Below are 144,179 nucleotides of genomic sequence, written 5' to 3' on the forward strand. Positions count from 1 at the left end.
AATGCCTAGGTTCTTGATCCACTATGTGTTGAGTTTTGCTCAGGGTGGGAGATAGGGGTTCAATTTCCTTTTGCTACATATGGATTTCCAGTTTCCCCAGCAACATTTGTTGAAGAAGCTATCTTTTCTCCAATGTATGTTTATGGTGACTTTGTGCAATGTATGTTATGGTGACTCTGTACTTAGGTGGGTTTGTCTAGGTGTCTTCTATTCTTCTATATTGATCTTCATGTCTGTTTTAATGCCAATACCTGCCATTTTTGTTACTAACATCTCTATAGTATAATTCAAGATCTGATGTTGTGATGTCTCCTGCTTAACTTTTCTTACTAAGGATTGCTTTGGTTATTCTGGGTCTCTTATTTTTCCAAATCAATTTCATGACTGCTTTCTCTATTTCTATGAAGAACAACACTGGTATCTTAATAGGAATTGCATTAAATCTGTATACTGCTTTAGGTAGTATGTCCATTTTGATAATAGTAGTTCTGCCTATCTAAGAACACGTGAGTTCTTTCCAACTTCTAAGGTCTTCTTCAATTTTTTTTTCTTCAGTGTTCTATACTTTTCATTGTAGAGGTCTTTCACCTCTTTCATTAGATTGATTCTCAAATATTTATTTTCTTTGAGGTTATTGTGAAATTAGAAAATATTGTTTTTCTAATTTCTATTTCAGTTGATTCATCAGTGATGTATAGGAATGCAATTGATTTATGGGGGTTAATTTTATATCCTGTTACTTTGCTGAATTAATTCTGAGTTCTAGAAGTGTTCTGGTGGAGTTTTTTGGGTTTTATCAATATAGAATCATATTGTAGGCAAATAGGGATAGTTTGAGCTCTTCTTTTCTTATTTGTAGCCCTTTAATTTCTTTCCCTGTCTAATTGCTCTGGCTGGAGTTTTCAGGACTAAGTCGAATAGATCTGGTAAAAAAGAGTATCCCTGCCTTGTTCCAGTTTTTAGAGGGAATGCTTTCAATTTTTCTCCATTTAAAATGATATTGGCCTTGGGTTTAGCATATATAGCTTTTACAATGTTGCATTATGTTCCTAATATCCATAGTTTTCTAGTGTTTTGAACATGAATGGATGCTGTATATGGTCAAGTGCTTTTTCTGCACCTATTGAGATAATCATGGGAATCTTGTCTTTAAGTCTATTGACATGATGAATTATATTTATTGATTTCTGTATATTGAACCAAACTTGCATCCTTGGGATGAACCCCACTTGATCATGGTGCACTATCTTTTTAATATATTTTTATGCAACTTGCCAGGATTTTATTAAGAATATTTACATATATATTCATCAGGAATATTGATCTGAAATTTTCTTTCCTTGATGTGTTTTGTATCTGAGCAATCCTCTTTCTGAGCAATCCTCTTTCTCCACACTCTCACCACCTTTGGTATCAGGTTGATACTAGGTTCATAGAATAAGTTGGAAAAGATTCCCACCTTTTCTATTTCATGGAATAATTTGAGGAGGATGGTGTTAATTCTTCTTTGAATGTCTGATAGAACTCAGCTAAGAACCTATATTTTGGTCCTGGGCTTTTCTTTGCTGGTGGGCTTCTGATAGAGTCTTCCATTTCATTGTTTGAAATCGATCTGTTTAAGTTTTCTATGTCCTCTGATTCCATTTGTCAATCCCTTTTAACGTACCCTTCCACTCGGAGGAATGCTTTGCTACCCAATCCAAGACCTTCCTCTCAATCAGGATTATTATTGTTTGTAGGGCAAAAAAGAAGAAAAAAAGCCATTCTCTTTTGTTTATACATTTATTTCTATAGGAACATTGACATACTTGGGTATCAAATCCTCTAACTATAGTACTACTTCATATGTTTGTATTTTACCTCCTGCACGGAAGCAGGCCCTGTGTCAATTCCCATTCATGTCCATCTCTATCCCCTAGGCCTGGCCTACAGACTGATAAACAGTAAGTACTCAATAAATGTTTGTGAAACATAATATTACAAGTGTCACATGATGGCACTGAGTGTATTGCTAGGATACTGAGGAATCATGGGCAACTCAGATACAGTCAGCTGTTAAAACTGAGCACTTTTGCTCTTGGTCAGTGGATCTGTAGCTTTCTATAAAACCCACCCTATCATCATATGGAACATCTGTGGCCTGGTTAAAACAGAGTTGAGAAGACTTCTTTTTTTAAGTAAACATTTTTGTATTGAAATAATTGCACATTCACATGCAGTTAGAAGAAATAATATAGATGATTCCCTGTACCTTTACTTACTTTGCCCCAGTTATGGCATCATGCAAAATTTGGTATCACAACCAAGATACTGACATAAATACAATCCGTTCATCTTATTCAGATTTTCTCAGTTTTACTTGTGCTCAAGAGTGTGTGCATAGTCTAATGGTGGGTGCATGCCTATAATCCCAGTAATTCAGGGGGATGGTAAGTTTGAGGTCATTCTCAGCAATTTAGCAAGGCCCTAAGCAACTAGCAAGACCCCGTCTCAAAATAAAAAATAAAAAAGGCTGGGGAAGTAGCTCAGTGGTTAAGTGCCTCTGGATTCAATTCCTAGTTCAATAAAAGGAGTATGTGTATACGTTAAATTCTGTACAGTTTTATCACATGAGCAGATTCACATATCTACTACACAATCACAGTCAACACACAGATCATTATATTACCTTCCTCTTGCCCTTTGATAATCATTTTCCTCCCCTCCCTTCTGCCCACTCTACCCCATACCCTCCTTGGTTTTTAGTAACTACTAATCTGTTCTCTGCTTCTGCAATTTTGTCATTTTAAGAATGTTATATAAATGGAATCAGACTTATAGTACCTTGTTTTTGCTTACTCAGCTCAATTTCTTGATATTCTTTCCAAGTCATCGTGTATGTCAATATTTCATTTCTTTTAATATAGATTATTTGTTTAACCATTCACTTGGTTGAGGACACTTGGGTTGTTCGTGGTTTGGGACTATTACAAATAAATTTACTATGAATTTTTAATTTCTCCAGGATAAACAGCCAATGTCCAATTCCTGGGTCTTAAGGTAATTGCATATTTAGCTTTATAAGCACTACCAAACTGTTTTCCAGATTGGATATACTATTTTACATTCCTACTAGCAGTATCTGAGCAATCCTCTTTCTCCACACTCTCACCACCTTTTGATTTTGTTCCTATTACTTTATTTTATCATTCTTATCCATGTGTAAAGATATATTATTGTGGTTTTTGGGATGTGTGGTTTACAGATACTTTCTTTGAATTTGTAACTTATCTTTCATTGTAATAACAGTCTTTTACAGAGCAAAAGACTAATAATTTGTCCAGTTTTTTTTCTTTTGTGGAATATGCTTTTGGTGTCAACTTTAAAAACTCTTTGACTACACTTCAATCTCATATATTTTATTTTTTCTGAAAGTATTGTTTTTATATTTTATTTTAACATTTAAGCCCAAGATTAATTTCAATTTAATTTTTGCATAAGACATGATTTAAAGCAATGTTCTTTTTATTATTATTTTTATCTATGGATGTCCAGTTATTCTAACACCATTTATTTAAAAACTGTTTTTTCCCCATTGAAATTCTTCAAAAATTCTTCTTTTGTCAAAAATCAGTTGGGCATATTTGTATGGATCTATTCCTGGGTTCTCCATTCTATCTTGCTCTATGCATCTCTCCCCCTGCCAAAACTATTGATTACTGTAGCTATATAGTAAGCCTTTATTTTGGGTGTAGTCATTCCTCCCACTTTTTTGTGGAGGATGGGCTTTGCCAGGCTGCCCAGACTGGCCTTGAAATCCGGATCCTCCTGTCTCAACCTCCCTAGAAGCTGAATTAAAGGCAAGCACCACCCCTACCTAGCTCCTCCTACTTTTTTTCCTACTTTTTCAAGATTCCTATAGCTGTTTTAAGGCTTCTACTTTTTTGTATAAATTTCAGAACATATTTTTCTTTATGTAATGCAAATTATATTTTAAAAATAAAATAGAATTTATGAATTTCAGAATAAAGTTGTCTATGACTACAAAATACCTTACTGGGATTGTTATAGGATTTGCTTGAGACTGACAAATTAGTTTAGGGAAAATTGACATTATTATTGCTTTTAGTTTTGATTAGCCCACTATTGCACTACAATTTAGTTCTGAATATATATAGTTTCAGCAGCCTCATACCAATGGTGTGCTGGTATACAATAAAAGTTTAATCAATATTTATGGTTGGGAGGGAGAATGGAAGGGCCAAGAGAAGTCTTGAAGATTCTGCATCAGTGGTCTCTAAATCTGTTCACACAAATCTGTTGAGCTTGGGAAAGGTACAGATTTTTGTGTTTCATCCCAGTTGGGCTGTTTCATCCCAGTCTAGGAATGAGGCCAGTGCATCTATATTTTAGCACCATGTATAGTTGATTCTCAAACATAGTCAAGTTTGATAATGTTCAGTGTAGGGGCCAAAAGTGGAAGTAGTGTACAGGCAATAAGCCAAGTGCCCTAAGACAGCACAGTTCATTCTGACTTTTACCCTGGAAGAAAGCAAGTGGAAGCTACAATCAAGTCCACCTAAAGCAAATTAACATGTTCTTCATGAGACACAACTCAAATGGGTCTGTGGGTCCCAGGGAGTCCTTTTCTGTAAAGAGAAGGTCTAGATTCATTTGATTCTATATCCACTCATTTCTTGTTCAAAGAGGAAATAAATGACCAGAGTTCAGCAGAATGCAAGTGGTACCAAAATTGCAAATCCTGTTATTCACTTCGTTGCATACTTGACAAATATACTAGCATAGAAGGCTACAGTATCAGTGCATAAGGCTATGAGAAAATCTGAAATAAGGCTGGAAAACTACTTCTTTTATTAAAAGAACAAGTCATGATCTATAAATCTTCTCAATCATGAAGAGAAAAGAAAGAATAAAAACAAAAGCACACAAGGATGTAAAAATTAGAAGAATACATAAATTAGATTTTAGAGCACAGCCTTTTTAAAACCTTCATATTTGCTTTTTGTTTGTTGTTGTTGCTTTGTATCTATCCCTCTGTATCTCTCCCTCTTCCAGTTGTACCTATGAGGCTGTTCCCCCTTTTTCCACATTAGACCTTCACTAGGCCTCATCTTTCCCCATTGTATGATCTGGATATATCCTCAAGTATGTTCTGTAGCTTGCACTGTGATCTGCCACATATATTTCTTTTGTGCATTTGTTAATTCTACAGTTAATGTTTTAACACCTAGCAATGCTAGATCTAGTTCTTCACTCTTTTTTTATTATTAGATGTTCCTATCTTATTTTTCTTCCATATAATCATTAGAATTGTGTTTAAGTACAAAAGGAAAAGTCCCTGTAAGAGAGTGTATAACTATGAAGTTGTATAGGAAGGATACAGATAGATATCAAAACACATTTCCCCCATGGCCTTTGAATCAAGCTTCTTAGCAGATTCCTTCCAGCAAATGGTGGTACTTTGATAACAATAGAAACTCCTTTGACCAATAGGAATCTAAAAAATTTAAACTAGAAGTTTGTATTTGTCCTAGAAAGTGTGCAAAGACTTTGCCCTACCCTACTTTTTTTTTTTTTTCTTTTCAAATACTGGGTATTGAGCCTCAGTTAATTACTGGGGATTGCAGGGCTTCACATACACTAAACAAGCATGTTACCACTAAGCTAAAACCAGTCTTTTATTTTGATACAGAGTCTTGCTAAGCTGCCCAGTTTGGCTTTGAACTTGGGATCCTCCTGCCTTAACATCCCCACCCACAGTAACTGTGATTACAGGTGTGCACCACTGCACCCTGAAATCTTGATGAAAAAGGTTTACTCCCAACTCCTTTCATGAGAGGAAGCCACCCCATCCTAATGCATACAAAGCTTTGATTGATGTAAATCCTAGAGTGTTCAAAATGAGTCTTGGAAATAATAGGCATGATGTTTTAAAAGTGAGCTCTTAACAACTGGGCCAGGTGCTCCACCCTAGGTTGTCCTCTCAGGGACCAGGAACCACAGGCTTCTTCCCTGGTGGCAGAGCCTGTAGGTATGTTTTGTGGACCACCATCATCTGTGGGCTCTTCTGTCAAAGGATGTCCTCGCAGACCTCAGTTTCTGTCTCAGGAGACTGTATCATTCTCTATATTCACCTAAAATGACAAGCAGCTTTTAATGGGTGGCTCCATTATTTGGCCAGCGGCCTTCCTGAAATCTGATTGGTTAGGGCATTTGGATTTATTTGGGTTTTTTTTGTTGTTGTTGTTATTGTTGTTTTTAGCCTCACAAAAGAGAAGTACTTTTTAAGAAAAAAAGTAACCTTTGTGCCACTTGGTGGAGAGACATAAATATTATATAAATTCACATGGAAACACATATTCAGAGGAAATTTTAAAATACACCAGTGTGAATTCATCTCTCCTGGATATATGATCCTAGACAAATTAAATAAGTGTTCTAAGCCCATTATAAAAGAGAAATAAAAATACCATTCAAAATTGATGGGAAAATTACATTATCACACTAGTTTTCTATTATTATTGTCTAAATGTCTAAAAGGATCAAACAAAATAATTTCAGATTTTGGTTTAAAGGATACACTACTCCATCCATAAGCAAAGTCCTCTCTACATTGTCCAAGATGTTTCCTCACTTCCAGGACAAACAAGTGTATATAGCCTTAAAGTTTGGGGGGTTAGAGACCTCTTAGGAAATGCAAAGAATATTCAGAAGTTTAGATGGGGACGGGAGCTCTGAGTGCTGAAATCTTGATGAAAGGATACAGATAGATATCAAAACACATTTCCCCTGAAGCAAACAGGCCACTCCTTGAAGCCCAGGCCTAGAGCACATGCTTTGAGCATTCAATACCTGCACACCACCTTCTATTAGCATGGCAGGGGGTGAGGGTGAAAATTGCTCTCTGTTTTTGTGCAGGATAAGAGATTATGACAGTACTCATCCTAACTACATCCCAATCCACCTTTCACAGCTGAGGACTAGTCAGTCCACCTAGATCCTGACACACTTGCCCTAGATGGATACTTCCTAGATGGGTACTTCCCCCCACCTATCCCACACCTCATGTTAGGGCACAAGTCTGCATGCCTAATTCCTTTGTCTCCGTGGAAAAAAGCAACAGAATTGGATGCATTCAGAGGGCTACATAATCTCATTGAAATAGTTTCCCCTTTACATTTATGATAAAAATAGTTAATACTTCCTGAGTGTTACTACTAAACAAGTGGCATGCATTGTCACCTAACCCACAATAACAGAATGAAGTGGGTTTGGTTATCTCCATTTGGTGGTCAGCTGCATATTAGTTTAAAAATCATTTGCTACAGGATCTAATAGTGCGAACCTGAACCCATTCTTCAATGTCCTATCCTCATTGTTCCGCTCTCTGCTGCCTGCAGATCTTGGCAGGACCTTTCATAAGCACTGACATTTGTGGTCTTTAGTTGCTTCCCTGTGGGGCCCAAAGATTGCTCAGCCTCCTTCCTTTAGCTCCCAAACTTCAAGGAGCCCCTCCAGGAAGATTGCTTTCCACATATAAGCTGCTCCCTGCTTGCTCCACACTTTTGTGAATCCATAATATGCCTTCCTACCCTGATAAGGTTTCCAACTTCCCACAAATGCCCGTGCACTGCTTTCAAAGCTTCGGCATCATCCCCTCTATTCATGTGTTGCTTCCTATTTCAGATAAGAACCAGCACTTCTATCATCATATTTGAATTTCAAATATCCACCCTTATCAGCTTGCTTGCCACTCTCCTCTGAGAATCCAGTTCAATCACTTGTGGTGGCCCAACTTCCTTTTATATAGCCAGGGAGGGAAATGGGGCTGGGACACAATGGGATGAAAAAAAAAAATGAGTGTGTTTCAGTTATACCAGAATCTTTAGAAACTAATGCCTTGGTCAATTTCAATATGCCTTAGAAACAGGTTTATGTGAAAGTCTCTTGAATATTCAGCATCTTTTTACCCTGGAACTGCACACATTATATATATTTTATCAGAATGTTGGGATGTTTATCCACCTGTCAAAAATGTAACCTCCTCTCCACTCAGTCTGATGGTTTGTGTTACACTTATTCCTGCCTCTTTTTCATCATATGCTCCAACCCCAGCTTGGTGGCCCTGTCCCAGCTCCTAGGGGATCCTTGCATTAATAAACTTTTTTGATTTTAACCTATAACCAGTCACAGCAGCTCAACAAGAAGAGCCCCATTATGTGACAGCAAGACTGTTTTCTGAAATACATCTAGGCCAGAGGCAGGCAGGAGGAGACAAGAAAGGAATTGGCCCTTGACATGTAGCCCCCAGAAAGGGAGAGGCCCAAGTGATATGCTGGAGGCAGCACAGAAGGCTCTCAACCCATAGCCTTGGAGGGGAGACCAGGCCTGACTCTGTCGTTTACTCACCATTTGACCCTGGAGAAGCCCCAAATGTCCTGGGTAAAATGAAGGTGATGGCAGTCCCTGTCTGGTAGGTATTTGTCATGGAACAAGGACTGTAGGAAACACTCAGTGATAACAGCTGCCTAGACAACCCCCCAGTGGATGACGGAGGGACTTAGTCATGCCATAGTCCATTATCCTGGCCCAAGTGGATTGGAAATACTGAGCCCCATGGGAAGAGTTCAGCCTCATTCCACCCAGAGAGAGCTTGATACCCACCTGAGGCCACCATCATCTGTATCCACAGGCTCTTCCAGGTCTTCCCATTCACTGTCACTCTCATGGGACCCTTCCAGAAGCAAAGACTCTGGGAGAGGGCCCCAAGAGCAGAACTGTGGCAAGGGAATGGTCCCTGAATCTGCCTCCAGACAGTCTGCACAGGGCAGCTCGTCTTCGAATACAGAGTTGATCGTCAGGTTCTCTTCGTCCTCCGAGGTGGGGGAAGGGCTTTCAGGTGGATAATGTACGCCACATTCCTCATCATCCCTATCCAGTTCAGGACTAGAAAACAGAAATGGGTGTCCTTCCAGTCTCAGTCAGAAATTCCTCACCCTGCTTCCTCTTGCCTTGCAGGAAGCGCACCATGATATGACACATGAGACCCAGCTAGACTTCAAACAGCTCCTGCGAGAAACTGCTCCGGGCACCAGAAAGCAATCACAGAATGAGGCATGGCACCTGTGCTGGAGTAGCATCAGTTTAAGACCAAAGAGCAGCCAACAAATGATACGGTCTGAATAGTAAGTGCAATGGTAGAAGCAGCTGAGTGTTTCATGAGCAGGGGACAGCTTACCAAGCCCCGGAGGCCACACGGGACTTGACAGAGGACAGAGCATTGAGAGCAGCACTATGACTCAGTTCTAGGATCAACTTTTCACACGATAAACAGAGTTTATTAATTTCTCTGGAACTTTAATATTCTCATTGCAAAAACTGGAAAGTCAACAAATTTATAGGATTGTTAGGATGTTTAAATTAAATAATTTTGGTATATATCTTCCATGGATCCTGGCACAGGGTGAGTTTTCAGTCAGTGAAAGATGCTATTATTACGACTATTATGATGATTGTGATTTCAGCAGAGGGATTACATGGAAGAGCCAACAAAGGAGACTGGGAGTGACTCAAGCAGGGGACCTTCAAAGCACTTTCTGCATATATGAGGTCCTTTTCTGACTGCTGAATAAAAGTGCCTATTTCGAGAGGCAGCCAGCTGGAGTGACATTTACTCACTGTCTTAGAAGGACATAGGAAGCAGTAAAACTCATTATCTGATGTTGCAGACTCAACGGCGAAAGAATGAGCCTTCCAGGGACTACCCCAATATTGCCACACATGCCATGATTAGAAAGAACAGTCCAGGCAGACAGCAGGGAACTTTGCACAGCACTGCAGACATGCAGAGAAGGTGCTCAGAAAATATCTGTTGCAAGTCTGGTTAGAGAGGATGAGAAGGAAAATCTAAGAGAAAAGCATAGAGATTTAATTTGTTTGTTAGTTTGTTTCACCAAGTACACAAATCCTCTTTTCTCAGCCTCCTTCCCCAATAGATTGGCTTTGTTATGTGTCCCTTCCCTCCCTTCTCGTTTCCCACATTGACTCTCTTAAATTCAGCTGTAGCACTTACCAATGGCTACAAACCCCGAACACCCAGAAAGGATCTGTCACAACCTGATTTTGCTGTGAAAAGGACATCATTTCTGCTCATAGAAGCTACAGGGCATATGCGGCAGTGAATTCCATGTAAATGCAAGCACACTTGTGTATATAGAAAAAAAAAACTGTATTTTGCACGGACTACAGAGAAACATTCACTTTCAAGGTGACCAAAAGCTTTCGTTTTCTTTTTGGTTTTGGTACTAGGGATTAAACCCCTGGGCCCCTTTACCAATGAACTACATCCCCAATCCTCTTTATTTTTGAGAGAGGGTCTCCCCCAAGTTGCTGAGGCTGGCCTCAAACATGGGATCCTCCTGCCTCAGCCTCTCTAGTTGCTGGGATTACAGGAGTATGCCTGGCTGGAAAAAAAAATGCTGGAGAGTGGGATGAGGAAGAAAAGTAAAAATTGCTGAATGTGTGGAGGAAAAAATGTTTTATAAAAAACTTAAAAATAGTAGTCCGAATCACATATAAACATAAGAACATCCAGGAAAATTAGACTGCTGCCCATGCTGGCCCAGGCCAAACTCCCTACCCTGAGGGGGCACGAAGCTGCTGCCCCCCAACCAATAGAGCCTTCTGAAAGTCCATACCACACCTTTACCACCTTTCTTGCTCTATCCCTTCAGATAAGGAGTCTAGCTTTGATTTGAGGCTCCAGCTTCTGATCCTGCCTAGACATAGACCTAGAAGGCTATCAACCTTTCCAGATAGGTCTTGGTGGTCCCCATGGAGAGATCCTAGTCCTCATTCTGCTCTACGTTATGAAGAAATACAGCCGTTGCTTCCACTCTTCTGCACACACTCAAGCTACTCTTGCAGATCTGACCTTGAACTCCACCATGGGCATAGGAAAGGGTGAACAAGGAAAGAAGAGGCACAAAAAGGCTGGTGTGTGCCCCAAGGTGGAGCCTATTGCTTAGAAAGGGCAAGACTTGGAGATCTGAGGAATTTGATAAAGACAGTAGAGCAAGGCCAGGTGTTTTGGCAGGTGGACAGACGAGGTACAGGGTCAGAGTTCTTCACTGAGGCCTGAAGCCAGTTTAAGACCTCCAGGGAGAATGTAGCAGGACTCCCATGAAGCAACGGAAGGGGTCAATGTGTTCAGAGTTCTCTGCTCACCCCCAGGTATATTTAGTGAACTTGAATGCTCCTACCTTTGTTCCTATCTACCAAGCTATCCAAAAGGAGTCTTTGATAGATACATGGTACCTAAAAGAAGATCTAGAGATCCACCCTGGGCTCCCTCTGCCCAACCATCTCTCTTCCATGCAAGCAGACAGGGTCCCACCAAGATCCTGCAGCTCTTTAGCAGCTATTTCTATGAATAAGAATCCTAATTTAGCTCTGAGGTCAGTTAAATTATTCTGGAGATTCAGCTCATGATAGGTTATTTGTAGAGATAAGACACCAAGCCCAGTTTCCATAGACAGATGATGTTCTTCAAAGATCTGGATTACCAAAATCATCTCCATCTTTGAGGAAGACAAATTAGAAGATAGCATTTCAGATTTGAAATAAGAAGCTACAATAGAAATAAAAAAGCTACAAATAGAACAATATAATTGTTCTATTTACTTGTGGTTAATCTTACAAAAAGTTAAATTTTGTATCTCTTCATGTAAACTTCAGCCTTTTCTCTAGCTTTTTCTCTAGCTTTCCAGTATTAGGTCTGATTCGCATGTCCTGTTAGTCCTAGTGATGCTTATGGGAGCTCTGGGTCTTCACTCCTTTAACATTTGGCAAGTCAGGTTTGCAATGTTTCTAAGACATCAAGTAGAGAGTTCTAATGGAGTGCTGTATTTGAAGCTCAAATGATAAATTTGAGATGGAGATCAATATTTTGGAGTTGTCAGAGAGGTATGTCTTGGTGGGAGGGGTTCTTGTAAGTGCTGAGAGCCTGCTGTGGGCTCCGCTCTGTTAGACTACTGCTGGTCCTAGCGGGGCTTGTGCCTCACTCACTCCCCTCAATCACACTCTCAATGAAGTGTAGGCATGATAGCCCTGCTCTGTTCATTGGCTGATTCATCCCCCATAAGCTACTCTTGTCACAGCTGGCCTGGCAGCTCCTTGAGCCTGCTAATTATTCTTACTATTCCAAGAGCAGTGCCCTCTCACAGAAGGCATCGTAGAGTCACTTTGGGTTCATTTCAAGGACTTCTGCTTTATTTTGCTTTTCATTCATTCATTCATTTAGCAATACTGGGGACTGAATTCAGGGTTGCTCTACAACTGAGCTATATCTCCAGCTCTTTATTCCCTTAGACACAGAGTCTCACTAAATTGACAAAGTTGGCCTCAAACTTATTATTCTCCTGCCTCTGCCTTCCAATTTTCTGGGATCACAGGTATATGCCACTGTACCTAGCTTTTTTTTTTCTTTTTTGCTTCTTAAATGGCCATAAAAATTTATCATTTTACAAAATGGCATTTGCTCAACTTACATGCATTTTACTTACATCAATTCAACTACATGTGCTACATGAGAGAGGGAGGAAAGAGAGAGAAAGAGAGAACCTCAAACATTTTGCTGTGTCTAACTCCTCACCCAATGAGTGTAAGCCCCGAAGTACACATTGAGTGGGAGAAGGGAATCCTCCATGTCTGAGGTTCAGTCTCAGTTCCTATAACCCAGGATTTGAAGATAGTTCGCATAGAGTATGGCCCACAGATGCAAGCCTCCAGACTGCATTGGGGCTCAAACAAAGAAGTGTTCTGCTCCCACACTAAGGAAGCACATAACATCATATCTTCCAAAGTGATATTCAAGGGCAAAATAACTTAATGTGATTTTCACCTTATGTCCAAACCTTAGAAACTAACCCTGAATAATATGCAGATGTGTGAGGGGAGGGGTGGGACTGTGGGGATGGAAAGGACAGTAGAATGAGACAGACATGATTACCTTATATACATGTATGATTACACTACTGGAGTGATTCTGCACCATGTACAGACAAAGGAATGAGAAGTTGTGCTCCATTTGTGTACTATATGTCAAAATGCATTCTATTGTCATGTATAACTAATTAGAACAAATTTTTTAAAAGATGCAAATGCTTCCCCAGCCAAGCCCTGCCCCTAATAGATACAGAATCCCTACAATCCTCTGTGAAAATGGACTGCACTGCTTTCTGATGTTGTGCTTACAAAGATCCATGACTACATGATAAAAATCTCTGAACACAGAATGAAGAGAACAAAGAAGGAAAAATGAAATCTAATCTTTTCTGTGACATTCTGAGTTTTCTGAGGTGCTGGAAGGCATCTCGGGTTAAGAAGTAGCCACCCAGTAGATGGTAAGTTCTGGTAGTTTGCAGGGAATTTCAATTTACAAAGCCTGTCCTTTAGCTAGAAAGGGAAAGAATACAGACTTGTGCTGAGTCCCTACTCTGTGCCAAGTACTGTGATGTGTGATTTCTTTTGATCTGCACATGTCCTGTGCAATGGTTGTGATCTTTGTTCATAACGGGGACGCCTCCAGCTCAGGGACATCACCTCTCCAGGCACACTAGTAAGTAGTAAAACTAAAACCGAGATATGTGATCTAGAAGTTTGTGATTTTGTTGTTGTTGTTGTTGTAAACTGCAGAAAGTTTGACCCATAGATACCAGAAACAAAGAGGCAGTTGGCCTGGCACAGCCACATCAAAACTGAAGATATTTCTAAGTGGATCCACAAAGAACCACAGTCTTATTTTGGAATTTTTAATTCCCATCCTTCTCAGGAGTTGAAAGAACTGCCTTGTGATTGCTGGGCTTGTGCCACATTTTCATTCCGGTAGGGGGCAGTCACTAGCTATTTGTGCATTAAATGTGAGCTAATGCACTGTTGGAGGAAAAGCTGTCATGATTTGAGTTTTTCTTTCAGAGAGGAGAAAAGGTTCCTGTGGGGGGAGAACGAAAATAAGAAAAAAACAATGCCAGAACCATCACCAAGAGGCAAGTGCAAGGAGAAGGTGAGGGCTATGGAGGGAGCAGAGCTGAAAACACTGAGGCTGCCTGCCATGGCTGTGTGCACCACATGGGCCAGGGCAATCAGCAAAGGGTGGAAACCAAGTGAGTGCAGAGGCTCTACTAGAACATTCTGGACAAGCCATTTGGGACTCTTGTGTGATTCTAAAAAGGCAACCCCCTCTAAGAATGACAGATTTTGGACATCTGGTATGCCCTTGTAAGCAGGGACAGAAAGCCAAATTTAATCAGAAAAACAAAATAATATGATGTTTCTTGTAAAAAATAAAATTAAATTAATGAGAAAAGGATAAGAGGAGATGAGCGTCAGAATTTTCAAGTAGAAGAAATAAAGAAATATATTTCATCTTGATAAAATGAAGCACTTTGTGATCAACAACTCTATGATATTCAAATGGGTCACTTCAAGAGGTAACCAGTTCTGCATTCCTGGAGATATTCAAACAAAAGCTGGGTCCTGTTCTTGTGGAGTGTTATAGAACAGATTCTAGCAAGGAGAATGAGTTTAGGTTAGATCATCTTTATATGGAATAATCTGATATTCTATGACACTGTGAATGAAGTATTGACTGTTTGAAAATTAGTTTGAAAATAGCATTTTTAGTAACTATCAACAATATTGGGTTAAAGGCACATGGTAATTCTATATCTGGGCTTACATGTAAATTCAGAACTACTCTAGAAACCAGATGACAGGGTTTATCACCCTGAATTATCTGGATATAAGATTTTTAATAATTCAAAATAGTAGCCCCATGCCTATAGGAGGTAGAATTCTTGTATGTCCTACAAGAGCATGTCAATGATTGTCCTTGGATATATCTCCATAGGTTATTCTTTTTATGATTTTATCAAGTATATAAATTACTGCCTAGAAAGCAATTGTAAGGAACTGTAAATACACATGGGTTTATATGTTCATTATCAAACAATTGAAACTAGTATCACTGATTAATGTGCTTGCCCACCCTGTTCTACTTTGTAAGCTAGTTAGGTTTTGTTTGGTTGACACACTGTTCTTTAAAAAATTGCATCAGGTTGCTTTGAGGGAATGTGTGCCTGGACCCTGTTTGTCACATCTCTCATAAGGCCTAATTGTATGCTTATTGCTGCTTCATATAGTGGAGCCTCAATATACATAGTGGGTTGGTTTCAGAGAGCCACCCCCCCCATCAAATGCCCAAATCCCCAGATGTTGGATCCCCTTATATAAAATGTAGTAGATATCTGAGTATAGCCTACACATCCTTCCACATACTTAAATCATCTCTAGATTATTCATAATACCTAACTCAGTGGAAATGTTATGTAAATAGTTGTTATCATACTGTTTAAGATTAATGACTAAAAAAAAAAATCTGTGTATGTTCAGTACAAATGCAATTTTTACAAATATTTGCAATCTATAGTTGGTTGAATCCACAATGCAGAACCCACACATATGAAGGGCTTACTATTCTTCATATCAGCAGCTAGTCCTATTTATCTACTCGTGTCTCTCGTCTAGGATGACCATAAATTAGAGCAATTTAATCTCAATGCATTTATATAGTGTCAAACACAAACTACTGCTCTTTGCTATTTGCCTGTTGGGTGCATAGGCATTGAGTTGGCAAACACCTAGAAGCAGTAATTGCCCCCTTGCATTTGAACTCCACTCTCTGCCCCTAGAACTTTGGGTATATAATAAATACTTATCGAACTAAAGATGTGTGTTTCATGAGAACAGTAGTAAACTAGAAATACTTAGGGATGGATAGGAACAAAAATGGCTATTAACATGAAAATTTTACTCTGTTTGTAAAAATGTAGATGTATTTTTTAAAGGTGGTGTGGATAATAAAGAATTATATTGCAAGAATTTCTTACCACTATTAGAGGTTTTACAAGGCTATGAATGATATAGGACAAAGTTTTGTGAAAACCCGAGGCTGCCTTTTGTGCTCTCCAGGATATACTGGGGACAATCTTGGACTAGGTGGATTGCTTCCCCCAAATCTCACAAGCTGTGGTTACAAAAACTATGCTCCTCTTCTTTCTGCTTCCCTTCCAAATGTCTAGAACAATACTGGACACAATAAGCATCTGAACCTAGTTACTGATTGCTTGATTATAATGAAATACATGCAATTTACAAAATGTCTGTAAATGTCATGAGTCTTACCTTTCAAGTCTCCTGATATCACACACAGAATAGCAATTTTGCCTCAAATCATTTTCCAATGAGGTAGCCAATATTGGTGGCTCCATTTCTTGGTGAAGTTTACATAAATGAGGATGGGACTCCAGAGGACGTGTCAAGGACCCAGCCCATAGTTTCTCTCTGTCTTGGCCTCCTTGTGCCTCATTGGTGGCCTTGTAAAAAGACTCTGGCCTGAGATTCAGGCCTTCCCCTGCATCCAGGGAGGCACTGTCCCTCCATCTGTCTTCTTGGTCCAGGCTGGGGCTGTGTTCTGAGTCACTACATGTTGCCCTGGTGAGTTCTTTGTCTGCTGAGAGTGCAGATATCTATTAAAAGAAATGCTAATGATTACTGGTTCCATGGTGCACACTGAGAAAACTCTAAAATTTGCCTCTTTGAGAAATAAAAGGCTTTTTTTTCATGATTGTAGGTCAGAGCAGTTAAAAGATAGACCTTGGGGTTAGACCCCTCCATCAAGATCCAAGCTTTCCCACTTACTCCTCCTGAACCACAGCAACAAACTCAGTCCTATCCCTAGCACCTTAGTGTAGGGACAGTGAAAACACTCAATAAATGTGAGCTCTGATTATTTTATAATGAGAAATTCATTACAAACACACACACACACACACACACACACACACCACTTTATCCATGGCTTCATTGTCATTGCTAGGGTTTAAAAATATCAATAGAAAATACTAAAAACAAATAATTCATAACTTTTAAAGTGCACACCATTCTCAATAGGATGATGAAATCTCAAACTATTCTGCTCCAACCTGCCCAAGCCATGAATCATCTCTGTCCTATGTATCCATGCTGTATACATTACCTGCCCATTAGTTACTCAGTAGCTATCTTGGTCACAGATCAATTATTAGGGTATTGTAGTGCTTCTGTTCAAATAACCCTTATTTTACTTAATACTGGCCAAAAGGCACAAGAGTAGTGATGCAAAAAGGCATCAGGACATAAAAGATGGAAGGACAGATTAACTCTAGCACTATGTGCTGCAGGTCATATGAGGGGATGGGATATACAGGAGTTGGCACTATACATGGTTTTAGGCATCCCTTGGGGATTTTGAAACATATCTCTTCTGAAGAAGGGAGTACTACAGTATTTGCAATATTTAGACAAAATGAAAATAGGAGAAAAACTAAAAAAGTGACGTTTTATCTTACTTTCCAATAAGAAAAGAGTTTTCTCTGCCTTCTAGCATAAGGCTCTTTCTTGGATCTCAACCCCTCTTCTCCAAACATGACTTGATCCACCTCTATTGCTTGCACCTCTGTTGGCTTTTTAGGTTCTTATTTTGAAAACCTGCTATGACTTGTTACCATTACTCAACCTTCTATAGAAAGACAGTCTGTGTTTCTAGAAGACCACGCATAGCACAACCTTCTGAGTCATTTGATTCTAGCCACATTCATGGCCTTTGAGCTATTTTACAACTCTATGAATAAATGTGTTGTTCTTTGAAATCTCTCTTGAATCAGTTTTAACATCTGCCTAGTTTCCTCTTTGAATGAGTTAAAGAAAATCTTTAACAGGTGCTCATGTTTATAACTGTATGACAGTCGTGACTTCACCTTTGCCTGAAAATTAGATCAGCACTTCTAATCCATAGTCTACATCCCAGTGAGTACACTGGCTGAGCTCACAGACCTGTCCTTACCTCTATCACCCACCCCTGAGGATTCCCTGCCATTCTGACTGTCTATATCCCCACAATGAGAGGTGCACGTTTATTACTTATTAATCAGAAACACTGTAACATGGATAGACTTGCACATTATAATGGATGTACCAAAAATCAAAAATTAAAATAGATGAGAAAAAAATGAAAAGAAAGAACAGTTATCACAGTTTTGTATTCTTTGGGGGGACCTTCAAGATCTTTTTAACCCTCACTCTCCTTCCTGTTCCCAGTCCTCAGACACTCTCTCCCGCAGTCCTTCCACTCTTCAAGGCTTCCAGTCCAGGATCTGCTGCTCTTTAATTATCACTGTCACTCCTCTTCCCACCACCATGCTCTCACTTTTCCTTTGACTCTGCCTAGAGTCAAAGGACTCTATCCCATTTTTGCTCCCATAAAACCAAAGAACTCCCCTATGCTCCTTCCTCTCATCCCTCTCCACCTCCATCTCTAGGAAGAGTGCATGTAGAAGTCCACTCCACTCCACCTGCAGACAGTTCATCTAAATTCCAGTTTCTAGTGAAATGACTCATGGACTTCACAGATGCTTCTGAGCCTCTGACCACGCCAATGTGAGATGTGTGACTGCAGATGACAAATGGGCACTCAAGACTTCTGGTCCCTTCCTCCTTATTGGAAGGTTCCTTACTTATTTACCCTACATACGTGGAGTTTGCTGTCAATCACACTCTTGTGTGGTTCTCTTAGCACTTCTCAGGCCTTCTTCTCAGTCTCATTTGCTGCCTCATCTCTCTGAACCAGACCTTTCAGTGTTGAAGACTGGTGCTGACTTCTCAGTCCTCTTCTTGACTTTCCTAATGTTGTCCCCACCACTTTAAACCATTCTGTGATGGCTATATGCTAACAATTCCAAATTCAGTTTTTCCAGTCCTGACCTCATACTTATGTGCCACAAACTACTGTTTAATAGACCTCTTCATTTGATATGCTATAAATATCTTTTTTATCCACGTTCTTAATTGGTGCCTTATGGTCATATATACTGATGCTATTTGATTTTACATATTTGTATATGCACACAATATAATAATGTAATTTAGCCAATATTCCTCCCCATCCATTTTTCCCCTCCCTCCCACTATAAACATCTTTACAGGCTACCAAAAACTGATTTTTATACAATGTCAGGAACTACTGCTGAGCTCCCTCAGCCAAAGTTAGGCCCCCTCCCTGGACCAGCCCACATCCCACTGCTGGTTAAAGCAGAGTGAAATTCAGGAGAGATCTAAGGGGATCACTGAGGCCTGTTTTTGCAGCTGCACCATATTGACCTCTTCCTCACAGATGATGTCCCAGAGGGAAGGACCCATAAGCCTCCTGCACTCAAATACCTGCCTAAGAGTTTGTTTCCTAGGACTCTACAGGGGACAGAGCAATGGGGAATTTCACGTTAGCTTGCCCACAAAACCAGATATTTGATCAAACACCAGTCTAGTTATTGCTGTGAGGATATTTTTCAGATGTGCTTAACATTTAAATCTATAGAATTTGAGTAAAATAGATTACCCTCCATAATGTGGAGCTTTATCCAACCAGATGAAGGCATTGAGGGTAAAGGTCACCTCCTGCCCCTACCCTGATAAAAGGGACTTCTGCCTCCAACTCTCCTGGAGCTGGACTTCCTCATGCACTCTTCCCTGAGGCCCCAGCCTGTTTTGGCTGGCCCTGTAGAACTTGGGCTGGATAGCCACCAACATTCCAATCCCTTAAAATAAATGTCTTTCTTTCTTGCATGTGTGTGTGTGTGTGTGTGAGTGTGTGTGTGTGTGTGTGTGTGTGTGTGTGTGTGTGTGTGGTACTGTTTCTCTAACATAAGCATCAAGGTAAAAATTTTGGCTTTCCCTGATTCCAGTGGCTCTTTTCTTTGTACTAGATCACACATGCCTTAGGAGAACCTCATGCTTTCCTGCTTTAGGAGGGCAGGCATACATCCTATTTTCCACTTAATTCCTTATTTATGTGTATTCTCTTTGTTTCTTCCTCCATTCTCTGATGATCAGTCTACCAAAAAGCTTGTCCTTAGAAGGTTCCCAGCCAAAGTCTAAATGTATAAACATGTACAAGAAGACCTCAGCATCATGAGAAGCAGAAGCAGAAGGAGGAAGGTGACTCCCTGATGCTTGTGAGCTACTTATTTTCTTCCCCCAGTGGAAGGAGGTGGTGGTGAATCCTCCTACAAGTAGCAATGTGCTTCTTAGGACCACCATACAGGGAAAAGACTTTATGACCAGGTAACTTTGGGAGCCAGGTAAAGAGAGTAGAGTCCACAGCATCTTACCTGCCATCCCTGCTCCATCTCAGGCAGCACACCTGGAGGGGGTCGGCAAAGGAGGAGTGTGACTTCCTGTGGTGCCCCTCGCAGTAAATGGAGCACCTCCTATGAGAAACCCAGGGTCACAGTCAGATTTGGGGCTGGAATCTCTAGGGAGCTTCTCCTCTATATTCCCCACTGTGACTGAAGGGCTGCCACTTCCCCGACCTTGATCTGTTTCATGGCTCCAGAGAAGTTTGAAGAACACCACTGTGGGCCTGACGTCTCAAAGGGCAAGAAGACAAGGACAGTGTGGCTGTGGGGCCCACAAGGGCAATGCACAGAGGCTAGGTGGGGAGCTAGTCCCACTACCTAGACTTCCAAAGCATGACACTGGCTCTGAGCTTCCTGCCATGGCTTGCTGGGACCCTGGGAACCTCTCACCTGTGATATTGCAATGGCCCACTTTGATTCCTGACTTCTCCCATGTCTCCCACCTGCCTTCTCCAGTGTCTCCCACTTGCCTTCCTCTGAATGGCCCAAGCAGTCTTTCCAAAGTGCAGAAATGGCCAAGTTTTCCTGCTACTGTACCACCTCCCTGGCTTGTCCCAAACACAGAGCACACTGTTCTCATCTGCCATTGCCTCTCTCCCCAGCTACTTCTCCATATTCTTTCTCCCCTCTCCACCCACATCCTAAGCTCCCACCATGCTGAACCTATGCTCTAAGCCACCTACACCCTGCCCATGACACAAGGATGTTAACAGCCCCTATTTCCTATCGAGGCTAGGATTTGTCAGTCTCCTAGTACTATTAGCATTTTAGGCTGAATAATTCTGGAGGGTTTTATTTGGGAGGGGGTTTGCAGTACTGGGGAGTCAAGTGGGTCATTCTTTGCTGAGACACATGTCCTATATATTGAATGATGTTTAGCAGCATCTCTGGTTTCTATTCACAGGATGCCAGCACCACCTGTCACTTGTGATAATTATAAACATCTCTGTGCAAAGCCAAATATCCCCTGAGAGACAAATGCATTTCTGCTTAAGAACCAATGATCCAGATGTTCCACAGCCTCCCACTTCAGCCACCGAGGACTTCCACAGGATGCACTTCTTCCCTAGAGAAGCTGAAACAGGATGGGCTTTCAACTCTCACAACTCTTTATTTTATTTTATTTTATTTTATTTTATTTTATTTTATTTTATTTGTACTAGGGAATGAACCCAGAGGCACTACTGAGGCCAGCCTTGAATTTGCAATCCTCCTGCCTCAGTCTCCCGAGTTCCTGGGAGTAAAGACTTGTGCCACTGTGCCCAGATATGCCCTTTATTGTCTGTAGTCACTTTTGTTTCCTGAGCTGTCCCATTTCCACCTGATCTCTGAGACTATATGAACTCCTCTCCCCCATGTCTTCAGTCTCAGAGTACAGGTTTCAGTCAGAGGATGGATGAATGAAGCTGAGACCTCCCCACCTAAGCACACTCTGTTCTGCAGACTCCACACCCCTCCTGGCCCCTCCCAGAGCTGATCTCCACTTTCTACCTTCCTACTCTGGGCTCCTGGAACCCACTTGTGTGGGCTGCATGAGGCTCCCTGTTGGACTCAACCAAAGGAGCACAGGCAGAGACCAGGGACAGGGAGGAGAGGGAGGTCAATGTTGGTTCTTGACTTCCTCTCCATGGGGTTGCCACAAGATGGTTCCTTCCCTCCGCTAACGTTGTGCCAGTGAGTCCTCTTCACCCACTCTGGCAGTTTCTGGGCTTAGGTAATTGCTCCTTCCCCATCCCCTTTGGGCTTGGGAGAGTGGGAAATGTACCCCACTATGACGAGCCCTAGTCCTCAGTCTGCTACACTCTCCCCCAACTTCCCAACAACCTGCCCACACATTACTAAACTCTCCACAAATGACTCCATTTTCTCAGTTTCTTGCAGGACCCTGATTAACTTAGACAACATTTGATTGAGATCTATGCTATGGGAATTAAGAAAAATCCTCTTCTCTGTCTCTCTCTCTCTCTCTCTCTCTCTCTCTCTCTCTCTCTCATTCCATTTTATCACAGGCAGGATAATCAGTGTTATATTATATGTCAAAAACTATAAATTCAGGGGAAGAGAGCAGAAAGGCACCCACTCTAGTCCCTCCCGTCTCACACACGGTTCCAGAATTTCATGTTCAGTTTCACTGATGAACCTAATGAGAAGCAAGGCTTCCTTAAGGTCAGAGATTTAGAAACTGAGACAGAAAATTAAATGTGGGAATGCTTTCTGTGTGATCAGTCCAGGCTATAGGTGTGAATTTCAAGAGCCTGCGTACTCCCTGCAGGGGTGGCATTGGGGCACTGAAAGAATGATGGCTGATGTCAGCCTGCACACATAACTGTGGTCTTCAAAGGCCCCAGCACCTGGAAGACAAGGCCTTCTGTGGGCCTTCCATTGACTGCCAGGATAATGTCACCGACTGCGATGGCCCCATGTTCCTCAGCTGGTTGCCCTGGAAAGAGCCGCTTGATCCTCACGAGATCATTCTTGCGGTGGCTGCAGTTTTCTCTCTCCATCTGCACAAAACTGAATCCCAAACCATTGATATTCTTTTTCAATTTGACTTCAAACTTAAGACCTGCATTTGAAACATTGATAGAAATAAATCTTTCAGTAGGTTACAATTGATAAGCTTCAAAATGCAAATTGTCAAGGTAATGAATTATTTCTGACTTGCACTAAAAGATTTCACATGCTAATTTTCATGACAGAGTCTATTATGCCTATTATAGACCAGTGCTGCCCAATAGAGATGTAATATGAGCTCAAATATAAACCACAGTGTCATTTCAAAGCTTTCAAATAGGTACATTAAGAAAAAAGTAAGCAGGGGTGGCAGTGCACACCTGTAATCTCAGTGGCTCAGGAGGCTGAGGCAGGAGGATTGCAAGTTCAAGTTCAGCCTCAGCAACTCAGCAAGGCCTTAAGCAATTTAGTGAGACCCTGTCTCAAAATAAAACAAAAAAAGGTCTGGATATATGGCTCAGTGGTTAAGCACCCCTGGGTTCAATCCCTGGTTCCAAAAACATGTAAAAGGAAACAAATATAATTAAAATCTTAATCATATATTTTATTCAACTCAACACAGATGATCCTCAATTTATGATGATATTATATCCTGACAAACCCCTTATAAACTGAAAATATCAAAAGTAACCTACGGTGCATCCTAGCTAAACAGCATATCACTCAGCAGAACATCCATTGTTTCCCCTCCTGAGCATGACAGCTGCCTACCATCTCCAGAGTTGATTGTCTGCATATCTTGCATGACCAACCCCATTAAAGGTCAAACTTCAAAGCTGAGGGTATAGTTTCTACTGAATGCTGCTTTTGCACTATCGTAAAGTTGAAAAATTGTAAGTGAAGCCATCAAAAGTTAGGTACCATCTGCACATCTAAAATATCATTTCAACATATAATCAATATGAAAAAAATATTAATGATATATTTTGCATTCTTCTTATGAACTAAATCTTCAAAATCCAGTATGTATTTTATCTATTTGATTAGGCCAAATAGCCTAATAACCTAATGCCATGTGTGGCTCAATAGCCACAATGGCAAGTGGTTAGCATATTGGACAGTGCCACTGAATGGACAATACAATTTAGATAACTAACAAAATAAATATAATGATATAATTTGTATGTGAATCAAATAAACATTATTCCTTTGGAACCTTACTTGTGTTTTAGTATGCTCAATACTAAATTTTGTGTAATTAGGTCATGGGGACAATTATGGTCAACTCTGAGGATGTTTTAGTTGCACTTGTTTTTGGTTGAATGGACTGGCCATATGACAAAGCAGTCACTCCTGGACACCAAAGATAGACACAACCCTGGACATCTAGGGAGTATGGCAGCAAAAGAAGTCCCTGGGCTTCCTCCTGTCAACCTTCACCAACTGAGCTGGCATCAGTGAACAAAAGGACAGAGCCTCAACTTGTAAACATCAGTTGGGGCAAGAACGCAAGTGGCTGAAGCCATACAGTGGAGACATGTGACACAGCAGATTCTACTATCACCATTTGAGCCTCCTTGGCTCAGTGTGTAGTCAGTTTTTCAAAGGTCCCCATTGAGGTGTGCAAAAGAATAAGAAAAGAGGAAATATTTTGTATAAGGATAAGTGTTCATCCTGCAGCCACCACATTACTCAACCCTATGACTACCTACATCCAGTCTGTCTCACACCTTCTGCAGGTATGTCCAAGATCTCTATGCAAGGCCTGGGATACAGCTAAGCTGTAAATCATGACATCATAAGAAAATAAACATTTTCAATCTAGCAGGAAACAAAATCACAAGAGACATGGAAAGAGGCAATCCATCAGAAGATGGGCAATTATGCCCTTCTATACTGATCATGGATTTGCTTTTCAAAATGATGTTTCTCATAAGGCTAGTTTCCTGAACACCCTCATCTCCCAACCTGCCTCATCAGTCCTCAGATAACTCTGTTACAAATGCCTTAGCTGGAATGCATGTATTTGAAAACACATGACCCTTCCATTGCAATTTCATCCATAAATACTTAAACATTAATATTCGGACAGCTGATCAGAAAACTGAGGAAGGCTTGGGAGCAGAATTATGCCTGGTAATCATTTTGGAACAATACATTTGTTTTCTAGAAATATGTCCCATCAGCTCTGCTGATGATCATGATCTGCATTCATGGCGGTTTTTTTGTTTTGGTTTTTTTTTTCTTTTTTCAGAATCCAGAGGAAGTCTTCCTATCTTTCCCTTTTGACTCGACAATTCAAAAGCAGTTCGTGATGACATGACAATAGTAACACTCAATTCTCTTTCCTCTTACCATCTGTCACCGAGACACAGCTCACAGGCCTGCCAGGCAGGGCTGTTACCAAGGAAACAGCCGCATGTTCATCTCCCATCCTGTCATTAGCAGAAGGACACTGCTGCGCAGTCCTGAGGCCTCTTCTCTCTAACACCAGTCTTACAACCTAGAAGGATGGGTGGACAAACTCAATTTGTTCTTCAAATGGCAACTAGGAGGCACTCCCTTCCCGAAAAAAAAAAAAAAAAAAATTAATTTTCTAATTCTCCCAATGAGCTGCTTCATTTGAATCTCAAATCAAAGTCTTCAATCTAGCCTCTTTGTAGTATCCAGACCTCTATTTCCAAGTGCTGATTAGATTCATGCACCTGGAAATAACACATGTACCTTCCTGTCAGCATTTTCAGTGCCATACTCATCTTCCTTCACTTACTCATCCTCTCTGCACCCTCCTTGTCCTTTCTCAAATATTCCTCCCCTTTGCTTGGCTCTCATAACATGCAGCCATCTCTCCATTAACCTCGCAGGGGCTACACTTAGTGTGGTACTGCTTTTCCTCTTCTGCCTCCAAAGACCTATCTGGATTTGAGGCTTGTGCAAGCAATGTCTCCAGTGCTCCTCCTCCATTCCCTCTCCACTGCTAATGCCCAGCTAGACTGCGGCAAGCTCCCACTAATTTGGCTTACTGGACCCTATCTTCATTCCTTTTGGTCCACCCCCATCATGGCTACTGGTGGATTGTTATAAGACAAACTGAACTGAACGTGGAACACTCTAGAATAAAAGTCTCCAAGCCAAGTACAGTGGCACACTCCTGGAGCAGCTCAGGAGGCTGAGACAGGAGGATTGCAAGTTCAAAGCCAGCCTTAGCAATAGCAAGGTGTTAAGGAACTCAGTGAGACTCTGTCTCTAAATAAAATACAAAAAAGGGCTGGGGATGTGGCTCAGTGGTTGAGTGCCCCTGAGTTCAATCCGAGTACTCCTCTACAAAAAAATGTCTCCAGTGTCTCCCATCACCTAAAACCCAAACACATCCGATGGCATCTGGGCCTATGCCAATATTCCCTCCCCCTTTATATCTGGTTTGATTTCCCATCCTTTTCCCCCACAGCACTATATACCTTTGTTACCTGTTACCTTGTTGCCAGCAAGTCAGCCAAGTGCCCTCTCTAACCATGTTCGTTAGCAAAAGTCTAAAGAACACAGGTTGCTAATAAATGATAACTGTTTTCAAGATATGTCAGCCAAACTCACCAAGACAAGTAAATTTGACCATGAACCAGATGATTGGTTTGGGAAAGAAAGCTAAAAGAAAGCAGAGCTCCACCTATGAGCTTTCTGCAAAGGTTCCCAGGAATCCTTTCTGTCTCTGTTTACTCCTCCGTTACCAAAAAAGGGTGATGCCAGCTCTATGGCTCAGGACAGGATAGCAATTAAAGACTCAGCATAGGACAAATCATAGCATGGGAACATGGATACACTGCCTGGGAACAACAGGGGTAAGGAGTATACAGATGAACACCTCCTACTCTTGGCATCCTGAATTTCGATAGTATTGTGGAGACAAGAATCCCAGGACAGCCTAGCCCAGGTCCTAGTGGGTAGAAACAGGGTGATGGGGAAGGGCATAAACCAGGAGGCTGGGATCATCATGGGCAAAGGCAGGGAAGAGAGGAGGCCTGAGAGTAGGTGGATGCACTCACTGGTCAACAGGGTTGGAGCAGGCATGGGGGACTGAGCCAGAGCCAGGCTGGAGAAACTGCTTCACCCTACTGACTCTGTTCACCATCTGATTTCTAAATCTAGACAAGGAACCATAATCTCTTCAAGCTATTTACAGTGGATGAGATTTTCTGCTTGGAAACATCTGTCTGCTATCTCCTGAGTTTCAACATCCTCAGAGAAAAGTGATGATAAGAGAAAGTAGTAAAAAGAAAAAAAGTTGACAAGGAAAAAAGTCTCTTGCTAACCCCCTGGCTGCCTCTCTCACACCCAGAAGAAACTGCAGCTTCTCATGTTGTCCAGAAGAGCTCCGGAAGTAAAGGAAAACCCTGGCAAGGGTACACTCACCTGCCCAGGACCCTTGAGGTATTGTACAGCCTGCTTGTGGGTGAGGCCACACAGACTTACTCCATCCACCTGCAGGAGTCGGTCACCTGGGAAAAGGACGCATGTCATGTCCTGGACCTCTGGGGACGCAGAAAGGACCCTTCCGCAAGGCCCCTGCCCTGAATCCTCTATGCAGCTTCAAGAAGTGGGACAGCACAGAGCTGCCATGGAGTCAGCGTGAATCCTGCCTCGGCCTGAGAATCAGCCTCTCTGAGTACCTCACCCCTCCTTCTGAGGGATGTAACAGATCAATGATATGAAAGCCTTTCTATTATTGGCTCACAGGATGTTTAAGCCAGCTCTGTTCAACCTTAACCTTTCTCCTGTTTTCCTGTGAAACCATTTTTGAAAGTATTTTAAAGTTGCTCAGGGATAATATTTATATCCCCAGAAACTTTTTTTTTTTTTTCAGTTTTCAGAAAAGTCAGGGAGACATGGTCAATGTTGGAGACACTGAAATTCAAGGGGAAATGGAGATAAGTAAGATCTTAAATGCCTTTTTATCTCAACTCTGGCAGTTTGGAAAAATAATAAAAACAACTGCCTTCCTTCAGAGCAATGAGACCTGAGGCAGGGCAGAGAGAAGACTCACTAAGTCCCCCCAAATATTAAAGTGTCTTAGGAGGGATGCAAATGCCCACTCTGTCTTCACATGTCTTCACATGACTCCTGCTCTGGAAATTCCTGCAGACCAGGAGAGAATATTCACTGTTTTCCCATACTAAAGTGGAGTCACCAGTGATAGCTCTGTTCTCCCGTGAAGGCCAGCAATGAGTCTTTTAAATCTCCTATTTTATATCACCTCATGCTTCCCAATGTGTCACTACAAACATTAACCCCCCCACCCCCTGCTAGCCTATCACATGGGGTAAGGAAAGTGAAATCTTCCTCCTTTGCAGGTGAGAAAATTGAACCCTAGAGAGACAATGGTCTGCAGGAATTTCCAGAGCAGGAGTGGGGTGAGGCCTGAGGCTGACCCTCCCTGGCCCAGACCACAGAGCTCCCAGCATGACTCCATCCCTCACCCTGAAGGATCTGTCCTTCCTTGGCAGCTGGGCCTCCAGGAATAATGGATTTCACGTAGATGCCTCCATAGAGCACACTTGTGTTAATACCACCCTGAAAAACAAGGAAGAACTCATCACCTATCTGCCCCTCTTGGGGGTCCTCCCCTATTTCCCTAATGAAGGAAGCCCCTTTGTGCCCCATCATCTATCATTGCCTCATCTCCTTTCAATGTTCTCTTCTATATTCACCCATGTAGCCTATATTCTCCACTGAGCAATAAGGTCAGGTGTTTGCCTGGAATATAACAATATGAGCAGAGTGAGGAAGCCAACCTCAGCCCAGCCCAGCATCCACACATGGGAGGTGCTTCGCAACTAGTCATGTAGATACACAGTATCTCTTCAGGTAATAACCAACACAGGTGGATTTGCCTGAAGATTTATGCCTGGAACATCCTGTGTGATTGTGTATTTGTAGATATAAATATAGAATGAAACTACACCATATTCTGTAACTTATTTTTTAACAATAAATTATGAGCATTCTATAGGTCAAATTATCAAGATCTAACTCTGTCTTTCCCTTCTGATTTACTTAATGCTTGCAGGCATATGAGACAGAATTTTTATCAATGAGATTGTACATTTTCTTAGTTTTTTAATGCCTCCCAACCCCATTACATAAAACATAGTAATAGCTGGCAATAACTGGGAATATTTCTATACATCCTTCTGTACTTTTCTGTGTGTTCATATAATCATATAGAAAGGATTAAAGAAAAACCTGACTAAGCTTCAAGATGGACACCCGAGCCTGTCAGCTAAATGACCCTGCTTAGACTGAATTGTCACCTAGTGTGCCACTATTGGAAAATGGTGGAAACTTTGGAAGGTGGGCCTAATTAGAGGTCTTTAGGTTTGGGTGAGTATGTCCTCAGAGGGGATTGTAAAATTCTACTGTTTTCTTCTCTCTTTCACTTCCCAGCCATGAGTTGAGAGGTTTTGCTCCACTAAGTGCTAGCCCAAATGAAAAGGGCCAATTCAGTCATGGATTAAAATCTTTAAAACTGTGATCTAAAACAAACCATTTCTTTTTATTAGCTGATTATATCAGGTATTTACTCTAGTAACAGAAAGCTGCCCAACTCTAAGACCTGGTGGAATTTAATTCAATTAAGTCAAGACTCCTTTGAAATTAGGCTTCCAACGTTGCTCATGCAAAACCTTAAGGCAACCAACCAACAAGAAAGAGCTGAGTGGGATCTTAATTAGAATAAGATGTACTCCATGTTTCTATAAATAAGTCAAAGTAGTAGTAGTAGACTTTACTGTCATATATAACTAAAAAGAACCAATTTTTTTAAATGTAGGAATGAAGGGGCTCCCAACCCACCTCATGAACCAGCCTCAGACACGCTCTCTCACAGTCTCACCTCACTTGGTGGACTTCTGCCTATTTTGTCCTCTATCTAGCCCCTTCAGTTCCTCTTTAGAAAGACTTATTGAACTTGCATGAGGCTGATGAAGTTCTCTCTTCCTGGTCAAACAGTAACTTCTGCTTCATTTCAGACTACTATTTGGTGGCCTTTGTTTCTTACTAATAAACACAGACAAATAATGCACTCACCTAGGTTACATATTACACAAAAATGGAGCTCATATGAACAGTTCTCTACATCTTGACTTCTTGCTGAAGAGGGACCTTATGGAAGTCTTCACAAGTAGCTGGAGCTAGCACTGATTCATTTATTTTAAGCACAGGCAGCCTTTCCTCAATTGATCTCTAGTCATTTTTCCCCAGAGTTTTTGTCAGCGTAAGCAATACTGTATTCAACATCTTCACGTATACGGTCTTACTTAGTGGAATTCTGATTTCTATTTCTATGGGCTCAAGGATATGTGCATTTTTCATTACAGAGATGCTGCCAGATTGCATCCCAATGTGAATGTGCATGTAATTATCCATATTCTACCAGTTTTGTAAGACAGTCCCCTTTTTCTACATCCCATCAGCTATATTTAGACAAGTTGAAAGTTGCAAAGTTTCATTTTAATTTAATTTATATTCCTGTGACTTCTCATGGATTTGACTGTTTTTCATTTGTTTAATGGCTCTTCAGATTTGAATGAGACATTTCAATAATTATTTTTGCAATTAAGCTTCTCCAAAGAAAATCAAACTTTCTTCATCAGCCAAAAGAAATCACCAACCTCTTCTTAGTATCGACGTGTGTGTGTTTGTGTGTGTGTGTGTGTGTGTAAATGAATAATCTAAAATTTAGCAAGTTTTTCAGAATAGCTATGCTTGGTGTCTGATAAAAGTACTACTCCAAACCAAGAATAAATTGACCATATTTGGTAGCAGCCTGCTCACTCCCTATGAATTCATGAGCCTTATTTCTTGATGTTTTACTTGTTTCCTTAAAATTATCTACTGACAAGTTTATTGCAGGCTGATGGTTCAGCAATCCAGGGATCTTCGGTGTTCAGAATTACCATGTAGGAAAGCAAAGATTGCCTACTCTATTCACCTATCTTTTGGTTTCTTTTAGAACATGACATTTCTTTACCTGCTGGAAAATCCCATTCCATATTCAGTCAACAATTAAAATCAACAATGGCATTATTGCTCAAATCCAGACCCATTCCAAGGTCTACAGGTAATGAGTTATTTTCAGTGCTCAGTAACAATAGCAGTACCTTCTGATCCCTGACCTGTGAGTTTTTGTCACCTTTGTGTGCACCATTCCCAGTCCCTCTGGTGATCAAGATGATGGGTCATCTCCTATAAGGTTCTGCTAGAGCTCAGAAGTCAAATGCAAAATGTCAGTCCGGCCCTTGGAGGATGGAGATCAAGGCTCCACTGTGATCCTGCTCAGGATGTCCGTGGATTTCACCACTCACCATTGGCCTGTATGACTCACCATTGGCACATGGGAAGTAGATGAACCAAGCCCCACCAAGGCTCCATAGGGAGCCCCTTATAACTGTACTCCAAACCCTCCTAACATCTCTTACAGTCACGCTGAATCCAAGTGTTCCATCTTCTTTAACCAGCTCCACAAAGTAGATTCTATCAGTATTGGTTTCTGAAGGTGATGGAGGACAAGAAGAGCCCTGTCCCAAACAAAGAAACAGAAGAAAACAAGGCATGAGGCACCTGCTGTGTCTATGCATAAGGTTCCTCTTATCTATCACCAGTTGCCAGGAATAGGCAGCATCATATCCAGAAAGAGCATGAGCTTCCAGCCTGGAAACAGGGACTCATCTACAGCACTGTCAGTTCCTCCCCGTGTGACTTTAGCCAAGTCTCCCAGATTTCCAGCTTCCATTTCCCATTCCATAGAACTGGTGGGTGACAAAGGACTTAAAATCAGCGCACTACAGTGACACAGCCACATCAATGTTTCTAGCAGCTCAATTCACAATAGTTAAACTATGGAAACAACCTAGATGCCCTTCAACAGATGAATGCATAAAGAAAATGTGGTACATATACACAATGGAATTCTCTCAGCCATACATAAGAATAAAATTATGGATTCGCAGATAAATGGATGGAACTAGAGAATATCATGCTAAGTGAAATAAGCCAATCCCCCAAAACCAAAAGCCGAATGTTTTCTCTGATAAGCAAATGCTGATCCATAGCAGGGTGAGGAGATAGGGAAGAATGAAGGAACTTTCCTTTGTGTAGAAGGGAGTGAGGAGAAGGGTGGGGCTGTGGGGACGGGAAACAGAGTAGAATGAGACAGACCTGATTACCCCGTATACATGTATGATTACATCCCTGGAGTGACTCTGCACCATATACAGCCAGAGGAATGAGAAGTTGTGCTCCATTTGTGTACAATGTGTCAAAATGCATTCTACTGCAAAATTAATTAATTGATTAATTAATTAATTAAAAAGGATAAATACAATAAGCTTAAAAAAAATAACTGTTGGGTGAGATCCCCTCCTGTAACTGACTACAAATATGCCCAATACATGGCAAGGACTCAATAAATGTAAGCTCCTTCCTGTTTCCCCTCACTGGGCAATACCTGCTAGAACTGAAGCTATTGAGGCACTTTTGAAAGCCTCACTCATGATACCAGCCAAGCCTCACATATGATACCAATGACCTCAGGAGGAGGTCATTTAATCATTTCTAGCAATAGTGGCCATGTTGGATCCTCAGTAGACCATAGCTGAATGCTTCAGGAAAGAGAAAAATGGTCGTTCCATATACGAGGCATTTTGCTTGGTATGTTACAATAACTCTGTAAGACTTGTTCATTCATCCAATCATGCAACAAGATTTACTGAGCACCTATTTTATCCCAAAATTCTATGGTTTAAATGTCCTCTCCAAAACTCCTAAAATTTTTAGACACAATACCTTTATTTTATTTATTTATTTTTATGTGGTCCTGAGAATTGAACCCAGTGCCTCATACATGCTAGCCAAGTGCTCTAGCACTGAGCCCCAACCCCAGCCCCCAAACTCTTAAAATGTAATTGCCATTATAATATAGTAATATCTTAAGGGGTGATTAGGTCATAATGGCACAATCCTCATGGATAAATTACTGTGGGAGTGAATAGTTATAAAAAGAGAAAATTTGTCCCCCTTTTTCTCTCACTCTTTCTTCCTTATGTTCATATTTTCTCTCTCACCATGTGACTCAGCAAGAAGTCCCTTCCCCCATATTGTGACTCAGCAAGAAGACCCTTACCAGATGCAGCCCCTCAATCTTGGGCTTTCCGGTCTCCAGAACCATGAACCAAATAAACTTGTATTGTTTATAATTTACCTAGTCTGTGTTATTTTGGTAAAGCAACAGGAAATGGACTAAGACACAGGTACTGTGTAAGTTTTTGGAGAGATGGCAGTGATAAGCAAACCTGCTCAAAGGTTCTTGCAGCCTTTGAAGAAACTAAGAAGAAGAAGCTGAGCACCAGGGACAAGAAACAGAGGAGGCTGTTGCCACCCCTGAGCCTGGGCAAGAGGAAAGTGGGTAATAGAACCTAGAGAGTCCTTCTGGGGCCCAGACTGCCTGATAGGAGCTGTGCTCATCAGTTGTAGTGACAGCAACCCTGTGTCAGCACAGGGAGAGTAACAAGCCTGTCCTAACCTGTTCCCCAACTGCAGGATCCTGCCAGGGCTGCTTCTGGGAAGAATCAGCCAGAAGAGAAAGATGACATGGTCTGTTCACATCAGTTGCAAGGGACCCAGAGCAGAAGGCAAAAAGTGGGTCTGGAGAGGCCAAGGTGGACGACTTTCCCACCCAGTGTTCAAGTAGGCAGCCAGAGGATGGCTGAAACATGTCACTCATATGACAAAACCAGGCTTCAAGATCTTCCTCCATGCAATAAGATTTACTGAGCACCTATTTTATGGGATAGTGGTCAAGACCAAAGTCACTTTGCTGCCGGCTTGAAAGCCAATTAGAAGCCAAGATATTGAGATACCCATGTTTTTCCCTTGGCAGCAATCAATTTGCTCATGTTGTTATTACCATGAGCAATTATAATTAGTAATTGGGGACACTCTAATGTCCAAAATGAACCCTGTCACCAGACACTGTGTCAGGAACTCAGCATAGTTTTCAACATATATTCATTGCAGGCATTTAGGATCAGAGGGGTTAAGTAACCTCCAACTAACTACCTGACATGGTACCTGGAGAGCACAGGACTCACTAGCTATTCTCTTTCCTCTAAGTCTAGAAAAAGAAGCAAGGGGATGATCACCTTTAATGGCAGAGAGGAAAGCTGAGGCATTGAGCTCTGTAGCTGAGCCACTTTCAGCTCTCCAAAAGTTCTGTCTTGGTCCTGTGTATGTGATGATAGACTTCCCTGGTTTCCCTGGTTACTCAGGATGTTGGTAGAGAAGACCCCAGTGCTATTCTTTTCTTCACAGGGGTTATTTCCACAAACACCTATAAAAGCAAGCCAACAAGAAATCAGTAGCTTGAAAAGGCTGGCATCTCAGCATCATCTCTATATGGGGCACCCAGTTGTTCTTTGGTGACAGAAAGAATTTAACAGTTGCAAGAAGTCATGTGAATTTAGCACCTTATAAAGGATGTTGCATTTAGAACAGAGAAAGGGAAGATTCTGTATATGATTCAGAAACCTATAAAAAGGTCACTTGTGTGACCCAACTATGAAAATATAGGTCCAAGGAAAGTGAATAATGACAACTTGCCTTTGTTAAGATCTTATCACCAAATGGAGTGAGAGGGGAGAGTCAGATCTTTCCATTCTCTCAACAAGCCACTGAGAAGATATCATCCCAGTTCAAACATGAGAAAACAGAGTCAAAAGAAATAAGTAGCTTCCTCCCCAATCCCATGACTGGTATATGGAACTGCTCAGCCTCTCCCAAGACCCCACTGTGATCAGCATGTGATTCAAACATCATTTTAGGGGGGAATTTGGTAATAACCATACTATGGGTTCCTGTGGGTAAAAACTAGAACACTCATTCCTGTTTATCCCAAGTCCAAACCTTGACCTGGCACAGAACAGAGAAAAAAAACATGAGGCAGAGAATCAATTGTAAACCTTGCACAAGGCAGTTACCATTTCTGGACCTCAATTTCCTTTGAGGTCCAGTGGTACATGCCTATAACCCCAGCAACTCTGGAGGCTAAGTCAGGAGGATCGCAAGTTCAAAGCTAGCTTTAGCAACTTAGTGAGGCACTAAGCAACTTAACAAGACCCTGTCTCTAAATAAAAATATTTTTAAAAGGCTGGGGATGATGGTTAAGCACCCTGGGGTTTAATCCCCAGTACCAAAAAAGTAAAATGAAACAAATTAAGTAAAATATGGAGACAATACCAATAATGTTGTAAGGTTTTGATATTAAGAAATTATAAAAAAAGATAGTATATATATATATATATATATATATATATATATATAGATATAGATATAGATATACTCTAATATACATGCATATATAGCATATATATAAAAACAATTAATGTATTTAATGTTAACATTAACTACTCAACAAACATGCAAGAAGGCATAATGGTTTAAATTTCTTTAGATCTCAATATATAAATATATGGATAGATTCACTAGTTTGATACAGACTCATTAACACCCAGGGAAATGCCCAAACTCCTATATTAAATGAACTTCATCTAATGAATATGTTCATCATTGTGTGTTGCTCGAAGTTGAACCAGGGCCTTGCACATGCTAGGCAAGCACTAGGCCACTGGCCACACCCTCAGCCCCAGTGAATTTGGTTTTGAGTCATTCAAATCTAAAGGTACTCAGTAGGTAACGAGGCAGGACACCATTCCAAAATGCAATATTCCTGGACATTTCCTTCATAGTCCACTGTTGCATCCTTCTGGTAATATTGTGACCATCTGTTCATTTTCTTCTACACCCTCCATGAGAAATGAGAATGTGACTTATGACTGAGCTTAAAAGCCAAGTTGTGCAACTTGTGTCCTCTCTGATAGAAATATGAGCTAGGAGCCCTTCTGTGGATAATTAAAACTCAACTTATTGTAGACCCTGATGGCTGCTCATAATGGGATGTTATCTATTTGGCCAATGACCTCCAATTTAAACTGGCTACCTCAACAGATGTTTAATTAAATAAAAATTCATGGCAGTCAAGTCTGTGCCCAGGGAGGTGCAGCCAGGGTCACTATGGAAACCTTTTCCTCCAGTGATGGTCCAGCTGTAGAAGGAACCCCAACTGTGACAAATGGCCACGGTCTCAACAGGTGACTGAGACCCAAGGTGAGAGCCTGTGTAATAGGGAAACCCATGTCTGGAATTCTAAGATGATGCAGACTTTGGGTGTCAATTTTTGACACCCGCCCTGAATCACAACAGGCCATCTTTGGACTATGCTGAATTGTGATTTGACTACCACATTAAATTTTTTGACAACCAAAGTGATGGATCATCAGAGAGTGTAGAGGAAAATTTAAGGCTTGCTGAACTGCCTTAGGAAGAAGTATCAGTACACCACCAGACAGTGAGCCCGAGATCAGCCTTGTGCATGAGCTGAGGCTAGCCCCTGGGGCAGCTCCAGCCATAGGGTGAAAGCTGCACCACCAAGGCACCAGCATCACCACACCCGCCACATCCCATTGCTTCTGGACTGGGCAGCTGCAATGCCTGGGAAAGCCATCTGTGATGATGGGCACATGTGTAAGAGTGAGAGTGTGTGCACGGTTTTCAAAGGGCCCAACAAATGAGGTGCCTGCACTTAGGCCTAGACAATGTTGTCCAGTGTGATATGAATCATTTCTGTACATAGGGGGAAATTGTGCCATGCCCTGGGAGCATGAGGAAGCAAAAGATGAGCCTGAGTTTCAAACAGTCCGTAATTACAAAACCACCCAACCAGAAAAGCATCCATGGTCCTAGGAAACTAGGATGGGGAGGATGTCAGCCTCCCTGTTACCTCTATCCAGCCCCTAAACCTGCCCCAAATAAATATTATCATATCATTCTTTGGTCTAATCAGTTGCTCTCTCATTCTTATCTAAAGGATGGTGCTAAGAGCCACAGCCAAGTGATATGATCATGGCATTTTTAGTTGAAAGGTGACTCCAGCAAGCCATTGAGATGATATGATTATGTTAAGATTTGCATTCATATGGATATTGGAGACTCCTGCTGTCCACCTCAGCCTGCTAGGGACTCCTGGAGAGTTCCCATTGGTTGGGGAAGTGCGATAGGAGGGAATTCCGAAGGAGGAACCTCCTCTTGGGTTCTGGGAGAACGCCACTTGTAATCTTCCTGGGCTCGTATGGGGCATTGGCGGCAGTTTCAAAAAATAAAGTTTGTTCCTGCTTGAGTGGCTCGTGATTTTGTGCCCAGCCAAACTGCGGCAGGATGGAAAAAATCTTTAAAAAACAAAAACTTGACTCTTTGGGTTGATCTGTCACACACCCACAAGTAAGAACAGCTTGCTTGCTATGCAAATTCAGCTTCCAGATCAGTTGCAGTCTCCTTCCCAGCTGTGCAGGTGATTGATAGAGCTAAGCCCAAACTATGTAGAATCCAGGAAGAGCCACTTTCAACAAGGACTCGAGTGACAACAATAATATCCTCCATGTCATGTAAGGAGAGTGGGCAGAAAAGCAAACAGTGGGTGTATTCAGCTAGGCCTAATAAAGAGAGCAAGTTTCTGCCTTACAGCAAGATAAGCAATGGCAGAGCCCACTCTGCCCCTGAAAGTGCAGAGCTTATTGATTTGTGCCACTACATTGCCTCTATGCAAGCCATTTCCACAAGGAAAGCAATACAAAATACCTACCTATGCAGAACTTAGCAAGTTGCCCATGGTAATAGTGATCAACTGAAAATAAAAGTCTCTTCGGTTTCTGGAAGTAGGTGAAGACATACCTTTTGATTGAGAAATGACTAATTCTATGTTGTCAGGAGAATTCTGAATCATTCTAACAGCCATGTTAAATGTGAAGCCCTCCAGGCTAATGTGATTCAAGGCTAATATCTGCCCTCCTGAAAAAAATAAAACATACTCAATAACCCATCATGGAAATAAGAAAGGGTGATTCCTTAAAACAGCATCTCTGGCAGTTTAATAAGAAGATGTACCTGGTTTAATTGTTCTTGCTTTTTCTGCTGGTCCTCCAGGAATAATAGAAGATATAAAAATGCCAGGGTTAGATTGGCCTCTGTCTTCACCCTCATTAATGACAAAACCTATAATCCAAAATAGCATTTAATAAGATGATATTTAATGACTTCATAGCTCAGAAAGGTTAAGTTATTTGCTTGAGCTCACACAGCTACCAGGTGGCATAACTAATATTTGGATCTGGGTGCAATACACAGGGAAGAGTTATTCCCTTTAGCAATCACAACTAAAGCTAGAAATGCAGCTCAAAATATGTGCTGGATTTTACTCCAGAAGATAATCAGAGATAGGAAAGAGATGATTTTTAGTCAAGTACTCTGTTTCAGTATCTTGTTTTTAAGTGATCTGAAGGGTCTTCAAATGTGATCAATGATGAGAGGAAGACTGGCTATTACTCCCTATCGCGAAGAATCCACTTCTGCTAGAGAAATGTCGTTACACGGTATTAGGGGGAAATATTTTCCTACCTTGTGCTTAGACCCATCCCCAAAATGTATCAGGGCCTACAGGGAAATTTTTGATACAAAAGTGCCACTGTTCCTTAGGGGTACTTCAAGGGAGGGAAAAGCAGAAGAGACTACCCAAAAAAGGCAAAGTAGAAGAAGAGGGGAAAGAAAAGGGAGTAGAAAGTCCAAAGGGAAAAACCACACACACACACATCTCTCTCTGCCAGACAGAAAAGAGTGGGTCTCACCTGGAGGGAGCCCTCTTACCAAAACCACGATGGCGGTCACGCTCCAGTGTCACATGCACGATTTCTCGACCAGGTTCAGCACTGATGCTCATTCTTCTGTTATTCTGGAGCCCTAGGAGTGTAATCAAAACACCATATTGTGCTTTTACCCCCCAAATTATTTGGAACCCAATATAAAAGGAGGGAACAATCTCTCTCCCTCCCTCTCTCTCTCTCTCTCTCTCTCTCACACACACACACACACACACACACACACACACACACACACTGAGAGCAAAGATAGCCCACATTTAATTTCCTAGCAAAACTCAGAACCAATCACTGAGGACTTTCTTCCAGTGAGCCTCACTGGGTCAATTTGGGTCAAACTTGGGCTGTAAGAGCACAGGCCAGGTAGACTGGGCTGTGGTGCCTCTTTTCTGTCTGACTTTTGATAGTTTTTTGGCCTTGGGACAAGATGGAAGAGGACCAGGAACTTTATGCGTTAAAGGCTTGCTCACTAGCTTGTGGTGCTACGGGAAGGCGGGAGAATCTATAAAAGGTAGGTCCTAGTGGGTGGAGGTTAGGTCACGGGTGGTGTGCTCTTGAAGGGATTCGGGACCCTAGCTCCTTCTTCCCTCTCTTTCTTTGCTTCCTAGCCACCATAAGGTGAATAGGCCTTTTCTACCCTGTCTTCTTGCCATGGGCCACCACAAGCTCAAAGCAACAGAGCCAAGCACCATGAACTGAAACGTCTGAAACCATGAACCAAATAAACTTTCTTCTTTTTAAGTTTATTTATCTTGGGTTATTTGTTACAGAAATGGAAAGCTGACTTACACAGGCTTCCAACAGTCAGAGAGTGTCAGGAGCTATCAGCCCAGTCTGGGTACTTTGGAGTACTTTCCCAGTTTGGGCCTTAAAGGCAATCCAAAGTACAGCCCTACAGTTGCTCCCAGAGTTCTGGGATTAGATTCTCCAAATCTTGTCACAATGCACTTGGGAAAATTCCCCACTGGTGACCCACCACTCATCTCTTCCTCCCTCTGGAAACATGATGGAAACTGGCAGACACTCAATTTAGAGAGTTGCTTGGTGGTATTCCAGATCCAGCCCTCAGGCTTGGTGCTCATCAAATATAGATATTTTCCTTAGTTATGAAGTCTCTTTGTCTTTGCCTTCAACTGGGGGTTTGCCAGAAGGAAACTGCTATCTTCCCTGTGCATGTTTTCTGGGGAACACTGAGTGATATGCTAGGCCTTGAAGAAGCAGCATAACTAAAATGGATGGTGCATTTTTCTAAACATACCACTCCATAGTAGATATTCCCTCTGCTGAACCAAAGGGCTGGAAAACAATTCACCACAGCTAATGCATTACAGATCCACATACCCAGCCAAAGCCAAATGCTTATTGGGAGAGCTCTTCCCAACCATAAGAAAATTCTAGAATCATTTTAAAAGTAAAAAGGTTACAAACTTTGGGAAACAAACTGCAGTGGTTCAGAAGGTCAAAATCAAACATTGTATGTAAGGTTTCCTTTACCAAAACCATGGCCTGGCCCATACCTGTGTTCATATTCTGAAAAGGCAGTCCAGAATGTGGGCCACAGGTCATTGACTTCTGGATCAAACAGGTGCTATTCAGCTGCTCCTGGCCAGGGCAGGGGCTGCAGAGAAAGGTGACAATGTTAGTAAGATAAGGCAACTTCTTAGGCAGTTCTAATATGAACAGTGATCTGGAGAAGGCTGACTTTTGCCTGACCATCCAGCAGTTCCAGACACATTCTCCAAAGAGGAAGGAATGTTATCAAATCTGATTATCAAGGCTACACCAAAAGAATGGTGGTAGAATCTTTCTGTCCCAAAGGGTTAACTGCAGTCACCTAGATCTCACATGAACGTCCCACTATCCACCTTTGGGTTGGATATGCAGCTGTTAAAGGCCTCCACTTCTTCAACCATAAAATAGGGATAATCTTCTATTTCCCAGGTTTGTGATGGCACCAAAACCATATAATAGTATAAGGCATGACACTCGATGGGTCCTGATGTTCTATTGTTTGCTTTTTTTTTTTTTTAGCTGAAGGCTCTTAGTGGGGCCAATCATGCTCTAGTACCCCACATAGGCTGTGCCTCCCTGAGTACTAAAAAATTGGTGTACCTTCTTGATCTTTACAGGTGTTTGAGATGGATGCTCCACTCCCAATCGCACCTATTGAGATCAGAAAACTTTTGTGCATGTTTTCAGTGGCCTTAGCTGAATGTGCAGTACAATGGTTTAAATGTGGTTTGTGCCCTAGGAGTTCATGTGCTGGATGCTTGGTCTTCAGTATGATGCTGGGAGTTAGTTGATTATTTATGAGGTGGAGCCTAATGGGAGTTGCTTAAGTTAATGAGACACTGACCTCAGAAGAGATTAAGTAGTTCTTGGAGACTGAGTTGGTATAAAAGAGCAAGACTGGCCCCTCCCCTCTCTCTGGGTTCTTGTCTTACCCTCGGGTCTCCCTCTTACATGCATTCCCACCATGATGCCACCTGCCATGAGATAGTGCAATCAGTAGGGGGTCTAACCAGAGCCAGTGCCATGCTGTTTGGACTTTCACTCTTCAAAACTGAGCTAATTAAATTTCTGTTTTTAATTAGGTACCCAGCTTGCATTATTTTGTTACAACAACCAAAAATAGAAAATATAAACAAAATTCTAGTAAGCAAAGCATGTTTTAAGCACTAGGAGCATGCTTGAATCAAGGGGACCCTGCCCTATCCTCAAGTTCAGCTCTCCAAAGAGATAAGCTATATTCAAAGATAAGCAGAGTACAGAGCAAGAAGAATAGACACAAAGCTATGGGTGCCTAGGGCCTTGCAAAAAAGTTAGTATTGGGTCTCCAGGATGGACAAACACATGAGCAGACTGTCCCCAACACCAGAGAGGCCACACCACAGCTTAGGCAGTTGGACCATAGCAAGGGATGCTGCCTTGGTTGGCAGTATTCACAGGAAGAACAGGATTGACAGAGGAGAGGAACGTAGTAGAGAGGGAAGGGCAGCACAGTCAGCTCTTTGTAAGGTCGGAATGAGCCTCATTCTGTCTTTGCTCTTATGTTGTGCATTGCAGCAAATTCAACCCAAATTGATTGAGAACTCACTGGGGATCATGCCTGGGCTGGTAAGGCATGCAGGGTCTAGATGACTTCCAAGTCTACCAAGTGCCCCAGGGAGAGGTGTTAGCAGAGTGTTCATTTGTTCAAAGGAAGGAGAAATCCCAGCCGTCTGAGAGCAGCTGATAAGGATATGAAAATGAAATGGCCTTTGAGGGTGGCCTTTGAGGAAAAGAAAGGGCTTATGTGCCCCCAGGTTTCTATAGCTCTCGTGACCTGGGCCACACATGCTGCCCTCCACTTTAAAAGTCATTTACTGCCAGCCACAAAGGGACAGATATTATACGAGCCTGTTTGGTTTATAAGGTGCTTAGAGTAGCCAAAATCAGACAGAAAGCAGAGCTGGTTGCCAGGGACTTGGGCAAGCAAGGAATGGGGAGTCAGTGTTGGATGGGGACAGAGTTTCAGTTTGGGAAGATGAAGATCTGGTGGATGATGGGTGGTGATGATTGTACAGCAATGTGAATGAACTGAATGCCATTGCAAACTGTGACTTTAAAAAGTGGTTATGATGATATCTTTTATGGTTTGTCTATTTTTACCACAAATAAAGGTTTTTTTTTTTTTTTAATGTAAACCTTTAAAAAAAAAATTACTGAAAGCCTTCACATTCTGACCTTAGAGCTGAGACTGCACTTGATATGTCACTGTTCTTGAGTTTGAATGATTGACAGGGAGATGGATGAAAGCATGTGAATGTCGGGGTGAAAGGGAAAAGGGGGGTTTCTGTAAATGGACCCAGTGGTGTGCAGGTACCATCCCTATGCAAGGGAAGTTGGGAAAGGCTTTGGAGAAGCACTGACAGGCAGTAGGTGGCTGAAAGCTCAGCACCTGGCCCAGGGCTGGCACACAGTAGGTGTTTATATAATTTTCCAACCAAAATGAATGAATATTTACCCACGGTGTTTCTCCCTTCTCTCTCACCCAGCCCAAATTTTACTCATCAAACAAGACTTAATGTCATCTCTCCCATACAAACCTCCCTACTCCTCCCCTGCAAGGGAGCCACAATGCTACCTATGCCTGCCTTGAATGTTTAATCCATTTTGTCTTCATGTGCTTCTATCATGTCCCGTAGAGACCATGGAAAGGGTACCAGCATTGGGACCCTCACTGTGGACTCAGCCCGTGTTCAACATTTATAACAGTTTAATTCCTGCAGCCACCCAGTGGGCATGGCTTTACTGTTCATACCACTGGATGAATGGCACGGCATGTTTAAAAACTTTCTCAGGATCACAGAGAACTAGACAGCTGGACAGGCATTGGTAACCAACTCTCTTAAGGCTGGGATGGATCCACAGTGTGGTCTGAAGGGAACCTCCAGCTGAGTCATCTTTGCAGTAAGCAGGAATACTAAGCATCTCCTCCAGTCACCAAGATTGACAGTGACCCATGGCCACAGTCACACTCTTGGCCCACCTCAGACTTTGACCATAGCTATGATGGAAGGCCCATGAGTGGTCAGGCTCAGTTCGTGCTGACAAAATCCTACCTCAGATGCAGTTCTCTTTCTGCCCTTGAACTTCGTACACATCTTGGGAGCTTTCTCTTCACCCTCCCATTCCCTCTTTACCCAAAAGTATGGGGGAGCCAAGTCCCACAGATGACCTTCAACCAGAGAGGAATGGGGGCAGGCACATAGGCATCCACCCTTCTGTTTTTTGGCAATTAAGGGAGATCTTCAGTACACTTTGCTGAGGAACTGAGCCTTGGTTGCCCTCAACGTTTCTTTGATGACCCCATCCTGTACAGGCTTTACTTCCTTCCCTAGCTCACGCTTCTGCTCACACCTGGCCTCACATCTATAAAAACCCACCTGCACCAAGTCATGGGCTTAGATTGTGCTTCTTTTGGATCTTCCAGATGGCCTAGGACTTAAAACAAGTCTTTGGTTTCCTTTTTTCCCTACAGGTTACTAGAGAGCTATTAAGAGTGGTGAAATTTTTGCGTTAGTAAACTGAGAGACACAAACATACTTTACAGCAGTATCTAGAGTTTTCTGAGGACTCCAATACAGCTTCCTATTGGAAAAGCCAACTGCCACATGATGCTGCAAAACCCCTACCATGAGGGATGATTGACAGGTCACTGGAAGCACCATCATCCCCAGGAAGCTTACTTTGCTGTTAACACACTGTTCAATGTGGCTGCTAGGTTGTGAAAAGCACTTTCCAAAGTTCCACATATTAAAGGTGTTACCCATGGCACTATTAGGAAGCAGGGAAACATTTAAGAGGTAGAGCCTGGTGGAAGATCCTTAGATTATTGTACCTTAAAGGGAAATATAGAGACTTCAGCTCTTTCAACTTCCTCTTTCCTTCTGAGCCACCCTGAAGAGAGTAGATTCCTCTACCATGTAGACCTACCATGATGTGCTGCCTTACCACAGGCCTGAAGACAATGAGGCCAACTAATCATGGACTGAAACTTATTGTGAGTCAAAATAAACTTTCTTCTTTTAAAGCTGATTGTCTCAGGGATTTTGTTGCAGTGACAGAAAATTAACAGTGGTCTTAAGCCAATCATGGCTGCTTCTACCTTTTAAAGAATAAAATGCTATATAATGTCATTAGTCTGAGTGACAGATTAAAAAAAAAAAAAATGGCCCCAAACCCTTTGATGGTCACATCAAGAGGTAGAGTTTATTTTTGTTCTCTTCAACTCTGTGCTGACCTAGGACTAATTTAACCAAGAATATGGTGGAAAAGATGCCACGTTAACTCAAGGCTAGAGTTTATAAAGAATGGCAATCTCTCCCTGGGCTCTTGAAGCCCTGAGCTACCATGTAGAATCTTGCTGGAGACACCATATGGAGAGGGCTTGAGATTGCATAAGAAGGGAGAGGGACCCAGTTAGCAATGTATCCCAGCCCCAGCCACTCACACCAAGGGCTGTGCACATGCATTTCCTTGCATGCATCTTGGACCCCCCGCCAGACCAATCCAGTCATGATCCTGGTCAATACCACAAGAAGCAGAAGAATTCCCCAACACAGCTCTGCCTGATTTTCTAACCTAGAAAATTATGAAATGGGATAACAATATGGTGATTGTTTTATACCACTGCATTTTGGGTGGTTTGTTTCACAGCAATAGATACACAGAACAGTTTTGCTTCCCCGTTATTGATTATGTTTGCAGTGCAAATTTGCATCTATAGAATTTGGGCAATAATTTTCTAAGAATTACTTCAAGATGTATACATATATACATGAATTTCAGTTCAAATGAATCATCCATACACTCATGCTGAAGCAGATGTATAACTCATCCCCCAAAACAGCTCCTACAGCAATCCTCGTTAGTCGTGTGCTGCCTGGGAATCTGGGCTATTTATATAACTTGCAATGTAAGTGTCATCCAAGTTCTAGGCTATTTTTAAATGTATGGATCATTATTTTATAATGGAAAGTTACATGTATCAGCTCACTGTTTCCACATAAAAATTTAAATGTCATCAACGGGGAAGGTAGAATAGTGTCAAAATCAGAAATATAGTCTCTGGGTCCAGCGGTATTTGTTTGAGTTCTAGCCCCTCTGTTTCCCCTCCTGTAAATGAGAAGGATGATAAAAGTATTCCACATGATTCTACAGGTTAAATTAGTTGATATGTACAAGTACCTAGAATACTACCTAGCTTATGATAAGGCCAAAATTACTGTAGTTTTGGGTTTTTTTTTTTGTTGTTGTTGTTGTTGTTTTTAATTCTGTCCTCTTTCTCTACCAAAAGGTATGAGCATCATGGTAGGGGAATAAAATTTTGCCCTACAGTATTTAGCTTAGACTAAGACATAAGAAAAGCATAACCCCACAACTAAGCCAAGGAATTAATTGACAGTGAATATATACTTTTCCTTAGGCATGTATCATCCTTTAAACAACTGGCTTTAGGTATAGATGGCTCCAGCACACCAATACCTGGTAGTTTGGGCTCAGAGGACAGAGGAAACCCACCTGTCTCTGATTCCTTCTGGGCCAGTCTCCTTATTGGTTTCCAAGTTGAAGTTCTCCAGTGACGCACTCAGCAGGCCGCCTATGGTATCCTGCAACCTCGGTATGAACAACTGATTTTCTGAGCATGACAATCTCTGAATCCATGTAAAAGGCTTGGACTGGGCCTGCTGGGCAGGGTTTGAATTTGCCATTTGCACAAACTTATCCCGATCTGAATTGGAGGAGAAAAAGATAAATATACTTTACACTCAAGATGATACTGGTCCCATAGCTCTTGGAGTGGCAAAACACTCCCAGGCTCGGGCTCTTCCCTCCCAGTTCTTTTTCTGTACTGAGAGGCCTGCTATTTTGCCTCATGCTAACTCAGGGAATTCTTGTGATTAGGCTTGGGACTGCAAGTCTTCCTAATTAGCACTTGCTAATGAAGGACATTTTAGAAACCTAAGAAAGAAAAAAACAGAGGCTCCCTCCCTAGTAGCTGATAGAATTGGGAGCCCAAGAGCCTGTTCTGATGGGTGCTCACCCAAAGCATTCCTGGGAATGTCAGGCTCCAGCAGGGCCTTAGATAAAATTAGCTTCTAGCACCCAGTTCTGCTTTCCGCCTTTGCAGATCTGTCCTCACAGTCGTTCTCATAATAAATGGGACTTTGAATCATCCAGGCTCCCAAAATTAGGCTTTGCCCTGTGGCACACAATCTTTAGTCTCAACACAGCTTAGTTTTCCCTGGTAATAATAGTTCATGTAAGATCCTGTTTCCTGGAATATAAGTAACACCAATATAGCACCAATGTGTTGGACTCCTAGATTTGTTGCTTCCCTTCCTTCCTTTGTGCACAAAGGATTAATAGGTGACTCTGGTCAAGACCCAGGTGTAAGAGACTTCACTATTTATATTGTTCACAAAAAAAAAAAAAAAATGGGGATTTGATCAATAGTCTCTTAAGTTAATGAGGCTTTACCCAAAGTGAATTTGTATTTTGAGAAAGAAAAATGATGACCATCTCCAGACTATCTGCTCCCTGCTAAAACCTGGAAGGAAGGCCAGTGCACACTCTGCTTTGTTATGGGCACCACTTTTTCTTGTATGTGTGTGTGTCTGTGTGCATATGGTAAGTGTGCTGTGTGGTGCCAGTACGTGTGTGTATGCTAAATGTGTGTTTGTGGTATCTATGTATGTGAGTGAATGGCCAGCATATATGTGGGGGTGTCTGTGTGTGTATGGTGTGCGTGCATGTGTGTGTGTGTGTGTGTAGTGAATGTGTGTGGGAGGTGTCTCTGAATGCACGTTTCCACACTGGAGTATGGGGGAACCTGACACAAAGACCAAAACAGCAGCCTAAGAGATTCACCTGAGGCTTGCCCAGCCTTCTGATCACCAGGGCCAGAAGGGACAGTGACATTGGACTTAATCTCGTAGATATTAACACCCGTTAATATTCTAGAATACTTTAGGAAGAGACACTAGATTCAGGGCCTCAGCTCATAGAGGTTTAGCTGGTTTGAAGCAAGACTGTGGAGGGATTGGGGCTACAGAAAGGAGCTGTCCCTTAGGGAAGAAACTCATAGAAGGGGAGCAGAGAGGTGAGAGTCCCAAGTGCCTGGGATCCAGGAAGAGCTGTGTTCCCTTCCAGAAGCTGGAGGGGAAGTCAGGAGGCTGAGGAGGGAGCTCAGTGAACAGATGAAGGGCCCACAGTGAGGTCAGGAAATGACATCACAGATGCAAAATATTCAGCATCACAGACTCAGACCGAGGCTGTGGGCCTGGTGACTGGTGCTGAGTGCTGGCTTCATCCTTAGGCCTTGGCCTCATGGGGTTTGACTAGGTAGACTACAGTGCAGGAGGGATGAGTCAGTAGGTCAGAGATCCAAGAGTTGACCATTTTTCAGGAACAGAAGGAAGGATTGCCAATAATGTCCCAAAGCCACTAGCACACTGAGGAGAATGAACAGCTTCTGTTCCCTGGCCATGGGTGACTCACAGCATAACTGTAGCATCTGGGAAATATCTGACAAATGTCTGAATCTGTCTGGACATCAAGGGCTGAAGCCCAAGTTAGCTGGAGTTCCAAGCACACAGGAGAAACCCACAAAGAAAAGGAAACTGGGATGAGATCCCAAGCAGCTCACTGCAAATTTGCAGTCTTGCAGCCACAGTTTCCTGGAAGGGCCAGGAGTATCCTGAAGCACTGGACCACCCATTAGAAAGGCCATAGGGCCACTCTGAAGTGCTGAAATACTTACTTGTCCTGAAATACCCACTTGTAAAAGCTCAGTGATTCTTTCTCCCCAGGGAACCAAAAATAACTATAAAGTAATATGCTTGTTGAGACAATTCACAGAAGAAACATTTGGTAAGTGTTCAGCTTCTCAACAATAAAAGAAATACAAAATAAAGCAACAGTGAAAAATCGTTTTTACCTGTCAAATGAACAAAAATAAACACTATGACAACTATTCCAGCAAGAATGCAATGAAACAGGCAGGATGACAAGAAGGCAAAACACTCAGGAAAACAGCCATGGTTTTTAAAATGCCCTGGCTCTTGTACTCAAATACATTTTTGAGAAATAAGAAAATCAAGAAAAGAATTTTCTCCAATGATGTTTATCACAATATAATTAGTAGTATTGAAAAATGAAACGCAAACTAAGCATGAAAAGAGGGAGATGATTAAGGAACAGTATTTCCATACAAATAGTATTTCCATTCATCCATCCATTCAAACATGTATTAACCACTTGCCATTTTGACATACCTCTCTGTTCCACAACAGAGCTAGAAAGACTGCAGGATACTGTCCCTGCCTTCAAGGAATTCCCAGTCTACCACAGATTAGAGGCATACATGCACAAATAAGAGTGAAAAAACAAAGAGATCTGCACGAAGAAGGAGCAGTCTACTCCACTCCACCTGAGAAAGGAGTCGACTGGGGGCAGCCAAAAAAGGAAAGTCTGTTCAAGGGGGAGGCTGTCCTTCAATATGTTCATGGAATATCAGGCTTATTTTGGTGGTGTGAGTCACAAAGAGGTTAGGAACAGCATCAATGGTAGAGGCCACTGGCACCAAGACCCTGGAACCCGAGATACGCTGGTGTGTTCCACAGCCAGCAAGGAAGTAGGCAGCATAGCCAGAGAGGAGAGGGGAGGTAACCAGACAGGAAATAAGTCAGGGTTGGGGCAAGAGTTGGTAGAATCCAACAGGTCATCCTAAAGAGGTTAGGTACAAACAGACAGCAGAGTGTCATTGACAGTTTTCAGTATGGAAGAACATGATTGGATGGGTCCTTTGGAATGATCACTTTGAAAATGACTTTGGACAGTGGCAGGGGATATAAATCTCAGCAGGAAGCTCATCTGAGAGCATTTGGTGGCATGTGGGGCAGGAAGAGAAGGTCCAGATCCAGACTCCCAGTTCCTGCTGGGTGAATGGGTGGTCCCCTTTGAACAAGGCAAAGGTCACAGCAGAACTCCTGGAGTTACACTGGAGGAAGAGATCAGCTGGAGATACAGAGTTTGAGGACAGATGGAGATGACCAGCTCTTTGCTGCATGCAATCACTGAAAATGGTGTCCAAGGAGAGTTTCTCAAATGAAGTTTTTAAAAGGCAAGGAGAATTGTCAAAATGAATCCTTTTAGTGTAAACGTGCGTTAGATTTCTAAAAACTCTTAAGGTGGTAGAATTTGCAGTTTGAGAAAACAGTTTATTATGAGCAAAATAGGCCTAGAAGGACTAATTTCACAAGTAAGCTCAGGAAATCTTTATAAATATTTTATGGTCACTGAAATCAAGCAATAAAAGCAATATTGATGGTGTTTCACACACGGTATCTTAGCATCACCAGGTAAATCAGATATAATTAATTTGCATTTATCATCTCTAGCTCCCTGGAAATAACCTGGGACCAACAGCCTGCAGTTCCAATGAAATGTTTATGTCTTCATTTGGCTCTGCTGCAAATAATATGCTACCTTTATTTTCTGTGTTTGCATCTTCATCTCTAAGCTTGGTAATTTTGTTTCCCATTATTAACCTAACTCCTGGGCCAGTCCCTAGAACTTGTGACACAGCTCTTACATGCATTAGCACTGAGTCAAATCCTCATACTCAAGAGACACTGTCCTACTTCACACTCCAGACATCAAGCTAGAAATGTTACATACACTGTTGTGCTGGAGTACACAAGCCTATGAGACAATCAGTGTGTTTGAATGAGGGCATTAAAGCTCAAAGAGGGGAGGTGAGCTGGCCAAAGTCACCCAGCCATTTTCCTAGCCAGTGTTTTTCTAACTTTTATGTGTATTCAAATCACCTGGGATATTTTTAAATACAAATTCTGATTAGTAGGCCTGGAGTGGGACCTGTGATTCTGCATCCATCGTGAACTTCCAAGGTAATGTGCATACTGAAGGGCCCAAAGACCACAATCTGAATATGTAGAGTGTGAATCATTGTATTTATTGTTCTCTTTTATAGCAGAAGAAGAAATAATGCTTAGAGATCAACAGACACTGTGATAAAGCAAGCACTCAAAAGCAAGTCTCTCTGGCCCTAAAGTTTACACTCAGGCAAGTTATGAAATATCACTTTGCAGGAGGTGAAGTAGATGGGCACTGGACCCCAAGAGCCACAGGTTCAAGACTCAGCCCCACCAACAAACACCCGGCACAGTTCTTACTACTCGAGCCCTAGTTTGCCTCTTCCAATAATGTTGGTTCCTGCTTCACAGGGCTGTTTGACAATTACAGTGTGAAAAAAGTGTATTTGGAGCATAAATTAGATCTTGCATGTAAGGATTATCATAATGTCAGGAAAAAGTAGGAACAATGGTAATAAACAGCTCCATAGAATTTCCTACATGCTCAATAATTGTTAACTGATCTTATATGATGTGTGGCCACATTTTAATCAATTGGCTTTTTCTTAACTTTATCAGTAATATATGCTCATGCTGGAAGTTTAACAAATAGTGAAAATATAAAGAAAATAATCATGCTTGCATACATAACTCACAAAGTAATAACAAGTGATATTGTGGTGGTGTTCATTTCTATATTCTATTTTCTTGTTTTGTAACATGGAATTATTAACCACCTGAGTATGGCTATTCTTTTTAATAAATGGGCACATGTAGCCATTCAAATTTAAATATAAATCACTAAAACTGAAATTAAAGATTTAATCCTTCATTTGTTTTTACCACCTTTCAAATGCTCAATAGGTACATATACTGATGACTCCCATACTGAAGGCTACAGTTATTTCTATCATCAAAGAAACTTCCATTGGATGGTACTAGATATGGTCCCACATCTTGCTGTCATCCACTTAGCTCTATAGCATATACAGTCTCACAAATCATCCTTCTCCAAAAAATACTTTAACTGTCTGAACTATAGAGATGTGCTATGATTTTTTTTTTAACTAGTCTTCTATTCTGGGAAATTTAGGTTGCTTCCAAATGTTCACTGCTATAAATAATGTTCCAGTGAACACCCATGAACATCAACTTTTGCATTTTTCTGTATTTATTACAGTAAAATAAATATCTGTCTACAAGTAAAATTATGGGGCCAAAAGGACATTTTTTTTTTTTTTTAAAGACTTTGGATATATACTTCCAATTGTACTCTAGGAAAGTTGTATCAATTTACCCTTCCAATGTTATTTATTTTAGTGTTTGCCAATCTGAGAAAAAAAAATATACTTCATTTTTATTGTATTTCTGTCCTTACTGAGGAAATTGAAGTCTTTATAGACGCTTCCAGTCAATTGTATCAGTTCATACAAATTATTTACAAAACAACAAACTTGCCAAAGTGTCCATTGAGAATATAGCATCTACTCACCAGCTGAAAGATGGATAGTCTGCCCAGAGCCCATCTGCGCATTAAACCCATGCTGGGCAGAACAGAGGCCCAGTAAATATTTACATGTCTTGGCTGAATCAGTGACAAATGTGTGCTTTTTCCCAGTGACACTGCTGGTGATGGTGAACTTTTTCCTCTAAAAGAAACAAACACACACTTTAGTATGCTGACCATCCCTGCCTGTTCATTGAAATACAAGTGTCCAGTGAATAATAGCACACTCTGTCTCTCAGCTCAGCATCAGCATACTAGGTATCCAGAGGTATACGGCAGATATTGACCCAACTTATTTTTCTTAGACCAAAGAAAATCCTTCTTGCCAGGCATGGTGGCGCACGCCTGTAATTCCAGCAGCTCAGGAGGCTGAGACAGGAGTATCATGAGCTCAAAGTCAGCCTCAGCAAAAGCAAGGTGCTGAGCAATTCAGAGAGACCCTGTCTTTAAATAAAATACAAAATATGGCTGGGATATGGCTCAATAATCGAGTACCCCTGAGTTCAATCCCTGGTACCAAAGAAAAGAAAATCCTATTTTTATTTTTCCTTCATTCATAAAACATTTATCAGGCAATTTCAATGTGCTAAGGGATATGCTGGATAGAAAGAATATGAAATGGGTCTGGTCCATACTTGGCCCCCATATTTCTGTGTGCAATATGAAAATACCATTAAATCTGATTCCTGTTCTTTTTATTGTACCAACTCCAAGAAGTTGCAGATAAAATCTTAGCTAGTCAGGCATTGGCAAGACAAAAACACTTGTATGTGTTCTAATATTTCTTGCTATTATGTGCCAGGTTCTAATCTAAGTGTGTCATAAATCTTAACTTCTTGTCTTCACAGCTACAGAATGAACTTTATCTTTATCCTAAAAATGAGGAAAGAGAGAAAGAGTCCTCAAAATGCAGCAGGAATTGAGGTCGTACCACCAAGAAATCCTTCCCTACATTATATCTTCTAGACCCACATGCAAAACAATAATATTCGTAGAGCTCACTGGACTAAATTGGTGAGTATTACTACCTGGAGTTATTAACATGGAGCTTTATAAATAAAGTCATAACTTTTTGCAATATATAATTTTGAACAAGAACAAAGAAATACAGATGATATTAAATATGAATTGATATATAACTTCCAAATAAATCTCTATTCTAAATATTATGTATGATTCAATTAAGAACCTTGAGCTTTCTCTATTAAGATAATTTTATAAAAACAGGTTTATGTTTTAAAGAACCCCCTAAAACTCCTGATCTTCCTGATGGCTGATCTCCTCTAAGGCCCCACAGACACCATTTGTAAGAATTCTATTCATACAAATCAGATATTAATGAGAAGCAGATAACTGTTTATTGCCTTTCCTCTGAGAAACTCCTTTTCATCATTGACCTAATTTCAGATAATTTAATAATTCTCTAAATATTTTTTACTTTCATTGATAAATGTAGCTCTGAGCCTCCTTATTACAATGTTAGTGGATTCTGAATCTGTTGATATAAAAGTTCTTTAAATAATGCATTTTCTCAAGTATTCATTCATATTGTTCTACTGGTCGTCAAAATTCTTCCTTAGTACTCAATCAGTCATTTTATGCCCACTTTCAAAGTTGAACATTTTCTCAGAATCCATGCATTTTGTCAGTACACATTGATATGCTTTCCCACAGTCCCAACATTTTATTTCAACTTCATTCATTCAGATATTAAAATTTTTTAGATAACCAAGTCACTCTTTTTAATCTAATAACTACTGTTTAACAAATCTGAAAAGGGTGAATCATTCACACACACACACACACACACACACACATACACACACACACACACTCACACACACTTCTTTCAGTTTATAAACTCAATGAAATCCTCCTTTTGGGAGACAATGCTCTAAGGTATTAAACGGAAAGTGTAATATCCATCCTATTTCTTGGCATAAAGCTGAAAACAGCCTTGACTGAAATGGGTTAGGGCTTTATGTGTATTTATCGCCACTCTGATAACATCATTTAATGGGAAATTCACAGCTTCAGGCAAACTTTGTCAGAAGCAAGATGCTCTGTGAACAAGATGATGTAAAATCTCAATATCAGAATTTTCAGCACAAACATAAAACCTTTCTTCAGCCCCTGTGGTTGCAGTACAAATATTCCAGGTGCTTCTGTAATATCATGTTGTTTCAAAGCATTAGTTTACTATTTCAAATAGTTCATCCACAGCAGTTGTTGCTGTTTGCTTGCTGGCTTGAGTATTTGTTTGTTTTGATATATCTTTGCAAAACAACAACTTTCTTGCAGGCAGAGACTTGTCATGAATCTCATGAAGCTTTGCAAAGCTCTTTGCGTCCATGTGAATGGATTCTAAATCTATTGATTCAGGGCCCTTACTTGGGTAGGTCCTTTCCTGCGAGGGGTCCTGGCAATGTGCTCACAGGGTCTGGTGAGATGTGGAAAGTAAGATGTTTTTATTGCAATCCATCAAGCCACCAGCTCTACTTTTCCCTTTGACTTTTCCTAAGCTATAGCTTGGATTTTAAATGCCCATCAAATAAGAAGACAGTGGATTAGAAGAAGGATGCACTTCCTAGCAGTTCCTCAGCACCAGACTTACAAAGCAGGACGATTGCTCCCCAGGCAGGTGGGTAATAAGTTGAACTCACTGAAATTGAATACTGGACTGCAAAAAGAAACTATACAGATACAGAAAATCAGAAACTTCAAACAGAATTTAATACGCAGTGCTAGAGATGTGCCAGTGTGGCTGGCCGTGGCAGGAGCTGCAAGAGCAGCCACTGAGGGGAGAGGGGACAGCAGGTAGAAAGACAAGACAGTGTGGCAAATAACAACAATAAAAATAAATTAAATTTTAAAGATTTTTGGCTTGGGAGAACCTGTGGATTAGTGACAGACATTGATCTTAATGAATAAAGAGTCGGTGGGGAAAGTAGTTCATTAAAACAAACCCCAAACTGCTTGAGCCTCGAGGGCAGACAGCTCAGTGGTGACTGACATTGCTGGCCCAGAAAATGACCAGAGTTGCAGCCTGGAAACTATCTGTTAACACTGCACAGCAGTGAGGAGAGACAAATCAGGATGTATAAAGGAAGTACCCAGCAGTCACATATTATGACCTGCAGTGTGTGCCTGAACCAGAGCTACCGAAATAGACACAAAGAAAATCTTTGTTTCTAGGACGCCATGAGAACTACTGGAAAGACACTGATCGTGACCACGCAGGAGCATCTGAAGTCTTGGGCGAATACCTGGTAATTCACATTCATGGTGGTAAAGATGAATCATGTGAAGATGTAGTCCCTATATCCTAAAAATGGATTTTACCAGAGGCCCCAGAGATCCAGATGTCCTGGAAGCTCCCCAGTAACAGAGGGCATGGATCAAATCTCAAATACCTACCAACAGAGTTCCAAAATTCACCCAAGACTAAATCCCAACTACTGGAACTTCCAATTTGAACTCTGTGTTACCTCCACCACCACCACCCCACAAACAGGATTACACAATTCATAAGCCCTCCCCAGTCTATCCCACCCTATACTAGGAGACTAAAACCTGAGAGCTACACCACCTGGCCATCAAGTATGAGGAACACAAAGACATTGAATTTAACAATCCCCAGCCTTTGACCCAAGGATTGCAGAGCCAAAAATAAATAGAAAGAATGGAAATCCATCCCTGCCAACAGTCTGATCACTATAGCAGAAACAAGCCCTCTATTTCTCATTAAGATTTTTTTTCTCTTTTTCTCTTTTTCCTTATTTATTTTTTTTTAAAGAGAGAGAGAGAGAATTTTAATGTTTATTTTTTAGTTGTTTTTTTTTCGACGGGACACAACATCTTTGTTTGTATGTGGTGCTGAGGATCGAACTTGGGCCACACACATGCCAGGAGAGCGCGCTACCACTTGAGCTACATCCCCAGCCCTTTCCTTATTTATTTATTCTCTGTATTCCCATTTATTTTAATCTTCTTTAAGTTTTAATTTTTAAAAAATTTTTTCAAGCATCATTTCTTGTATTATTGTTTAATTTTTTCCATTATGCATAATTTTGTGTGTATGTGTATGTAAATGTGTGTGTGTGTGTTCTCACTGCATGAATAGGTTTGGAGAATATATACTATATATGTGTGTGTGTGTGTGTGTGTGTGTGTGTGTGTGTGTCGTGTATGTGTATATATATTCATATAATTTCACCTTCACATTAGCAGCTTTCTTCTGCATTTATTACTCAGCCTTGATTTGACTTAGGTGGGGTGTGACTTATAAGAAGATTCAGGTTGTTTTGATCTTCATTTTCTGGTTTGTTCATATCTTGGTTCTTGTCTCTCCTATCTCTCCTTCTTCACTCTCTTCCCTCAGTAACAACCAAATTTTCCTGTTACCTTTTCCTCTTTTTCTTTTTTCATTACTTTCAGTTATTTTTTATTCCTTATTTTTTATAGCTGATATCTGCTACCTATATCCTGACCCTCTGATTCACTTTTTAAAATATTTCAAAATGTTTTTGCCTTCCAACACTATTTTCTCTTACCTAGGAAACTGTAATAACATTAAATAATACAATTATAAAATTTATGTAATTCCTACGCCACTCATGTTGTTGCGATCATTAATACAGTGGACAATATAGAATACACCTGCTGTCAAATGCCTTATCTAATTCATAGTTTTTTATTATTGATATTGATATTAAATGGTGGCCCCACTAATCCTACACCAGTGACAATTAGTATTGCATATGTCAAGGTGGACATTGATCACTTATCTTAAGGCTGTACATCTGTTGCTGACATTGGTGCTATTCCTGGGTCACCCTTCCATCTAAGAAAATCTGGAAAGTGTTCGGGACAAATCAAGACCACAAAGTAGAGATGCTGAGAAACATTCACAATTCAGTCAAGCAACAATGAACTTCACCCCACACATAATCTAGTCCCAACTGAGCCTTAAAATTACTCCAACTCAGAGAATTGAGGAGACAAAAAATCCAAAACAACAACCATGACACAGGAAAGAACAACCAGAGGACCTCAAGTCCCATCTACTCAAATATCAAAATGGTCTCTCTAAAAGTCTCAGAACAAAAAAGTTAACTACATACAAAAGGCCATATGTGTAAAAGAGAAAGAAGAATGCATCTCAATTGATACTCAAGTCCAACACCTCTGAAAACATGAAGAAACAAGCAAACAAATCTCCCTCTAAAATTCACAATCTCCCAACAAAGAATCCCACAGATGTGGAAGTTGATGAAATCTCAGAGAAAGATTATAAAAAAATGATTATCAAAATGTTCAGTGAACTAAAAGAAGATCTAAGGAATGAATTAAAAGAATAAATACAGGAAATGAAAGAACATTTCAATAAAGAAATAGAAGTATTAAAAAGACATTAATCAGAACTCCTGAAAATAAAAGTCACAATTAATCAAATTAAAAATTTATTTGAGGGGCTGGAGTTATTATGGCTCAGCAGTAGCACACTTGCCTGGTATGTGTGAGGCACTGGGTTCAATTCTCAGCACCACAGAAAAATAAATAAATAAAATAAAGATCTATCAACAACTAAAATTCATTTGAAACGATCACCACAAATGAAATTGCATAGAAAATAGAACTTTAGTCCTTGAAGACAGAATTTCAGGTTTTAGAGATAGGGTACAGGAACTTGAGTACACAGTATGCAATAAAGGGGAAAAATGATAGGACATGATCAGAAGATACATGAACCCTGGGGCAACATCAAGAGATCAAACCTGAGACTCACTGGGATAGAAGAGAGTACGGAGATATAGGCTAAAGGCATTAAGAATATTTTCTGCCACGCGACCAGCACGCTAGCTTCATACTAGAGGTCCTAAGCATAGAAGTTAACTAGTGAGATCAAAATAAAGACACATAAACTCAATTTACCTTTTTCTTGCCCAGCTAAGAGACGGCCCTTCCTGGCTTCTGCCTCAAGCCACCTGGTGTGGTAGCAAGGTTTACACAAGAGATCAGCAGGAGAGAGGGAGAGCACGCCAGAGAGTGGGCTTTTATTGGGGAACAAAAAATTCAAGGGAAAATTCCATCCAATGAAGGTCGAGGGGGACAGCATTCCAAGGTCAGGGTCAGTGATTAGTCTCAGGGTCAATGGTCAGTCACACCCCCACACGGACGGGCTCTCGCACCTAAAAAGGGTGGGGATAAGTTCTGACACGGCTGGCCGGAACGCCTCATACCCAGTCAGGGAGGTGCCCAATCACGTGTGAGAACGGCTTCCCACAGTATGCAATAAAGGGGAAAAATGATAGGACATGATCAGAAGATACATGAACCCTGGGGCAACATCAAGAGATCAAACCTGAGATTCACTGGGATAGAAGAGAGCATGGAGATATAGGCTAAAGGCATTAAGAATATTTTCAATCAGATGGTAGCATAAAAGTTTCCTCATATCACAAATGACATACTGGAAGCCTACAGGACCCCTTCCTCTTCATAAAAAGAAGTTCTCCAAGATGCACCATAATCCAAATACCTAACAGAGAAAATAAGGAGAGATTATTTAAAAGCCGCAATAAAGAAACATCAGGGCATATTTCAAGGCAAACCAATAAGACTGACTTCTGAATTCTCAATTCAGATCCTAAAATCAAGGAAGAACTGTGTTGGAGGAGGCCCAAAATGGCTATAGTAAGGTTCCCTCACTGGGGCTTCCAGCAAGCTCTGGTATGTTTTTAGCATGTAGCCAAGGTCATAAATCAGTTATGTTATGGTTGTTGTGTAGTCAAGGATACAAACACTCTGACTGAGCATGTGTACTTCAGGTCATAAACATTAGCTTGTGAGCACGGAGCCACTGATGTAACCTGTTGGCAGTGTGCCTTCTTTGTCTGGCCTACATATAAAAAAGGGCCTATGGAAATGGCTATGGGAATTAAATGTGGTTTTCTAAGGGCTACTGATGCCTTTAAATAAAAGATGACTAATATTTCAACCATGCCTCACATTTTCTTTCAACTGCCAGAGTTCTGAATCTTGTTTCCTAGGATCAGGCCTCACCCTTCACCCAACTAACTGGAATGAGATATTCCAAGCTCTAAAAGAAAACAATTTCCAGCCAAGATTACTATATCCAGCAAAGCTCTCTTTCACATTTGAGGGGGAAATAAAAATTTCCCATGAAAAAGATAAACTAAAAGAATTCATGACCACCAAATCATCACTGCAAGAAATACTCAAAGGTAAACTGCACACAGGGTAACCCAAAAACAAATCCCAAAGCTCCCAAATAAAGCAAGATCAATGGAAGAGTACTGCTAAATGGGAATCAAGATGATATTAAATATAGTAAAAAAAAAAATCAAAATGTCAGAAAACTACAAACACATATCCATATTAACACTGAATGTAAATGGTCTCAATTCCCCAATTAAAAAATCATATTAGCATACTGGATCAAAAACAAGTCTAATGCTGTTTGCAAGAGATGTATCTCATAGGGAAAGACATTCACAGACTGAAGATAAAAGGATTAAAAAAAACACTCCATGCAAATAGAGTCCAAAAACAAGCAGTATTAGCCATTCTCACATCTGACAAAGCAGACTTCAAGCAAAAATTAATCAGAAGACAGAAAAAGGCCAATACATACTGATAAAGAAACTAATCCAACAGGAAGATGTAATAGTAAATATATATGCTCCAAAAGTCAGCACACCCAATTACATTAAAAAAGAAATATTCCTTGATATTAGATCTCAAGTAGACACCAATGTATAATACTGGGTGACATCAACACACCCTTATAAATAACAGACAAGACATCACAAACATAAATTCAGTAAAGATATTTGCAACCTAAATAATACTATAAATCTAGTGGAACTAACAGACATCTACAGAATATTTCACCCCTGAACAGCTGAATTTACCTTCCTCTCATCAGTTCCTGGAAACTTTTCCACAATAAATTATATTCTAGATCACAATGTAAGTCTTAGCTAATACAAAAAAAAAATCAATATAATCTTGTGCAGCCTATCAGATCCTAATGGAATAAAACTAGAAACCAACAGCAAGAAAAATCATAGAAACTTCATGCACACATGGAGGTTAAATAATATTCTTCTAAGTGAAGAATGGATCAAAGGAGAATTGAGAGAAGAAATCAAAAAATTCTTAGAAACAAATAGGAACAGAAATATAACATATCAAAATGTCTAAAACATATAAGAGCATTTCTGAGGCAAATTTGAGCATTTAAGCGTTCAGTACTGACATTTAAGAAAACAGAGAGATTTCAAATAAGTAGGCTTATTCTCTACCTCAAGATCCTAGAAAAAGGAGAAGAAACTAATTCCCAAATCTGCAGATGACAAGAAATAATTGAGATTGGAGCCAAATTTAATAAAATTGAGAATTAAAAACATAGACAGGATCAATGCAACAAAGGGTGAGTTCTTCAAAAAAGATAAGTAAGATTGATGAACCATTAGCCAAACTAACCAAAAGAAAGACAGAGATGACCTAAGTAAACAAAATTAGATTTGAAAAAAAGGAGATATCGGACTTCTGAAATCCAGAGGATCATTAGAAACTATTTTGGAAATGTATACTCCAATAAACTGGAAAATTTAGAAGACATTGACAAATTCCTGCCCAAAGTGAGCAAGGAAGATAAAGAAAACCTAAGAAGACCAATATAAAGTAATGAAACGGCAATTAAAAGCTTTCAAAAAAAAAAAAAAAACCCCAGGACAAGATGGATTCTCAGCTAAGTTCTACCAGAACTTTAAAGAAGAACGAACACTAGTCTTCCTCAAATTATTTCATAAGATAATTAAAAGGAATGGAACACTCCCAAATACATTCTATGAAGCTAATATAACCTTGATAACAAAACCAGACAAAACACATCAAGGAAAGAAAACTACAATATCCTTGATGAACAAAGATGCAAAGATCCTTAATAAAATATTAGCAAAGCACATTGAAAAACGCATCAAGAAGATAATACACCATGATCAAGTGGGTTTCATTCCACTAATGCAGGATTCATAGAACATATACCAAACAATAAATGTAATTCACCACTTAAATAAAATTAAGTACAAGAATCACATGATCATCTCAATAGATGAAGAAAATGCCTTTGATAAAATCCAGCACACGTTTATGTTTAAAAGGCTGGAGAAATTAGGGATAGAAGGAACTTACCTTAACATTATAAAGGATATTTATGACAAACTCAAAGCCAACATTATACTGAATGGAGAAAAACTGAAATCATTTCCTCTAAAATAAAGAACAAGACAAGGATGTTTACTTTCACCACTTCTATTCGATAACGTCCTCAAAACACTAACTAGAGCAATCAGGCAAAGAAAATAAAGGGATACAAATAGGAAAAGAAGAAATCAAACTGTTTGCTAATGACATGATTCTATATCTAGAAAACTCAAGAAACTCCACCTAAGAATTCTAGAGCTGTAAATGAATTCAGCAAAGTAGCAGGATAAAAGATCAGCATTCATAAATAAAAAGCTTTCCTATACTCCAATAGTGATTCTGCTGAAGAAGAAATCTGGAAAATCATCTCATTCAGAATAAGGTCAAAAAATAAAGTGAAATTAATCTAATCAAGGAGGTGAGAGATCTCTACAATGAAAATCACAGAATACTAAAGAAATTAATTAAAGAATACCTTGGAAGATGGAAAGACTTGCAGTGTTCTTGGATAGACAGAATTAATATTGTCAAAATGACTAAAAGCAATGTACAGATTCAATGCAATGCCTATCAAAGTACCAATGACTTTCTTCAAATACCAATGACTTTCTTCAGAGAATTAGGGAAAAAACATTTAATTTATTTTGGAAAGATAAGACACCTAGAATATTCAAAGGAATACTGAGCAAGAAGAATGATGCAGGAGGCATCATAATACCTGATCTGAAATTATACTACAGAGCTATAGTAACAAAACCTCATCTATTTTTGGCATAAAAATAGATTTGAAAACCAATGAAACAGAACAGAACACCCAGGGACAAACCCATATATTTATAGCCATCTGATACTTCATAAAGGGGTCAAAAATATATGTTATAGACATATCAAAAGACAGTCTTTTTAACAAATGGGCCTGGGAAAACTGAATAGTCATATGTAGAAAAATGAAACTAGATCCCAATTTCTTACCCTGCACAAAAGATAAATTAGAAAGGATAATAAACATAGGACTTAGACAAGAAACCTTGCAATTGTTAAAAGAAAACCTGGGGTCAACACTCCATCATATTGATGCAGGCACAAACTTCCTCAAAAAGACCCTTAAAGCTCAAGATACAAAATTAAGAATCAATAAATGGGATGCCATCAAATTAAAAAGCTTCTGCACACCAAAGAAAATTATTAAGAGTGTGAAGAAAGATGGACTGGGGTCATGGCTCAGAGGTAGCGTGCTTGCCTGGCATGTGTGGGGTGCTGGGTTTGATCCTCAGCCCACATAAAAATAAAATAAAGATATTGTGTTCACCTATTACTCAAAAATAAATATTTTTTTTAAAAAAAAGGGTATGAAGAAAGAACCTACAGAATGGGAGAAAATCATTGTCATCTGCCCCTCCGATAGGGAATTAATATCTAGAATATACAAAGAATTCAAAAAAATTAATACAAAAAAATAAAAATAGCCCAATCAGTAAATGTACAAAAGAACCAAACACATTTCTCAGAAGAAGAAACACAAATGGTCAACAAATACATGAAAAACTGTTCAACATCTCTAGCAATCAAGGAATTGCAAATCAAATCTACACTAAGATTTCATTTTACTCCAGTCAGAATGGCAATTATCAAGACTACAAACAGTAATAAATGCTGGTGAGGAACCAGGGAAAAGGGTAGACTTGTACATTGTGGGTGGGACTGCAGACTAGTACAACCACTCTGAAAAGCAATATGAAGATTATTCAGAACACTTGGAATAGAACCACCATATGGTCCAGCTATCCCACCCCTTGGTATTTACCTGAAAGAACTAAAATCAGCATACTGTGGCATTATAGCCACCTCAGTGTTTACAGCAGCACAATTCACAATGCTAAATTATGGAATCAACCCAGATATCTGTCAATAGATGAATGGATTAAGAAATTGTGGTGCTGGGCATGGTGGCACACGCCTATAATCCCAGCAGCTCAGGAGGCTGAGACAGGAGGATCTAAATTCAAAGCCAGCCTGAGCAAAAGTGATGTGCCAAGCAACTCAGTGAGACCCTGTCTCTAAATGAGATACAAAATAGGGCTGGGAATGTGGCTCAGTCATTGAGTGCCCCTGAGTATAATACCTGGTACCTGCCCCCACCCCATCCAAAAAAGAAAGAAATGAAGTTGTGGTGTGTATGTGTATGTGTGTATATATACATATATATATATACACAAAAAAATGGAATTTTCCTCAGCTATAAAAAAGAATTAAATTATGGCATTTTCTGGTAAATGTATGGATAGACAACATTGTGCTTATATGAAATAAGCCAGGCTCATAAATTCAAGGGCTAAATGTTTTCTCTTATATGTGGAAGCTAGAGCAAAATAAAGAAGAGGAGAGGACTGACTATCATAAAAATATGAGGAAGATCAATAGAGAAGAAGGAGATTGAGAGCAAGAGAGGAGAGAAAGAAAAAGGGAGGAAATACAGAATGAATTTTTTTTAAATCATAGATAAGTACACCACAGGGAATTTCACCTTTGTATATAAATAGAAAGAACCAATTAAAAATAAATAAATAGATGAGTGAAAAGAAGACTAGTAGAGTAGAGGAATCGAGGGGGAAGAATGGGGAGAATGTGAACTGAAATTAAATCCCATGCATGTATGATTTTGTCAGGATGAACCCAACTATTATGTGTAACTATAATGTGCTGATAAATTATTTTTTTAAAAAAATTAACTTTACTACTTTAAAAATTGTCCACCAAAGCCCCAATTAGAAAGTGGTAGAAACTTTAGAAGGTAGGCACTTGAGGGAAGTCTTTAGGTCATTGGTGATATATCCTCAGAAAGGACGTGAGACCCAAGTCTCTTCTTATCTCTTTGATCCAAGGCCAGGATATGAGTCCTTTTGCTCTGTGGTGTCCTCCTGACATTATATGCTATCTCACCACAGGCCCAAAGCAATTGATCATCGATTGGAACCTCCAAAACTGTGAACCAAAACAAACCTTTTCTATTTTTAAACCATTTCTATTTTTAAGTTCACTATCTCATGTATTTTGTCATAGTGTTGGAAAACTGATTTATGTAATCTCCTTTCTACTTCATATACTCACACCAGATAGTGTGTGTGCTAGGTGGTGTGGGAACAGATTCCTCTAAGGAGAAGTTGAAGCAAGGCTCCAGTTAGTCTAGATTTAGTGGGATTTATTTATGTGGCTTTTATTGTGTGGCTCTCTTTTATAATAGTAACTCTGTCTATTTGCTTTAAAGAAAATGATAATACAAAAATATCATCATATGGAAAAATAATCAAAGAGTATGCCACTAAAAAAATTTTGCAAAAAAAAGAAGTTCTATAGACTTTGTCAAGGAGTTCATCAACAAAATTATTTTCTGACATTTTTATATTTGCAGTATTTGTTTGGCTTTTTAAATTTGTAAGCTATTGTGATTTCTTTTCGAATTCTGAATAAATATTCCATTTCATATGGGAGTTTGTATTTGCCACTTTGTATTTTTTTCCTTAAAGAAGGTCCTATATAGCTGAAATCTGTGTTCCATGAATTTCTCTTTGAAGATTTTAACTAGTTCTGATAATCAAGAACAGGTTCCTTGTTTTAGAAGGAATGCTTATTTGAATAATCAGACCATATATAAATGTCAACTCACCTATGAATCATATACTTTGAAAATGATGTCCTTCTCTATTTTTTTGGCTACTTCCATGCAGACTGGAAAAATGAAATCTGTAATTATCTGAGGCATCTTGCTTCTACTATTAATAAAAAAAAATATTTAAACTAGCTTCCTGAGCTAATTCTCTTATTATTCACAGAGTTCCCTATTTTGTGCTTGCACAAGCATAAAAAGTTCAAGTCATTTTCTGTGGAAGATGCTTGTTTGGTGGCAAGCAGCTGGTGATATTACTTCATGTGATGACTTTTCCATAAAAATAAGTCATTCATGCCAAGGAAGAGGATGATTATCAGGGACTGGAAATCCTAATTAAGTCATGTTTTTTTAAGCTACTGAGTTTATCTTGTGAACCTGATACTTCCTGGCTTTAATCAAGAAATTATTCCAGGTTGTGGGGAAAATAAATATCTGTAAGAATTAAACCAATTTATATATGAAGTACTTCCTTAAAGGCAACATTGAATTTTATGGTTATAAAATTACATTTATCAAATATACTATTTAGAGTATCTGAATTTTTATGAATATTTTAAAACAAATAATATTGGAATTTTTTAACATGCAGTGAAGAAAGTAAGAAACAATGCAGTATAATTAAACTACTTTAGTGTTAAAATTCTTCAAATATCTTTTAATTGAATTAAAGTAATTCAAATAATTAAAATTCTGAAAAATTCATGGATATAACTATTATTTATATTTGAGTGAAAACATCTGGGAAAATTTTAGCTTCCTTAGAATACTTAGGACCACTTTAACAAACTCAAAAATTATGCTCAATTATTATCTCCTTTTAGATACAAGTTTTTCCCCCTAAAAACAAATGATAATTTATTGTGAAATTCCATTAGGAGTTATATTTTGACACTATATTAACTTCAAAAGACAAGATGGGAGGCACAAAAGAAACTTCCAGAAAATGAATAAAGGCAATTTTGTTCTACTTAGGAAATTCTAACATCAGATAATAATAAAAATAGTAATCTAGTGAGTAGAGAAATTATTAAATCATAAGAGAAAATTAAATAGAAAGAAAAACCATAATTTTTATGGGCCATAAGACCAAGAACTTGTCTTAATGAATCACCATTAAATTAATATGGATACTGATCTGGATGGCCCATGGGACAGGAAAGGATAGTCAACTACCAGGGTACCAGAGACAAATTGATTGTAACTAAATTCAGGAAGTATAAATACTCATGCAATTCTTCAAATACAATTTCAAATATTGTATGTTTAATAGGGACTTTCTGGGCTTTTAAATATTTTCCGTAGGGATCAAAAATTTGCAATACTCTGTGTCCCATAGTACACCTGTGGTCCATGGGAGACAGACTTAGGTGCTTTGGCACATTGTGTGCAAAGGGAAAATTAAAACAGAAGAAAGTTGGTTGCGGTGGTGCACACCTGTAATCCCAGCTGCTCTGGAGGCTGAGGCAAGAGGATCACAGGTTCAAAGCCAGTTTATTGAGGCTGTGAGCAACCTACTGAAATCCTATCTCAAGATGAAAAATATAAAGAGCTGGGGCTATGGCTTAGTGGTTATTTACCCTTGGGCTCAATCCCTAGTACAAAAAAAAAAAAAAAACAGAAGGAAGAAGGAAGATGTTTCATAACTTGGCAGACTCCACTCAACTCCTCCATCTCCCACTTCCAAACTTGCTATCAACCTTGACAGTTTCCCCAATTTAAGGAAACTTTATCCAGAAGGAAAGTAAAGCCCTTTAGGCTGAGGTCTGAAGATTCTTCATCAGGACTTATGAGGGGACTGGCAAGGATGGTAGGAAGAACTGGCCTTCTGGAGACCTTCCAAAATACCCTAGAAGACTTTTCCCAAATACCCACCATGTATCAGTATGCGGGTTAACTAAGGCTGGGCTGTGAGCTATTTGGTCAAGAGAAATTCACGAGATCTGTGGCTCCTTTAAAGGGGCAGCAGATCAAAGGAAAATGAAGCACAGGTCATTTAGTAACTAAGCCACACTCACATAAGTCGAGATCTTCCCAGTTTCTCTCCACCAAAACCGCAAAGTTGCAATTCTGCTGTTGTTTTTCACTTCATATACTATGACACCTTTAGCACAGATGCCCAAAGCCAGCTCCTCTTCTAGCCTTTTTTTCTCTGGGAAAATCTGGTGAACCAACACTCCATATTCTGGGAGTTGCTGAATGATCTAGAGCAAGAAAAAGTTCTATTTAGGAGAGACAGACATGCTAGTTTAAAATAATGAGCCCAAACCATTCCATGAAAAATACATTAATAGATATTGTCACTCAATAAGTTTGGAAACACCCAGCTAAACAGATTTTCTTATTATGAAATGTACCCACACCTCTGATATAATGATGATGATGACAGGGTGTGTGTGTGTGTGTGTGTGTATGTATTGTTTTTATCTCATGGAATCTCAATTGTAGAAGTCCTAAAGCAACCCTTGAAACACAGTTACATGACACAATAGCATAATAATATTCTGAACAAGTATTTTTAGAATTGAGACTCTCCTGGAACATCTCAAGGTAAGAAGTTCCTTTTTTCCAATTGTGTAAATCATCATCACCTGCAGTGTTTTCTGCTCAAACCTCTTTGTTTTACAGATGGAAAAACACAGGCTCAGACACAGAAAGCAACTTCTGAATCATTAGCATTAGTGTCAAACCAAGATAAGCCATAACCACCTTGCAGAGAAAACATCCCATTACGTTAGTATCTCTTTTCATGCAGCATAGCCTTTATAGGATCTCCATAGTCCCAGATCTCTCAGTTTACCAGGAGACTGAATTTTGCCAGGGATCAAGAGTCAATTAGCTTTGGAGACTGCATCTGGCAAACTAAATTCTTAAGAGAATTTGAGATATAAACTCACACGTATGTTTTTAAGTCTGAATGGTAGTCATGTCTCTTTCATCTTTATCTTCACCAAGAAGAGGACTCCAGTCCTCATCAAGATGATGCACATGGACCCACAGCAAGGGTATCTTGCTCCAGGCACTTGTAACCCTCTCAGAAGGGTTTCATTGGTGGTATCTGGTACCTCATCTCCATCCCCAGCAGAATACCAAGTCCTACCCAATCTTTCTCACCCCCTGGCAGTCACAAAAGCAGGGACAAATTACAGCTTTTGTGTGTCTCTCTCAGGTTCATTGCTGACCTCTCTCCTTGTGTTAATAAATGATCTCTACAGATGGTTGGTAATGCCTGTGGATCCCATGACTCTCCACATGGTTTCAATTAAATTTCTGGATGCTGAACCTCTTCTTTTAACTTTGGAGAGACATGTCATTTTCATTATCATTCAAAACAGTATTTATTGAGCACAGATGTTGAAATAACCAGTAGCCAGATTGGGCATGCAATTGGTTAAGGTATGACAGAGTAGGGCCACCCCAAAACAATTAAGTGAATTCTTTTAAAGAATTTAACATGATATTTCTTTAAAAACAATTTTAAAGCATTAGTTTTTGTGAGAATACAAATGCCTTGTTTACATTTTTTTAATTACTTGGTGTTAGCTTTATTTTATTTTTTAATTATACTGAGAGGGTTATAATACTTGGGTGCTGGGGTCCCCAAATTCTTAAGTGATAGTGTTATACTAAGCATTTCCCATGCTTTATTTTATTATTTATTCAATCTTTACAGCAACGTTAAGATATAGGTATCTTTTAAAAGGAGAGGATAGAGGCACAAAAGGGATAAGTAATCAGGTCAACTAAACATTTTGTCCCTACAGGTCAAATTCTTCAGTTAAATGAATTTTTTTTTAATAAAATTCAACTTTTCCCTGAAAATGCCACTTCATCTTCTATTCTTATAGTATAAGGAAGTCATGGAGAAAGTAGACCTACTGTTACAGGAATTTCATTCCACACTATGGTTGATATCTACAGTCATGGTTGCAAAGCATACAAGCATTGCTTTACACTGCATTTGATACAGCTTGATGGTCCAAATCATTACTTTCTTTGATGATTCCTATTTTAGTCACATAATCAAGTATCATCATAACTGTGCTCAAGAAAGGGAAATAAGGGTTTTGGTATATACAAAACCCATTGATCAGCTACTGGTTACTTGGAACTTATTGGTGACCCTTCTGCCCAAACTTTGCTGCCTATTTTGCCATGAATAATTCAGCCTGGCTCTACCATTCACTTGGATTCATGTGCTGCAGATAATCACATTCAGCCTTTCCTTGGTTTCCAACAAGATCAAATTATTTAGTTCCATTTCATGTCACCTCTTGGCATATATGCTCAAAACATCAAGTTCTATTGAAACAAATGTAAAGAAAAGTGCAAGGCCCAGAGAGCAGTTGGTGTCAATATGGTGCATCACATTTATGTGACAAAATCAATCTAAAAGTAATGCTTTCAATTCTCTCTCACTACATATATCAGAAAAACCTTCTATTAATATAATGTTTTAACTTTTGGTTTAGTATATTTTAGTACATACTAAAGGGCAAATACTTCAATTAAGTATATCTGAAAGACAAATTGTTCAATTGATCCAAGTCATCTTCCAAAGTTTCCATTTTGGAGCCAGGAATGAGAATATGTTCATATGAGACTTTTTGCTCCTGAGTTTTCATTCTAAACTAAAATACAGGATATTCAGAAAGCCTTGAATCACAGTCTATAAGAAAATAACATTATCTGTCTCCGCTCTGTTCTACCAGGGAATCTTCCATGGTGTCTTTCCTCACCCATCCAGCATGGCTGTTATCTGCCTCCTTCTCAAAGGGTCATTTCATCTTCATGTGATAAGGGCCAGCCTCTTAGGGGTTCCTGTCTTGACTGCAGCAGACATCAAAATAAAACTGGAACCAGGTGCTCCTGTACACCAGTCCCTAGAGCATCCTTGCTTTACTGAAAACTGTTGAAAACAACTGCATTGTTATTTCCAGGTGTTCACTCAGAGATTCACAACAACTCATATCCTTTGACCCTATAATTCCACTTTTGAGAATCTTTCCTAAGAAAACATGCTGAATAATTGAGACAAATCCTTCTCAGAATTCTTTTCAGTGCCGACTTGCCAGGAAAGGTTGAGGAGACTAGCTCTCAGGCAGTGCCTGACGTCCTAAAGACAACAATGCCTTAAAATGGTTGATAAATCAGGCAGTCCTTATAAAGGATGTTTGCAAAGCATTTGCAATGATCTGGAGAATGCACTGGTTATAATGTTAAGTGGGGGAAAATGCAGGATACAACCAGTACAAGTTCAACAGCTAAAAACCCCAAAACATTTAAATTACATGTCACAAGCCCTACTTGTGTGGGAAAATGGTTCTGTGGTTGAAGAAGTTTGGAAAACAGCGAGTTAACATTAAACAAGCTGTTCTGGGGTTAATATGCTTTTGTAATTGTGAATCTTGCAGAGAGAGGATGGCATTCAGCGTTATCCCACCCTGGATTGCTGCCAAGTCTGCTTCTAGTGTGAGGTGATGAACCAGCAGAGCTAGGCATCGTGATCAGGAATGGGTTTTTTGAGGTTTTTTTAAAAAATAAAATAGAAAAGCCATGAAGAGCTATGATTAAATAATCCAGCACTATTTATAGAGTATCCGGTCTCTGCTACAGGTTCTAAGGATCTAGGGCCCTCCAGGCATTTACAGCCTAGTAGAAGAGGCAAGAAATACCCAGAAGAGACTCTACTGCTCGTTGTCTCAGCAATGTGTAGCAATAACGTTTAAACTGCTTGTTACCGTCAACCTGTAATTCCACCCAAGATATTCTATCCCTAACAAATTAGGCAGAAATACAGGTAAAGATTTATATAGAAAAATACTAATCTCGGTACTGTTTACAATAGTCCTGTATTGGGAAAAAACTTACATGTTGAGCAATGGAGCACTGAGGAAGAAAATATATATTGCTTCAAAATAAGTTTGAGATCCTCATGATGTGGAATTACATAAATACATACAATTACATATATAATATAAACCCACTTTTAAATATATGTGCATACATACATATATTTGAATGAATAGGACAAAGAGAGGAGGGTGAAGATACAAAAATGTAAATGTGCTAACTCCAAGGGACCGAATGATGGAAAATGTTTGTTCAACAGTCTTACGCCCTAATGAGGAAGGTCCCAGTGTGCACTAGGGTAACAAAGCCCTGTCTAGTTCATCTCTGCACCCAGGGCAACTCCATCCAGTCCACCAGGGGGAACCGGGAAAGCCGGAGTATTCCTTGACACAATGAAGATTGCATGCAAATGAAATCAAATCTATTCAGTGCTTCCTGTGAAACACTGGAGAAAACATGTTTTCTGCATTTTTGCTTCTGAGACGGTGGCTCCTTTTATAATCATTTTTCATAGTTCAACCATGGAAGGGAAGAACAAAAACAGTGAGCCTGGCACACAAAGCTGGGCTTGGGAGAGCATGGCAGAGAGCATCCACCCTGCAGAAGTCTACAATTGGGCTGAGTCGGTGGCCTCTCGGCTTGATTCTTTGGTTCTGTGGTCACTCACCATCAGATAAGCTCTAAAGTGCCCACTTATCCCTCATCAAGGCAATGCTACATCCTCTTGACAGGAAACCCACATGAAGACTGGACTATGGAATGTAGCGAGTGTGTTTTTGTTGGGGCTTCTCAAATGAAAACCTTTCAGGATGCTAGCATTGGGAGGCTTCTGCTAAATAACCAGCCAAAGAAAAAGGTCAGGCCTCATCTCAGTAGATTTTCTTTCAAGCATCCATCTCTGCTAAAGTCAAGAAAATGTGGACAGACTATTTCCACTCATGTCAGGAGGCTCAAGTACACAAAAATGCATAAATCCCTTTACATTCTTTTGAAACTGTGCCCCAAGTCTAAAGGTCTAGTCATTCTTTTGAAACTGTGCCCCAAGTCTAAAGATCCAGAGGATACCACCTTCACTGACCTCCAGCTGCACCTGCAAGGAAAAGTAATCACTCACCCCTCAACCCAATCCCACCGTCTTGACCTAGAATCCTCAGTGTTGTTCTTGTTTTCACAGGCATTTATCACATCGTTACCACAATGTGGCTATCATCCTAGGACTTGGGACTCACCAGGAGCAGGGAGCACATGCTTTTTGTCTCCATTTCCCACAGTACCTGACCCACAGTGAGTAGAGGTTGTGGGGTAAGCAAAGGTAGTCATCATCATGGATGCTCGAGAATATATGCATATTGAACTATTGCTGCTTTTACTTGAGGAGTGAAGAGTTCATGCTCCTGGGCATGAACATACTAATTGTGTTGAGCTGAGGACAAATAATCCAAGTCTACACACTAGAAGTCTTCTAATGACTTTGCTTGGACTCACATCACAGTTTTGTACTTCAGTTGTCCTGGGAGTCATGCATAGGAATATGGTCTCCCTACCTGCAGGAAATTGTCAATGATGCTGCTCTAAGTATGCATATAGGCCCTACAGCACCCACCCTGGCCTATTTTGGAGCTCATTTCCCATGCTACCTGCTCCCAGAAACCTCTCTAATCCCCTCAGAGCAATGGAGGTTTCTTTTCTCCTGTAGTTCAAGGTTCTGGCCTGCATCTCCTTTGCAGGTCTGAGCCAACTGGTCCCCAGAGAGTGCCTTAGAGGGGAACACTAGCTGCATTCCTGGAGCACCAGCACACCTCTCAGTGTCCAAAGGCCTTACCCTCAAGAACTCCAGTTCAGCATCCTCTCCCCATGGTGCAGAACAGAGCCGGTGCATCTCTGAGACTTCGACTTGGACCTGGAGAGCAGTCATTCTCTCTATCAGGCTTGCAGGGATGTAATCTTCAACTCGAAAATATGCCTTACTTTCTGTCTGCTGGAAATAGGATGCAGGAGAAAGAAGCATAACAAAGATGTCTACTGTGGGATTATGAGCAGAAATGTGTCTGTAGTCACAATCCCATTAGGGCCCCATAACAAAGATGCTTCTTTGAGGTGCCCACCAGGAACATCATCTACTAGCATATTATAAATGGGGCCAAACCCTATGACATGAATAGAAAGGAGAAAGAAAGGAGCCACCCATTTAGAAGTACCTTCTGTATGCCAGGTGGTCTTTAGAACTCAGTAGACTCTGCATCCTTACAATAATTTGCAAAAGAGGAAATATTATGGCCATGGCCAAGATCCACAAGTAGGGAAAACATTTCATAGATTTAAGGTCATCCTTTTTTAAGTAAGGCTATAGTCTCTTGAGAGAGGTTGGGTCACCCACCGTCTGCTACTGAGTTCTCTGAACACAGACTCAGAGAGAAGAATGCTGAAGTTTGTGGAGGAGTGGTCTCAGGGTACACTGTAAAGATTGAAGATGGCAGGATTAGGCAGAGGGAGAAATTGACTCTGCTTTTGTTTCTGAATCAACTTTCTGTGGTCTCAGGATGATTCTCTCAGTACCTTTGAGAAAACCCCAGCTTTGAAGGCGATCACATATGAGGAAAACACCTGGGAACTGGAAGAATCTGGCCTTCTTTAGGCAGAGTGTAGGTGAGTTTGCCTGAAGCAGATCTAAAGGGAATAATATAGTGTATACTACATCCTACACTCCTGCTGTGCTACATACAGCCTTGTGGTGGTGAACAGCATCCTCCAGCTTGGTACTGACTCAGCAATCTCATGCATTGAAAAGTATTTTAGATTGCCAAATCTACAATACTGACAACACCTAATATTGCTGGAGATGTGGAGCAACAGGAGCTCTCTCATTCACTACTGGCAGGAATGTAAAATGGAGCAGCCACTTTAGAAGAAAATTTGATAGTTTCCTCCAAAACTCAACATACTCTTGCCATAGGATCAAGCAACCATGTCCTCTGGAATTTACCTGAAAGAGCTAAAAACCTGTGTCCATAGAAAATTCTGCACAGGGACTAGGGATGTTGCTCAGCAGTGAAATAATTGCCTAGCATGCATGAGGACCTGATTTTGATCCCCAGCAACAAAAACAAAAACAAAAAACTTACACATGGATGTTGATAGCAACTTCATTCATAATTGCCAAAATTTGGAAGCAAAGGCTATCTTTCAGTGGGTGAGTGGATAAACTGGTAATTCCAGACAATAGAATATCATTCAATATCCAAAAGAAATGAGCTATCAAGACTTGAAAAGATGAGAAAATTTAAATGCATATTCTGAAGTGAAAGAAACCCATCTGAAGAGGCTAAATGCTGTGTGGTTCCAATTGTATTACATTCTGCTATGAAGACAGTAAAAGATCAGTAGTTGCCAGGGGTTAGGTGGAAGGATGAGTAGATAGAACTCAAAGGAATTTTAGGGCAATGAAACTACTCTATATGAAAATATGATGGTAGATATACATCTTTATACATTTGGCAAAACTTGTAAAATATATAACCCCAAGAGTGAACCCCAGAGTAAACTATGTACTGTGGTAATTGAGTTAATGCAGCTTCATTGGTTGATGAAATGTATATTTTGGTGCATAAGGTTTGTAGTGTTCAGACAGGGAGACAGTGTGCATGTGTAGGAGCTAAGAGATATAGGAAATTTCTGTACATTTCACTCAATTCTGCCATGAACCTAAACCTGCTTTGATATGGTTTTGGTCTTAAATGTCCCCAAAGGCCCATGTGCTAAAGGCTTAGTCATCAGTCTGTGGTGCTATTGAGAGGCAATAAAAGGTAGGGCCTAGTGAAAGAAAGTTAGGTCACTGGGTTGGGTGGCTGTCTTTGAAAGAGATATTGGGACCCCAGCTCCTTATTTTCTCTCTCTCTCTTTTTTTACTTTCTCATCCCAGCAGGTGAGCAGCTTTGCTCTACCACAGGCTCCCAACCATGATAATCTACTTCACCATGGGCCCAAAGCAATGGGACCAAGCAATCATGAACTGAAACCACTGAAACCTTAATCTGAAATAAATTTTTCCTTCTTATAAGTTGATTATATCAGCTATTTTGTTACAGTGATGGAAAGTTAACACATACTCTAAAAAATAAAGTCTATTAAGCTGGTTGTGTTGGTGCAGGTCTACAACCCCAGTGACCTGGGAAGCTGAGGCAGGATGATCACAAGTTCAAGGGCAACTTATTGAGACCCTGTTTCAAAAGAAAAAATTGAAATGACTGAAAATGTGTCTCAGCACCCCTGTGTTCAATCCCCAGTTCCATAATAAATTAATAAATAGTCTATTAAGATATTTGGGGGTTAAAAAAAAAAGCATTTGGGATCTTTAAACCAGCACCTCATTGCAAGGAATATATCTAACAGAAGAAGTCAACATGGAACTAAAAAAAGCTCCAGGCAAAAGTACATTTATTACTATGTCATTTATAAAAGAGAAAGATCAGAAGCAATTTGAATGATAATAATAGTAATTATCACTTACATGGCAGTATCAGGTGAATGCCCAACAATAAGAGAATGGACAAGTGAAGGCAGACCCAGCCCTGTGGACTCATAACAAGCAGCCAGTACAAATGATCATCAGGAAGGCCATAGAGGACATATACCATGAAGTGAGAAAGCAGACTACAAATTGAATACGGCAATCTTTACAACTGTATAAAAGTCCCTGCATGTGATCAAGGCTGGAAGAGAATGTGCCCAGAGGAAGGTTGTTCTGCCGTGATGATGTGATTAAGGAGATTTATTTTTGTACTAAATTGCCTTTGTCTCCCTTTTTAAAATGCAAATGTAATCATGTTACTTCCCTGCTTAAAATTCTTCTGGGGCTCCCAATCTTTCACAACAATGGCTTGAAATCTTTTTTTTTTTTCCAGCACCAGAACCACTTAATCAAACAAAATATAAGCCCCTAAGGAGGGTATACTAAGTCCCCCCAAATATGACACGTTATCCAACCAGCGTGATAGCCACCTAAGCTCAGGCCATGGTGAAAAATCTGAAGCTTCCTGGGTGGGCTGGTCTCCTCCTCCTGCCCAGTCAATGACACAAAGAAGGGTTCTCCCCTCCCTAATGCCTTTGACATTCCCACTATAGCACCTAGTGCAGTGAAGCAAAGCTCTAGAAGTGTGTCCTGGTTGGGCTCTCACTAACTTACCTAACCTCACAGAGCTGTATTTTCCTCAATTGCAAATGGAAATAATACTAGCTTTTGGGGGTTAAATAAGGATTAGATGGTGCTAAGCCTAAAACAGGCAGTCTATAAATTAGGACTAAGCAAGTACATGTATAAATGAATGGGTTTGTATATTCTATTACCTTCATACACACATTTAAAAAAAAAAGGAAAAAAGTTCTGCATTAGGAATCACATGGTGAGCATCAGAGAACACCTCAGAAATACTGTGGACCCCAGTGGTACCCAAAAGGTTGAGGCTTGGCAGGATTTGGGGGTAGGGAGTCATAAGTGGAGAATGAGAACAGATGGAAGCAGAAGCAAAATAAGGTCAAATAGAAACTAGACAGGCACAGGAGGTTACCAGAATGAGGCATCACAGTAGTTAATTTTGTGTCAACTTGAATGGGCAACAGGATGCCCAGATATTGGTCAAATTTTAGGTGTATCCATTAGGGTGCTTTTGGATAAGATCGACATCTACATTAATAGAATAAGGGAAGCAGATCACCCTCTTTAATGTTGCAGGTGTTTTTAGCCCATTTTGCTATCATAGCATCATACCACAGACTGAGTCATTTACAGAAAAACAGAAATTTATTTATCATAGTTCTGGATCCTGAGAAGACATCAGCACTGGTATCTAGTGAGGGCTGCTAAGTATTGTGCTTCCAAGAGGGAGGCTTGCTGCCATCTCACATGGAGGAAAGCAGAAGGAAAATGGGAAACACTAAGATAGTTCACTCCAGTCCTTTCTTAAGGCATTAATCCTTTCATGAGGGCCAAGCCCTTGTGACTTATTCATGCCTCAAAAAGTCCCACTTAATGCTATCAACATGAGGAGCAAGTTTCAATTTGAACTTTGGAAGGAACACATCCAAATCATAATAGTAGGATTCAAGCAGTCTGTTAAAGGCCTAAATAAAACAAAAAGAAAGACCCTCCTATAAGTAAGAAGGAACTCCTCTCTGCCTTACTGTCTTCAAGCTGGGACACAGGTTTTCTGCCTTTGGGCTCAGACTTGAAACACCATCTGCTCTCCTGGGTCTTCAGCTTACCAATTGCAGAACTAGGGACTGGTCAGTCTCCATAACCACATGAATCAATTCCTTATAATAAAGCTGTAGGTAGAAGAATGGATGGATGGATGGGTAGATAGATAAACAGACAAACAGATATCCTATTGCTTCTATTTCTCTGAAGAACCTGGGCCTATATAGTAATTTTCCCCAGGCCTATGGGACCCTGGGGAAAATTATACTGGTGGAAAGATTCTGGACCTGAGTAAGTATTACTCAAGTTCCCCAGGTGCCCTCAGTGGGCCTGCCCTTCAACCAAAGGCACCACTTTGGTTCTGGTGAAGTGAGTAGAATAAAACAAACAACCCCACCCCCCCAAGTACTAGAGTTAGACTCAGGTTTCACATCATATGTCTGAAACCATAGACTGATGGTTAGTTGTTGTGTAATTTTATATTAAAGCATTCCTAATTCTGGGGAAAGGGAAAGAAAGCTTGCCAACAGAAATGGCTATGTGCCAGACACTATATATGCATTATTATTTTCCATTCTGCAAATGAAAAAGCCAGGCTCAGAGAGATAACATGTCCAAAGTTATGTAGCTACTGACCAGAAAAGTCAGGCTTTGACACTGTTCTGTCCAACTCCAGGACTCTAGCATCACTTCTCTGGATCATAGAGTCTGCTAAGGTTAGACTAACATTTCCTTTGGAAGATACCCTGTCCTATCCAATTTTGCCAAATTCTAGAGTGGTCTAGAACCTTACAGCAAAGTCAATTGAAGGATTCACAGGGGCACCAATAGCTCGGAGCATTCTCCTCTCAAAGGACCCAAATGTAGCAGCACAAAGGCATGGGGGCTGGCCCAGGCCTCCCCAGTCTTAGAGCTGAAGATGCAAAGGAGCTCCAAGATAAGCATCAACAGGGATGGAGGAAAGAGGGTGAGGGGGCCAGGATAGCTCTGGAATACTGCTTTCCTGGGTCAGTTTGGTGTCAGTGCAGAAAGAAAGTCCCAGTGCCCTTGGGCCATGGGGTCTCCATGGAGTCGCCATGGGGTCTCCATGGAGTCTCCATGGGGGATAGGAATGGAAATTGCACTACAGGTCCCTGGCAGGAAAACTGCTGACTTTTCTGATTGATGGTCTATCTATAGTGCTATCCAGTCCAGGAGGCTGCACTCAATTCATTTTCCACCGAGACCAATAGCTCTTGGGCATACTCCCTGTGTTTCCAGTACCATTTTGGTTCTGGTGAATGAGTAGAACGAAACAAACAAAACCCTTAAGGCATACTTGATTCTAACAGAGTATGTTAATTGGCTTTCCATTGCAGTGACAAAATACCTGAGATAATAAACTTTTTAGGAGGAAAGTTTTATTTTGGCTCAGTTTCATGGTCACTTGTCTCTGTTGCTTTGGCCTTGTGGTAGCACAGTACAACATAGAGGAAGTATATGGTAGAGAAAGCATGTTCACCTCATAGCAGCCAGGAAACAAAGAAAGAGAAAGAGGTAGAGCCAGGATTCTAAAATCCCCTCCAAGAGTATGTCCCCAGGGACCTAATTTCCTTACACTAGCTGCACCTCCTCAAGGTTCCACAGCCTCCCAATAGCATCACAGATTGGAGACCAAGTCTTTATACATGGACCTTTGGGGATTTTCAAGATCCAAATCATAACACGGAGAATGAAAATAAAATTGATAAATGGATATATCATGCCAGGTGATGATAAATACTATGAAGAAACATACAGCAGTGTTAGGGGATGCAACAGGACTTTGGAGACTCCAGGACTTGGTAGCAACTTCCAAAAATGTTCTGGGAGTTGTTTCAAGGCAACACTGATACAGTCAGAGAAGTATTGTTCAAACCGTAGTCTGCAAACCATTTGAGAGTCATGAAATCCGTTGGCAGGCTCTTAACCAGCATTTTTGTAAACTAACTAGAATAGAAAGAGAAATATCAATGTGCATCACATGTAGAAAGGGTGCAACCTATTTCCTGAAACTTTTGCTTTAGTTCTCTGTGTGCATGTGTGTGTGTGTGTGTGTGTGTGTGTGTGTGTGTGTTGTGTGACAGAGAGAGAGAGAGAGAGAGAGAGAGAGACTGATGGTTATAATGGACATAATTTTTTAAATTATGGGTCACAGCATAAAACACTTGAAGCCACAGTTCTCAAAAAAAAATTTTTTTAAATGTTGAGCTGTATTTGCTCTTTAACCTATCACTGAGATGAGGCACACAAGTCGTGTCTAAGTTAACCCCTGGTTTCTCCAGCCCATGCACATTTGAGAATTAAGAACACAGTTTTGTGAAGTCATCCACATGCAGTGGTGACTACAGCTTCTCCTTCTCAGACTGCATTCTTCAGTCTATTATTCAGACTATAATATTATTATGTTGCCATAACAAAGAACACAGACTGGGCAGCTTAAACGACAATTTATTTTCTCCATTCTGGAGGCTGAAAGACCTAGATCAAGGTGTTAGTATATTTCTTTTGTTTTGTTTTCTAAACTCTTTCTCCTTGGCTTGCAGATAGTCACCTGCTCCCTGTGTCCTCTGTGTCCTCACAGGGCCTTTCTTCCTCTGTGCACTCATCTCTAGTCTTCTTTGTGTGTCCAAATGTTCTCTTCTATAAGAACTCTGGTCAGAATGGTTTAGGAGCCACACATATCCCCATTTCAACTTCAACACTTTGTGTGTGTGTGTATGTGTATGTGTGTGATGTGTGGTGTGTGTTTGTGTGTGTGTGTGTGTGTGCGCGTGTGTGTTTTACTGGGGACTGAGCCACTGAGCATTCTACCACTGAGCTCCATCCCTATCTGCTTTAATTTCAGTCTGACCTCAAACTTGTGATCCTCCTATGTCAGCCTTCCAGGCACTGAGATTATAGGCTTGAGCCTCTGCATCTGGATCATCACTTCTTTAAAGCTCCTGTCTCCAAATACAATCACATTCTAAGGTACTAGGGATTATGGCTCCATATATAAGTTTGGGGGGACACAATTCATCCCATAATACAGATAAAACTTTGGCCAAGCATGGCTCCTTAACTCACCAGGAATGTAGAATTGCTGACCATCAAATGCCCATTTATTTCTGGCCATGCCTCACTGCTTTATTTCTTCCTAGAAATGCAAAACCATCACCTTTACCTCTCAGTCTATGTACTTTGTTTAGTGTGGACTCCAGCCCTGGCTTCTAGGGCAGCCATGAGATTCAAGCCCAGCCAATCAGAGTATGGCACCTCCCTGTGTGGTGATTGGTTTAGCATGAGCACCTAACTCTATCAGAACCAATGAGGTGAGCCCAGGATTTCTATGGCCTTTTTTAAGAGAGCACATCCCCTTTTTGTGCTAGGCTGGAGCCTGCATGATAGAATTGGGAAGCCACTGGAAATAAAACAGACATGGAGATACCCCCAGGAACAAGAAGTTCTGATGACATTATTTGAGTTTTCACAGCCTACAAGCCCTAAACATGGTAAACACCCCATGTAAGTGTTATAGAGCAGGAGGTTTGTCAAAAGGGCAGGGGGTAGGTTAGGAAAGGACCTGGACCTGGACCTTTCAGTTCTGCACACCAATAAAAAAAAATGACACATTTTATTCGAGACAATCTGAATTCAATTGCTATTTGCAATCAAGAGAGCACTGACTAATCTGTGCTGGCCAAGGGTACGGGCAAGATGGTCAAAAGGTCCCAAAGGGTACAGAGAAGAAATCAGTCTATTCATGGGGGCAGGAAAGCTGTGCATTTTAGGTCAACCAGGAAGAGGGTTATGATTGTGACAAATATGCATACACTAGTGGGGAAAGCATATGAGGTCCATGCATGTACCATTTCTTGGGATCTCAAGGATTTAAAAAGTCATTTTGAGGATTTCTGGGGCATAAAGGTAGGGATATTAAACCTCTTAATTTCTTTCTTTTGAGCAGTGGACTTCCTCCTTCAACAGCCATTGTGTCCTCTCTAGAGCATCTTTCTCCAAGTTGAGTATTCCCCAGTAGTACCCAGCTATTGTCACATAACAGTGAGCATCCTTAGAGATAAAGTCCAACATGCTGGCTGGGAGGCCACCAGCTGTTACAGTTTGAGTTGTAAATGCCCCCCTAAAGGCCCATATACTAAAGGCTTGGTCACCAGCCTGTGGCACTATCAGGAGGTGATGGAACTTTAGGAGATTGGGCCAAGTAGAAGGAAGTTAGTCATTAGAGGCATGTCCTTGAAGGTGATATTAGAACTCTGTCCCCTTCCTGTCTCTCTCTCTTGCTTCCTGGTCAGCATGAAATGAACAGAGATCTACTCTGCCACACACTCTTGCTATGATTTACAGTGCTGTCACAGACCCAAAGCAACAGGAACAAGAGCCTGTGGACTAAAATCTCTGAAACCATGAGCCCAAATAAACCTTTCCTCCTATAAGTCTATTATCTTGGGTATTTTATAACAATGATAGAAAGTTGGCCAAATACCAGAGAAGAGACCATTGGGAACTTTACCTCCTTGACACTTTCTTCTCTGTTCCTAGTAATGCATTTGGAGATGGATTCCTTATTTGGACCCCATATCATCCTGCTGAGTCACTTGCTAGTTCCCTCTTGAGGACTGTGGTTAAGCCTCTTCCATATTTTGAACATGGATGAGGTGCATCGTGCACCAAAAGCTATACTAAATTGCTCTCTTTAAAAGCTTACCTTGTAAGTCTCCCCATCCTGCCTAGCATCTCCATCTTGAATCCTACTTAAGTATATTACCATCATCTATTACCATTAGGTATATTACCATCATCCTTCCTTAGTTTCAGGCATCTGAAAATTTGAGAAACCAGTCTCCTCTGTTAACTCCCTGAGTACTCAAATAGAAGATCATCAAAAGCAAGTTTGATTAATGAAACTTACACAATTCCGCTGCCCTGGCAAAGGCTTGACCAACAATATTTGAGCCACTCTTTGAGTAGCAGTACATCCCAGCAGAATCAGTACTGGCATTACAGTATGACACACCTGTTCCCAATTTAGACTTTAACATTTACTAGCTACATGAGTCACAGATTATTTTTCTAGAAAATGTGAGTGTTGATACCAACCTTGCAATGTTGCTATGAGAGTTAGGTGAGTTAACACTAAGTCAGTGGCAAGGTCAGCATGATCTCTTAATAAAGGTTGGTTATTATTACTGATGATGATAATAGGAACTCAATAAATACATAAGTTTTTAGTTTTTAGGAATACTATGGTTTTGATGTGTTGTAAGTGTCCCCCAAGGGACACTCTGTTATAAAAGACTTGGTCTCAATATTAGTATTATTGAGATGTGGTAGAACACTTGGGAGGTGCAACTTAGTGGGAGACCCTACAGTTATTAGAGTAATTCCCTTGGAGACATCATGTCACTATCCCTATCTCTATTTATTTATTTTTTCTTTCTCTCTTTCCTTCTCTTTTTCTCTCTTTCTTCCTGCCTGGCAATGTAAGCTTTTTAACATACACACTCCTTTATAATGGGCTACCACCCACCAATCCCCCTAGAGATCAAACCAATGGGGTAACTTAATCTTGGACTTTGAATTTACAAAACTGTGAAGTAAATAAACTCTTTATAAGTAGGCTGCTTCAGTTATTTTATTATAGTAATGCAGAGTTGACTGATACAAGGAGGGAACTATCAAGCTAGAACAACATTTCAATGCATAAATTTGATTTGTTTATCTTTGTATCCCCCAGAGCCTAAGAAATAGCACTCATTGAATGCTTATTGAATGGACACATGGATGAAGTGAATCTATGAATAGATGGATATAACTGACCCCAATCTCAGTGGTAGATACTAACAACACTTCTCAAAAGCACAGTCTCCCCATTCCTACAGTCCTACCCACCCCATTATAATGTCTCCAGTGATCCCACCCAAAGGTCCTAGGTGTGTGTCCACTCTTACCTCCTTAGGGTAATTGCCAAACTCAGCCTGCAAGGCGAGGACCCCCAGTTGTAACAGTGTCTCATCGTTGCAGTGTAGCCTCTCCTCAAGGATGTCTTTACGAAGCTGCAGGTAAAACTGATGCCTTGTCAGGCTGTCCCTAGCAAAGAAATACAGGAATAAAGGAGGCTGGAATGCTGAGGCCAGAACACTGCACCAGAGGGCTTGTCAGTCTGAGAGGTAGGAAAAGAAGGGAAGACAGGGTACAACCCAATAGAACCCAGAGGACAAGCCAGGAAGGCCAGTGTGGTCTCCTTCATCTACACCATGTCCCCTGCCCCTGGTGAGGGCTGTTCTGTGCCAGGCATTTCACACACCACCTACAGAGATATTTGTGGCTGTGGTTGGAGAAAGAAAACTGACTATAAGTCAGGTAGTGTTTGTAGCAATCAAAGAAATAAAGAGACCACCACCTCCAACTCTAAACCCAACTCCCTCTCCTCCAAGCCTCATCCCTAGGCCACTGGGTTGTGTGTGGAGGAAGGAAGAAGTATGTTTGGGTTTAGGGGAGAGAGGCCTTGAGTGGACTGTGTTTGAAACACAAAGAAAAGCTTTCATTTTGACTGGAGCCTACCTCAAAAAACTGATTTCCCCCCTCATCCTATCATATCAGAGTCCAATCCAGAGAAGATTAACCACCATATCTGTTGTCATTCATATGTAATTCCCAAAGCACTTGCCTACCCACTACCTGTAATGTCAGGGGATGGGCATAAGCTCCTTAAGGAACCAAGGGACAAGTTGCAGCACTCACTGTAGCAGCCCACAGTGGCTGACAAAGAACTTTATCCTCAGAAAGAGTGTGAAGGAGTCCGTGGAGGTCTTCCGGAGCTGCTCTCTCCAGCCTTCAGGGGCTATTTTGCACAATCTTGTTTCATTGTTCAGGAAAAAGAACTCTTTGCCTAAGATGGAAATAGAATTTGGAGGGAAAAGCAGTAGGGGATGTCCCACCTCTCTGATTCACAGCCCTGAACCCTACACGAAGTCAGATGTGAGCTGTTAGTGTAGGGGAGAGCAAGACTGAAGTCCCCTCATACCTGGTACCAGGGGACTTTTGTTGGAACCAAGAGGAACTAAGACTAAGAGGTAAAGAAGAAAGGATCAAGGGAGAAAAACTCAGTACCAAGAGGAAAAACTATGATTACAGTCAGCCCTCCATATCCACTGGTTTTGCATCCATAGGTTCAACTAATCATAGATGAATTTTTTTAAAAAAAAATTTCATAAGTACTGTACATATACATTTTTGTCATTGTTTACTAAATAATACAATATAACATCTATTAAGACAGTATTTGCAGTGCATTCATTTTTATAAGTAATCTAGCAATGATTTAAAATATGTAGGAAGATGTGTGTAGGTTATATGCAAATACTATTTTATATAAGTATCAGAAGATTTGCATGTCTGAGAGAATCCGGGAACTCACCCCATAGGGACAACAATATTTATGTTAGAGAGATGTCCCTCAATGTCTGTTTTTCAGCTACCATCTTATATAAATAAGATTATAAACCAATAGAAAGAGTATTATTAAGTTCCTGCCAATTGCCAGTCACAGGCATCTTATGAACTAAATGTTTGTGTCCTTCTAGAATTCATATGTAAAGCCCTAACCTCCAAAGCGACGGTGTTTGTAAGGAGAGACCTTAAGGAGGCAATTAGGTTTATAGGAGGTCTTGAGGATGGGGCCCCATGATGGGATTAGTGTCCTTTTGAGAAGGGGGAGAGCTAACCCTCTTGCTCACTCTTATTCTACCCCTGCCTCCCCCACCATAAAGTCCCAGTGAAAAAGATTTACTCTACAAGCCAGGAAGCCAGTCCTCACCAGGAACCAAATCAACCGGCACCCCGATCTTGAATTTGCCAGCCTCCAGAACTAAAGAAATGAATGTTGTTTAAACCGCCTGGTCTACAGAATGTTTTATAGCAGCCCAAACTAAGACAGGGTACAAGTGTACTCATATTTGTCCTTTGATTTTAAAGACTCCAGACATTAATTCCTGCTGAGTTGGTCCTTTAGCCCCTCTGGAAAGCAGGTTGGATCAGTCCAAGTCAATGAGGCTGACACCCCCACCCCTCTGCTGTCTTCACAGGTGAACCCCACCCTGCCTGGGTGCTCTTGGCCACTCCCTGGGGACTCCTGTGGGTCAGTACCCACCCTGTACCCAAACAGTTCCCTCTTTATTCTCCACTCCCTGAGCCTAGGGTGCACATAGCAGCTTGCCTAGGTGGGAATCCTGCCTAGAGTTAGAAGGCAGAGTTTTTAAATGAGTACCCTCCCTTTTTCCTAGGGCATGTACATGATGGAGGGTAGGGCTGGTGTCCAGGTAGTTTTAGTGGCCTTCCCCACTTAATGTTCATCCCTCCTCCCTTGCTGCTGAATCTGACTCTCCACACCCTTCTCTTAGGGTTATTTTCCCCTAGGAATGGGTGAGTTCCCAGTACAGTCTATTTGAAAAATTCCCCCAAGGTGGTCATATCAAATCCCAGAGGTGGCTATTTTTCTGTGATTTTCCCATGAGGCTCCTTGCTAAGCTGTACTGGGAACTGTCCACTTGGGAAGGGCTCAGGGGCAGCCACCTGATTGAGAGGGACAAGTAGAGGATACATCCTGAGGTTCTATTCACAGAGTTTTTATTTAAATCACACATTATAAATCAATAAAAATGCACTGTTTCCTGAAGATGATTTTATTCTTACTTTTGCAAGAGTGAGCATCCATTGATTATGATCACATCAATGCATATTATAACTGTTCTTTTTATTTGTAAAAGGGATCTTGGGAAGGGCAGATGAGAGCGACAAGGAGGCAATGACACTCCTGCCAGCCCCAATCTAGCACAATGAATAATCAAAAGCTTGTCCTATTGGGGCAAAAGAACAGAGGAAGATTGAGATTATTATGCTTAAGCAGTGTGGGCTGGAACCAGCATTTAACCTGAGGTTCATAAAATCAAACTCAACCTCCTTCCCTAACCAGCTACACAGTGGGTAAAGAACTTCAACTATAGCAAAGGAATATTTGCAGTAAAGGAAAAGTCCCTTAATGGAAAGGCAGAGATGGGAAGGAAATAAAGAACCCTTCCCTCACTTAGATCTTTGAATGGATTCTTAGGCTATTGGGGTCAAGGTACTTAGTTCTGTCAGACAAAATAGATATTTTTAACATTTGTTTGTCTAAGATCATGCACTGAGATTGATCAACTGGACCTGGCAAGCTACACACACCTACCACACCCTAAATTTGTTATTTTGTGATAGTCTGCACACACTTGACACTTTTTTCACACACATACACTTGAAGCTGACACCAGCTAACCAATATCTAGGAGCTTAGGGATCCAGATGCCTGCAGTGCCAAGGACTCCCCAGGGAACACCCACCTTTCAGGTAAGCCAAGCCAAAGTAGGTGATCTCCCCAAGATTGATGAAGGACATGACAGCATTGAAGACAGCTCCCACTGTGGACTCGATATCACATTTCACCTCCAGACACTGCCCGCTCAGCAAGACCACGCAGAGGTCCCTGAGAGCCAAGTAGGATTTCCCTTTTTTGGTCTGAAAACAATAGTATCAACTGTCACAATAACCATGAGACATTGCCTTTAACCTGTGTTTGTTACTATGCTGAGCACTTTACATGCATCATCTCATTTAATTATTAAACAACCCTAAAGACACAAATATGATTATGATTCCTATTTAGCAGAAGAGAAATGATGGCTCATCTGAGATGGTAAGGGACTTGCGCGAGGTTGTACAGTTAGCAAGAGACAGAACCTAGACTCAGATGTGAGCTCTCTGCCAGGCTCTGCAGGGGCCAGGAAGACTGGGAGGCAGGTCTGACCCATGTCTTTCCCCTGCAGAAATCCTGCCTGCCCTTGGGCTCTGCTTGCTGTCAGGACTGACTAGTGAATCACACACCCTCCAGGTGTCCCCCAACTTGACATTGTCCCCCTAGGGTCCTGCCAAGCACAGGTTAATGAAATAAACTGCAGAGAAAATTTGGACAGGTGCAGATCCAAAACAAGATTTGGCTAGAGCAAAGGGACTGTAGAAACCAGTCGGCAGAGCTGCAGATACATACCAGAGTTTGCCTTCTGCTTTGTCCGCCTCCTTGGATTATTCCCAGGTTCATCTTCTACCACAGCCCTGTCTAATCACCATCACCCAGGTGCAGCCTCCCAGGCAGCTCAGCATTCCACACCCCCATGGGCTACTCTGCCTGACTTTGCACATACTGTATGTGGGGTTAGGGGAGCAGAATGCTCTTCCCCACACCACAAATTCCTATAAGTCTGCCATGTCTGGCTCAGGACTCCTCCTTGTCTGTGTCCTTCTCTAAGGACTAGGGTTGAGGATCCATGCATCCCCACCTCCACTCTTGTCTCAAAGCCTAGATCAGGGCCTACTCAGACCTCTCCTGGGAAGTTCTCCTTAGAGAACAGTTAACAGACACTGGTATGTAGTGTTAGTACTCTAGGGGCTGTGCCTGCAGTCACATCCTGACCTGCAGGACTCTACAGGGGGCCATGTTCCTGTTAGGTGTCCTGAGACTGGGAAGTGTCGCCCACTTGCATCTGCCTTCTGCCTGAACTGTTCTTCCCCAAAAGCCCTCTTGCTTTTCTCCGTCCCCTTTCTCTCTTCATTCCTGTATCTGCTCACTGGTGCCTCCTCAGAGCCACCTCCCTATATAAAAGAGCACTTCTCTCCCTCCTCCCCACCCCACCATCTCCCACTTTCTTGCATCCTTATTGGTCTTTTCCTTTCCTGTTGTTTTAAACACAAATCACTACCTGGCATTCTTTTATGTGTATGCATACATTTGTCTACCTTTGCCTCCCTCTGCTAGAATTTAAGCTTCCACAGCAGAGATGGGACCTAGAGCAGTGTCTGGCATGTGCTAGATGCTTCTTTACAAATACTCTGGCTAAATGAGAAGATGAAGGCTGAGTTGAGACCAGCAGGACTGAGCTCCAAACCATAGGAGGTTCATCTCAAAGGGGAAGGAGATGTGCTGAAGGATGAGGAGCTGTGGTGCCATGAGCATGGCTCTGGTGGGTCTAGAGGACACTGAGCACCACCAGGACAACGTGCAACAGTCAGAGTGCAGTCATCTCCCAGACTTGCCTGGCTGGGAGATTTTCTCCCCACCTCATGCTGCCCTGTGCAAACCAGTAATTACCACAACTGATCCAGGTAGATGTAGGGTCACTGGGGCCTCTCCAGCCAGTAGTAGGAACTCCGGCCTGGAAAACTGGGGAAAATATTCAAAGTCACTTACAGTGAAAAAAAGAGGATGAATTTCCCTTATAGAATCACCTTTCCCTGCCTCTCCCAGCCTTCTAACCCCCTGAGCCCCAAGGAAACAGGTTTCAGCATTATGGAGCTAACTTGAGCTGAGGCCCCAGCTGGACTGGCCACCTTAATGTGGAACCTTACAGGCAGGTATAGGATATTGGCAACGTTCTGGGTCTTAAGTTGATTACAGGGATGCCTACATCATTAAATGTTCACAATTCATAAAGCATTACATAAAATTTCATGGGTATTGAATGCATAAAGCACATTTATACATTATGTGCAATAAACCAATTTTTTTATTTTTATTGTTTTTTAAATTATATGATGAATACACAACAGTGAATCTCAGTATCAAGTACATACACAAGGAATTAATTTAAAAATAACTGTGGGTAAATGGCAGAAAGATTGATAGAGGGAAGAGAACAGGGGGTAGTGAATGGGAAGGGGAAGAAGAGGTACTGGGATCTGAACTAAAACAATTTTTTAATAAAACAAAACTACCTTGATTTTTAGATTAGGGCAGAGATTTTCCAGTCTGAATGTTGAGTGAACAGGGTTCATAAGCATCTCTCATTCTCAGTTTCACAATACTTCATGTTTATGTCACACTTGTGACTGAGAAATGCTTTAATCCTCATTGTTCTTTAGACTCAGTCGCCATCCTTTCAGGTGCATGCTCTCAACCCATTTTATAGAGGAGGAAATTGAGGCTTCAAAAGTCTAATTAACGGGGGGAGTCATATAGCCAGCAACTGGCAGCTTCTAACATGTCCCCAAGAATACTCAGCAGGACTCCTGTCTCAAGAGGTCAAAATTCCAGCCATGGAATGGTCTGTGTCCTGAAAGTTCTCAGTGGATGTGCCTTCAGTGACTAATCAGGAAAAAATAAAGCTTAAAAAAAATAGCATGCTGTGTTCTGCTTCTGCTTTCCACGTGAGTGGCTGCAAACTTCCTGGCATCTTCAAGGATTCCAGAAACCCCTCTTTGACTACCACCTCCCCTGTACCCATGAAGACCAAAGAATGGCCTTGGAGACTGCAGAGGGTCAGGTGGGGCAAGTGGGCCACACAAGAGGAGGGATATCTGGAGGCTATTTGCTCTGCTCATCTCTAATTTGTTAAGAGGCTTTAAGCAAATCTCCCTGTGACAGACAGACAAATGCCTTCTGAGGACATCTAGGTCTGATGTTCCCAAAGGGTCCCAGATGGTGAGACAGAAGGCCAGGCAAAGACAACCTCCTCACTGAATAGCCTACCCAGAGGGGGCTCTTCATAGGTCCAGGAAGCAATAATCTCATGGTCACTGTAGCCTTGCATGGTTGTAGGATAGTTTTGCAGCTAATGGCAGTATTGTATAGTAAGAAGGTGTGACTTATTCTAAACACACTGGTGTTGTAACAGGGATTTAGAGTGGCTGCCTTTGCCAAAAGCAGTAACTCTTTTTCTCAGGCTTGCAGATGGTCCATCAATAACTAAAAGCAGGATAAAGCTTGGCATCTCTGCCTTTGTTTTTTTTTTCTCTCTCTCTCTCTTTTTTTTTTTTGGGGGGGGTATGGTTACTGGGGATTGAACTCAGGGGCACTCCACCACTGAGCCACACCCCCAGTCCTATTTTGTATTTTATTTAGAGACAGGGTCTCAATGAGTTGCTTAGCACCTCGCTTTTTCTGAGGCTGGCTTTGAACTCGAGATCTTCCTGCTTCAGCCTCCCACACCACTGGGATTACAGGCATGCACCACCATTCCTGGCTCTCTCTTTTATTACCTTAATCTTTGGGTCAGCTCCCTGCTCAGTTATACATGCAGGTATGTTAATCATTTAAAGAGTATTCATGTAAAAATTACTAAAACAAGATTTATGAGCCCTAAACTGACCTAACCAATTTCATTCCCTTCCAGGACTGAGGCAAGATGTGCAGCATCCTGCTTAAAACCCTTGGGGTGGTGCCTAAAATTCTTCAGTCATTGTCCTACACCTGCCAGGATTTGAGGGAGGCAGGCACATCACCCCATGATGAGATTGCTTCCTTTAAGCAGGAGCAATCATCTCATGGAAAATTTGCTGCCCCCTCCCAGGCTCACAGATCTGATGAATAAACATCCTGAGCAACAATTGGAATTTTTCCCTTCAAGTAATTAAAGACTTCTCTAGAGCCACCTTGCAGATCCAAAGCTGAGAGAATAATCAGTCAGACCACAGTTTGCTTAATTATGCATACTTCTTGCTCCCTGCCTCAAAACTTCCTCCATTTAAACCTAAAGCACCTCTCAGTACCCTAAAGACAAGGTTGAGATGCTGATCTCACTTTGCCTTTCCAATATGGCCATATTGACTAAAGTTCTTTTCCTGCTTTTTATCATCATCTTTTCTGTTTGTTTTTTGGGCTGAGTGGCCAGTCCTGGCTTGTTGGGAGCCCTGTAGTCAGGCATCTGACCTAGGACTTTGGTTTTTATTTAAAAAAAAAAAAAAAAAAGTGGCTATGGCCAGCACCAGGGCTGTTTCCAGAAGACCCTTTTGGTCAGAAAGTACATTTTGGGCCCACCCCTGATCCCACCTCTCAGTGCAGAATTGGCAACCTCATTCCTCAACAGAGCTACAGTGCTAGGATATATCCATCTTTTCTGTTAGCCTGGCCTCCAAGACTTGGACAAGTGGGCCTGGCCACTCTCGGGCCTCAACTCCCTACATGTCCCCTCAGCCTATTACTCTTTGCAAACCAAAAGGGAGACGCTCTTCTCCCTAGAGAAGCAACCCCTCTGCAGTTCCAAATCTGTGCCTCTGCATTTTGTCTGTCTAGAAGGCCTGTGACAAGTGCATTCTGCTTTATCAGTTTCCTTATCATATGGCATGCTTTGTTACAGCCCTATATACCAGTAGCTGTTGACTTCCTAAGAGTTGAACCTGGCATCTTCAACTAATATCCTACACAATATCTATTGCAAAACCTGGCCCAGTGAGGCCACTCAACAAATACCTATGCCCTGAATTGCAAATTACAGATTTATGTCAGTTCAGTTCTGTGAATCCTGCCTATTTTCTGTCTCTGCTCAAACCCACCAGGGGAGTGTCTAGCCCTCTTTTGCTCACCTTTTTCTTTCTTTGCAGGAAATTCCTTTGAGAAGGAGCTGCCAGCTGTGAACTTCCTGCTTCTGCCAAGAGCACAGACCTAGAGCTGAGCCGTTGGCCCTCCTGCTGGTCATGGGGAAATGTACCTGCAAGAGTGCTGGCAGGGTTGAGAAGGGGTAAGTACTTGATACATTCATGCTTCCATGCCATGAAAGCCACCATGTGCAGGGGCTTAGCTGGGAAGAGTACACCTGCTATTTCATGTTATCGTTATCCAATACCTATAGGGGAAACTGAGGTTGGCAGAAGTCAAGGCTGCACAGCCTTGGAATTTGCGGGAGGGGGTGAGGTACAAGGCCACAGTCTTCTTCTCCCTCAACTCCAGGTCCTTGCCTGTGTGCTCTGGGTGTCATGACCTAGATCCCCAATAATCTCTGATCAGATCATGAGATTCCAGGGGTACTGACTTTTTTCCTTCAAATCTTATGTATTGTTCAAAATATCTTGACAATAAACATAGTTATGTATGCATAATGATGTTTTGGTTGACAGAAACTGCATATATGACAGTGATCCCATAATATTAATATGGAAATGAAATTTTCTTATTACCTAATAAGGCCAAAATCACCATACACAGTAGCACACCACTTTATGTGTTTGTGGTGATGGTGGAGTAAACAAACTTGCTGTGCTGCCAGTTGTACAATTATATACAATGCTATTATTAAAATGGATAATGATAATAAAGGACTATGTTGCTGGTTTATGTATTTACTATATTTCATATCATTATTTTAGAATGTTCTCCTCCTTATAAAAAAGAGTTTACTGTTAAACTGTAGGCCACATTATGCCCATAGCAACCTCTTACATCATGTGCTTACTGTGTTTCTTGATTTTTTTTTTTTTTTTTTTTTGTACTGGGGATTGAACTCACAGGTGCTTAACCACTGAGTCACATTCCCAGCCCTTTTTTGTATTTTATTTAGAGATAGGGTCTCACTGAGTTGCTTAGGGCCTCTCTAAGTTGTTGCAGAGAACTTGTAATCCTCCTGCCTCAGCCTCCTGGCTGCTGGGATTATAGGCATGCACCACCATGCCCAGTTTACCATGTTTCTTGAATGTATCATTTTCTCTTATGTCTAATTTCATGTTGCCTCATCCATCACAACCCCAGGAGTCTATATAATACTACATATTTGTGTGTGTGTGTATATATATGTGTGTGTGTGTGTGTGTGTGTGTTTATACATGGCATTATATGATATGATACATATTATATACAATACATATATATATATATATATATATATATATATATATATATATATATATAATTTTATGTATAAACACATTCCATATGGTGTAACAGGCTATACCATCTAGGTTTGTGTGAGTACCTTCTATGATGTTTGCCCAACAATGAAATGCCTAATGATGCATTTCTCAAAATATATCCCATCATTAAATAACAAATGGGGGTTGTAAAAGCTCCTTTTGTTAAAAAAAAATCAAGTTTTAAATGGCAGGAAAAATCATTTCATTATAACATCTGGTCAAGGTCCCATCTGTGGATGTAACAAGTATGACAAAAGCCCTTGGTTGAACAATGGATACCATCACCATTCTCCTCAACAAATCAATATGCAAATACCAAATCCTCCAAACTTCAAAATGTCCAAATTCCAGCCCTGTCGGATTTGACACAACTTATGTATCAGTGTAAGACTAGTTGCAAAATGGTCACATTCTTCTCCCTGCCCTTTGAAATTAATTTGTATCCTTCTCCTGTCAAGAGGTGGAATTCTTTTTCCCCATCCCTTGAATCTGGGCTGGCCTTTGGCTTGATCTGGCCAATGGAATAAGGTGAAAGTGGTGGGTGTCAGTTCTAAGAGCCCTGTACCCACACCAACCCTCTCCCTCTGCCACTGTTATTTAAACAACCCCAGCCTGGCTTGTTGGTGAAGAAGACCCAGGGTCCCCGAGAGACAGCCAGCCATCTCCAGGGGCAAAGCTGCCTAGCTGATCACGGTTGCAGGAGAGGACCCAGCAGAGTCCGGAAGACCTCTGAGCTAACCATAGCCTAAATTATAAACCTGAAGAATAAGGAGCTAAATGAATAAGTGTTGCTTTCAGACACTGTGCTGTGTGCGCATTAGTTATACGGCAGATGTGGCAGTGGATAATTGCAACAACACTGAAGCAGGTTATTGTTCCATCTTTGAGCCCGAACATGGTTACCAGGGGAGGCAAGGCGGCCAAAGGCACAGTTGCCACCAGACCCTTTGGCACCCTGGCTTCATAGCTGCTTAAACATATATGCGATTGCTGATGGGAAAAGGCAGGCATGTTCTGAAAAAGCAAGAGACTTCTCATCAGTAATCAGTAAAGACACAGAAGAGAGGTGCCTCACACCAACATCCCATACCAAGTTCACAGCACCCTGAGCACCTTGAAGCTCACCTGTTAACAAAGAGGCTGCAGCGACTGTGTGCTGAAGTACTCCAGCGTGGCTCCAGGGAGCTCTGGGTCTCTGTACTTCTGTCTGAAACTAACCAAACAGCCTGGTAGAGAGCATGGGCAGAGGCAAGGGGTCTGGCTTTCTGGAATCAGGCATCCCACATTGTGGATAATATCACAGTTCATTAGCTATGGGCCCTTGGTGAAATTACTGAATCTCTGAGTCTGTATTCTCATATATCAAAAATGGAAATGACAGTCATGGGGACCGGAGGGAATTATGGGGAGGCAGTGTTACAATGGAACATAAAGTCTAATGGTAAAGAACAAAAGGACACCCTGTTTTAGAGACAAAAAAATTATAACTTTAATCAAAAACATAAATAAAGCAAGCAAGCTCAGATTCAGTTGAAAAGTAGAGAACAGAAGAAGATTTGAAGGTTATTTTAAAAGCCATTCTTTTAACATAACTAGAATAGTAACCAAAAAAATCTTTACAAGTTACTTTCCTTTCATTCCAGTTAGAAAGTCATTTTTTAAGTTTATCTTTTTGTTGCTTGTTTTAATAGGTTCTCATCAACTTGGACAGTTAGACTTCTATTTTAAAAAGTTAACATTGGACATAAATGTTAAATTATAAAACCTTTCCTGTGGACATAGATGAGAACTGAGCTCAAATGCTTCTCTCCTAGGGCTTCATAAAAGAAAGGCTTGGCTCAGGTTTTATCTGCTACCACACAGGGACGCCTGGACCACACAGGGCAGGGAACAATAGAAAGAGCACCAGTGACCCATGCAAAAAATGCTAAGGGCGTCTCACCAACCTCTGCGAAGATTCAGACACTCCAGGGCCGGTGTCATTGGGCTCTCGCTGCTTGTCCCTTGCAGCCTCTTCCTGAGCAGGTAACTTCGGCTCTGCTGCATGCAGGTGCTTTCTTCCATAACTCTTCTCTCCATCTGAGGGCCAAAGCCATCATACATCCACAACCCAAGGTCAGGAGACACATAGGTACATACAAACTACCTAGTTAAGCTAAGTCAGTAGAATTGTCCTACACTGCAGGAGCCTAACATTACATTCTCCAGCAACCAGAACATGCCCTGACTCACCACCCACAAGCACTCAAGAGGTGAGTCATTCACATTTGTGTCTTTCTCATGAATTCCTCCTCTGTGTCTTTAAGACCCAGAGCTGTGTCCTCTCCACTTCTAATTCTCTTACCTCAGCCCCTCTGACCACTATTTCTTTTCTTTTTCTTTCTTTTTTTTTTTTTTTTTTTGGCACCAGGAATTGAACCCAAGGGTGCATAACACTGAGCAACATCTCCAGCCCTTTTCATATTTTATTTTGAGACACGGTCTCGTAAGTTGTTTAGGGCCTTGCTAAGTTGCTGAGGCTGACTTTAAACTTGCGATCCTCTTATCTCAGCCTCTGGAGCTTCTAGGATTACAGCCATGTACCCTTTATCTTTCTTTATCCCTCTACTCACATCTCTCTCTGTTACACTACATTACCTTGAGTTTGCCTGCCTACCTGTTTCCCCTAAATTGTTATGCACCATTGCAGCTCACCTGGTGCAGTGCATTAATGCTAAATAAGAGATTGAAGTTCATTCTGCGGAAATGCCATAGGTCAATGCAGTGTCTGTCCAAGGACGATGACACACCTTTAGAGGATAGACTATACTGTCTTTCAAATAATTAAACCCCTTTCCCCCACAAAATCTTCTAGCCCATAGCAATGTAGGCATGCATTCTTGCATAGGGTAAAACTTGCATGGAGTATTAGACCCTGGCAATGATGAGGAAAGTGATCATTATTGGAAAGGAATGGTCTGCCGGGCAGGAGGCTAAGGCAGAAAGATCGCAAGTTCAGCAATGGCAAGGCACTAAGCAACTCAGTGAGACCCTGACTCTAAATAAAATACAAAATAGGGCTGGGAATGTGGCTCAGTGGTGGAGTGCCCCTGAGTTCAATCCCTGGTACACAAAAAATAAGGAACAGTCTGCTGGCATGGAGAGCGGAGAGCAGATTCTAGACAGAAGGGTGAACTAGCACAGGTAGAGACCCAGCATAATGAGGAGTGCCTTCATGAGTTGGAAATATGAGGACAAACAGAGGATGGGGGGCTTTTCATGTTTAATTGTCACATCCTGTTACTTGAGTGAAGAGATGGTGTCTCATGCTGCTTTGTGTATCACAAAACAGGTTTTTAACAAGAGATTTAACATGTTAAGGATGATAGGACACAATTTTTTCTTTGTCAGAAATATGAAAAGGGAAAAATACCTACAAATAACACAGCATTAGTGGAATGTAATTGAAGATTTTAGGGTGAACTTGTTTTTAATATAAAACTAACTAAAAACTCAAAAAACCTTCTGACCTAATTAGCAGAAGCCACATATTCATATGCAAGAGAAAAGGAGTCCAAGAAGGATGCTAGGATGGAAGAGGCTTTTACTGACTGACTTGACTGTGCCCTATCCAGCTGTCCCTTCATCTCCCTACATTAACCTACATGAACTACATGACCCTTACATTAACCTTGGTCTGGAATCTCCAACTTGTCCCTAGACAAGTGCAGCTGCCCAGCTGGTCTCTAGCTTAGCCTTCCCGAACTTCATCTATCGTGAAAACTTCCTTACAAATCCAGACATGGTGATGCACACTAATGATCCCAGCTACTCAGAAAGCTACAGTGAGAGAAATAAGCTCAAGGCAAACCTGGGGCAAGGTGGTGAGCGCTCATCTGGAAGAAAGAAAAAGGAAGAAAAGAAGAAGGAAGGAAAGATAGAAGAAAGGAATGAACCCAGCCAGCCTTGTTACACTTTGTACCATGAGTACATCACTTGCCTCACCCTGCTTGATCTTCTACCCAACTTCTAGGTGCCATTCCTGCCCTGGAGCTCCCCAGGGGGACAGATGGATGCTATCTTCAGCTGAGTCAACTTCCTTGTTCAGCTTGTGCCTAATCCCACTGTCTTCCCATCACTACATTTTCCCAATAAATAACTTGCACAGGAATCCCAGTCTCTGGGTTAGCTTGAAGGGAAAAAGACCTAAGCCAGATACTGCCATGTCCCAGGCCCTTGGCTGGACACTGGGGATGGACAAGGCATCAAGCAGCACAGTCAGACAAGGGTAGCAAAGGGACTTCCCCAGGAATAAGATCACAGAGGGCGGGTGTGGTCAAGGTCAGATGAGGCTGAGTTGTATTTTAATAAGAGACCTGAATCACAGGTCATAAGCATGATTGTTTTATTCAAAGAGGCACTTAAAAGATTTCAAGTGCCTCAGTCATGTTAGGAATTAGGACCTGCCTGAGGGTTTCATCAGAACTGCCCAATAGAACGGCTATGACCAATGATGAAAATGTTCTAGATCTGCCCTGTCCAATAGGGTAGTCACCAACTACATGTGGCAACTGAGCACTTGACATATAGCAAGTGTGACTGAGGAACTTTTTTTTTTGCAGTGCTAGGGATCAAACCAAGAGCTTTCACATGTTAGGCAAGAACTCTGCCACTAGCCACATACCCAGACCCTTGAATCTTTAATTTTGTTTCATTTTAATTAATTTAAATTTCAACCACCACACATGGCTAGTGGCTACCAGGTTGAAAATGTCAGGTCTATACTGACCTCAGAGATGGTTCCCAGAACCAGGCCCACCAGTCGTCTGATGTGAAGACGGGCAGGGGCTGGGTACACAGCCACTTCTTCCTGATGGACCCGACAAGCTTCCAGAACTGACTGTAGTGGCCGCCGCCTGCTGGGCTGGTCTTCACACATGGTCAGAAGGATGGAGTGCAAGGGCTCATGGAGCTGCAAAGGCTGCAGAGCATACAGGGTAGTGAGAAGCATAGCACAGCTGGAGCAGCTGCTGCTGAGCAATACTGTGTCAGGTGCGCCCAGGGGACTAATGGAAAAGGATGCCTTCATTACCACCAGAGCAGGGGCCTGCTCCTTCCGAGAGCTTAGATGAACACGAGATTCTTCATCGAGGCCACACGATGCAGAGCAGTTATCTCTGCCTCCGTTGTGCAAAGTGTGCTGCTCTTTAATCTCAGATATGCTTCAGCCTGACATGTGCTTAGAATACTGGTGAAAAACAGGTGCTGGACATGATGGAGTTACACCTGTGCCAAGCACCCTGGATCAGACCAGAGATCAGTCTTTCACTCATGGTCACCTGGGAAGCCTGACTAATTATTCAAGTAAGACTTAAGTCCTTTCCACTAGATCTTGAACTCCAGAGCCTACAAACATTGGAGTCACAGGCAGCAGCACATGTGCTCAGTCATCATTGGTTGAACTTTAGGCCACAGGCACTTGTCAAGCAAAAGAAAAGCTAAGTCTTTTATAACCACTTCCATCAAGCATTGAAGTGACCACCATTTATATGAGGAAGGCCTCAAATTCAGATTCAATCTCTGATTATTAGGGGCTGGGGGTATCACTCAGTGGCAGAACATTTCCTAACCTATATGAAACCCTAGGTTCCATTCCCAGCACTACAAATCATCATCATCATCATCATCGTCATGAATAACAACATCATTTGACTGCTTCTCCCACTCCAACCACACTGAAAGTCATTTGGCAGAAAGGATGCAATGCCATGTCAGGCAGGGAGCATCCTCTGAGGTGCCATCTTCAAGGGAAGTCAGGCTACCAAGTTTTATACTCACACAGCAAATTGGAGGTCTCTGTATGTCTGAAACTGGACAGTTATTCAAGATGGTCCCTTCTTTTAAGATCAAATTCCAATAAGAAAGATCATTACTTAAGGAGATGAGGGCAGTACAGAATAATAAAAGCTTGGCCTGGGGAAGAACAGAACTGTGATAACACAGAGACAGGGACCTGACCCAGGCTGATACCAGAGTGCACACAGGGACTCATTACAAGGAAAGTGGGGAGTGAGCTGTGAACAGAAGGAGCAGTGTGGGCATGGGCACAGAGGTGCCCACTGTCTGAAAGCAAGGGGCCATGGGCAGGATGAGGGCCTGTGGCAAAATGACAATGTGGGACCCCTTGATCCAAATTATTAAGACTTTCAAGATGGTGATAGCACAGCATTAAGTCTAGCACAGGACCACATTCATACACCCATGGAGCTAATCCTGAGGAGTGCGGAGAACCAGAGAAGAATTATTCAGGTAAGAGCCCACTTTTGGCCTCCATGTGGGTCCTGCTGAGAGGCTAGAATGTAATCTTTGAGTATCCTGGAGATACCAAAGATTTCATGAAAGAAGGGTTGTGAATAGGTCTCTGTTTACAAAAGAGCACCAGGAATCACTAGGATTTAGGATTGGAGAGGTCAAGGGTGGGAGAGAGAGAGGAAGGAAGGAAGAAATGAAGTAAATCAGGAAGAAAGGAGAATTGGGGGAAAAAAGAGAAGGAGAAAGAAATAAAGGAAGGAGGGAAGGAAGAAGGGAAGGAGGAAGAAGGAAGGGAAACAGGGGTGGTATCATCCGTACAGGTTCTCCCGCACATGCTCTTGTAGCACTAGTTTCTAAGGAATTCTTACAGTGTCAGGTGAAAATTTACAAAAAGACAAATATTCAGTTATCCCAAGTTTTATAAAATGCCACCTTAAACAAAGTTTATAAGACTCTATGCTTTAAGCCTTCTCGTAGTCTTTAATAAACTACTCTGAAAAAAAATCTTTGAGAGACGTTGCAGGAAGCATTTTCCACATTTGATGAGCAGGGAACCTTTTTGCAGGAAAGCATCTCACTTCAGGAAGGGCTTTTAGTACATAACTAAGTGAATAAATATATAACTGTATCTTCAGTGTCTGTAAAATCCTCTAGTTTATGTCTTCCTCTGAGTGGAGATAGCAAATAAATCTCATCTTTTCTCCACCAGTCCAAACTTGTATCTGACTCAAGTGCCATGTTAAGTGGGATTCTGAGGTTATTTCTGGACTTTCTAGCAAGAAGGAGATGTGTGATCAATTGGCAATGCCTGCCTGGGACATAGGAGGAATGAGTAACAGCACCCATGCTCAACATCTGTGGACCCTGCCCAGGAACACCACTAAATTAATCCAAAGACATGACCTGGAAAGACTTGGGGCATTGTTATATACACACCTGGTTTGGTGGGACATGAAACCCTGCTGTCCAGTAGAGAGTCATTCCTAAAGAATAGACATGCATCTGCCCAAAAGAAAAGCATGTGATTAGTTTTCAATCATCTCTGCTATTCTAAGGTCCTGCAAACCAAATACAATTTAATTTCTGCATATACACATACTGTGTTCTAGCTGGCCCAATACCATCTGTACTTCCTTTCCTGCTTCCTACACTAGAGGCTATCAAGCCAGAATTTTGCTTTCTAGCAATAACTACAACACCAAATTTTGGCAAAGGATGTAAGGGAAGTATATTAAGGGGCTTCCAAAAAGAATTTTTTTTTTTTTTTGCTGCTTTACTAATAAGTATATATGACTGGTTCCATACTGTCTACCTTGTTTCTGCCTTGTTTCTGCATGTGATACATGGAATCATAGCAACCATCTTGTGACTATAAGGAAACAGGCATAAGAACAAAAAGCCAGCAGATTAGGGTAAAATGGAAATACACAGACTGAATCCTTGATGGCATGACTGAGTTATTGACCAGTCCCTAGACTTTTTAAGTAACTAATAAGTATATCTGTGGCTCTAGCCATTATATTTTAAGCTGTTTCTTACAGCCAAACCTATCGATACATGACATATTATACACCATGCTGATTAAAACACACCATATCTTGTCAAAAAGAAATATTATATATTGGAAAGAACATTTTTTGATTTCTCTGAGCCTGTTTCTTCATCTGTAAATCAAATATTCTGCCTAAATACTCATGAAGATCAAGTAACAAATTCTTGGAGACAATAGCAATAATTGCTATTCTCATTATTGTTTTTATTTAAAACAGAGCATTCACAATATAGCAAGCCCTATTAAATATTTTATTTATATAAACTTTTTTACTCCTCACAACAATGCTTTGAGGCAAGTATTTAATTGTCCCCATTTTACAGAGGAGAAAACTAAAGCAAAGGCAAGCTAGTAAATTTGCCCAAATGAGACTCAAACCTGGACTTGAAGCTAGGTACCAGAGCTCCTGCCCTGAGCCACCACAGAGCTGTCACCTCTGAATCATAGTAGTCCTGAATGACTTAATTTTTACAATGTAGTGGGGCTTCTATTATAATTGACAAGGCCATTTGCCCCTAAGATCTTTTCTAAGGAAAAGGTTTAGGGGCCTTTGGAGGAGGGACATTGAAGGACACGAAACACGGCATGTGAAAACACAGTTGCTTAAGCAGCCCACTGGTCTAACAGTGGTTTTGGTTTGCCACATGACAAGGTCAAGATGTGTGTTCCATGTCACCTGGGCTGATTAACTATTGTCTTTGAAATTGAACCCTTAACCCAGCCACCAGCCCTGGGATGAATGAGACTAGATAACATTCAGGGAAGTTCACAAGTTATACTCAATCCCAGGGAAATAACCGTAAAAGCAGACATGGGAATAGCAACCTGAGCACAGCCAGAGGCCCCGATCAAACCTGGGAACTTTCCTGGATTCCAAGGGCTCTGTCCTGAAGTGTCCTAGGGCCAAGCCAGGCCACAGTGAAAACAGGGTACATCCCAAATATTAAATCCAGCCCATTGGTAGGCGCTGACTGCAGAAAGGCAGCGAGACAGATTTTGAAAACAACTCCTGTCTCAGTGGGAAAGAACACCATGATTGACTGGTAACATCTGCCATGCACACAGGAGGGGTAATGACAGCAAAGGTGATTTGTAGTTAGACACTTGCCCACATCTTCCATCTATACCTGGGATAAGACTCCAAGCAGTGAGGGAAATAGTGTACTGGTCAGAGAGGTATATTAGTCAAAGAGGAGTTCCTGTACATTGTCCTAACCTTATAGCAGGACCCAGGATAGATGGAGGATCAGGCACAGCCATTCCTGGGGACACTCTCCTGAATGTCCATCCCACCCTTCACAGACCTGTGCAAGTTGGATAAAGAGAGAGCTGAGTGATGCATGTGGGATAGTGGGTATCAGAACTGAGCTTTAGGGACCGTGTAAGAGATCAATGACCAGGTAACCCTGCCTCTTGGCCTAATTAACAGTGCTTGAGTTTTCTGGTCCTTTAAGTCATACACCATGTGTCATGCTTAGAGGTCAAGCAACCAACCAAAATAGCTGTCTGGCTCCTTCAGAATTTAGTCCTTCCCCACACTGGCCCTTGTCCAGTTCAACTGGCCCTTCTCTGCCTGATCCAGCCTCTGAGTCACATATACATACCCAGTTCTGAGCTTGCTCTATTCGTTTAGCCTAGGGGCTCATGGAGGAAATTGTGCAGGAGGAAAGGATGTGTTTCTCTAGTTCAAGGGCAGAGGAGTGACTAGACCTTCCCAAGGCACTCAGTGGAGGCCAAACTGAAGTTGGGAAGGCAGTACCTGTGCTTCACCAGGGAGTCCTGGGAGGGACAAGGAAGACCCCAGGAGTGGTCAAGAACTGTTTTAACTCAGGTCCTTTAGAAAGCAGGGCACTGACACTACATACAGAAGCTGTCATCCCAGAGCAATGAGAGTGAGAGACAAAAGGAGAAGGGAAGCAAGGGCAGATGCAGCTTCACCATGCTGACCACAGAGCCAGCAGGAAGTTCCTGAGAGAAACAGCATTTCCAGATATGCACTTTTCCCATGAAAGAATAGCAGGAAGTGCAGCAGACTTGGCTTCCTGGATCTCAGGACTTCTCTGGAAGTTGTGCCTGGCTCCCGGACATTTTCAGACTGCCTGGCACTTCTCTTTACCGGTGGCTCAGAAAGCCAGATCCCAGGATTGAGCATGTCACATCTTAACAAGTCCATAGCATAGGAGAAAAACTGGCATGTGTGGATCCTGGACCAAGCAGAAGAAATCTGAGTGGCACCCAAGTTTGTGTCTGACCCAGGTGTCTAGTGATTCACCTCTGGGATGCTAGCAGTTCAGGGAAAGGTATATGTGCCAGAAGTACAGGGACAACTGCTGATCGGGTGACAGAGCCAGGGTTATTACAATGGTGATGTTTTCACTGCTGTAATATGAATAGGAGACACATGGACTCTGACAACCCAAACCTGGAAGTCACTGGGGCCACATTCTCTTCTTCTTGGAGCCCAAAAGAAAAGCATCTCCAGTTCCAGCATGGCTCCTGAGAGGAGCACCATTTCTAGATCTGCATATTTCCCATGAAAGAACATGGAAGAAAGAATAGAAGTGGTACCTTAAACACCTACTATGCCCTGCCCAGGGCTGTGTGTCTGCCTTATATCGTTCTCACTTTGATTTTCTTTTTCTTTTCTTTTTTTTTTTTTTAATTGAAACTACTGTCTACTGGAACTTTTTGCAGTTCAGAAAGAAAACATGTTCCCTGTAGGAAAGCCAAAAATCTCCATTGATATTACCATCCAGAAATAATCCCTCCAGACAACTTGGTGGTACATGTGTTTTAGAACTTCCTCTCTCTCGTTTTTTTTTTCTCTCTCTCTGCAAACTTGGATCACATTGTGTATGCATATATCAATGCATATATTGAATTTATTTCCAAGTCATTGAATACACTTCTACAGCAGTCTCATTTTAATGCTTATTCTCATATCCGCTCTCAACTGATCATTCATCTTGTTTCCAACTTTTAACTGACATCAACAACACAATGCTGAATATTGCTACAGCCAAATCTATCTTTACTTGGGCCTGAGGATTTCTAGTTGGGGACTTGGATCATTTATTTTTCTGTTCTTTCTTCGTGCTGCCAGTGGTAACAACAGACAGACCTTTTACTCTTATCTTTTGGGATATTTCTTTTTGAATGTTGATAATAGCCAGATTGTCTAAGTCGTATTACCCCACTATACAGATGTAGAAACTTGGGCTCTACAAATTTGACTTGCCCCTACCCAAGAGCTGGCAAAAAAAAGCCTGAGAACAACATTCTTTAAATCTACTTGTGTTAGTTAGCTTTTTGTCACTGGGACAAAAATACTTGGCAAGGACACTTAAAAGAAGAAATGTTTATTTTGTCTCACAGTTTTAGAGGTTCAGTCTGTGGTGGGCCAGCTCCATTGCTCAGGACCCCTGAGGCAGTACATCATAGAGGAAGGGCATGGTAGAGGGGTGCTGCTCTGTTGATGGCAGCCAGATAGTAGAGCAAGGAAAGGGGCCACAGAGAAGATGCATCCTTCCAGGGCATATCTCCAGCGACCCACCTCCTCCAGATATGTCCACCTGCCTACAGTGACCACCCAGTTAGTCCATTCAAACTAGGATGGATTGGTGAGGTCTCATCCCTCATAATCTAATAATTTCACCTCTGAATATTCCTGCATTAATAACAGAGGCATCTTTGGGAACAGCTAATATCCAAACCATTAATACCCACTCTGCCTCAAGGTAGAATCAGGCACCTCGGGATGGAACTGGGAACAGGGAGTACTGCCCAGTAACAGGCCTTTCCCAGGGGACAGGAGACAGGTACTACAGAGAGGCCACGCATCTTACCTGTGACACATCAAGCAGCTCGTCCTCACCTTGCCCCTGTAGCAATTCAGGGGCCTTGAAAGGAGCAGCTTCTATGTGAGAAACACGGTCTTGGAATGAAAGACTTCCAGTTGCAGAAAGCAGGGCTGACCAGGGGCAGACCACATAATCCGAGGAATCTGAAAGCAAGTCAGCGATAGGAGTATAGAGAAAGGGCCACCATCTGGAGAGCCAGCTGTGGGACTGTGTCTGGTAGGTGCCTAGAAATAACTGTCTCTAGGGTAGACCATGAGCAAGATCCCAGGGAGACATAGAACTGAATTAATTCAATTCTTCTGAAAGGGAGCATTGATCACAAAAGATGGCTATAACCATGACCAGGAACTGAGCACCTGCAACCAAATTCATCAGTGGACTGAGAGTTTCAAAGCAAAAGATAAAAAAAGGTCAAGTCCTACTGGAAATTGACACAAGCCTGAATTCCCTGCAGCCAGGCCAGAACCCAAGGCAGCTGGTCTTCTGGGAGCTCTGTATCTGTTTGTCAAAATCTCTAGGGCAGAGAAAAGAGAGTGAGGCCTCAGGAAGAAGATGAATCCAAGGGCACAAGTTAGCAGCCTCCATCTACCTGCCCAGACTGGAACAGTCTCTGGCATGGAGCATGTGTGGTAACATGGGCTGACAGCCTCTGCTGCATGCACTGCAGCTGCCAAGCATGTGGGACTGATGAACTGACAGCAGAGCATGGGCTCTCAATGTTTGTTTCAGTTACCAATTTAATGCCTCACAGCTCCAAATTCATTCTTCCAAACACAAATTCTTCCCTTACACAAATCTCCTAATATTTAGAGCACCATGACAACCTTCTCAGTAGAGGAGACAGGAGAGTCATCACAGGACACTAGTGCCCTCCTTCTGTTGGCTATGGTCAGCAGTGGTATGGGCATGTGACCACCAGATGATGGCACAGTCCTGGACTCAGGCCCAGGACAACAAGGTCCCTTGGTCACTCTCAAGGCCTAATCTTCCACATGATCCCCTTCTCTTTAACTTATCTATACAAATGGTGCAGGCTCATTCTCTCCTGCCCACAAGGGATTCCTGCTCACCTGAGCCTGCCATCACCCCAACCTTCCACTCCCTCGGCCACAATTGGCAATTGCCTGTTCCCCACCTGAGCCATGACTGCAGACCAAGACCAACTAAGCAAGCCAGTGAACTTCATCACAGCTCCCCCAGCAGGTCCGAAACCCAACCTGGGGACAGAACTTGCCTTCAAAGTCTGTTTCTCACTGGGTACCCATCTCAGTCCGAGGGCACCATGAATAATTTTCTTATATCTTTCAGTTACTCTTAATAACCTCCCCTATTTAGACCACAGTGTGTGTTCTGTCTTCCGAAAGGACACAGACTATTACACCATCTGACAGAGTATGGGGGTATCCAGGGTGACTATCTTCTGCCTCCCATCTCTAGTTGTGCCCAAATAGCCCGAGAGATGGAAGAGGGCCTGTTTGCATCAGCTTTTTCACCACTGTCACCAAAAGTCCTAACAAAAACAACATATAATAGGAAAAGTTTACTTGGGGCTCACAGTTTCAGAGGCATCAGTCCATAAATGGCCAACTCCATTGCTCTGGGCCCAAGATAAAGCAAAACATCATGTCGTAAAGGTGAGAAGGAGGAAAGAAGCTCAGGACTTGAGAATCAGGAAGCAGAGAGAGAACTCTGCTCAGCAAGAACAAAATACATGCCCCAAAGGCCCATCCCCAGTGACCCACCTCCTCCACCCACTCCCTACCTGCCTCAGTTAATCCTTATTAGTGGATTAATGTACTGATTAGGTTAAAACTCTCACAACCCAATCACTTCATCTCTAAACTTTCTTGCATTGTCTCACACATGAGCTTTTGGGGGGACACCTCATGTCTAAACCATAAGAGGCCTACATTGCTCCAGCCAGCACCTCCCTAAGCACTATGCAAGTACCAAGGCAGAAGCAAGGCCTTCTGACTCTGCCACATGGCATGGGTCCAAGAGACAGGCTAGTCTCCCAACGTAGTTGTGTGGAGGGTGCCATTTGCCTGCTCGTTTTAATACTTCAGACTAATAACTAATGGAGAAGCAGCAGCCAAAAATATGCTTGTATGGGAAGCTTCACATTCAGTTCCCTGTGGCTTCACTGCCCCAAACTCTTACCATTGTGAAGGTCTTCTAGGAGCCGCTCAGCAGCCAGTGACAAGAGGGACCAGAGTTCTTCCTCAGACAGAGCTTCGCCCCTGACCTGCAGGACACTGGCCAGTGTCACAGAAGCCAGGCTCATGCCTGCAAAGACACACATGTGGTAGAGACCCAGCAATGTCCACGAGCACATCTGGGCCAGCACTTGTGACTCCAGCCCCTCTGAAGTACATGGATGTCATATTTTCATCACCTGCATCCCCAGGGGAGAGTACAAGGCCAAGCCTACTTGAGAAGTGAAAGGAATGTTCACTGAGGGGCTGGCCCAGATGCCGGTTGGTGAATGAGTGAATAGACAAATCAACTTCTAAGCAAAAGGTTAAGTAAATGAATGAATGAATGAACAAGTAAACCATGATAGGAACCCCTCCTCAGGGAGAGCTCCCTCTGCAGGAGAGGAGTGTGGGGGGCTGTGGGGGCATTCATTGTCTACTCTCCTTCTCTGTCTGAGAAAGCAGATTAACAACCATTTTTGCCTCCAACTCTTGATTCATGTCTTTCATCTCTAGCTGCCACACGCAGAGTTGGATCTGGTCCCAGCACCAGCCCTTTTGCCAGCACCTGCCTGAAGAGCAGGCAAGAATCCCTAGAAGGAAGACGGAGCTCCATGTTTCAGGAAGGGCAGACGTGCAGAGACACTGCAGGAGCAGGCAGGAGGGCTGGGCTTCTTTTCCCTCTCTTCTGAGAAGCATTCCTTTAAACAAAGTTGACATTTCGGTGTCTATCCCTGCCCCCACCCCATGCACAAAGCCACCCCCCACTAATCTCCAGAGCCTAAGGAGCCAGGGACAGCAGGAAGAGGCCAGGCAGGCTTTTCCTAATCTATTCACGTCACAGAGCTTTTTCTACAACCAGAGCTTAGGGAGGAAGGGGGGGTGTGCTGGGCTGGGGCCGGGGGAGCCCAGCACAGCACCACCCCCGCATCTCTCCATGGGCACTAAGCCAAGCTGTCCACTCACCAGCTGCTCAGCTTATCTGAGAAGGGAGACAGGTTTCTAGAGAAAAGCCCAGCTCTTATATCTCTACCTGGGGGCAGGAAAGGAGCTGCCTTGTCCTTAAGAAGACCTACTTGGAAACTGTTATTTATGAGAAAGTGTCTGTGAAGGGGCGGCTGTTGCTTCCATTTACAGGCAGGAAAGCAGTCCAAGTAACCAGGTAAACATTCACTGTGGGGAACTTGCCAGTCACCCTGATTTGGTTTCTGCACACTGTATCCGTACATGGAAATCCCACTGTGCCCCATAAATATGTACAATTACTATGTATAATTTAAATTTTTTCTCAAGTGATGGATTCAAAGCTCCAGTCCAGGCCCTCTATTTCCTTCTCTCTTCTTTTCCTTTCCTCCTCCTTTTTTCACAAACTTGCTTGTGACTTATGGACTAAGCATTCACATTTGGCCATATTTTTCTAACTTTCTACAATGACAATGAAATGCTACTCATTAAAGATAAAAAAAAAACAGGAGAAGACTGATTCTCAGACAGAAAATCTCTGAATCCCAACCTAAAATAGGGAAGCAGGCAGGCAGCAGGGGGTGGGGTGGGGAGGAGTTCCAATCACATTAAGATAAGAAGGAAAAGAATGCATTGAACAGCTTCTAGGCTGGCATGGCTAGCTGAGACCATCATTTCAAAGTAGTCATTCAATGGAGGAAGGATGGCCTTTTCAAGAAATAGTGTTGGGTCCACTGTGAAAAATATTGAACAATGGTCTAAACCTCACACCACCAAAAAAAAAAAAAAAAACTGTTAGATCAAAATGGGTCATAGATTTAATATTGAACATAAAACCATAAACTTTAAGAAACAAATGGGAGAAAATATTCAGAACCTAAAACTAGGCAGAAGGTTTTTACTTGACACCCAAAGCACAATCTATATAAAGATATCCAATTCATAAATTGGACCTCATCAAAATTCAGTTTTTGCTCTGGGAAATACCCAGTACAGGGATTAAAAAAAAAAAAAAAAAAAAAAAAACTATGGGCTGGGAGAAAATATTTGAAAATCACCTATCTGAAAAAGTACACATACTTAAATTTTTTTAAAACTTTTAAAACTCAATAAGAAAATAGAAATTCAATTAGAAAATGATATACGAATGACAAATTTGGGCCATAAATATATATTAAACATTATCAGACATTAGGGACATGCAAATTAAAACCACTAAAATCTATCAGAAGTACTAAAATCAAAATTTCTAACAACCCGACATGCTGATAAACATATGTAGAAGTACTCACAAATTGCTGGTGAGAATGTGAAATGGTCCAGCTACTCTAAAAATCAGTTTGGCAGAATCATATAAAATTATATATGCTACTACTATATAATTCAGCAGTAGTATTCGTGCATTTATACCAGAGAAATAGAAATTTATGTTCACACAAATATCTATCCATGAGTTGGCTTAGCCAGTCGCCTTGGAAAACGAAGTATTAACTACTAAACTTGAACATGCATGTTAAACATACACACACAAACACAAGTAAAGTACTACCCTAAGTGTGCATGCTCTTTTCCAGAACTCTCAGGCTAGGGAGTTGCAGTGGCCTACGTGGCCATGGACACACGATGCTGTGTGTGCACACGCACACACATGTATATGTGAAGTGTGTTAGTTTGCTGTGTCTGCTGCTTCAATAGATAAATCTGTGTAGCATACACTAATATTACCTCTTGAATAACCACAGTAGAGCAGAAGAATAAGACTTTGTCTATCATAAATTTATGTACAATCTTTTAAAATAAAGCAAGTGAAATTGAGGACTTACAGATATTGAACATAATATTATCAACAATTTCAATGCATATAAAAATGAAAAGGAGGGGCAATGTATATCTGTGTGTGTGTGTGTGTGTGTGTGTGTGTGTGTATTCACAGTTTACTACAGGCCAAGTAGAGGCAAATGAAAAACATATATTTCATAAAGAGGGCTAAAATAGTGCTTAACATAAAACAAGTAGTAGCTTTTATAATTATTATAATTATTATGTGTACTAAGTCAGTATTCATAGATAACTAATATGCTATACTAGAATATTACTAAGGTTATTATAGATCATTTTTGGATCCTAAAAACTTTAATTTCAACAAACCAACATGTTGGATTTTTCTTATATACTAGTCAGCCAACAAGGATTGGTTCAATAAGATTTCTGCCTTTATTTTTAATTTTAGAACATATATACACAAAAATATGCTTAGCACCCTGCTCAAAAAAAAATTTAGGGCGGAGGATATAGCTCAGTTGGTAGAATGCACCAAAAGAAAGAAAGAAAAAATTTAACTTCATTGTAGATTTGGCCTCTGCTATGGTTTGAATATGATTTGTTTCTGCTGAAACTTACATTGAAATTTGGTTGTCAATGCAGCCGTGTTGGGATATGGAGGCTTTAAGAGGGATTAATGTCTTTATTACAAGACTGGGTTAGTTCTTGTGGGAATGGATCACTTTTCAAAAGAGTGGATTATTGTAAAGTGGGTCAGCTCCTCTGTCCTCTTCCTCTTGTCCATATTTATCCATTTGCCTTTCTGTTTTCTTCCATGAGGCCAAGAGCCAAGCAAATGCCACAAACATGCTCTTGGACCTCCAAAACCATAAGCTAAAATAATTCTTTTTTTAATTTCAAATTATCCAATTTCAGGTATTCTGGTATATCTGTGGACAGTGGACTAAGACAACCTTAAAATTCAAACATTGTGTCTGTCACAAAAAGGACATAGCACCACCAAAGGGACATATTGAATTGCATCAAAAACACCAGTGCAAAATCCAAATCAGAGAAAATTTTCAAGTCAAACAAGTGGGTTGCTCAAGAAAAAAAAAAAGAAAATTTTAAGAAAAAGAGGACAAGTTATATATTGGCAAGACATAATAATTATAACTATATATGCCGCAAAACAATGGAGCATCTATATACATCAAACTAACCTTCTCAATTTCAAGAGTTAAATAAACCACAATACAATAATACTGGGTGACTTTAACACACGTCTCTCACTACTGGACAGATCTTCCAAACAAAAACTAAATAAGGAAACCACAGAACTAAATAATACAATCAATAATTTAGACTTAACCAACATATATAGAATATTTCATCCATCAGTGAGTGAATACACTTTCTTCTAGGCAGCACATGGTTTCTTCTCTAAAATAGACTGTATCTTATGCCACAAAGCAACTCTTTTAGTAAAAATTTTAAAAAGACATAATATCCTGCATTTTATCAGATCATAATGGAATGAAATTAGAAATCAATGATAAAATCAAAAATAAAAACTACTCTAACAAATGGAGACTAAATAATACACTACTGAATGATGAATGCATAGTAGAAAAAATAAAAATATTAGAGGTAAGTGAGAACACCGATACCACATAGTAAAATCTCTGGAACACTATGAAGGGAGTATTAAGAGGAAAGTTTACTGCATTGAGCTCATTCATTAAAAGAATAAAAAGTCAGCAAATAAATGACCTAACATTATATCTCAAAAACCCTAGAAAATCAACACCAAAATCAGTAGAAGGTAATAATTAAAATCAGAAGTGACATCAACAAAATTGAAAGAAAAGAAGCAATTAAAAAAACTGACAAAACATAAAGTTGGTTGTTTGAAAAAATAAATAAAATAAATAAACCCCTAGCCATGCTAATGAAGAGAAAAAGAAAGAAAACTCAAATTACTAAAATTCATGATGAAAAGGGAAATATCACAATGGACATGGCTGAAATACAGAAGATAATTAGAAACTATTTTGAAAACTTATAATCCAATAAAATAGAAAATCTTGAACACATAAACAAATTTCTAGAGACATATGTCTTACCCAAACTGAATGAGGAGGTCATACATGATTTAAACAGATCAATTTCAAGTAATGAGTAGAAAACATCATCAAACTATTACTCAGCATTAAAAGAGAATACAATTATAGCATTTGCAGGTAAATGGATGGAGTTGGAAGATATCATGTTAAGTGAGATAAGACAATCCTGAAAAACCAAAGGCCAAATGTTCTCTTTAATAAGTGAATGCTGATCCACAATGCAGGGGATGGTGAAAATGGAGGAACTTTAATGGGGCAAAGGGAGGGAGGAGATGGAAGGGTGCATGGGGGTAGGAAAGATGGTGGAATGAGATGGACATCATTATCCTAGATACATGTATGACTGCACATATGGTGCAATGCTACATCATGTACAACCAGAAAAATGAAAAGTTGCGCTGCAATTGTGTACAATGAATCAAAATGCATTGGATGGATTTGGAGAATATCATGCTAAGCAAAATAAGCCAATCCCAAAAAAACAAAGTCTGAATATTTTCTCTGATATGGGGATGCTAATTCACAATAATAGGGGGCAGGCACTAGGGAAGAATAAGTAGAGGCAAGTGAAGGGAGGGATGGGAGTGAATATAGGGATAGGAAGGATAGTAGAATGAAACAGACATTATGACCTTATGTACATCTATGACTGCATGACCCATGTGATTCTACAACATGTATAATCAGAAAATTGTGAAATTATACCCCATTTGATATATGATATATCAAAGTGCATAAATGTATTCTATGATTATGTATAACTAATTTCAAGCAAATTTAAATTAAAAAAACGAAAAAGTACTTGCATGCACAAGGCCCTACGTTTGATACCCAGCACCAAAATAAAAAAAGAAAAAGTAAAAGAGGACAGAGGTCATGGGAATACCAGAGTAAGAGCCTTCCAAAGTCCTCCCCTCCATAAATGTGATGATTAAACAAGTGGCACAGCAGACACCGTAACAATTAGAACATGTCTATGGTAACTGGCAATCCCATTCTGAAGAATTGTCAGTATCTGACCTGTCTGGAAGTTCCTGAAAGTCTCCTCTTAGGACAGTGTTTTATTGACCAGATTCAGAGCTCTTCCAGCAAGAGCAGACTTTTTCCTGGGCCCATTTCTCAAAAACAATCATCAGCAATTGCTTAATATTGTAGCTGCCCAAGGTGGCAAAAACAACCAGGCAAAAAAACACTAATCAAAAAACTTAAAAGAGGCAGGGGAGAGATGGCCAAGGGCACCTTTAAAAGGCTCTGAAATATCCCTAAGTTCTGGAAAGTCACATTAATGTGTAAAGCCGGTTACATGCATAAGGTTGTACACGTGCCCAGGAATAGGTGAAAAGGCCTTAAAATCTTTCCTAGCTGACCATTGGTCTCTGAGTGAATAGTAAGTGGAGTTAAGTGATGGAATGACAAAGCAATGCCCTCACATCCCACAAAGCACCTCAGCAAAGACTGGGAGACATAATGATTCCAGGTATTTAAAGATATTCCTGACCAACCACCATGTGACCATTAAACTAACTGGGCAGAGACTTCAGTACCCATGCATAACAAGGAAGTACATTACAAAGATATTACAGAATTAGTTCAGGACAGTTAACTAAACAAGCAGAAACAACTATACAACAAATAGCAACCACAAGAAACCCTGGGGAAAGGCAAGAGGGAAATACCACATTATATAATTTAAAATTCTGATTTTCACAAAGGAGGAAAAGGAGAAGGAGGAGAAGAAGGAGGAGGGAGGAGGAGGAGAAGAAGAAATAAGAAAGGGAAAATCAAATCAGTCAGTAGTCATTGTTCCTAAAAAGGCCCAGATGTTGAACTTACCAGAAAAAAAACTTTGTATTAACTATTTAAAATATACTCAAATTAATAAAGAAAATCATGTCTAAAGTACTAAAAGAAATATCAAAACGATGTCTCACTAACTAAAGAAGAGCAATAAAGAGAAATTAAAAGGGGCAAGAACCAAAAAGAAAAGTACTGTATCTAAAATGAAAAATTTACTAATGGGACTTATTCACTCCAAGGAAAAGAAAGAAAAAAGTATGAAGAAAAAGGAGCAGACCCTCAGAGACCTGTGGGACACCATCAACTTTACTAGGAAATTCCTATAGTAGGAATAGAAATGTTAGAAAGAGGGGAGATTGAGAAAGAATATTGGAAGAACTAACTGCCCAAATCATCCCAAATCCGATAAAAATCATTAATCTACACATCTAAGAAACTACACAAAGTCCAAGTAGGAAAAACTCAAAGAGATCCACAGATTTAACACATCTTAATTAAACCAGGAACAACAAACCAAGGCTACTGAAAGCAGAAGGAAAAAAAAAAAAAAAGATGAAAAAGAAGAATCAGAGGAGGAGGAGGAGGAGGAGGAGGAGAAGGAGGAGGAACAGCAGCAACTCATCACAAATAGGGAGACCTCAATAAGATATAAACCGTTGATTGTCCATCAAAAACCATGGGGACCAAAAGGCAGCCAGGTGATATAATTAAAGAGGCGGGGGAGGGACTGTCAAGAATTCTCCACATCTGCTGCCCTTTGGAGAGGTCTGATTAGAAAGTAACCTACTTGGGTTAACTCTAGGGATTCCACTTCAGCTCACCAGTCCACAAGAAACAAACTGGACTCAGGATTGGCACTGATCTCTTTGTACTATTGCAAATAACATTTTTATTATTTTTTATTTTTATTTTGGTACCAGGGATTGAACCCAGAGCTACTTGACCACTAAGTCACATTGCCAGTCCTCTTAAAATTAATTTTTATCTTATTTTATTTCTGAGACAGGATCTTGCTAAGTTGCTTAGGGCCTTGCCCAGTTGCTGAGACTGGACTTGAACTTGTGGTCCTCCTGCCTCAGCCTTCCAAGCTGCTGGAATTACAGGCATGCACTACCACACCCACCATATTACAAATACCATTTTAGGGCCACTTGACACTCAAATAATGATACAAGCAAACAATTTCAACAAAGCAATCCTTCAAAAATGAAAGAAATGAAATGGGAAAATGTATTGCTAGCAGGGCTGATCTTCAAAAAATACTAAAGGGATCCTTCAGACCAAAATGAATAGACACTGGACAGTCAGATATACATAAAGAAATACAAAACTTGTAAAGGTAATTAAAATTATTTGTAAAAGTGATTTTACATGTGGAGCCCACATGTAAAAGACAATAAGAATTTTGATTACAACCCTCTTTTCTCTTATTAGATTTTTTTTAAAAATACCATCTGACATCTAGAAACTGCTCAATTGGCTAAATAAATACCTTTTGGGGTTGTTTAAGCTAAGAGGCCCTTTAGGTTTAAAGTTGCAGTTCTCATTACGGAAGTGTCAAGAACACAGCTTCCCCATCAAATATAAAATTGAAATAGGAATCAGTGACACAATGGACTTATTATCCTTTACATTTAAAAAAAAAATAGTCATGCTTGTTTCAGCATGGACCCATGTTTCCTCTGCAGAAAGAAATGTGTGCATGTTATAGTTTAGAAATGAAGTGTTCCCAAAAAACTCATGTGTGACATAGTGCAAGAATTTTCAGAGGTGAAATGATTAGATTATGAGAGGTGTAAACTAATTGAATTACTAAATTGAACTACTAAAAAGATTAACTGGGCAATAACTGTAGGCAGCTAGGGTGTGGCTGGAGAAAGTAGGTTACTGGAGGTGTGCCTTTGGGGTTTATAGTTTGTCCTTGGTGAGCAGAGTGCTCTCTGCTTTCTGGTTGCTGTGTTCTGAGCTGCGCCACAATGCCTAGCCCCTCCACCACAATTGCCTCATCTTAGGCCCAGATCTATGGAGTCAGCTGACCATGGACTGAACCTCTGAAACTGTGAGCCCTGAATAAATTTTGCCCCTCTATGTTGTTCTTGTCAGGTTTTTTGGTCACAGTGAAAAAAAAAAAAAAAAAACTGACTAAAATATTACATTCCACTTTTCTTCACAAACTCCAGTCTGATTGGCCCCAGAGCTGCAGTGGAATGTTGTGATCTTGCCCAAGGGTGAGTTGGTGCTAGCAGAGAGCACAGATGCCTGAGAGCTACCTGAAGCAGCCCTGGCCATAACCCTCCACATCAGCTTCCTTTTGGAGAGGTTCTAGTGGAGAGTACCCATTTGGGTTCACTCTGGAGACACCACTCCAGCCCACCAGCTCTTGAGAAACAAATCGGACTCACCATTAACATTATCATCTCTTTTTAATATTACAAATATTATATCAGAGCCAATTGACACTTCCTCAAATAACAATATAAGCAAACAATTCCATAGCACCTAACCAGGCAGGGTCCAGAGTGCTTTATGTGTATGAAATCATTTAAACCTCACAACAACCTTTTTAAACAGGACTCTAATCATGCTCATTTTATAGACATGAAAACTGAAGAACAAAAGGATTGAGTGACTGGGTCAGAGTCACACAGCTTGAACTTGGGTTTATGCTCCTGATTTCCAAGGCAGCACACTTCACCATTGTATGCTGTAGGCTCAGGAAATGACATTAAGCACTTTATGGAGCCCACAGTCATGAGCTGGGATATAGTTATCAACCTTTTATCATACCATGACGCCTCTGGGCTTCTCTCCAAGTTTTTCTAAATGGTCTGGTAGGCGAGATGCTGCTGCACTGTGGCCTAAAAAAGGGCTTGTTAACTATTAATAAGACACAGAGATTCCATCACACACATAAACCTGGTCCACCCACCAGTGAGGATGCTCTGGGAAAGCATCCAACCAATGAGCACTCCTTCTGAGGGGCTCTGCACTGCATCTTCATCTCTTATGCATCTTCCTGCATCACATCTTGTGAACTTAATTCTCTATATTGACTCCATTATCTGATGGCTTCTATCTATTCACTCAAAATCTTTTCTGTCCCAGGCCCCTTTTACCCATCCAGGAACATCCTGGTGCCCCCTCCAGAGTTCTAACTAAGGCTGTGGTGCATCCTGTCTGCCAGGACTTCTTTTGGTTCATGCCCACCCTTCAGCAACCCCCTACTGGTCTGAGCTAAAGCTCACCCCTTGCCCTTGATCTTTAGTGCTTCTATGTGGGCCATGGCAACAGTGGCCTGAACTTCATCTGTGAACCTGTCCCAGCACTCCTATCTCAGGCATTCCTCTTTTCATTAAGGACTAGTATATTTCAAGCTGAATAGAGCAGTGACCAAAACAACATCCTATCTTTGTGAGACTTGGGGATAGGCAGAGGGAAACAGGCAATGAACAGATAAGCAAATAAAATAACTGCATGGAATGATAGATTATAAGGAAAATTAAAATGAGGTGATGCACGATAGCAGGCTTTGGAGCTTCAGGAAAGGTGCGTAGGATGGTGGCATTTGAGTTGAGACTTGGATGTTGAGAAGGCACCAACCATGTGAAAAACATTCTACACAGAGGGAATAACAGGAATAAAATCTCAAGATGTGGCAGATTTCAAGAACAGAGAGAAGTCCTGCATGGCAGAGCTTGGGGCAGAGGTGGGTGGTGAAGTTGCAGAGCTGAACAGGGGCTGCCTGCCAAGCTACTTGGACCAAGGAAAGAAGTGGCCTAGCTACTAGCTTGCAGAGAAAATGCATCCCACACTGTAAAGGCTGGGCAGAAACCTTTTTGACTCCTGTGGCTGAGTATCCACTAAGGGTAGAATAGTACCTGAAGGTCCACAGATCAGACCCCTTGTCTCATCTAATGCTTTATCAGTCCTGTGAGTAGGGGTGCTTTTTTTCAAGGGCAAATCTCACATCTCCCCTTTGCCCACCCCAGGAGGAAACCTGTTGTATCAACCTTGCCCCTGAATACCCCCTTTTTGTTCCCAAAAATCTAGCCAAATTAAAGGAATAACAAGAGCAAGTCTGGCCAGAATGTCCAGATATGCATTATCTTGAAGGATACTGGCTTTCTCTTATGTACTCTGGAAATCAGGGCAAGTTGGTATTATCTGTAGAAAGATACCTTTTTGCATGTACTCCAGGACAGTTGTTTACTGGGATGCTACAAGCAAACTAAGCAAGCTAATGCTGATGATGTCACAATTCTACAGCCTAACATATAAAACCCCTCTCTCAGTGGCAACTGGGGCAAAAATGAGGGCACCATGGGAAAGGTATGTGACTCTCATCTAGTCGAAAGCCATTACATAAAACACCATAAGAAAGAGGAGGCCCTGTTTGGTAAAAGACCTTGAGTGATGAAGGTACTATTTCTACTCACCACAAGGTACTAACTCCTGTCACCATTAAACCATTCCCATTCATACACTGTCAGCAGGTATTTTCTTTGGTCTCTTAGCAACATATCCCACTGTCCTGGTACAACCTAGCTATGGATGTGACACCTGGGTAAAAGTCCCCTGAATAGGTACTGAGTGACAAGCACCTACTGGTAGATCAGGTCATCTACCTGGAGGAACACCATATGCATTTGTTGACATGATAGTTGGCAAATATCTAAGGAAATAAGGATCTTTGCTAATCCGAATCACCTACTAACTGATTGTACATGGTTTTAGAACTGTGAGATTTGGGTCACTGTCTTGCATTCTGTCCTCATTTACCTCCCCTCTATCACACTCCACAAGCCACCAGCAGAGACCTCTGACCTTAACTCAGGGCTGTTAGCAAGATTTACAGAGCTCTGGAATGCCCTAGGAGAGATCTTGAACCTAGGTCTCTGGGTTTCTAAACCCATCTTAGTTCTAAAGTTCTAGGTGCTATTTTTCCCAGGAAGTGAAGGCATCCATGAGGAGCCAAGGGAAGCAGAGGTGACCTTGCAGAGTGGGGATAATGTGCACAATTCTTGGTCTCCTGGGGATCAGTGACCAAGTGGCTATTCTCTTTGGAAACACACCTTGTTGCTTTCAACTCTTGGTTCCCCTAACTTTTTCCAGCATCCTTTCTCCCTCTTCCTGTATTTGAAATATTATCCTTCAGAATTTAATCACAGACCCTGTATTAGTTTCTTTTTGCTGCCATAATAAATCACTACATACTACACACTTAATGCCTGAAAACAACAACAATTTATGATTGCATAGTTTCAGAGACCAGAAGTCTGAAATTAGTTCCATAGGACTGAAATCCAGGCATCAGCTGGGTCACCCTCCTTCCAAAGGCTCAAAGGGAGCATTCGGTCCTTGCCTCTTCAAGTTTCTGATAGCTGCAGGCAGTCCTTGGCTTGTGACCCCACTGCTCCAGTCAGCCTCAGTAGTTGCATTGCCTTTTCTTCTGTTTTAAATCTCCCTCTGCCTTCCTCTAAAAAGAGTACTTGTGATTAATTTAAAACACACACTTGGATATCCTGGAATTGTCTCCCCAACTCAAAATCTTTTAATTTCATCTACAGAGTCTTTTTTTTGCATTATAACATTCACAAGTTCTACGTCATTCACAGGACGTAGATATCTTTTCATTTTAATCTTTTGGAGGGGAGCATTAGTCAGCCTCCCATAGGCCCATTCTACACTCTCTGCCTGTTGGCTGAAAAAGACTTGAGCATCGGAGGTTGAATCCTTAACTCCCTGACATCCTGGCTGTGAGACCCTGTGCATACGCAACCTTTTTGAGCCTCAGTGTTGTTATCTGAGAAATAGGATTAAATAGTAGCGGCTACTTTATTGAACCATGGAGAAGATTGTATTCGAGTGTTCAGCATGGAAGAAGTGCTGAACATGTCTTATTTCCTATCTCTTTCCATCTCTGTTCCAACCACACAAACAGGGATTTTAAAGCATCAGAGCTACTGAGCAGCTTCCAACTATGTGATTTTTAAGATATAGTGTTAATTGTTTCCATCTGTCTGCCAGGAATGAGGTGCTATAAACTTCCCATTTTCAACCTTAGTAAAATGCCTAAATATCTCAATGTCCCCAAAATAGACATCCCATACCAGGAAAGGGTATGGGGCTCTTAGGGAATCAAAACTCTCCTAACAATCCTTTCCTCCCTCCTCCCTTTGTTCCTTCTGTCTCTCTCCATTACTTCTCCCTTTGGATGCTCATTGAAAACCATCTGCTTGTAGTCAGATCAAGATCTGAGCAAAACCTGCCCAGAAGGAAAACTGCATCTTTCTTCTAAGGACAAAAGACTCTTTTGCCTCAACTGCACCCTATTTAAAGGACTAAATATGTCAGGGCTCTTCCCTTCCAGAACTTCCCACAGTAAGCACCTCAGAACCTGACCTCCAGGGGGTAATGTATGAAACTGTGTCAATACTGTCTTCTCCCCACAGGCCCTTCCCTGCCCCCTTAACCCAAACCCCCATCACCAATTTAAATACTGAACACACCACTGAGGAGGTATGACCTTGATCAAAGACACACCTGAAATCCCTTTTCTATTAAGTGGAGATGATAATTCTTACTTTACAGGGTAGATGTGAGAAATGGCAATCCAATGCAAGAAAGGCAGCTAGTGACAAACTATCTTTCTGCAGTACGCCAAGGTGGATGGAGTTTGCATTGTTTTAGATGTGCGTATGGGCACCAGTACAAAGAAAAATTTTAGAGCATTTTAGAGTAGTTTAAGGAGTAGTTTTTCTTCAGTCTTATATATACCTTTTTCTGAATGTTTACTACCTTTCCCTTTCACTTCTACTACTAAGATAGGTTTTTTTTTCATTTGAATGCATTTTAATGGAAACTATATATCACTTAGTAAATGAAAAAATAGCATCATAAGACATAAATAGAAGTTAATTACAATGATTTTTTTTTAAATTATTGAATTCTTGCCAGATAATATTGTCTCCCAGAAGCTTTGAGCCTGGGATCTGATCTTTTCTAGTGAAAGGAACAATTTGTTTTGGGAAATGGGAAAAGTCTAAAATTCTGAACAGACTCTGTTCTTAATATTTTCTGGGGAAAAATATGAAGCAAAATGTCAAAAACATAATGTTGTTTCTGTTCCACCTGCTTTCCATAGTTCTGCCTGGCCTTGGGAAGCACGATTTCAGCATTTGTTTTTGTTTTTTGTGTTTTTTTTGGTTTTGTTTTTTTTTTTTAAGGTTTCAGAACTAGTTATAAGATAGCCTGTCCTCCATGCAGATTGGTCAAATTCTCACCAATTACACTTTATGGTAATGGTTTGTAGGTAAAGTAGTCCTTTACAGCTTACAGAGCTAAACACAATTCCCACAAAAACCCTTCAAGATAGGCACAGCAAAAATGGTTCCCTCAACCAAATGAGGAAACTGAGAATTTAGCTGGCTTAAGATACAAGAGTCACATGGCTAGTAGGTACCATTTAGGTTTCTAAAAGAGGGCAGGATGCAGCTGGGAGCTAGCAAGACTAAGTAAAGTTCACATGTTGAAATTAGTATTTGATTTGTTAAAATCATGGATTTTAAAAGCAGCTTTGTCTTGAGCCTTTAAATTCAATTTTAAAATATTATGTTCAATTAATTTAGTGATTTATATATAAAAAGAACCATTTCATGTGATATTTAATTAACTTTCAACTAATTCCTGATACATCTGTCAGGGGATTCTTGAGAGAACAGCAAGGCTCAGATTCTATTTAAGAGAGAGTTTCTAGGGAAACCAAAAGACAATGGAGGAGAGAAAAACATGAATGTTTTAGTCAGTTTTTCATAGCTGTGACGAAAAGGCCTAAGAAGAATAATTTTAGTGAGGGCAAGTTTATTTGGGGGCTCACAGTTTCAGAGGTCTTAGTCCACAGAGAGCCTACTCCATTCCTCCAGGTCTGAGGTGAGGCACAAGAACATCAGGGAAGAAGTGTGTGGTAGAGGAAAGTGGCTCAATGCTGGGAGCCACAGCCAATTAATATGATGCATGGCATTTTTGATTGAAAGGTGATGCCAGCTAGCCATTGAGATGATATGATTATGTTAAAAATTACATTCATATGGATACCGGACTCCTGCTGCGGGACTCCTGGAGAGTTCCCATTGGTTGGGAAAGTACAGTAGGAGGGAATTCCGGGGAGGCGCTTGCGCTGGAGTTCCGGAAAGGAGCAGCAGAACGCCGCGTGGGTGGATCGGGAAGCTTCCCGGGCGGACGTGTTATTGGCGGTTCTTTCAAATAAAGTTTGTTCCTGTTTGAGTGGCTTGTGATCTTGTGCCCAGCCAGACAGCGGCAACTGGTGGCCCTGTACGGGGAGCGCCTGAAGCTTGGAGGTGAGTAAAATTGCTCGCCCCTGAGGGAAGGCGACAGAATGGGTGACCATTTCAAAAAACAATGTGTTCTTCTTTTGATTTATTTTGTTTTTGTTTCAAGCTGCCTATCCCTAGAATTTTCTCAGGCAAACTGGGAAAAATGGTTGGCTCAAGGCTTGAAGTTGTTTGGCCCGGAGAAAGAGAAAATTGATACAACTATTCTTTGCTCCGTTTTTGTTTCATTCTGTTTCGGGTTTGTTTTATGCTACCTAACTGGGTTGCGTTACCTTTATAGTAGATTAGAAACTAGTAAAAAACAAACCGAAAAACTGTTAAGTAAATTGTTAGAGGTCCAAACTGTGGTAGAAAACATGTCAGGTCAAGCAAAAGAGAAGGTCTCTCCAGCTAGTCAGACAGAGGAAAATTTGAAGAAAGAAAGCTTAGAGGAAAAACGACCATCAGTTGGGGAGTTACAACAGGAGGCTGCTACTAACTCCGTTCTATCACCAGAGGGCGTAAGAGCTGAGCGGCCCTCAATTCCTGTAGTTAATGCACAAAATCCTAAGGCAAGATCCCAAAGACTAGCATGCCCTGTACTTGAGCAGGCAGGAGGGCAACGAATTCATCGCGCTCTAGATTTCAAAACAGTAAAGCAATTAAAAGAGGCTGTAACAACCTATGGCCCGCAAGCACCCTTCACCATAAGCATGGTTGAATCTATTACCAACTTAGACATGACACCAGCAGATTGGGCTAACATGTGTCGATCTGTGCTAAATGGAGGACAATATTTGTTATGGAAGGTTGCCAATGAGGAATTCTGCATGGAGACAGCTAGGCGAAATACAGCAGCCGGTTACCCTCAAAGAAATCTGGAGATGTTGTTAGGAAAGGGACCTTATGAGGGTCAACGGCAACAAATTGAATATGATCCTGGTGTATACGCACAAATTGCTGCAGATGCAGTTAGGGCATGGAAAACTTTACAGGGGCATGGAGATTTACAAGGACAGTTATCTAAGGTAATACAAGGAACTAACGAACCTTATGCTGAATTTGTAGATAGGCTTATTCAGACAGCTTCTAGGATATTTGGAGATGTACAACAAGCAATGCCATTTATAAAACAACTGGCTTATGACCAAGCAAATCGTTGCTGCAGAGAGGTCATTAGACCATGGAAACATGAAGATTTAAACACATATATTAAATTATGTAGAGACATTAATGAACAAGGACAAGTCTTAGCAGCAGTACAACAGGCTTTAGATGCCAGGCCAAAAACATGCTACAATTGTGATCAGACAGGACATTTTAAAAGGAATTGTCCCATAGGAGGAGGGTTTAACAAAGCTAGGTATCAAAGGAATAGAATACCAGGTATTTGCCCACGATGCCGTAGAGGGAGACATTGGGCTAATGAATGCCGTTCTCAAACTACCATAGAGGGCACTCCGTTATCAAAAAACGGACAAGGATCAAGTGTTTACCCACGATATCGTGGAGAAAGGCATCAGGCTCCATTGCCAAAAAACGGACTGGAGGGCCCAATGCTCCGGGGCCCAAAACCACAAATATACGGGGCAATGGAGGAACCCAACAGCACCATCAAGGTAGTGCCCAGGACACATTATCCATTAAATCCCTCATCAGACAAACTAGAGGGAGCGCAGGGCTGGACATCTGCGCCTCCGCAAGAGCAGTACTAACTCCAGAGATGGGAATTCAAATTATTCCCACAGGAGTAAAAGGACCTCTTCCCCAAGGAACGGTAGGCTTATTATTGGGACGCAGTTCTTCCACACTAAAAGGACTTATGATAAGTCCCGGGGTAATTGATCCCGATTATGAAGGTGAAATAAAAATTATAGCTAGTTCTCCAAGAGGCATATCAGTTATCTCACCAGGGGATAGAATAGCACAGTTACTAATAATACCCAGCCTACATGATAAATTTTCTAGTCGTACTGTAGAAAGAGGTACCAGGGGATTGGGCTCCACAGGTGTAGATTGGGCTATGCTGTCTTTAAATTTAGATTCTCGCCCCATGCTAAAACTAAATATTCAAGGATACGACTTTAATGGGCTACTGGACACAGGTGCAGACCTTAGCATCATATCTAGTCAGGAATGGCCAAAACATTGGCCATTACAACAAGCCACTCAAACGCTTCGAGGCCTAGGAGTGGCTACTAATCCCCATAGAAGTGCAATGGTATTAGATTGGAAGGATCCTGAAGGATGTGAGGGAACTATACAGCCATATGTATTGGATCATCTTCCTATAAATTTATGGGGACGAGATGTCCTAGATCAATTAGGTTTAACGTTAACAAATAACATCAATCCTAATGCGCCCACTACTAGGGCTAAACAAGGTTTTAAAAAAGAAAAAAGATTAGGAAAACAAGGACAAAATATAGCAGCACCAATTCAAATAGATCAAGGAACAGACAGACATGGGTTGGATTTTCAGAAAGGGCCACTGAGACAATAAAAATTACTTGGAAATCAGAAAGACCAGTGTGGGTTCCTCAGTGGCCCCTGACTAAAGAAAAGATACAAGTAGCCCATGATCTGGTTAAACAACAATTAGCGAAAGGACATATACAACCTTCCATATCTCCCCATAATACTCCCATTTTTGTTATTAAAAAGAAATCTGGTAAATGGAGATTATTACAAGATTTAAGAGCCATTAATAATGAGATGGTTATTATGGGACCTGCTCAATCAGGGATTCCCCAATTGTCTGCTTTACCAAAAACCTGGTATGTTTTAGCTATAGATATTAAAGATTGTTTTTTTTCAATTCCTATTCATCCTGAGGATAGTCCACATTTTGCATTTACTATCCCTGCACTAAATCATGAAGGTCCTGATCAGAGATATGAATGGAAAGTACTCCCTCAGGGGATGGCTAATAGTCCAACTATGTGTCAAATTTATGTTAACAAAGCAATCCAGCCACTTAGAAATCAAAATCCTGAACTACAAATATTTCACTATATGGATGATGTATTATTGGCACATAAAGATAAAAACATATTGCTGGAATGTTATGCCACACTTACAAACTTATTAAAAAATTATAATCTAGAGATAGCAATAGATAAAGTACAATTAAATCTTCCAATTAATTATCTAGGAGTCCTGTTATCCTCAACCATGGTCCGTCCACCAAAAATTCAAATACGAGTAGATCAACTCAAATCACTTAATGACTTTCAAAAGTTATTGGGAGACATAAATTGGATAAGGCCTTATCTAGGCATACCAACAGGAGAGCTAGGACCTTTATTTGATATCCTAAAAGGTCCATCAGATCCAAATTCACCCCGCATGCTAACGCCTGAAGCAAGAAAGGCATTAAAAATCATTGAAACATATATGGAAAATATGCACTTGGATAGAATTGATATAAGTTTGCCTTTATTATTTATTGTACTACCAACAAAAAATATTCCTACAGGAGTATTTTGGCAAGAAGGTCCATTATTGTGGATACATTTATCTTATTCTCCTAATACTATTCTTACTAGATATCCTGAGGCTGTAGGACAATTAATACTCAAAGGAATAAAAGCAGCAAAGGGAGTGTTTGGGATTTCTCCCAATAAAATTATTACTCCATATACTATGGATCAAATTGATGAGTTAGCCAATGAGTTAAATACTTGGACAATAATCATGTGTAAATCTAATGTTTCATTTGATAATCACTTGCCATCTAATCCTTTGTTGTCTTTTTGGTCTAAGCATCCTGTAGTTTTTCCAAAAATGACAAGAAAGTCCCCTATCATGAATGCTCCAAATATATTCACTGATGGGTCAAATAATGGTACAGCAGCAGTAGTTACCCCTGATCAAACTTTTACATTTTTAGTACCCAAACAATCAGCTCAAAAGGTAGAGCTTAATGCAGTATTACAAGCTTTTATGATGTTTAAAGATTCTGTATTTAATTTATTTTCTGATAGTCAATATGTAGTTAATGCTATAGTATCCCTTGAAGATACAGGTAGGATTTCCCCTTCTTCTACTGTTTTCTCTTTGTTTTCCACTATACAAAGTCTAATCTGGGACAGAAAAGATCCATTCTTTATAGGACATATCAGGGCACATACAGGATTGCCTGGAGCCCTTAGTTTAGGCAATGAATTAGCAGATAAATCTACACATGACATACATATTTTCTCCACAATAGAAGAAGCTATAAATTTTCATAAAAGGTTTCATGTCAATGCTAATACTTTACAAAAACGTTTTAAAATAACTAAAGAACAAGCCAGACATATAATAAAACAATGTCAAAATTGTGTGACATTTTTACCACAAGTTAATCTTGGAGTCAATCCTAGAGGACTGATACCTAACCATATTTGGCAGATGGACGTCACACACTTGCCAGAATTTGGAAAATTAAAATATTTACATGTTACAGTTGATACTTCTTCTGGATTTTTGATGGGCTCCCTTCATGCCGGAGAAAAAACTAAAGATGTTATAGCTCATTGCTTACAAAATTTTGCCACTGTGGGCGTTCCAAAACAGTTAAAAACAGATAACGGTCCCGGTTATGCTTCTACCTCTTTTAAACAATTCTGCTCATCATTTGGCATTACTCACATAACAGGAATTCCATACAATCCACAGGGACAAGGCATAGTTGAAAGAGCTCATCAAACTATTAAAATGTACTTATTAAAACAAAAGGAGGGAATTGGAAAGGGGTATATATCCCCCAAAGATAAACTTAAAATAACCCTCTTTACTCTAAACTTTTTAAATTTGGATTCATCAGGACTTAGTGCTGCGGAAAGGCATATGTATCCAAAAAATGTGCATAAGCCTAAAGTTCTTTGGAAAGATATTCTAACAGGACAATGGAAAGGTCCTGACCCAGTAATTGTCTGGAGTCGGGGCTCTGTTTGCGTGTTTCCACAGGGAGAACAGCAGCCGATTTGGATTCCAGAAAGACTAACTAAAACGATTTCTACAGATCAAAAAGAAGATAATTTGACTCAAATCCATAACAGCTGATATCCAGAACTCCAGCTTGGCCATTCTTACATCTGCGACTGATTAACCAGGATGCTTTTTTCAATATCTATTTTATTATTGCATTTTTCCATATCATAGGTTCTATTTTATTTTTGAGCTCATACAGACCTAGGTTGATGTTTTTCTGATCAGTTTTATTTTTTAACTGTGGAGTTTTTAACATTGCAATGGAGATTTCACCTAGGTGAAACTACAAGGCCTTTACTATTGTCTTATGTGTTGTATGTTATATGTGCACACTTCTGTTTTGTGTTATGTGTCTATATGTGCGTATGTCCATAGATCATATATGAGGAGTGCTCAAAAAAAAAAAAAAAAAAAAAAAAAAAAAAATGGATCCAAGTACTTTTTATTATTCACGTAATTTTAATGGTTTAATTTAAATTGGGTAAACAGCTGTTAAAAATTATTTTAATATGTGTACAAATAAGCAGGTTAACAAATCTGTTTGTTTATTTTCATCTTTCCTTTTCATTATATTTAATAATTCTGTTCAAGATAATGTAAATTGTTCTAAAAAAAAAAAAAAAAAATGTTTTCTTAGTACCTGTTAAAATGTTACATTTTTTTTTCTTTTTCTCTTTAACATCATTGTCAGAATTCTTATTTTTCATCCCAGTGCCGGTGAAGACAAAGATGAAACCAAACTACAACTTCTTCGATAATTATCACAACAAACTGTATATAGATTCCTCCACTTTGAACTGCTTACAAAACTTGCCTGGACTATGTATCACTTGTATGCACTGTGATCTATCCGTTGATACAACAAATTATGGTAATGCTGGCGTATCTTTGCTGATGTGTCACCAGTGATACAATTTTCCCTAGGAGTCGTCAATTGATGTGGTGTTGTGGCATTTCTGTATCCTCCTCCCTTCTACTAGTGATGGTCTAATTTTGGGGGCCAACAGAGGTGAGGCAAAGAACCTCACCCCCCCACTGGCACCAAGGCCAAATCTGGGGGCCAACAGAGGTGAGGCAAAGAACCTCACCCCCCCACTGGTGCATAGGCCTATCCACAATTATGGCTATTTGCTGGACCGGTAGTCAGTGACGGGTATGATCCAATTGCAATGGTATCAACCTAAGACAGGAGGCTGACGCCTAAAGGTCAGTTTTCCAATGACGGGTAAGAACCATATGTTGAATTGGACAAACCTAACAGGCACGGTCCCTAGCCACATTACTTGCTTCTTAATTAAACAGAAGGGGGGAGATGCTGGGAGCCACAGCCAATTAATATGATGCATGGCATTTTTGATTGAAAGGTGATGCCAGCTAGCCATTGAGATGATATGATTATGTTAAAAATTACATTCATATGGATACCGGACTCCTGCTGCGGGACTCCTGGAGAGTTCCCATTGGTTGGGAAAGTACAGTAGGAGGGAATTCCGGGGAGGCGCTTGCGCTGGAGTTCCGGAAAGGAGCAGCAGAACGCCGCGTGGGTGGATCGGGAAGCTTCCCGGGCGGACGTGTTATTGGCGGTTCTTTCAAATAAAGTTTGTTCCTGTTTGAGTGGCTCGTGATCTTGTGCCCAGCCAGACAGCGGCAGCTCAAGACATCACACCAAGAACAGAAAGAGAAACTAAGCTCAGCCCACCAAATGCATAACCCAAAGTCATGCCCCCAAAGACCCATCTCCTCCAGCCACACCCTACCCGCTTATAGTCACCACCCAGTCAATCCCTATCAAGGATTAATGCACTGATTAGGTTAAGGCTCTCATGACCCATTCATTTCACTTCTAAGCTTTCTTGCATTGTCTCACACATGAGCTTTTGGAGAATAACAATATCTAAATCATAATAATATGTAAATCATAACATAAGACGAGAAAAAAATCAAAGCCTCATACACCTATTATATTCCTCAGAGACACAGAATAGGAGGTGTGTGTGTGTATGAGAAATAGAAATACAGAGACAAAGATTTTTTTATGAGTAATTGGTTCATGCAATTAAGGAGGCTGAGAAGTGACCATAATCTGCCATCTATAAGTTGGAAGTCCAGGAAGCCTAATGGCATAATTCAGTTCAAGTCCAGAGGTCTGTGGATCAAGAGAGCCAATAATGTAAATACTAGTTTAAGGGCAGAATAAGATGAGATATTCCAGCTCAAGTAGTTTGGCAGGGAAAAAAAGGGGAAGAATTTCTTCTTTCTCTGCTTTTTGTTCTATTTAGGATCTCAAATGATTGAATGCTGCCTACCCACATTGGGAAAAGCCATCTATTTTTCTGAGTTTCATGATTCAAATGTTTAACTTCATTTGGAAACACCTTCACAGACACACCCACAAATAATATTTAACCTGGATACTCCACAGTCCAGTCCAGTTAACACATAAAATTAACTATCAAACCTACAACTATAGCAAACAGTAAACACAGCATAACTGCTTTCCAGACAAACATAAATGCTCACACTATTTATCTCAGTTCCTATTACCAAATACACCATGTTCAATTTTTAATGAAAATATACAAGTCATGAGTAAAAACAAGAAAAAACACAGTCTGAAGTGACAGAACCAGACTCAGAAAGACAGAAATCTTCTAATTATCATACTGGGAGTTTAAAATAACTATGATTAATATGCTAAAGGCTTTAATTGAAAATATGGAAGAATAGATGAGTAATAGAAGTATAAATATGGAAATTCTAAAAAATAAAATCAAAAGGAAATATTAAAAATCAATATTATAAGGGAAATGAAGAATGCCTTCAATGGGTTCACCATTGTCCTTGACACATCTGAGGAAAGGATCAATGATCTTGAAGGTGTATCAATAGAAACTTCTTAAATTTCAAAGAGAAAAAAAGAATAAAAATGTGGAGCACAATATCCAAGAACTTCAGTACAATTACAAAAGTATAACATATGTGTAATGGGAATTCCAGAAAGAGAAGGAAAAGAGGAGAAGAGAAATATTGAAGCAATAATATCTGGAGATTTTCTGAAATTGATAACAGACACCAAGCACAAATCAAAGAAGCTCAGAAAACACCAATTAGAATAAATTTCAAAAACCCAACACCTAGGCATATCATATTCAAAGTATTGGAAGCCAAAAACAAGGAGAAAATCATGGAAAAAGTCAGAGAAAAAAAGTCAACTTACCTATAAGTGGGAAAAGGATAAGAATAACACTAGGATTTGTTTCAAATACTGTTTAATCAGGAGAACAATGGAGTGAAATGTCTAAGTTTTGGAACAAAAACTTACCAGTCAAGAATTCTGTGTCCAGCAAAAATACCTTTCACAGCATGTCCTCTAAAAACAGGAAGAAGACAAGGATATCCATTCTTACCACTCCTATTCAACATAGTCCTAGAAGCTCTAGCCAGAACAATCAGGCAAGAGAAGGAAATTAGAGAAACACAAATAGAAAAAGAAGAGCTCAAATTATCTCTATATGCTGATGACATGATCCTATATATATATATGACATGATCCTATACAAGACAAAAAAAAAAAAAAAAAAACCTCTTCCTGAAGACTTCTAGAGCTGTGAAACAAATTTAGTAAAGTAGCAGGATGCAAGATCAATACACAAATCAAAATAACTATGATTATCCCATAATGAATCTTCTGAAACAAAAAATAATTGGAAATTAATGTAATGAATGATATGAAGGAACTCCTCAATGAAAACTCTAGAACACTGAAGAAAAAAATTGAAAAACACTTTAGAAGACGGAAAGATCTCCCATGTTGGATAGGCAGAATTAATATTATCAAATTGGCCATACTACCAAAAGCAATATACAGATTCAATTTGGTTCCCATCAAAATTCCAATGTTGCTGATCACAGAAATAGAAAAGGCAGTTTTGAAATTCATTTGGAAAAAAAAAAGACACCTTGAATAGCCAAAGCAATCCTGAGCAAAAAGTGCACTGTTAGAAGCATACCAGACCTCAAATTATACTACAGAGTTATAGTAACAAAAACAACATGGTACTAGCACCAAAACAGACATGAAAACCAATGGAATAGAATAGAAGACACAGAGACAAGCCCACATAAACACAATTTATCTTATACTAGACAAGTCACCAAAAACATACATTTAAGAAAAGATAGATTTTTCAACAAATGGTGCTGAGAAAACTGGAAATCCATATGTAGAAGAATGAAACTTGACTCCTCTCTCTCACCCTTCACAAAAGTCAACCTAAAGTGGACCAAAGATATAGGAATTAGAACTTAAACTCTGCAACTGATAGAATAAAATGTAGGCCCAATACTCCATCATGTTGGCATAAGAACAAACTTCCTTAACAAAACGCCTAAAGCATAAGAAATAAAACCAAAAAATAAATAAGTAAAATGACATCAAATTAAAAAAAAAAAAAAAAAACCTGCACAGCAAAGGAAACCATTGAGAATGTGAAGACAGAGCCTACAGGATTAGAGATATTTGTCACCTGCTCCTCAGATAAAGCATTAATATCCAGAATATGTAAAGAATTCAAAACCTTAACACCAAAATAACTCAATTAATAAATGGAAAAAGGAACTAAATAGATACTTCTCAAAAGAAGAAATATATGACCCATGCAGGAGCCCAGGCCCAGATCAGGCCCAGGACCAGCCCTGATGACACTTGTGGGAACACAGGCCCAGGCCTAGGACCTCCCCCATTGACCCAGGCCCAGGACCCTTCCCACAGACCTGGGAGCCCAGGCCCAGATCAGGCCCAGGACTGCCCCCACCAACCAACAGACCCACGCTGGAGCCCAGGCCCTGGCCCAGGACTGCCCAGCAGACTCATGCAGGAGCTCAGGCCTAGCCCCCCTCCATCTTGGGTCACTGCAGCCATCATCATAGCCCTCCCCAAGTAGTTATCTACACCTTGGGACAACAGAGAGGAACAGAAGACAGCTGCGTCTCCAAATAGCAGCCCACAGCCATTGTAAGGCTTCATCTTGGAACATCCCTACTGCTATCTTGAGTTACCTCCACTATTGCTGCCACCACTTTTACCTGCAGTAGCATCCATCTTAGTACACTGGCCAGAGACTGGAAGCCCAACACCGGGGTGTGGTACAAGTAATCTGCAGAGACACTACAAGATTATAGGGTAGAAACTGTAATACCACAGATCTGCACTGCAAGAAAGGAAGACACATAGACAATATGAAAAATTAAGGGAAGAAAGTGCCCCAAACAAACCAAGATACTATAGTAATAGAATCCATTGACAGCACAGTTGATGAAATGTCAGAGAAGGAATTCAGAATGAGTATAATTAAAATGATCCATGAATTAAAGAATTACATAAGAGAGCAAAATACAGGAAAAAAAATACTCACTCCAACAAAAAGATAAGGGAGCAAAAATAGGCAACCATTGATCATACCAACAAAAAAGATAAGGGAGTAAATACAGATAGCAAACTATTACTTCAAGAAAAAGATAGAGATTTTTAAAAAATCAGAAATCCTTGAAATGAAAGAAACAATAAACCAAATAAAAAACTCAATAGAAAGCATCACCAACAACCTAGATCACTTGGAAGACAGAACATCAGAAAATGAAGACAAAATAAACAATCTTGACCTCACAAGGAAGATGGTAAGAAATCATAAACAGAACATCCAAGAATTATGGGATAGCATCAAAAGACCAAATATAAGATTTATTGGGATAGAGGAAGACACAGAGATTCAAACCAAAGGAATGCACAATCTCTTTAATTAAATAATATCAGAACATTTCCCAAACATGAAGAATGAATTGGAAAACCAAACACAAGAGGATTACAGGACACCAAATGTACAAAATTACAATAGATCCACACCATGGCACATCATAATGAAAATGCCTAGCATACAGAATAAGGACAGAATCTTAAAGGTTGCAAGAGAGAGGAATCAGATTACACATAGTGGGAGACCAATTTGTACCTCAACAGATTTTTCAATCCAGACCCTCAAAGCCAGGAGATCCTGGACCAACATATACCAAGCTCTGAAAGAAAATGGATGCCAACCAAGAATCTTATATCCAGCAAAATTAAGCTTCAGATTTGATGACAAAATAAAAACTTTTCATGATAAACGAAAGTTAAAAGAATTTACAGTGAGAAAGCCTGCACTACAGAACATCCTCAGCAAAATATTCCAGGATGAGGAAATGAAAAAAATCAATGAAAATCAACAAAGGGAGGAACTACATTAAAGGATAGGTAAATCAAAGGAGAAACCAAGTCAAGCTAAAAACCAAAAATAAACCAAAATGTCTGGGAATACAAATCGTAATTTAATAATAACCCTGAATGTGAATGGCCTAAATTCATCAATTAAAAGAAATAGACTGACAGATTGGATTTTTTTTAAAAAAAGACCCAACAATATGTTGCCTTCAAAAGACTCATCTCACAGGAAAAGACATCCACAGACTGAAGGTGAAAGGGTGGGAAAAAAGTACCACTCAATGGACTGCATAAACAAAGGGGTTTCCTTCCTCTTATCAGATAAAGTGGACTTCAAATCAAAGCTAGTGAAAAAAGATAAAGAAGGAGGTTTCATGCTGCCTAAGGGACTTGTTATTTAAGATAACAATCATAAATATCTATGCCCCAAACAATGAGGCATCTATGTATATCAAACAAACCCTTCTCAACTACAAGAATCAAAGAGACCACAACACAATAATACTGAGTGACTTTAATACACCTCTCTCACCGCTTGATAGATCTTCCAAACAAAAACTAAGCAAAGAAACTATAGAACTCAATAAAACAATCAATAATTTAGCTTAACAGATATATATGTATATATAATATTCCATCCATCAATGAGAGAATACACTTTCTTCTCAGCAGCATATAGATCCTTCTCCAAAATAGACCATATGTTATGCCACAAAGCAAGTCTTAGCAAATACAAAAGATTAGAGATACTACCTTGCATTCTATCTGACCATAATGGAATGAAATTAGAAATCAATGATACAACAAGAAATAAAAACTACTCCAACACCTGGACACTAAACAATATTCTATTGAATGATGCATGGATAACAAAAGACATCAGGGAGGAGATAAAATGCCTTTAAGAGGTAAATGAGAACTCTGATACAACTTATCAAAACCTATAGGACACTATGAAGACAGTACTAAGATGGAAGTTCATTGCATTAAGTTCATTCATTAAAAGAATGAAACATCAACAAATAAAGGACCTAACATTATATCTCAAAGCCCTAGAAAAAAAGAACAAGCCAATACCAAAGTAGTAGAATATAGGGAATAATTAAAATCAGGGCAGAAATCAATGAAATTGAAACAAAAAAAATTCAAAAAATTGACAAAACAAAAAGCTGGTTTTCTTTGAAAAAATAAACAAAATTGACAAACCCTTAGCCACCCTAACAAAAAATAGAAGAGAAAAAACTCAAATTGCTTAAATTCCTGATGAAAAAGGAAATATCAGACAGACACTATTAAAATACAGAAGACAATTAGAAACTGTTTTGAAAATTTATACTCCAGTAAAATAAAATACCTCAAAGACACTGACAAATTTCTAGAGTCATATGATCAATTCAAACTGAGTCAAGATGACATGCACAATTTAAACAGATCAATTTCAAACAAGGAAATTGAAGATAACATCAAAAGCCTACCAATCAAGAAAAGCCCATGATCAGATGGATTCGCAGCTGAGTTGTACAAGACCTACAAAGAAGAATTAATACTAATTCTTCTCAAATTATTCTATGAAATGGAAAAGGAGGGAACCCTTCCAAACTCATTCTATAAAGCTAGTATCATCCTGATACCAAAACCAGGCAGAGACATATCAAGAAAAAAAAATTTCAGACTAATTACCCTAATGAACATAGATGCAAAAAATCTCAATAAAATTTAGCAAATTGAATACAAAAACTCATTTAAAAAGTAGTGCACCATGGTCAAGTGGGGTTCATCCCAGGGATGCAAGGTTGGTTCAACACACAGAAATCAATAAATGTAATTCATCAAATCAAAAAACTTAAAGATAAGAATCATATGATTATATCAATTAATGCAGAGAAAGCGTTTGGTAAAATACAGCACCACTTTATGTTCAAAACACCAGGAAAACTAGGGATAGTAGGAATATACCTCAACATTGTAAAAGCTATCTATGTAAAACTCAAGGCCAACATCATTCTAAATGGAGAGAAATTGGAAGCATTCTCTCTAAAAACTAGAACAGGACAGTTTTTGGTGATGCCCTCTTTCACCACTTTTATTCTACATGGTCCTTGAAACTCTAGCCAGAGCAATTAAACAGATGAAAGAAATTAAATGAATATGAACAGGAAAAGAAGAACTCAAAATCTCATTATTTGCTGATGACATGATTCTAAGAGGATCTAAAAAAATCCACCAGAAAACTTCTAGAATTAATAAATGAATTCAGCAGAGTAGCAGGATACAAAATCAACACTCACAAATCAAATGCAATTCTTTACATCAGTGATAAATCCTCTAAAAGAGAAATTAGGAAAACTACCTCATTCACAATAGCCTCAAAAAAAAAAAATACAATACTTGGGAATCAGTCTAACAAAAGAGGTAAAAGACCTCTACAATAAAAACTACAGAACACTAAAGAAAGAAATTGAAGAAGACCTTAGAAGATGTAAAAGTCCCCCATGGTCTTAGAGAAGACCTTAGAAGATATAAAAACCTCCTATGCTCTTGGATAGGCAAAATTAATATTAACAAAATGGCCATACTACTCAAAGCGCTATATAGATTCAATGTGATTCCAATTAAATCCCATTGTCATCCCTTATAAAAATAGAAAAAGCAATCATGAAATTCATTTGGAAAAATAAGAGACCCAAAATAGCCAAAGCAATTCTTAGCAAGAAAAGGGAAGCAGGAAGCATCACAATAGCAGACCTTAAACTATACTATAAAACTGTACTAACAAAAACAGTATGATACTAGCACCAAAATAGACATGTAGACCAATGGTATAGAATAGAAGACACAGAGGCAAACTCATATAAATATAGTTATCTCATACTAGACAAAGGCACCAAAACATACACTCGAGAAAAGATAGCCTCTCCAACAAATGGTGCTGGGAAAACCGGAAAGTCATATGCAGCAAAATGAAACTAAACCCCTCTCTCTCACCATGCACAAAACTCAAAGCAAAGTGGATCAAGGACCTAGGATTAGACAAGAAACCCTGCGCCTAATAGAGGAAAAAGACCCAAATCTTCACCACATAGGATTAGGCCCTGACTTCCTTAACAAGACTCCTAAAGTGCAAGAAATAAAATCAGGAACCAATAAATGGGATGAATTAAAATTAAAAAGCTTCTTCTCAGCAAAAGAAACAATCAATGGGGTGAATAGAGAGCCTACATTTTGGGAGCAAATTTTTGCCACATACATGTCAGATAAAGCACTAATCTCCAGGATATATAAAAGAACTCAAAAAGCTTAACACCAAAAAAAAAAAAAAAAAATCAATAAATGGGCTAAAGAGACAAACAGACAATTCTTAGAAGATACACAATCGATCAATAAATATATGAAAAAAATACTCAACATCTCTAGTAATTAGAGAAATGCCAGTAAAAACTATTCTAAGATTTCATCTCACACCAGTCAGAATGGCAGTAATCAAGAATACAAAAAAACAGGGGATGTGGGGATGTGGCTCAAGAGGTAGCGCGCTCGCCTGGCATGCATGCGGCCCAGGTTCGATCCTCAGCCCACATACAAACAAAGATGTTGTGCCCGCCGAAAACTAAAATAAATAAATAAATAAATGTTAAAATTTTCTCTCTCTCTCTCTCTTAAAAAAAAGAATACAAAAAACAATATTGTTGCTGAGGATGTTGGGGGAAAAGACACAATCATACATTGCTGGTGGAACTGCTAATTGGTGCAACCACTATGGAAAGCAGTATGGAGATTCCTTGAAAAACTGGGAATGAAACCACCATTGGACCCAGCTATCCCATTCCTTGGTCTATACCCAAAGGACTTAAAATCAGCATACTATAGTAATGCAGCCACATCAATGTTAATAGCAGCTCAATTCACAATAGCTAAACTGTGGAATCAATCTAGATGCCCTTCAATAGATGAATGCATAAAGAAACTGTGGTATATATACACAATGGAATATTACTCAACATTAAAAGAGAATAAAATCATAGTATTTGCAGGTAAATGGATGGAGTTGGAGAATATAATGCCAAGTGAAATCAGCCAATCCCCAAAACTCAAAGGCCACAGAATGTTCTCTCTGATAAGTGGATGCTGATCATAGTCGGGGTTAGGGGGGTGAAAAAAATGGAGGAACTTTGGGCAAAGTGGAGGGAGGGGAGGAAGGTACATGGGGGCAGGAAAGATGGTGGAGTGAGATGAGCATTATTACCTTAGTTACATGTATGACTGCAGATATGGTGCAATGCTACATCATGTACAACCAGAGAAATGAAAAGTTGTGCTGCAGTTGTGTACAATGAATCAAATTGCATTCTGCTGTCATATATATCTACCTAGAATAAATAAATTAATTAATTAAAAATAAAAAGTCTAAATATACAAACAAAAAATAATAGAGGGTAAGAGTTTTTCATGAATAATAAAGTATACCTAGTCTAATAAAATTGAGGACCAGGAGAAATAGAAAACCAAATCTACCAGAATAACCATTATATTTGCTCATTGCTGGGCAGAGGCAAGAAAAGAAAACAAAACAAAACAAAAACACCCACATATTAATTGGATAATGTTAAATATACAATGCAAGAATTTTTTATTACAAATTATGTTACAAAGAGTTTATATTTGTGTACTTCACTTAAGCATCACCATTAATTAATATTACCCATAGAAATAAACTCAGCACATAAAACTTGGTTTCTGCAACAACAACAACAACAACAACAACAAAAGACAGAAATACAAATGGCCAACAAATATATGAAAAAATGCTGAACATCTCTAGCAATTAAGAAAATAAAAATCAAAACAACATTGAGATTTCATTTCATTCCAGTTAGAATGACAATCATGAAGAATACAATAATAAGAAGTATTAGCAAGCATATGGGGACAAAGGTACATTCATACATTGTTAATAGGACTGCAACCACTCTGGAAAGCACATGGAGATTTCTCAAAAAACTAGGAATGGGGCTGGGGTTGTAGCTCAGTGGCAGAGCGCTTGCCTAGCATGTGTAAGGCCCTGGGTTTGATTCTTAGCACCACATATAAATAAAATAAAGGCACATTGACAACTAAAAAATTTTTTTAAAAAACTAAGAATGGAAACACCATATGATCCAGCTATCCTACTCCTCTAAAATCAATGTACTACAAGGATACAGTTGCATCAATGTTTATAGCAGCACAATTCACAATAGCTAAGTTATAGAACCAACCCAGATGCCCATCAATAAATGAATGTATTAAGAAACTGTGATATACACACACACACACACACACACACACACACACATACACATACATGCAATGGAGTGTTACTTAGCCATAAAGAATGAAATTATAGCATTTGATGGTAAATGGATGAAAATGAAGAACATCATACTAAGTGAAATAAGCCAGACCCTGAAAATCAAAGGTAGTATGTTTTTTTCTGATACACAGATGCTAGTCCAAAATAAGGGAGGGGAGGTTTGAGAGAGGGTAGAGGGAGGAGGGATTTCATCAAAATAGAAGAAAGATCAGTGAATTAGATGAAGTGATTGAGGGAAAGGGAGAAGAAATGTGATAGAACATTGGAATGAATGTAAAGTAACTTTCTTATGTACCTATATGAATAAACCACAGTGAATCTAGCCATCATGTATAACTGAAAAAAAAAAACTAAACTAAAAGTAAATAATGGAAAGATCAATAGAGTAAGGGGAATGGAATGGGGTGGGAGGAAAAAGGGAGATCCTGGAACTGAATTACAGCAAATTATATCCAATGCCTTTAAAATTATGTCAAAATGAATCCCAATGTTATACACAACTAAAAATAACTATTAAAAGGGGGAGATTTCTTTCACAAGTTAGAAGAATTAAAACCTAAAAAAAAATAAAACTAATAAAATTGGTCACGAGTAGCCATGCTTTATAAGAAATAATTTTAAATTCCTTCAGAGAGAAGAAAAATTATATAGGCCTGGAACTTAGATCTTAAAACTTTATTTTCTTTATTCTTAATTAATCTAAAAGATAACTATTCGTTAAAATGATAATATCAACAGTTGATTGGGTGATTATATCTTATTAATAAGTGAAATGAATGCCTGTCAGTTACAAAGAATGAGAGGGAGAAATTGAGATCATCCTGTACTAGGTACCTCACCACACACCTGTTGTTTGAAAATAAATTTATAATTGTAAACATATACTGCAACTCTACGGTGACCACTAGAAATATTTTTAAAAGGAATATAACTTATATGCTGAAATAAGAAAGAAAAAGACACCATATATAATGCTCAATTACTACTAGAAAAAGAATAAAATAGAAGATTTTTTAAAAGAAATAAATGCAACAAATAGAAAACAGTTATAAATATGGTGAGTATTACTCTAACTATATAAATTATGACTTTATAATATAAATTGTCTAACTAAACCAATCAGAAGTCAGAAAGGGGCCGAGTGGATTAAAACATAACTATTGAATTTAATAAAACCACTTCAAATATAAGAGCACAAACAGATTAAAAGTAAAGGGATGGAATGAAAATAAATAAATTTTAAAATAAAGTGATAGAGAAAAATATACTATGCTAGCCCAAATAAAAAGAAAGTTGGAATAATCAATTTCAGGCAAAGCTGACATCAGGATAAGGAAAATTATCAGGAATAAAGAGGGTCGTTACTCTTAACGTAATTGTAATGATAGAGTTCAATACTCCAACGAGGCAAAACAATCTTTAGAGTGATTGCAATTAACAACAGTGCATCAAAATACATGAGAAAAAACTTGACAGGCTGTAAGAAATAATAAATGATCCACTATTACAGTTGGAGACTTCAACATTCCTCTATCAGTAATTAACAGATTCATCAGGCAGAGAATCAGTAAAGGCATAGTTAAAGTATAAACATCATCAGTCAACTTGATCTAACTAATATTTGTAGACCCATTTATTCAGTAGAATACATCTTCTTCTCTGTTTTATATGGAACATTCATGAGATATATACTACATTCTGGGACATAAAACACAGTTAAAAAAAATTAAGAGTACAAAAAATAATATGAAACATATTTTCAGTAAATTTAACTATAAATCAATAAGAGAAAGATAGCTAGAAAATACTCCAATATTTGGAAATTAAACACATTTCTAGACAACATACAGGTCAAAAAAAATTTCAAAATAAAATAAAATATATTTTAAACTTGATGAAAATATCTGAGATTCAACGAAGGAAGCAGTAAATAAGCAGAAACTTGTTGAATGTATGTATTAGGAAGTAAGAAAAATCTAAATCAGAAATATAAGTTTCACATTAGGGCACTACAAAAAAGAGATCAATATAAACCTGAATAAAAGAAAAAATATATATTAAAAAATTAAAGCAAATGTCATTGAAATTGAAAACAGGAGAGATCTAGAGAAAATCAATAAAACCAAAAGCTGGTTCTTGAAAAACATTAATAAAATTAATAAACACATAGCCAAAATAACCAAGAGAAAACAAAATAACTAAATTACAAATGAAGAGCCATCACTTCTGATCCTATAAACATTACAGGGTAAATAAAGAATTATGATGAACAGTTCTATTCCCATAAACTTAATAATAAATTTAGATGAAAGGGGCCAATTCCTTGAAAAACACAATCTACCAAAACCCACACAAAGAAATAGATAATATAATTAGGCCTATATCTGTTAGATAGATTAAATCAATAATTATGGTTTTATAAAACAAAATAAATGGCCCAGGGGATTTTCCTGATGCAGTCTATCAAACATTTAAGAAAGAAATATAATATCAATTCTCTACACTCTTTTCTAGAAAGTAAAAACAAAGGGGTCCTTCTTAACCCAATCTATGAGGCAAAATTATTCTAATATCCAAGCCAGATAAATACATTACACCAAAGTAAACCACGAATACATATCTTTCATGAATGAGGAGGTGAAAATCCTTTATAAACTATTAGCAAATTGAGTGCAACAATGTTCAAACATAGCCCTTCATTTGTAATGACCAACTGAAATTGACTCCAGGTATAAAAGGCTAGTTCAACATTCAAAATAGTTATTAATACAACCCACCACTTCCACAGGCTAAAGTGATATGATCAATTATATGATCATATCTATTAATATAGAAAAGACATTTGGCAAAATTCAACACCCACTCATGATTTAAAAAAAAAAAAAAACCCTCTCAGCTAATCAGGAATAGAGAAGAATTTTCTCAACTTGATTTTTAAAAACATCTATTAAAAATATCTGTCGCCAACATCTCACCTAATTGTGAGAAATTAGATGCAATCATTCTAAGATCAGGAAGAAGGCAAAGATGTTCCCTCTTAGCACTCCTATTTAAATTGCACAGGAAGTCCTATCTAATGTAATAAGAAAAGAAAAGGAAACAAAAGGTATATAGATTGCAAAGGAAGAAATAAAATTATTTCTATTCAGAGATGACATGAATGTCTATCTAGAAAATCCCCCCACAATAAGCAAATAACTTCCTGGCCCTAACAAGATATTATAGGAACATTGTAGGACACACAGTTAACATAAAAAGTCAATTGTTTTCATTATAATTAATATCTGCAATGATAACTGGGATTTGAAATTATAAACATGACATCAACTGTTATACTAATACCCCAAGATTATGCAGTATGTAGGTATAAATCCAACAAAATATGAACAAGATCCTTAAAGCTACAAAATTCTGATGAAAGAAAACTTGAAAAAAATCTAAATAATGGGAGTGTTATTTATCCCATGTTCATAACGAAAAAGACCCACTATTGTTAAGATGTCATTTTTTCCAACTTGATCTATAGATTCAACGCTGATCCATAGACTTAATCTCAAAGTCCCAAACATTTATCTTGCAGATATCAACAATTGATTCTGAAGCTTATTAAAAAATAAAACTAAACAAAAGAACAGACAATACAATACTGAAGAAGAAAACGAGGTTGAGCCAGGCATAGTGGAGCACACCTATAATCCCAGGGGCTGAGGGGTTGAGGCAGGAGAATCATGCGTTCAAAGCCAACCTCAGCAAAAGCGGGGTGCTAAGCAACTCAGTGAGATCCTGTCTCTAGATAAAATACAAAATAGGCCTGGGGATGTGGATGTGGCTCAGTGGTCAAGTACCCCTGAGTTCAATCCCCAGTACCAAAAAAAAAAAAAAAAACAGGTTGAAGGACTGACACTATACAACTTCAGGAATTACTTTAAAGTACATTGATCAAAAGAGTGTGTTATTAGTGAAAGAGCAGACAAATAGATCAAAGGAAAACAATAGGAAACCCCAAAATAGATCAATAAAAAATAAAGTTAGCTAACCTTTAGCAAAAGAGGAAAGGCAATTAAATTGAGATAGCCTTTTCAAGAAGTGGTCAGCAAAGGTCACCTAGTTTTGAATTTCCCACCTGTGGTTACCTGCTCCCCACTCTCATGCCAATAGAGACCCACACTGGAGCCTGGACTTCTACCTCCATCTGGTTATCAAGGTGCTTCTTGGTCTACCCACTGGGGTAATATCAGGGGAGGTCTAGTAAAGAGTCAGGACTTTCACCCATGTAGGTAACAAGGCACCCCCTGAAATGCCACATAAGGAGCAGTAATGAAGTACCCCTAAGAGTGGGATCAGAACAAGACTAGTGGAGAGGCAGAACACCTCCCTTGAGCAGCAGTAACAAGGTGCCCTTCAGGTGTCAACAGACACTGAGTGTAGAACCTGGACTTCCCCCTTCCCCTGCAAATATCTAGGCAGAGACTCCCTTCTCCTAACAATGCAGTATAGGGGATATCTGGCAGAAAGGAAAATTTTTAAAAGGCCCAGAGTTTCATAATATAACACAAGGATATTTGTTAGGTATTACTCATCATATCAAAAGCCAGGAAATTCTCAACTTGAATTTAAAAAAAAAAGAAAAAGAAGAGATGCCAACACCAAGATGACACAGCTATCTAACTAGACTTTTAGTGAGAAATTATAAATGCAATGAAAAACTAGAAAGTCTCAGCAAAGAAATGGAAAGTCTCAGCAAGGAAATATGAAAACTCAAATGGAAATTTTAGAATTGAAAAATATAATGACCAAAACTAAAAACTTAATGGGTAGGCTCAACAGCAGAATGGAGAAGACAGAAGAAGCAGTGGAGTGAAGACAGAACAATAGAAATGACCAGTCTCAACAGATAGCAAAAGATATTTGGGGCATCAAAGGTTACTCTGAAGAAAATGAAAATGCAATCCACAGAATGGCAAAAAAAATTTGCAGATCATAAATCTGATAAGTGTCTAGTATCTAGAATATATGAATCACTCTTATAATTCAACAATAAAAGCACAAACAATTTTAAAATTTTTGTATGTTTATTTTTACTTGAGTAGACATTTCTAGTTTACATGTTCATATGTGAATATATAAATGTTCACAAAGAACTATTCATAAACGAAAAGAAACTATTCAAAGTCCATCACCTGATGAATAGACAGACAAAATGTGGTGTGTCCATACAATGGAATATTGTTCAACTATGAAGGAATACAGTTCTGATATATGCTACAGTATGGACAAATTTTGAAAATCTGTTATTAGTTTTCATGTTATATTCATAATAACAGCATTATTTGTAATAGCCAAAATCGGTTAACAACCAAAATGTCCTTCATCTAGTGAATGGTTATACAAATTTTAGTAAATCCATATCATGAAATGTTACTTGGCAATAAAAAAAAACTATGATTAATATATGGACAACTTGGATGGATCTCAAGGACATTATGCCAAGTGAAAAAAAGTCGTCTCAAAGGTCACATGTTCTGTAAATTTTCAAATAATTAATGTTAGCAAGGTGGGTACTGCAGATCAGGGCCTCTTATAATCCCCATCATTATGGAGTTAAATTAGTTTCAAGTTTTTAATCTATTAAAATTAAGAACGTACATTCTCCAGGATCCAGCGATGCCAATTCTACATCTCCTAGGGAACATCTCTAAATGCTACAGGAAGATATGGTACAGAAGGGTTGTTGTGCATAGATGTTGCATGTGGTGCCTGGTATAAGGATGGCCAGAAACAGGACAAGTGGATATGGAAAACCAGGAGCCAGACAGGAGTGGTGGGTACCCTTTCACAGAGAATGTACTCCCCTCTCATTCTGCAACAACAGCTGAGGAATATATCTCTGGTTGAGAGGCAGAGCAAAGCATTTAGTGGGTTTTCCTTCGTCTCATTCTGTCACAGATCCCAAGGGAAAAAAGCTTTGCTTAAATACATATCTCTTGCCAGATGTGGTAGCACATGCCTGTAATCCTAGAAGCTCAGGAGGCTGAGACAGGAGAATTGCAGGTTCAAAGCCAGCCTTAGCAACAGCAAGTGCTAAGCAACTCAGTGAGACCCTATCTCTAAATAAAATTCAAAATAGGGCTGGGAATGTGGCTCAGTGGTTGAGTGTCCCTGGGTAGCTCAATTCCCAGTACCCAAGAACCACCAAAATATGTGTGTGTGTGTGTGTGTGTGTGTGTGTGTGTATCCCCCTCTAAGGCAAAGAAGTTTCATCCACCCAAATGTATCCATCCAGAGAAGATGATTAAAATAATGGTTAGTGAAGAATCACCTTAACTGTGTATATCACATTTAACTAATCCAAAGACCTCACTTTATTTTTTTAAATTTCTGTTCTTATCTTTATTATTTCTTTCCTTCTAACTGCTTTGGTTTTATTTTGCTCTTTCATTTCTATAGTTTTTTCAACTCTTAAATTTGTTCAGGTTTGTTTTATGTCTCAGGATATGGTCTACTTTGTTTTATGGTTCTTGAAAAAATTATGTGTTCTGATATTAGGTATGATCTATAAATTTCAATTAG

At 40.1% G+C, this 144,179-nt stretch overlaps 1 protein-coding gene across 2 annotated transcripts; it reads right to left on the bottom strand.

Annotated features, from left to right (window-relative positions):
• Window positions 1-9,857: 9,857 nt before the first annotated feature.
• Frmpd2 (FERM and PDZ domain containing 2) lies at window positions 9,858-106,156 on the bottom strand. 2 transcript variants are annotated; one of them, XM_076834960.1, is made up of 28 exons: window positions 106,015-106,138; window positions 103,840-103,997; window positions 99,379-99,444; window positions 96,920-97,111; window positions 94,098-94,230; window positions 93,277-93,364; window positions 90,832-90,967; window positions 87,623-87,694; window positions 85,821-85,995; window positions 83,188-83,335; window positions 82,395-82,533; window positions 72,055-72,210; window positions 66,398-66,583; window positions 51,467-51,623; window positions 45,620-45,830; window positions 40,072-40,172; window positions 38,544-38,636; window positions 37,788-37,895; window positions 37,575-37,691; window positions 33,935-34,122; window positions 31,214-31,312; window positions 28,214-28,307; window positions 27,150-27,235; window positions 25,098-25,245; window positions 22,640-22,854; window positions 20,262-20,360; window positions 16,243-16,586; window positions 9,858-9,906 (listed from the first exon to the last, which is right to left on the bottom strand). In XM_076834960.1, the coding sequence occupies exons 1-28, from the start codon at window positions 106,136-106,138 to the stop codon at window positions 9,858-9,860; spliced, it is 3,882 nt and encodes a 1,293-aa protein (XP_076691075.1). The 2 variants fall into 2 exon arrangements, with proteins under 2 accessions (XP_076691075.1, XP_076691074.1); XM_076834959.1 differs by lacking the exon at window positions 99,379-99,444 and having other exon boundaries at window positions 72,055-72,207; window positions 106,015-106,156.
• Window positions 106,157-144,179: the final 38,023 nt, after the last annotated feature.

This window comes from Callospermophilus lateralis, chromosome 15, assembly GCF_048772815.1.
Source record: "Callospermophilus lateralis isolate mCalLat2 chromosome 15, mCalLat2.hap1, whole genome shotgun sequence".
NCBI lineage: Eukaryota > Metazoa > Chordata > Mammalia > Rodentia > Sciuridae > Callospermophilus > Callospermophilus lateralis.

Bases quoted from the DNA above. Each gene is read 5' to 3' on its own strand.
- Frmpd2 (XM_076834960.1), bottom strand. From the start codon at position 106,138: ATGAGCCTGGCTTCTGTGACACTGGCCAGTGTCCTGCAGGTCAGGGGC. The intron at 103,998-106,014 runs GTAAGAGTTTGG...ACTTGCTTTCAG, and splicing joins CCTAGAAGACCTTCACAATG to ATTCCTCGGATTATGTGGTC. The intron at 37,896-38,543 runs GTAAGAGGGCTC...TTTGGATTATAG, and splicing joins TGACCGCCATCGTGGTTTTG to GTTTTGTCATTAATGAGGGT.